A 144,179-nucleotide genomic window follows, 5' to 3' on the forward strand; every position below is an offset into this window, starting at 1 on the left:
AACTTAAATGTCATAGCATTTATTGTACAATATACTATACATATGATCAGGATCACATAACTGCATGGTGCGCAAGTACGCATTCCCTGTACACTCGCGGCAACTCCTTGTTGTAGCAGCGCAAATGCGTACCATTTATTTTATGTGCATTCCCGCTGTTATGAAAAGAAATTACCCTGCATCTTAACATTTATGTGGCTAATTTGTACTTCGTCTGCGGCATGAAGGCTAAAATGCACAATGATTTCTTGTCATAACATTGCGAATGTACATAAAATAAACACGTATTTGCGCTGCTACAAGACATTACCGCGCGTATCGGTTTAAACGGCGAATAAGTACTTTCACACCAGGTATGTGCCCCCTGCATATGATCATGTTTGCATATAAAATAAAGGGCCGACTTACGCAGGGTTGCCAACTTTGGTCAGCTGGTTGGCGTGAGATTTTCATTTCGAGACAAGTCTACACACGTATTCACATTTATATAACCGTTTTATTACCTTGTAAATAATCTTTAGGATTTGCAAACTGCCCAAACACTTTTGATCTAGCCAGTTTTAGGTTTTAAATGGATTAATAGAGATTCTCCATAAGGATCCTGACTGTAAAAAAACTACCTGCATTTAAATCATACATTAATGACACAAAATACCTTAAAGTTTACTTACTTATTTTGCATAGTAGAAACAAAGAACCCCCTTTAAGGGGGGGGGGGGGGGGGGCGCTTGACATTTGGTGTTTTCACCTTTTATAGATGTTATGGTCTCCTTGTTTTTTGCAGTCAATGCTTTGATCACAGAATAAATGTTAAAGAAGTGAGCACTTCTGTCATGCTTTAGTAAGATTAGTAACACACTGCTTCAGATTTCAGTGACCTGATCTCTGCTTGCAAAGAGCCTGAGATGGACCTCAAAGGTTTAAATATACATTTGCAGATAAATTAAATGCTATGTGGCCCAGTGGGTGGCGCTGTCTGGGGATTTGAACCCCCATTACTGCATGTTCGTACCTTGTTTGTGCTGGTTTGCCTGCTGTTTCTGCCGCAGGTGAAAAAGCATACAGGCAGCTGAACCGGTGTCTCTAAACAAGCCATTGTGGGTGCAGGTCATAAGGCAATTTCCTACTGCACGAACTTGGCCCAATTGAAGGTCTTAGGAGGTAGTTCCTGAACCATTTTTTAGTTCCAAAAAGAACATACTTTTTTCTCGACCAAGACTTACTGGGTGGGGCTTATAGTGATAAACTTTTCCTATTGGTTGACCACAAGCCCCAGCGCCAACTTGAAAGTTTCATGGAAATGCAGGAAAAGAGAAGTGGAGCAAAAATTGAGCAGATGTAATTTTTTGTAGCTCAGTTATACTAAAGGCATCAATGAGTAACTTTTTTGCTTCTGTCCCCATAGTTCTGCATCTGAAAATGCGATTGATAATGATTAGCGTAATGAAGAAGTGTATATTATGGACACTGGACTGGAGCATTATCAGATAACCTCTCAGTTATCCTTGTGTGAGAAATACACACAGTCACATATTGAGATTATATTAGATGATGTGGTTTTGAGAGTGGGGCGGTATGGTGGTGCAGTGTTGCCTCACACCTTTGGAACCCGGGTTCGAGTCTCCGCCTGGGTCACATGTGTGCAGAGTTTGCATGTTCTCCCCATGTCGTCATGGGGATTCCTCCGGGTACTCCGGTTTCCCCCCACAGTCCAAATACATGCTGAGCCTAATTGGACTTGCTAAATTGCCTGTAGGTGTGCATGTGTGAATGCATGGTGTGTGAGTGTGCCCTGCGATGGGCTGGTCCCACATCCTGGGTTGTTCCCTGCCTCGTGCCCATTGCTTCCAGGATAGGCTCCGGACCCCCCACGACCCAGTAGGATAAGCGGTTTGGAAAATGGATGGATAATAATAATAACAAATAATGATGATAATAATAATTGCACTATGTCCAATGACTGCCAGTTACTGTAAACAGTAAAGTACACGTAACTGGACATGACGTGTTAAAACGTCCGAACGGCTTGACACGTAAATAATGTACGTGTCAAGTACATCATTTGCTGACAATTACTTTGACAGCTGGGAGGAAGACACAGAGTAGATGAATTGATCATATTGAGGGGTTGTGCCATTGCCTTTCTCTGTCCATGTCCTTGTGTTCTACACCACACCTTTGTTTCCTGTAAACCTGCGTTAGGTTCTTTCTGTACCTTTCCGACACAGAAACCTTTTCTTAACATGGATTTATAACTGTCTTCTCACTTGAGTATGAATGATGCTTAGATATAATCTATATAATATAAATTTGATATATACTATATATGTGCACCCCACAGAAATCTCCACAATTGTAGAGATACATACGGTCTCTATGCTTTTCCTAGAGAGCCCAGGCATGAGACACAAAATAATCAGTTTTCCATAGCATTTTCCTCCAAGCCTTCTCTAGTTAAACCATAGAGACTATACCATCTCGCGTAGTCACTGGATAGCATGCAAAGAGCCATTTCTGTGGTTTTTGTTCTCTTGCCCCATTCATCACAATCGCGGTGGATTTAAAGAAAAAGTCAAAAACAGTACTGTGTCATGCTATGTGTAATAGGATTGCAGGTTAGCTTAATGGACAGTCACCCCCGTTTAATTTTTTTACAGTTTTTCTGAATACTTAAACACTAACAATGATTCTTATAAAACTATTAATAGTTATAGCAAAATTACTCACTGTTTTGCACTCAGTTTGCACTTTTGTAACACACAATTTGCAAATGTGTAAATACAATCCACTGCACAGCACTCTTTTTGCGGAACTGTAAACACAACTCACTGTTTTACACACAATTTCTAAATGATCAACACACTCCTAGTAAAACTATACACATTTATAGCTATTGATTACACTACTTTGCCAGCTGTCTGGCCACACTGTCACATGTGAAAACGGTTTTAGATAATTAGTTCACTTTGCAATCAGCATGAGCGCTATAAATAAGCCACAGGTACAGTAAGCTTTCAGTGTGGAGAACAATGGAGGGAGAAGGAAGACTGAGAAGAGTGAGAATTAGAGAAGGGCGAGGAAGAGGATGAAGACTAGGAGGTGAATTTAGAGGATGAGGAGGTGAAGAGGAAGGAGGAAGGGTAAGAAGAAATAGAATAACTGATGTCATCAGAGCTACAACAGTGGATCATGTGATCAACCATGGAATGACCCTGAGGGAAGCTGGCCAATGGGTTCAGCCTGACCTGAGCCGCTACGCTGTAGCAGGCATCATAAGGACGGTTCCAAATGAGAATCGGTTAGTACAGTTACTTCACAGTACGTTTTGTAATAGTACTATACTCTAATGAGAAACACAACAATGCTGTACAGGTAAAAACTGAAAAGGGTACTCTACAGACCTGCTAGACATCCAGAATCTGGGGGCAGAGGAAGAATGTTCACTGAAGAACGAGAGACCCATATAGTTAATATGGTGATCACAAATAATTCCATTAGGCTACGAGAAATACAGCAGCGTATAACAGAGGATGACACCATCTCCCAAAACATGAACAATGTGAGCATCTCTGCATTATCTCGTGTACTGGCATGCAACAGAATCAGGATGAAGCACATTTACAGAGTCCCTTTTGAAAGAAACAGTGAACGCGTTAGCATGGCAGGAACATTATTGTACACGGTGCCATAATCAATGTCCCAGGACAGCGTGGTGGTAACATAACTATGTGCGCAGCTATAAGTCAGAACGGTGCTGTTCACCATCATGCAACCCTGGGCCCATGTAACACTGCACACATTATTACATTCCTGGACAGCCTACATCATATGCTCACTAATGTTCATAGACCAGTTATGTCATCATCCATCCATCCATTTTCCAAACCGCTTATCCTACTGGGTCGCGGTGGGTCCGGAGCCTATCCTGGAAGCAATGGGCATGAGGCAGGGAACAACCCAGGATGGGGGGCCAGCCCATCGCAGGGCACACTCACACACCAGTGACTCTCACACACACACCTACGGGCAATTTAGCAACTGCAATTAGCCTCAGCATGTTTTTTGACTGTGGGGGGAAACCAGAGTACCCGGAGGAAACCTCACGACGACATGGGGAGAACATGCAAACTCCACACATGTGACCCAGGCAGAGTCTCAAACCCGGGTCCCAGAGGTGTGAGGCAACAGTGCTGACCACTGCACCATCATGCCGCCCCCCATAAATTCATTTTTCCATTTTTATTTTCAATAATATTGATGTTAACTCAGCATCTTATTTTCAATGTTGAAAAAGTCGCTTTATATCAAGGTTTCGCCACCATTAATTTTTCAATATTGAAAAAATGACCAAAAATCAATTCAGTTTCAATGCTGATAATTTATCACTGACCATAATTCAATGCATTTAACTATACTTCAACGCTGAAACAATAACATGATGCTATCTGGGCTATGAATAATTATTTCAATTGATATACAGATTCCAAGCCCATATAGGTGATACACAGGTACGTAATGGGCGTCTTATGTCTGAGGTAGCCAGCTACTGTGTTTGATAACCCACCATCATAATAATAGTTTCCATGCACCAGTATAAAAGTAAACAAATTGATCCCTTTTGCAATAACCTGTGGTATGAAACTGAATAAAATGTATCGTACCAGTCTTGGGGAAAACCAGTGAGAATCCACTGTGAAACAGCACTGCGCAAATTCTCATGTGTTCCTAATGACAAGGGCAAGACTGGTAATCAAACTAGCCTCTCAGCAGGAGTGTTAGTGTAAAAGCAGGGCTTATTGACACAGATAATAAAGCTTGTTAGAATGCGTAACATAATTATTTAGCTGGGCCCAGAAGAGGTGAGGGCTCCCCTAGTGGCTACAGGAGTGCATTTTCCCCAAAGCAGGTATAATGGATGGTGGTCTTATTGGTTTTAGACCACAACTTGGGATAGAAGAACAAATCAAATTATTTTCCTCATTTAATATTCAGATTTTAATTGGGCTTAAATTTTAGAGCACAGTGCGTTCTAGGATGGTACATTATGGATATTAGTCTCTACCACATTCTAACGCTATAAATCCGGACCTTTTCCTATGTTTGATTTGGTGGCTGCCAGGCGTTCTGAGTAGTATAGTGACTATGGTAGGCGTGTGATTCCCTAAGGAATTTTTTGTTCTGTTCTGTGTGGCAAATACATATAATGCTGACATTTTTCCTGGAAGATTTGGGATTTTTCATCCCGTGCCTTAAGGTATTTCTCTCCAGCTCTAGGGAGTCTCCCCCGAAAACACCAGTCACTCACTAGCCTTACACTTATGCTTGCTGACTTATTCAACACCATGAAGGATTAACAGAAAAACAGAAACCTATTAAAAGGCTGCACCATATCATGATATGCAAATAAACATCCAGCATCATTGTTTCACAGGGAAGTACATTATTTATTGATAATTATAACCCTAACCCTTACTTCTCAGCTTGACAAACATAAGGTGCGGTGTGTGAACATGTGAACTGGTTGAAATGCAAGTGTCTCACAGTCAATGCATAAGACTTGAGAGCCCTGACTTTACTTATATAGCCCACAACATGTTTATGATTCATAAATAAATCTGGCCAGCAAATCGGTCTTTCATTTTCCACAGAATAAAAAAAACGATAATGTTATCCCGCTGATAATTGCAAGCGCGTTTCACCCCCGGCACTGGCTGGAGACACAGGCAAAAGGCATACAATCTTATTGAGGTACAAAAATTATTCCATCTACTCTGCACTTCTGCATAACTTCCATCATAGTGCCAGTTTCTGCGGTCAGCAAGTTTATTACTGTAAGCGCCTCCATAGTAGTGCCTCTGAGGAACTGAACCGGACTTCCGATGGTGTCTCTCACATGTACATCATACATATATATATATATATATATACACTCACTCTCTCCGGGTCTTTCACATGATATGTGGTCAGCCACTATATGGGAGGGATATTCAGGCATAAATTAAGGGCATATTTACAAGCCACACTAGTGTACCTATGTAACCGGTCATTCCCTGCCTATACTCTGCATTGTGTTTTGGGGTGTTATCAGGTGTGTGTCGGGTGCAGGAGGAAGGGATATTACAGACGCCGTTGTCGTTCCTGGATTTTATTGAAACTGTTGGGAACAATAAGGAAAGGGGTAAACTTCATATGCTCTGGCCCTCTCGCTCTCTCTGCACAAAGTAAAACAATGTATATACTTATGTATAGACGTGTTTTCTATCCCCTGCTTATGATGAATAATAAATCAAATATAATATATAATATATGGGTCATAATTATACAATTGATTTACTAACTCGGGGGACCCTGCCACTAGATCCTCACCTCTTCCCACGTGTGCAATACACCAAAGGGAAGAGGAAATGAGGTCGGGACCCTTATGAAGGGGAAAAGACAGAGGGAGGGGCGATGCAGGACAAAAGCATCATGGGAAAGTTTAAAGGATATTGTACCCATCAGGTTAGACAGAAGAAGGAAAACAGAATCTTGTATAATTATAAATTAAAAGTAAAATAACAACCTGTTACAAGTCACCTACACTTCAGACTTCATCCTCAAAATCAAAGCAGTATTAACACAAGCAACATGTTCCATCTCTTAAATCCAATCTAACTTTTAAAAATAAAGTCTGTTTCAACTGGACTTTTATCTAAGAAAAACAAACATTTTATGTTCGAGTTGTTATAAAACTACTGAAACAAATAATTGGCTATACTGCAGTTCCGCTGTCTTGTTTGGCACCCTAAATTATGTCCTGCATTCTGTGGAAACAAATGAAGGCTGAGGAATGTTACGTAACACAGCTAGAATGCAAAAACTCTATCTGGTGTAATTCAGTGCATAAAACCAATGGTCTTAAGTGTGGTGTCTTCTTCGTAACACTCCCTGACTTTTGTATCCATGACCATGAGATAGGGTGGGCTGCTTTTCTTCCTTCCTTTGACTAGTATTCCTCCCTTTCCTCCCAGCCTTGGTTGGTGGGTCAGGCAGCATCACCTTCTTTTAATAGACCCAGGTGTCATTTATCATGAAATTAGGTTCAAGTGCAGAAAATGATCTAGCAGAAGTCTTAGACAATCTCTGAATTACAGAGAAATCTGATTTATTCTGAAACTGTGAGAAATTGTTCATCTGTATTTTGCTGCATTGCTAATTGTTGATGTGTGTGCCCTCCTTGTGCAGTAAAGGGGAGATCACATGCAGAGCTGGTTTTCTGTAGTTTCTTAGCCTGAATTAAAATAAAATATTCTCTTCATATAGGAACCAAGTCTCTGGCTGGAAATTTCTACAAAAGGTCCATCTTCTTTTGCCGTATCAACACTTAAATGAGAAAAGCAGACAGGGACAGTATAGGTGACAGCAGTGACTGTCCTTCCATGCCATCCATATATACAAGGGGTATGACCAGAGTACACATGTACAAAAAATTATATATCAAAAGCAAGTACCTTTGTTGAAACATGAAGGTAATCGTTTACAGCATAACAATTCCATCCTAAAAAAAGAATTTGTCTGTGTATTGCCTAGGAACTGCTACAATGTTAAAATGGTAAATCCCAACCAAACAGAGCAAAAACTGACACGTTATTTAAGAACTGAAAGAAGGAGAAAATTGAAAACTTTCTTCGAGGGATCAATAACATATATGTTTTGTTTCCCACGGTCCTGTTACTAATTCAAATCTTAAATCCTGTACTTTGATATTTTGGGCTGAATGTAATGACAGCAAACGTAACAGCTGCCTCAATGCAGGTGAAGGCAGCCCAGAGGGTCCAAGAGGTCAGTGGTCAATTACTGCACAGGGATCAAATCTGCAATCAGAAAATTACTGCATACATGCCTTTATATTACGGTCAAGCGGAGAGTCAGAGCAGTTTCCATAGAAACAACGTAAACAAACTTTACCGTTTGAAGCACAACAAACTCTGAGTGAAAATGGCGCAGAGGTGAGTAGCTTGTTAGCTCTCCAAAATGTCTTTGAATTCTTCAACTGATGTTGTGCTACTTCGATTATTTAGCCTTTTATACTATAATGACATAGTAAATGTCTATAATACAATAAAAAACATTACATATTTTTTTTTTATATTACATATTTTTAACGTCATTTAAAGTGCAGTGGTTTTTATTGCTACTGTGGTTGCTAATATTTAAATAATGACAGACTATTTGGTTAGTAAATTCATCTCAAACATGCTAGTTTAGTAGGGCTTCCTAACCTTTCGATGTCCGCGGATCGGTTTCCGTCGTAGAAAAGTGTCACGGATGGGTAAGACGGCGGTATAATTTGGGGGTTCCCACGCCGAGCGGCGGGAGATTGACGGTGTATACGGACATGCGGGGCTAATGGCGTATTTCCGTACATCAATACGGGCAGCTTTCTTTCCAAAACGGCGCGATCCCCTAATAAACGGGACGGATGGCTCCTCTACCCCCGGTTGTCTGCCGCCCGGTGCAATACTCCGCGCGGACGGTACCGGAACACCGACCGGAAGTTGGGACCCCTTACTGTACAGGGTGGTAGGTAAATTGTTAAAAAAAATTGGGGCATTACTTTCGGAGTAGGCTAGATGCTTCTAAGTTTATCATTACATCTATTTACATTGTTACACAGGATTAACACTTTCAAATATTCTTAGCTTGGTTAGTGTTAACTCAGTTCTTGGTAGTATTCATCTGGGTATTCATTTGATGTGGAGTACAGTTGTTTCGTATTTGATTCTAGTTATAATTTGGTGACATTACTGTTTAATATGCTATTGCACTTACAGTATTGTGCATTTTACAGTAGATTTTTTTTGCAATCTTGCTCGCTGTTTCTTTTATTCTTTCTTTTTTATATATGTGAACCCTGTAATTATTTATTATAATAATTATAACAATTGTATTTTCTGTATGGTTGAAGAATTTCCAGCTCTTTATTTATTTTATTATCTCTGTTAAGTGCTGGTTAATCTCTCATTTATTCCCCAGAGAGCGAATTGAGAGAGCTGATCGATGGACCAACACCCAACACTGGGAAGCCTGGAACCTGTGGGATGAAGTGATCAACTGGGGAGAAGGTGTGGAGGAGTTCTCACCAGTGACACTCCCCACTGTCCAGGCTGGGGGGGTTAAGGGGGGATTGGGGGGGTCTACTGATTTGGGTAAGGGAGGGGAGAGTGTGGGAAAGGATGGACTGCTAGCCAGCACTAGTATTTCATCTCAAAGTCTTCAGAGTAATTACGGCCTTTCATCTGAAGACTGGGAAATTTATAAAACTTGCTACCTTAACAAAAAAAAGAAAGTCAGGAAGGACCGGACAAGCCGGGGGGAGGGTGAGGTAAGGGGGCAGAGTAGTGAGGAATATGTGGAGGTACCAGAGTGGGGAACATTTGAGGGGAAGGCCTCCAGGGTTGTGATGGAGGGGACAGAGGCTGGTATTAGTATGATGGATATGCTAAATGGAGGTGAGGAGAATGTATGTGAGGTGGGAGTGAATGTGGAGGAGGTTAAGGGAGGAGGAGGGAAAAGTACAGGGAATGCTGTGGAATATGTGGTGTCACAAGTAGGCAGAACTTGGCTAGAACCCATCCAGGAGGAAGACCTTGAGGAAGATGAAGAAACAGATGAGGAGCTTCAGGAAGCAGAAGACACTGATGCTGCCACAGTGGACAGTTGGCAGTGCATGGCGGCATATGTAGCCAGAATATGGCTGCAGACTTTACAGGAAGATGGACCTGAGGAAAATGAAGAAGCTGATGTGGTATTCCAGCAGGCAGAAGATGCTGATGCTACCACACTGGTCAGGTTTCAGTGTATGGTGGCATCTGAAGACAGATCACAGCTACTGACTATACCAGAAGAAGGACCTGAGGAAGAGGACGAGACTGAAGTGATGAAGACAGATAAAACAAAAGAAGATGCTGATGCTGCCGAGAAGATCTACAGTGAAGAAGAAGTATCATTCCATGTGAATGCCGAAGATCTTTCTGAAGAAGATACTGAGAAGAGCCACAAGAAGAAGAAGAAGAAGATGAAGTGGTGCTTCTTCTGCTGTCCCCTGCCTTTCAGAAGAAGTAGCAAGAGGCAGTAATTATAAGGTTGTGAATTCAGGTTTACAAATGACTTAAAGCAGTAATATAACTGCATTATTGACACCTTCACAATGCACTGTAATGCATCCATAAATATATTATAGACATGGGTATAAATATTGAAGAAAAAAAAGCATAACACATTATAGCCATGTTTATTATGGATTAATGGCCGATATAATGTATTATGAAGATATTTATTGTGTATATATAGATCAGAGCATTCATAATGCATTATCAAGATAGCTATAATGTGTTATGCCTTTGTATAAGTATTTACAGCCGTGTTTTTAATACTTTTATAAATGATTTATAAGGCATTAATTGTGTATTTATTTATTTATTTATTTATTAGTTATATGACTGCTTTAAGTAAAGTTAAGTAAAATGTTTATTTTCTTTTTTTTAGAATACCCGTGTTAGAGCCCTGCATTGGGACTGGGATCCCGCGGGACCCAACGGAAAGTGATACTGTTTAAGTGTTAATGTAGCTATAAGATACGATAGGATAAGATATGCTGAGTTAAAATATAAGATAGGCTAAGACAAAATATATTAATATAAGCTAAGTTGAAATATAATAAGATAAGATAGGTTAAGTTATATGATAAGATAGGCTAAGTTAAAATATAATAAGATAGGTTAAGTTAAGATATGACAAGATAGGTTAAGATAAAATATGATAGGCTAAGTTAACATATGATAAGGTAGGCTATGTTAAGATAAGAGATTTGCAATAAAACATATTTACTTTTCAAACTGTGTCTTTGTCATCTTTTCAGTGTTGTGTCTGTCTTTGTTTGATAATTTTGAATCGTTAATTTATATCTGAGACTCTCCTAAATGTCAATAAGCAGAGACGGAGGAATGGGAGGAAGGTACGGTTAAGTATAAATGATAAAGTATCAAAATCACAGTGCTACCTTATTTTGACGCAGAGAAAGTAATTTCAGTGTTACTACCACATATGAGTTAATGGCTGCAAATGTTGGTGTTACAAGTGCTGGTAAATAACGCAGCGTAAGTTTAACTCCGGTGTGTTTCTGAAAAACGCGCCGCCTTCTGCCTGCTGTCATTCGGCGAACGTGTAGGAGGCTATTCTGGTAACAGGTAAAGTTGTCATTTAACGTAATGCTAACGTGCATTACCTGTTAGTAAGTGTTTTACTATATCACACACCTTACGTCCTTTATAGTTGTAGTCCGGTGCACTCTGTATCCATGCTAACTAGCTAGCTAATGTTCCACAGGGGGTTTGCGGAGGTGTTGGTTGCAAATGCAAAAGATCCCTTCATGTTCATGTGTTGTGTTCTAATGTGTAAATAAAAGATAACTATCAAATTCAATGTTTATGTCCTATTATACTAGATAAGACTGTAAAATAGTTTGTCCTGCATATGGATGCCATGCAGTCAGAGTATGATCAAGACAGGGTGTGAGTGTGGAAAAAAGACAAATGTAACAGTATTTGAGGGAAGAGTGTGAAGGAGGGAAATGTAGGGAGAAGGAGGTTCCTCGGAGCTCCGAGATGTGTTTGGCTGTAATAAATCTGGAATATAGCGATATGACATAGTTTTTGATAAAACCAGCATTTATTTTTTAGGTTTGTCGAGCTCCGTCAAAACAATTAGAACGAGTCCATTATGTAACTGGAACCCCTTTCACATGTAAACACAGTGACACGCTACAGCGTTGGTTTGTTGTCTGAGGCTATGATACTGATTACAAACACATTCTCAAATTTCACTGCACCAATCATAGCGTATGCAGGCAGAAAAATCATAGCAAAAAACATTCAGCATTAGACTCTAAAACCGTCTGTAATGTCTGTGTTTATCCAGTGGACCATAAATTCAAATAAGCTTTCCTATTTCAGTTTCTTTCAGATGTTATAAAGTAGTAAATAAAGAATCATATTAATTAAACCATGTATTACTGACTATCAGACATCTTCAACAAGTTACCAAATGGATGCAAAATCAAAGATATTCATTTGCGCCTGGCACTAACCATGTACTCCTTCACAGTACTAAGCCATAGAAAGGGCCCCAATGAAACCCCTGCATTCCTGCATCGCAGATACTCTAATCTCAGCATTTATAAGATTATATATGTACTACCTGCCAATTTTTATATTACATGAGACTAAAAATTGAGAAATATCTATATGCAGAAGTAGTTTTTCCTGATAAGAAGGATAATATCAAGACTAATACAGTACAGTCATAACCAGTGTCAGGGATTCTATGCATTGCTACACAGAGACAAGTCCAGATATTGAGCCCAAGGCTAAAATTGTGGTTTACTTACAAGTGCACTTTGCTGGGCAGTGGGGGTGTTTGTCCTTCTCTGCTCACATTTTGCCCTCTTATCCTGTCTTCTCCTCCGCAGCCCTTCCTCCTTCTCTCTGTTGCTCCTATATTCCCTCCCCTCCAGTCATCTATGTTCTCCTTCCTCTGCGGTCTCTCCTCTTCTCCCATTCTTCAGCTATACTGTCTTCTCCGCTCTCCCTGTATCCCTCCTGTCTTCTGGTCCTGTCGTCTCTTCTCCAGTCATCCCCTGCTTCTCAGTCATCTCTGCATCTTTTCTCTCATTTGTTTGCTTATTCTTTGATTGTTTGTGTTATTCGTTAACCCACCACCCCATGCTGGATGAGTCTTGATGTTTTTTGAAGTTTTTTTAAAGTTAGGCTTCTTCCTTTGTTTTTGCGCCATATCTTCTGCCCTCTTCTGGTTGCGGCAGTACATGACACGGGTGGAAAAATAGGGTTTATTACAACACACACATCAAAACCAAAAGGATCAGGATGGATCCAAAATAAACAGCAAATGACCAGGAATGAACTAAATGATGGAATAAACACAACTGGAGAACTATATACATACATACAGCTATAATGAACCATGAAACAACAGAAGCAGAACAGGCACTTAAATACACAGCTAACAAGACACAATGCAGGACAGTGAGAATCATAACCAATAACAAGGACTGAGGGCAACCCAGGAACAGGTGTTACAGTTAAACAGCACTGGTGACCTTTCAGCCACATGGTCAGCTCTGCATCGCCCTCTGCTGTTTGCATTAGAAGCTGCTTGAAATTCCCACTCTCCTTACCAACACCTCGAAAAGCCAGGCCTTGCCGTGCCAAGTACTTAACTTCAGAAGATTTTTCCTCACTTGCTGCTGCTCTTTCCAGCTCATCTGAAGGTTGAATATTAACAGGATTGATCTTCTGAATCCATGTCATCAGTGCTAATCTGTGGCACTGCCTGTCTTTATGTGCACTGAATTTCCCCAGTGCCTTTTCCAGTTTCACATGCCAGTCTTCACAAGAGCTGAATGTGTCTTTCATGCCAGTTTAGACATTTGTGTTACAAATTATTTTGCACAGTAGAAACAAAGAACCCCCCTTAAGACGAGGGGGGGCTGTAAGGGAGCCCAGTGTGATCTTTAAACCATTTCTCCTGAAAGCAGGGTCTCCTGTTTGATAGACGTGACATTTACATTTGGCTGATTTGGTGAAGGTCCAAGCTCCTCCCCCCTCCTCCCTAATACACCTTCATCTTCACCTGCCTGTCTGCTCTCTCTCTCTCTCTCTCTCTCTCTCTCTGTCATTGACTCACACTCAGTCTCCCTGCTTAAATGCTGTATCTGAAATACACACATCAGGCCAAACTAAGAAGCATATTAAACTAACATCAGGATCAGGCTGCTGTGACGTCATTATTCACTCTTAACCATCAATATTTGCTCCTTTTCTCACTCCCCTCCATGTCACCTGCATTTTCTGCCGTCAGCAGCCTCTTGCTGTCTCTCCCTCTTCATCTTTGCTCTCAGCACAGCAGAATTTGCATGAAAGCAGTTATCAGTAAACAAGTGGTGTTTCTTGCCATGATGCTCAGGAATGGATCTCTCAGGATTTGTTATCTGAATGGGAATGATTAATATATGAATAACCCTTGACTCACATACTGTATACGTCTATCATCTGACTGGCACTAATTATCTCACTGTCTCTACTTTCCTGCTTTTCTGTGGTTGCCCAAAAACTCACGATTGTCACACTTCCTCTTCATGATGACAAGCTACTCACTGTGAATAAAAGCTGACTGTAATAAAACTACCTGCATTTAAATCATACATTAATGACACAAAATACCTTAAAGTATTACTTACTTACTTATTTTGCACAGTAAAAACAAAGAACCCCCTTTTGGGGGGGAGGGGGGGGGCAAAGTGAAAGTGATGTGGAAAATCGCCTCTTACCACTGAAAGACATGGGGATGGGTGGTGCTAATAATGGTACTGCAGCCAGCCAGTAGGGGGCGCTTGACATTTAGGGTTTTCACCTATTAGAGATGTTATGGTCTCCTTGTTTTTTGCAGTCAATGCTTTGATCACAGAATAAATATTAAAGAAGTGAGCACTTCTGTCATGCTTTAGTAAGATTAGTAACACACTGCTTCAGATTTCAGTGACCTGATCTCTGCTTGCAAAGAGCCTGAGATGGACCTTAAAGGTTTAAATATACATTTGCAGATAAATGAAATGCTATGTGGCCCAGTGGGTGGCGCTGTCTGGGGATTTGAACCCCCATTACTGCATGTTCTCCCCATGTCGTCGTGGGGTTTCCTCCGGGTACTCCGGTTTCCTCCCACAGTCCAAAAATATGCTGAGGCTAATTGGACTTGCTAAATTGCCTGTAGGTGTGCATGTGTGAATGCATGGTGTGTGAGTGTGCCCTGCGATGGGCTGGTCCCACATTCCGGGTTGTTCCCTGCCTCGTGCCCATTGCTTCCGGGATAGGCTCCGGACCCCCCACGACCCAGTAGGATAAGCGGTTTGGAAAATGGATGGATAATAATAATAACAAATAATGATGATAATAATAATTGCACTATGTCCAATGACTGCCAGTTACTGTAAACAGTAAACTACACGTAACTGGACATGTCTGTATTATTTTGGTTTATACTTATTAATCCATTAATTCTAACTTTTGTACTTTAAATGGACAGAGTACAGTTATTATTATTAGGAAAAGTATTGAGAGGAAAAACAAAACAATTAAAAATATATTTTCTCACCCTGACATCTAAGGGACTCCTTATACTGCATATGATCTATAGAAAAAAAATCACAAATACATCACTATCAACAAATATGTGGTTTTATTTATGATGTATGAAATCAAAATTATTGGGATGCAAAAGAAAATGGCTCATCGCAATTTTCTTTTAAACCGTAATCATAGGCTAATTGATTAAACATAAGTATTGATTTTATTTTGAAAGACCACTTTGTTATGGAAGGCCATTTGGGACTTAATGTCTACTTTGACGCCCATGTCAACACGTCAAACAAATTACGTCTTAACACGTATATTATTTACGTGTTAAGGCATTCGGACATCTTAACACGTCTTAAAACTGCATGTTAATGTGGCCAATTTGAACCTCTAAAGACGTTTGTACCTTTAATGCATCTATGCTATTGGTTGGCATAAACGTACACACCCCTTTTGACGTAAGGGCTATACGTATGCAGTACGTGCCCTGTACGTTGTAGTCACGTGGTCTCTACGTTCAGCCATGTGAGTCCTACGTTGTTAATACGTATAGGCAACATATGTATTACGTGTCAAATGTGACTGTGATGTTGTTTTCAGCATAGTCCATTTGTTGGAGGGGTGAATCACGGGTTTATTTAAACTGGCAGAACAGTTATCTTTAAATCTTTACAAAGTATAACTGGCAGTTTTAACATTTAATGAAACTGGAGCAAAAATGGTAAATCTGGCTAATACTGATTTAATTGCACTGGTGTCTTTGTGGTGAACAGTGCAGATGAGCTAAACTTATCATTTTGATCACTTTCTGTTCTGCATTAACAGCAAAAACTATATATTCAGCAAAGAAACGTATGTAGTTATTCATTTATTTGTAATAAGGAGTTTATAGTGAACGGTCATAGCAACAGTATGAATGGCATCAATAATTTAGCTGCCTTATATTTTACCGGATGTACGTCGCATAGCCATTCTAGATATCTGAAATGACAATTGTGGATAGGAAGAATGTCATTGTGGATATCTGAAATGCTCTCTTTGACTAGGAAGATAGATATCTGCAATACATATCCAGTCTAGCGATTAAATGTTAAAACGCCTTGCCATACTTTTGCATGTATTGTTCCTGTGCTACAGTATTAAACTATTTTAAAATGCAAAATGATTATTCTGTGACTGCATTGTTAATTTTTTTCCCACGTATTTTAAACAAATCTAATAAAAAACTGTAAAAACGTGGAACAGATCAGGCACTGACAGTCAATCAGCCACCTGAGGTCATTATCTAGTGACCGACGAACATTTTTCTCTTCTTGCAATGACTGTCTGCAGGGCTTCCCCTCAAAACCGATAAAGTGGTAGCACCCAATTTTAAACGTGTTAAGACGTTCAGATTGGCTGCGTTAACACGTAGTTTTAAGACATGTTAAAACGTCCGAACGGCTTCACACGTAAATAATGCACGTGTCAAGTACATCATTTGCTGACAATTACTTTGACAGCTGGGAGGACGACACAGAGTAGATGAATTGATCATATTGAGGGGTTGTGCCATTGCCTTTCTCTGTCCATGTCCTTGTGTTCTACACCACACCTTTGTTTCCTGTAAACCTGCGTTAGGCTCTTTCTGTACCTTTCCGACACAGAAACCTTTTCATAACATGGATTTATAATTGTCTTCTCACTCGAGTATGAATGATGCTTAGATATAATCTATATAATATAAATTTGATATATATTATATATGTGCACCCCACAGAAATCTACACAATTGTAAAGATACATATGGTCTCTATGCTTTTCCTAGAGAGCCCAGGCATAGAGAAGACACAAAATAATCAGTTTTCCACAGCATTTTCCTCCAAGCCTTCTCTAGTTAAACCATAGCGACTATACCATCTCACGTAGTCATTGGCTAGCATGCAAAGAGCCATTTCTGTGGTTTTTGTTCTCTTGCCCCATTCATCACAATCGCGGTGAATTAAAAGAAAAAGTCAAAAACAGTACTGTGTCATGCTACGTGTAATAGGATTGCAGATTTGCTTAATGGACAGTCACCCCCGTTTAATTTTTTTACAGTTTTTCTGAATGTTTAAACACTAAAAATGATTCTTATAAAACTATTAATAGTTATAGCAAAATTACTCACTGTTTTGCACTCAGTTGGCACTTTTGTAACACACAATTTGCAAATGTGTAAATACAATCCACTGCACAGCACTCTTTTTGCAGAACTGTAAACACAACTCACTTTTTTACACAATTTCCAAATGACCAACACACTCCTAGTAAAACTATACACATTTGACGGCTATTGTTTACACTATTTTGCCAACTGTCTGGCCACACTGTCAGATGTGAAAACGGTTTTAGATAATTAGCAATCAGCATGAGCGCTATAAATAAGCCACAGGTACAGTAAGCTTTCAGTGTGGAGAACAATGGAGGGAGAAGGAAGACTGAGAAGAGTGAGAATTAGAGAAGGGCGCGGAAGAGGATGAAGACTAGGAGGTGAATTTAGAGGATGAGGAGGTGAAGAGGAAGGAGGAAGGGTAAGAAGAAATATAATAACTGATGTCATCAGAGCTACAACAGTGGATCATGTGATCAACCATGGAATGACCCTGAGGGAAGCTGGCCAACGGGTTCAGCCTGACCTGAGCCGCTACGCTGTAGCAGGCATCATAAGGACGGTTCCAAATGAGAATCGGTTAGTACAATTACTACACAGTACGTTTTGTAATAGTACTATACTCTAATGAGAAACACAACAATGCTGTACAGGTAAAAACTGAAAAGGTTACTCTACAGACCTGCTAGACATCCAGAATCTGGGGGCAGAGGAAGAATGTTCACTGAAGAACGAGAGACTTTATTATTAACGAGAGACTAGCATTATCTCGTGTACTGCCATGCAACAGAATCAGGATGAAGCACATTTACAGAGTCCCTTTTGAAAGAAACAGTGAACGCGTTGGCATGGCAGGAACATTATTGGACACAGTGCCATAACCAATGTCCCAGGACAGCGTGGTGGTAACATAACTATGTGTGCAGCTATAAGTCAGAACGGTGCTGTTCACCATCATGCAACCCTGGGCCCATGTAACACTGCACACATTATTACATTCCTGGACAGCCTACATCATATGCTCACTAATGTTCACAGACCAGTTATGTCATCATATGGGACAATATTAGTTTCCATAGGACTGCTTTAGTTCGCAACTGGTTTACAGTCGCCCACTCTTCACTGTACTCAACCTCCCGCCTTACTCTCCATTCTTGAATCCGATTGAAGAATTCTTCTCTGCCTGGTGCTGGAAGGTCTATGATCGTCATCCCCATCAACGCATGGCTCTTTTACAGGCAATGGAGGAGGCATGCGAGGATATTGACCAGGCATCATGTCAGGCCATGATAAGGCACTCCAGGAGAGTTTCCCCGGTGCCTTGGACTAGAAAGCATTGCATGTGATGTTGATGAAATTCTGTGGCCGGACCCAAAGAGACGACAAGAATGATTTTTTTTCTCTCTCTCAGTGAAATTGTATGTTGTCTTGTGTTTGTTTTGATGCATGTGAATAAACATTCATACTTGAAATTTGAATCTTGAATTGTAAGTATGACCTCAAATTGACATACCTCGTGCACAGAGAAAGCAAAAGCCAGATGTGTTTTCCATTCCTACCATCAGTGTGTAGTTGGTGCATTGTGTGCTTATTAAGATGATGGTTTGTGTTAACTGATTGGTACAAAAATACAATTTTTCCAAAGGTTTGAAGAGTTAAGCAAGATTTATTAGCTTTTGCAAGAGACCTACAACATTTTGCTGATTTGGTGGTTTTTTTATTTGTGTGCAGAGTTTTTGCAAAATAGCCAGTAGTTACAAAAATGTGTTTAAGCCATCAGAAAAAAACGTGTGTGCTTTGGTGCACATCCATCCATCCATCCATTTTCCAAACCGCTTATCCTACTGGGTCGCGGGGGGTCCGGAGCCTATCCTGGAAGCAATGGGCACGAGGCAGGGAACAACCCAGGATGGGGGGCCAGCCAATTGCAGGGCACACTCACACACCAGTGACTCTCACACACACACCTACGGGCAATTTAGCAACTGCAATTAGCCTCAGCATGTTTTTTGACTGTGGGGGGAAACCAGAGTACCCGGAGGAAACCTCACGACGACATGGGGAGAACATGCAAACTCCACACATGCTACCCAGGCAGAGACTCAAACCCGGGTCCCAGAGGTGTGAGGCAACAGTGCTGACCACTGCACCTTCATGCCGCCCCCCATAAATTCATTTTTCCATTTTTATTTTCAATAATATTGATGTTAACTCAGCATCTTATTTTCAATGTTGAAAAAGTCACTTTATATCAAGGTTTCGCCACCATTAATTTTTCAATATTGAACATCTGACCAAAAATCTATTAAATATAATTTAACACTGACCATAATTCAATGCATTTAACTATACTTCAACGCTGAAACAATAATATGATGCTATCTGGGCTATGAATAATTATTTCAATTGATATACAGATTCCAAGCCCATATAGGTGATACACAGGTACGTAATGGGCGTCTTATGTCTGAGGTAGCCAGCTACTGTGTTTGATAACCAACCATCATAATAATAGTTTCCTTGCACCAGTATAAAAGTAAACCAATTGATCCCTCTTGCAATAACCTGTGGTATGAAACTAAATAAAATGTATCGTACCAGTCTTGGGGAAAACCAGTGAGAATCCACTGTGAAACAGCACTGCGCAAATTCTCATGTGTTCCTAATGACAAGGGCAAGACTGGTAATCAAACTAGCCTCTCAGCAGGAGTGTTAGTGTGAAAGCAGGGCTTATTGACACAGATAATAAAGCTTGTTAGAATGCGTAACATAATTATTTAGCTGGGCCCAGAAGAGGTGAGAGCTCCCCTAGTGGCTACAGGAGTGCATTTTCCCCAAAGCAGGTATAATGGATGGTGGTCTTATTGCTTTTAGACCACAACTTGGGATAAAAGAACAAATCAAATTATTTTCCTCATTTAATATTCAGATTTTAATTAGGCTTAAATTTTAGAACACAGTGTGTTCTAGGATGGTACGTTATGGATATTAGTCTCTACCACATTCTAAAGCTATAAATTTTCCTTTTCCTATGTTTGATTTGGTGGCTGCCAGGCGTTCTGAGTAGTATAGTGACTATGGTAGGTGTGTGATTCCCTAAGGAATTTTTTGTTCTGTTCTGTGTGGCAAATACATATAATGCTGACATTTTTCCTGGAAGATTTGGGATTTTTCATCCCGTGCCTTAAGGTATTTCTCTCCAGCTCTAGGGAGTCTCCCCCGAAAACACCAGTCACTCACTAGCCTTACACTTATGCTTGCTGACTTATTCAACACCATGAATGGATTAACAGAAAAACAGAAACCTATTAAAAGGCTGCACCATATCATGATATGCAAATAAACATCCAGCATCATTGTTTCACAGGGAAGTACATTATTTATTGATAATTATAACCCTAACCCTTACTTCTCAGCTTGACAAACATAAGGTGCGGCGCGTGAACATGTGAACTGGTTGAAATGCAAGTGTCTCACAGTCAATGCATAAGACTTGAGAGCCCTGACTTTACTTATATAGCCCACAACATGTTTATGATTCATGAATAAATCTGGCCAGCAAATCGGTCTTTCATTTTCCACAGAATAAAAAGAACGATAATGTTATCCCGCTGATAATTGCAGGCGCGTTTCACCCCCGGCACTGGCTGGAGACACAGGCAAAAGGCATACAATCTTATGGAGGTACAAAAATTATTCCATCTACTCTGCACATCTGCATAACTTCCATCATAGTGCCAGTTTTTGCGGTCAGCTAGTTTATTACTGTAAGCGCCTCCATAGTAGTGCCTCTGAGGAACTGAACCAGACTTCCGATGGTGTCTCTCACATGCACATCATACATATATATATATACACTCACTCTCTCCGGGTCTTTCACATGATATGTGGTCAGCCACTATATGGGAGGGATATTCAGGCATAAATTAAGGGCATATTTACAAGCCGCACTAGTGTACCTATGTAACCGGTCATTCCCTGCCTATACTCTGCATTGTGTTTTGGGGTGTTATCAGGTGTGTGTCGGGTGCAGGAGGAAGGGATATTACAGACGCCGTTGTCGTTCCTGGATTTTATTGAACCTGTTGGGAACAATAAGGAAAGGGGTAAACTTCATATGCTCTGGCCCTCTCGCTCTCTCTGCACAAAGTAAAACAATGTATATACTTATGTATAGACGTGTTTTCTATCCCCTGCTTATGATGAATAATAAATCAAATATAATATATATGGGTCATAATTATACAATTGATTTACTAACTCGGGGGACCCTGCCACTAGATCCTCACCTCTTCCCACGTGTGCAATACACCAAAGGTAAGAGGAAATGAGGTCGGGACCCTTATGAAGGGGAAAAGACAGAGGGAGGGGCGATGCAGGACAAAAGCATCATGGGAAAGTTTAAAGGATATTGTAACCATCAGGTTAGACAGAAGAAGGAAAACAGAATCTTGTATAATTATAAATTAAAAGTAAAATAACAACCTGTTACACGTCACCTACACTTCAGACTTCATCCTCAAAATCAAAGCAGTATTAACACAAGCAACATGTTCCATCTCTTAAATCCAATCTAACTTTTAAAAATAAAGTCTGTTTCAACTGGACTTTTATCTAAGAAAAACAAACATTTTATGTTCGAGTTGTTATAAAACTACTGAAACAAATAATTGGCTATACTGCAGTTCCGCTGTTTTGTTTGGCACCCTAAATTATGTCCTGCATTCTGTGGAAATGCAATTAAATCAGTATTAGCCAGAATTGCCATTTTTGCTCCAGTTTCATTAAATGTTAAAACTGCCAGTTATACTTTGTAAAGATTTAAAGATAACTGTTCTGCCAGTTTAAATAAACCCGTGATTCACCCCTCCAACAAATGGACTGTGCTGAAAACAACATCACAGTCACATTTGACACGTAATACATATGTTGCCTATAAGTATTAACAACGTAGGACTCACATGGCTGAACGTAGAGACCACGTGACTACAACGTACAGAGCACGTACTGCATACGTATAGCCCTTACGTCAAAAGGGGTGTGTACGTTTATGCCAACCAATAGCATAGATGCATTAAAGGTACAAACGTCTTTAGAGGTTCAAATTGGCCACATTAACATGCAGTTTTAAGACGTGTTAAGATGTCCGAATGCCTTAACACGTAAATAATATACGTGTTAAGACGTAATTTGTTTGACGTGTTGACATGGGCGTCAAAGTAGACGTTAAGTCCCAAATGGCCTTCCATAACAAAGTGGTCTTTCAAAATAAAATCAATACTTATATTTAATCAATTAGCCTATGATTACGGTTTAAAAGAAAATTGCGAAGAGCCATTTTCTTTTGCATCCCAATAATTTTGATTTTATACATCATAAATAAAACCACATATTTGTTGATAGTGATGTATTTGTGATTTGTTTTCTATAGATCATCTGCAGTATATGGAGTCCCTTAGATGTCAGGGTGAGAAAATATATTTTTAATTGTTTTGTGTTTCCTCTCAATAGTTTTGCGTTCCCTCACAATACTTTTCCTAATAATAATAACTGTACTCTGTCCATTTAAAGTACAAAAGTTAGAATAAATGGATTAATAAGTATAAACCAAAATAATACAGACATGTCCAGTTACGTGTACTTTACTGTTTACAGTAACTGGCAGTCATTGGACATAGTGCAATTATTATTATCATCATTATTTGTTATTATTATTATCCATCCATTTTCCAAACCGCTTATCCTACTGGGTCGTGGGGGGTCCGGAGCCTATCCCGGAAGCAATGGGCACGAGGCAGGGAACAACCCGGGATGTGGGACCAGCCCATCGCAGGGCACACTCACACACCATGCATTCACACATGCACACCTACAGGCAATTTAGCAAGTCCAATTAGCCTCAGCATATTTTTGGACTGTGGGAGGAAACCGGAGTACCCGGAGGAAACCCCACGACGACATGGGGAGAACATGCAAACTCTGCACACATGTGACCCAGGCGGAGACTCGAACCCGGGTCCCAGAGGTGTGAGGCAACACTGCACCACCATACCGCCCCACTCTCAAGACCACATCATCTAATATAATCTCAATATGTGACTGTGTATATTTCTCACACAAGGATAACTGAGAGGTTATCTGACAATGCTCCAGTCCAGTGTCCATAATATACACTTCTTCATTACGCTAATCATTATCAATCGCATTTTCAGATGCAGAACTATGGGGACAGAAGCAAAAAAGTTACTCATTGATGCCTTTAGTATAACTGAGCTACAAAAAATTACATCTGCTCAATTTTTGCTCCACTTTTCTTTTCCTGCATTTCCATGAAACTTTCAAGTTGGCGCTGGGGCTTGTGGTCAACCAATAGGAAAAGTTTATCACTATAAGCCCCACCCAGTAAGTCTTGGTCGAGAAAAAAGTATGTTCTTTTTGGAACTAAAAAATGGTTCAGGAACTACCTCCTAAGACCTTCAATTGGGCCAAGTTCGTGCAGTAGGAAATCGCCTTATGACCTGCACCCACAATGGCTTGTTTAGAGACACCGGTTCAGCTGCCTGTATGCTTTTTCACCTGCGGCAGAAACAGCAGGCAAACCAGCACAAACAAGGTATGAACATGCAGTAATGGGGGTTCAAATCCCCAGACAGCGCCAACCACTGGGCCACATAGCATTTCATTTATCTGCAAATGTATATTTAAACCTTTGAGGTCCATCTCAGGCTCTTTGCAAGCAGAGATCAGGTCACTGAAATCTGAAGCAGTGTGTTACTAATCTTACTAAAGCATGACAGAAGTGCTCACTTCTTTAATATTTATTCTGTGATCAAAGCATTGACTGCAAAAAACAAGGAGACCATAACATCTCTAAAAGGTGAAAACCCTAAATGTCAAGCGCCCCCTACTGGCTGGCTGCAGTACCATTATTAGCACCACCCATCCCCATGTCTTTCAGTGGTAAGAGGCGATTTTCCACATCACTTTCACTTTGCCCCCCCCCTCCCCCCCAAAAGGGGGTTCTTTGTTTCTACTGTGCAAAATAAGTAAGTAAGTAATACTTTAAGGTATTTTGTGTCATTAATGTATGATTTAAATGCAGGTAGTTTTATTACAGTCAGCTTTTATTCACAGTGAGTAGCTTGTCATCATGAAGAGGAAGTGTGACAATCGTGAGTTTTTGGGCAACCACAGAAAAGCAGGAAAGTAGAGACAGTGAGATAATTAGTGCCAGTCAGATGATAGACGTATACAGTATGTGAGTCAAGGGTTATTCATATATTAATCATCCCATTCAGATAACAAATCCTGAGAGATCCATTCCTGAGCATCATGGCAAGAAACACCACTTGTTTACTGATAACTGCTTTCATGCAAATTCTGCTGTGCTGAGAGCAAAGATGAAGAGGGAGAGACAGCAAGAGGCTGCTGACGGCAGAAAATGCAGGTGACATGGAGGGGAGTGAGAAAAGGAGCAAATATTGATGGTTAAGAGTGAATAATGACGTCACAGCAGCCTGATCCTGATGTTAGTTTAATATGTTTCTTAGTTTGGCCTGATGTGTGTATTTCAGATACAGCATTTAAGCAGGGAGACTGAGTGTGAGTCAATGACAGAGAGAGAGAGAGAGAGAGAGAGAGAGAGCAGACAGGCAGGTGAAGATGAAGGTGTATTAGGGAGGAGGGGGGAGGAGCTTGGACCTTCACCAAATCAGCCAAATGTAAATGTCACGTCTATCAAACAGGAGACCCTGCTTTCAGGAGAAATGGTTTAAAGATCACACTGGGCTCCCTTACAGCCCCCCCTCGTCTTAAGGGGGGTTCTTTGTTTCTACTGTGCAAAATAATTTGTAACACAAATGTCTAAACTGGCATGAAAGACACATTCAGCTCTTGTGAAGACTGGCATGTGAAACTGGAAAAGGCACTGGGGAAATTCAGTGCACATAAAGACAGGCAGTGCCACAGATTAGCACTGATGACATGGATTCAGAAGATCAATCCTGTTAATATTCAACCTTCAGATGAGCTGGAAAGAGCAGCAGCAAGTGAGGAAAAATCTTCTGAAGTTAAGTACTTGGCACGGCAAGGCCTGGCTTTTCGAGGTGTTGGTAAGGAGAGTGGGAATTTCAAGCAGCTTCTAATGCAAACAGCAGAGGGCGATGCAGAGCTGACCATGTGGCTGAAAGGTCACCAGTGCTGTTTAACTGTAACACCTGTTCCTAGGTTGCCCTCAGTCCTTGTTATTGGTTATGATTCTCACTGTCCTGCATTGTGTCTTGTTAGCTGTGTATTTAAGTGCCTGTTCTGCTTCTGTTGTTTCATGGTTCATTATAGCTGTATGTATGTATATAGTTCTCCAGTTGTGTTTATTCCATCATTTAGTTCATTCCTGGTCATTTGCTGTTTATTTTGGATCCATCCTGATCCTTTTGGTTTTGATGTGTGTGTTGTAATAAACCCTATTTTTCCACCCGTGTCATGTACTGCCGCAACCAGAAGAGGGCAGAAGATATGGCGCAAAAACAAAGGAAGAAGCCTAACTTTAAAAAAACTTCAAAAAACATCAAGACTCATCCAGCATGGGGTGGTGGGTTAACGAATAACACAAACAATCAAAGAATAAGCAAACAAATGAGAGAAAAGATGCAGAGATGACTGAGAAGCAGGGGATGACTGGAGAAGAGACGACAGGACCAGAAGACAGGAGGGATACAGGGAGAGCGGAGAAGACAGTATAGCTGAAGAATGGGAGAAGAGGAGAGACCGCAGAGGAAGGAGAACATAGATGACTGGAGGGGAGGGAATATAGGAGCAACAGAGAGAAGGAGGAAGGGCTGCGGAGGAGAAGACAGGATAAGAGGGCAAAATGTGAGCAGAGAAGGACAAACACCCCCACTGCCCAGCAAAGTGCACTTGTAAGTAAACCACAATTTTAGCCTTGGGCTCAATATCTGGACTTGTCTCTGTGTAGCAATGCATAGAATCCCTGACACTGGTTATGACTGTACTGTATTAGTCTTGATATTATCCTTCTTATCAGGAAAAACTACTTCTGCATATAGATATTTCTCAATTTTTAGTCTCATGTAATATAAAAATTGGCAGGTAGTACATATATAATCTTATAAATGCTGAGATTAGAGTATCTGCGATGCAGGAATGCAGGGGTTTCATTGGGGCCCTTTCTATGGCTTAGTACTGTGAAGGAGTACATGGTTAGTGCCAGGCGCAAATGAATATCTTTGATTTTGCATCCATTTGGTAACTTGTTGAAGTTGTCTGATAGTCAGTAATACATGGTTTAATTAATATGATTCTTTATTTACTACTTTATAACATCTGAAAGAAACTGAAATAGGAAAGCTTATTTGAATTTATGGTCCACTGGATAAACACAGACATTACAGACGGTTTTAGAGTCTAATGCTGAATGTTTTTTGCTATGATTTTTCTGCCTGCATACGCTATGATTGGTGCAGTGAAATTTGAGAATGTGTTTGTAATCAGTATCATAGCCTCAGACAACAAACCAACGCTGTAGCGTGTCACTGTGTTTACATGTGAAAGGGGTTCCAGTTACATAATGGACTCGTTCTAATTGTTTTGACGGAGCTCGACAAACCTAAAAAATAAATGCTGGTTTTATCAAAAACTATGTCATATCGCTATATTCCAGATTTATTACAGCCAAACACATCTCGGAGCTCCGAGGAACCTCCTTCTCCCTACATTTCCCTCCTTCACACTCTTCCCTCAAATACTGTTACATTTGTCTTTTTTCCACACTCACACCCTGTCTTGATCATACTCTGACTGCATGGCATCCATATGCAGGACAAACTATTTTACAGTCTTATCTAGTATAATAGGACATAAACATTGAATTTGATAGTTATCTTTTATTTACACATTAGAACACAACACATGAACATGAAGGGATCTTTTGCATTTGCAACCAACACCTCCGCAAACCCCCTGTGGAACATTAGCTAGCTAGTTAGCATGGATACAGAGTGCACCGGACTACAACTATAAAGGACGTAAGGTGTGTGATATAGTAAAACACTTACTAACAGGTAATGCACGTTAGCATTACGTTAAATGACAACTTTACCTGTTACCAGAATAGCCTCCTACACGTTCGCCGAATGACAGCAGGCAGAAGGCGGCGCGTTTTTCAGAAACACACCGGAGTTAAACTTACGCTGCGTTATTTACCAGCACTTGTAACACCAACATTTGCAGCCATTAACTCATATGTGGTAGTAACACTGAAATTACTTTCTCTGCGTCAAAATAAGGTAGCACTGTGATTTTGATACTTTATCATTTATACTTAACCGTACCTTCCTCCCATTCCTCCGTCTCTGCTTATTGACATTTAGGAGAGTCTCAGATATAAATTAACGATTCAAAATTATCAAACAAAGACAGACACAACACTGAAAAGATGACAAAGACACAGTTTGAAAAGTAAATATGTTTTATTGCAAATCTCTTATCTTAACATAGCCTACCTTATCATATGTTAACTTAGCCTATCATATTTTATCTTAACCTATCTTGTCATATCTTAACTTAACCTATCTTATTATATTTTAACTTAGCCTATCTTATCATATAACTTAACCTATCTTATCTTATTATATTTCAACTTAGCTTATATTAATATATTTTGTCTTAGCCTATCTTATATTTTAACTCAGCATATCTTATCCTATCGTATCTTATAGCTACATTAACACTTAAACAGTATCACTTTCCGTTGGGTCCCGCGGGATCCCAGTCCCAATGCAGGGCTCTAACACGGGTATTCTAAAAAAAAGAAAATAAACATTTTACTTAACTTTACTTAAAGCAGTCATATAACTAATAAATAAATAAATAAATAAATACACAATTAATGCCTTATAAATCATTTATAAAAGTATTAAAAACACGGCTGTAAATACTTATACAAAGGCATAACACATTATAGCTATCTTGATAATGCATTATGAATGCTCTGATCTATATATACACAATAAATATCTTCATAATACATTATATCGGCCATTAATCCATAATAAACATGGCTATAATGTGTTATGCTTTTTTTTCTTCAATATTTATACCCATGTCTATAATATATTTATGGATGCATTACAGTGCATTGTGAAGGTGTCAATAATGCAGTTATATTACTGCTTTAAGTCATTTGTAAACCTGAATTCACAACCTTATAATTACTGCCTCTTGCTACTTCTTCTGAAAGGCAGGGGACAGCAGAAGAAGCACCACTTCATCTTCTTCTTCTTCTTCTTGTGGCTCTTCTCAGTATCTTCTTCAGAAAGATCTTCGGCATTCACATGGAATGATACTTCTTCTTCACTGTAGATCTTCTCGGCAGCATCAGCATCTTCTTTTGTTTTATCTGTCTTCATCACTTCAGTCTCGTCCTCTTCCTCAGGTCCTTCTTCTGGTATAGTCAGTAGCTGTGATCTGTCTTCAGATGCCACCATACACTGAAACCTGACCAGTGTGGTAGCATCAGCATCTTCTGCCTGCTGGAATACCACATCAGCTTCTTCATTTTCCTCAGGTCCATCTTCCTGTAAAGTCTGCAGCCATATTCTGGCTACATATGCCGCCATGCACTGCCAACTGTCCACTGTGGCAGCATCAGTGTCTTCTGCTTCCTGAAGCTCCTCATCTGTTTCTTCATCTTCCTCAAGGTCTTCCTCCTGGATGGGTTCTAGCCAAGTTCTGCCTACTTGTGACACCACATATTCCACAGCATTCCCTGTACTTTTCCCTCCTCCTCCCTTAACCTCCTCCACATTCACTCCCACCTCACATCCATTCTCCTCACCTCCATTTAGCATATCCATCATACTAATACTAGCCTCTGTCCCCTCCATCACAACCCTGGAGGCCTTCCCCTCAAATGTTCCCCACTCTGGTACCTCCACATATTCCTCACTACTCTGCCCCCTTACCTCACTTTACCCCCGGCTTGTCCGGTCCTTCCTGACTTTCTTTTTTTTTGTTAAGGTAGCAAGTTTTATAAATTTCCCAGTCTTCAGATGAAAGGCCGTAATTACTCTGAAGACTTTGAGATGAAATACTAGTGCTGGCTAGCAGTCCATCGTTTTCCACACTCTCCCCTCCCTTACTAACCCCTCCCTTACCCAAATCGGTAGACCCCCCCAATCCCCCCTTAACCCCCCCAGCCTGGACAGTGGGGAGTGTCACTGGTGAGAACTCCTCCACACCTTCTTCCCAGTTGATCACTTCATCCCACAGGTTCCAGGCTTCCCAGTGTTGGGTGTTGGTCCATCGATCAGCTCTCTCAATTCGCTCTCTGGGGAATAAATGAGAGATTAACCAGCACTTAACAGAGATAATAAAATAAATAAAGAGCTGGAAATTCTTCAACCATACAGAAAATACAATTGTTATAATTATTATAATAAATAATTACAGGGTTCACATATATAAAAAAGAAAGAATAAAAGAAACAGCGAGCAAGACTGCAAAAAAAATCTACTGTAAAATGCACGATACTGTAAGTGCAATATCATATTAAACAGTAATGTCACCAAATTATAACTAGAATCAAATACGAAACAACTGTGCTCCACATCAAATGAATACCCAGATGAATACTACCAAGCACTGAGTTAACACTAACCAAGCTAAGAATATTTGAAAGTGTTAATCCTGTGTAACAATGTAAAGAGATGTAATGATAAACTTAGAAGCATCTAGCCTACTCCGAAAGTAATGCCCCAATTTTTTTTAACAATTTACCTACCATCCTGTACAGTAGGGGGTCCCAACTTCCGGTCGGTGTTCCGGTACCGTCCGCGCGGAGTATTGCACCGGGCGGCAGACAACCGGGGGTAGAGGAGCCAGCCGTCCCGTTTATTAGGGGATCGCGCCGTTTTGGAAAGAAAGCTGCCCGTATTGATGTACGGAAATACGCCATTAGCCCCGCATGTCCGTATACACCGTCAATCTCCCGCCGCTCGGCGTGGGAACCCCCAAATTATACCGCCGTCTTACCCATCCGTGACACTTTTCTACGACGGAAACCGATCCGCGGACATCGAAAGGTTGGGAAGCCCTACTAAACTAGCATGTTTGAGATGAATTTACTAACCAAATAGTCTGTCATTATTTAAATATTAGCAACCACAGTAGCAATAAAAACCACTGCACTTTAAATGACGTTAAAAAATATGTAATATAAAAAAAAATGTAATGTTTTTTATTGTATTATAGACATTTACTATGTCATTATAGTATAAAAGGCTAAATAATCAAAGTAGCACAACATCAGTTGAAGAATTCAAAGACATTTTGGAGAGCTAACAAGCTACTCACCTCTGCGCCATTTTCACTCAGAGTTTGTTGTGCTTCAAACGGTAAAGTTTGTTTACGTTGTTTCTATGGAAACTGCTCTGACTCTCCGCTTGACCGTAATATAAAGGCATGTATGCAGTAATTTTCTGATTGCAGATTTGATCCCTATGCAGTAATTGACCACTGACCTCTTGGACCCTCTGGGCTGCTTTCACCTGCATTGAGACAGCTGTTACGTTTGCTGTCATTACATTCAGCCCAAAATATCAAAGTACAGGATTTAAGATTTGAATTAGTAACAGGACCGTGGGGAAAAAAACATATATGTTATTGATCCCTCGAAGAAAGTTTTCAATTTTCTCCTTCTTTCAGTTCTTAAATAACGTGTCAGTTTTTGCTCTGTTTGGTTGGGATTTACCATTTTAACATTGTAGCAGTTCCTAGGCAATACACAGACAAATTCTTTTTTTTAGGATGGAATTGTTATGCTGTAAACGATTACCTTCACGTTTCAACAAAGGTACTTGCTTTTGATATATAATTTTTTGTACATGTGTACTCTGGTCATACCTCTTGTACATATGGATGGCATGGAAGGACAGTCACTGCTGTCACCTATACTGTCCCTGTCTGCTTTTCTCATTTAAGTGTTGATACGGCAAAAGAAGATGGACCTTTTGTAGAAATTTCCAGCCAGAGACTTGGTTCCTATATGACGAGAATATTTTATTTTAATTCAGGCTAAGAAACTACTAGGGGTGCAACGGATCGCGGTTGATCCGTGATCCGTACGGATTACGACCCACGGTTCGGAACGCACGTGATCCGCGGATTAACTCGTTTTTTAAACTTTTAGATAAATAAAAAAAAAATTACCGCAGATAAAACAGTGTTTTCTGCTGATATTGCTTAAATAATAAATAATTAATTACACAGAAGTCGTGTTTACGTCAGCGGAACATGTGACTCAGTCAACAACGATGGCTAGCGGCGGAACAGAGGAACTCGAAAAGCCTCCCGTATCATTCAAATCTTTTGTATGGGAGCATTTTGGCTTTCCTGTAAAATATAATGATGACGGAAGAAGGGTGGTGGACAAAACAGTTACAGTTTGTAGACACTGTGGCACGAGAAAGCCGTATGAAAGTGGCAATACATCGAGTATGGCCACGCATCTGAAGCGACATCACCCCGGTGTGCAGACAGGATGCAAACCGAAGCAACCACAGCAACAGCTGCTCACCGCTGCATTTAAGCAGCACTTTGCACCAGAATCAGAGCGGGCTAAAGCTATTACCAAATCTATCGGGATGTTTATCGCGGCAGACATGAGGCCATACTCTGTTGTTGAAAACAAGGGTTTTAAAAACCTCCTAAAAGTGCTTGAGCCACGGTACGAAATACCCTCGCGCACACATTTCAGCATGAAGGTCATGCCTGAACTTTACGAACAGGAAAAAAGCAAAATCGTCGCAGACTTATCAGATGCATCCTCTATTTCGATCACCACAGTCGGGTGGACATCAAGGGCTACCGAAAGCTACGTGACTGTGACTGCCCATTATATAACAGCGGGATGGGAGATGCAAAGTCCGGTGCTACAGACACGCCCCCTCTATGAGACTCACACAAGCACAAATCTAGCGCAAATCCTGATAGAAGCAGTAGCTGAGTGGAAGTTAAAGAGACACAATGCATGTAGCAATATCCCAGTCACCACAGATAATGCCAGAAACCAAGTAAATGCAGTGACAGAAGCTGGACTAGGGCCACAGATATCTTGCTTTGCACATGTGATAAATTTAGCATGCCAAAGAGGAATCTCAGTTAACCAGATGGATCGCCTTCTTGGGAGGATTAGGAAGGTGGTTTCTTTTTTCCACAGAAGTACAACAGCAGCTCATGTCCTTAAAACAAAGCAAGAAATGCTACAGCTACCAGCCCACAAGCTCATACACGACGTCACTACAAGATGGAATTCCACATATGACATGTTGGAGCGCTATCTTGAGCAGCAGGCAGCAGTATACTCTGCACTGACAGAAAAGACACTGAAAAAAAATATCAGAGACATTGTCACCTTGTCTGATGATGATGTGAAAGTAGCAGAGGAGGTCCTTCAGCTCCTCAAACCTCTCAAAACAGTCACAACCCTATTGAGTACTGAAAATGCACCATCTGTGATCCTACCTCTGAAAACCAGAATTATACAATCCATGTGTGCAAATGAGGAAGACACCAGCATTACCAGAGATGTTAAGGCTGCCATAAGAGGGGACCTGATTTCCAGATACACCAACCCCCCTGAAATACAAGATTATCTTCACAGATCTACTGCACTTGATCCAAGGTTCATGTCCCTGACTCACATAGAACCAGCACTACGCGAGAAGACATACACTGATCTCACAACTGAGATTGTGGCTACTGAAGAGGTAAAAATAATACAGTTATTCATATTATTTAATATTAATATAATTAAGTTATAAAATATTTTAACTATTATTTATGTGAATATTTGATCTTAATTTTGAAAATTACCAGCATATGTTATTGATTGCCTATGAAATATATAACAAGAAATATAGTTAAATAACTCTAAATAACTATAAATAACTATAAATAACTAAATAAGTAATTTTTTCTGCAGGGTCAAGCCACAGAGCCAACACCCTCTGAAGAAGACACAGGGCCAAATGCATCTCCTCCACAAAAGAAGTCTGCCATAGAAGAGCTTTTTGGGGATACATTTGTGAAAGAGTCAGACACAGAGAAAACTTTTTACAACATAATCAAAGAGGAGGTAGCATCATACAGGGCAGCAAGCAGTTTGCCAGTGGATGGTGGTAATCCGCTGGCGTGGTGGAAACACAATGAGTGTAAATACCCTCACATTGCAAAAATGGCAAGACACTACCTTGCTGTGCCTGGCACTTCAGTTCCTAGTGAGAGGGTATTCTCCACAGCAGGTGACATAGTGACAGCTAAGAGGTCTACTCTCTCCCCAGAGAATGTAGACATCCTCATCTTTTTGAAAAAAAATTTGTCATTATAAGGTTTGGCCTGTTTTCAGTTCTCAGGTTGTTTTTCAATTGTTGCATTGAAGTATTCAAGTATTGAGAATTTTATTTAAAAATTGTATTTATTCAGCTTTTTCAGTTATTTCTTGGTTTTATTTTTGTAATTTATTTTAGTTATTTTTGATAAAACCAAAAGTTCCTTGCCATACTGTTCTTGTAATAAATGAGAAGCAAATTACATTTGACTCCTCCCCTTTTTGCTGATCCGAAAATTGATCCGATCCGTGACTCAAAATCCGTGATATGATCCGAACCGTTAGTTTTGTGATCCGTTGCACCACTAAAAATAGCAGTCACTTCCTATGCAGCAATACAATCACACATACATAACATACACACAAGTCAAAGCAACAAGGGGGCTAGTGAAGACGTAAACCAAAGAAAACCAAGCGGGGAGACAGCAAGCCAAACTGAGGTCACGGGGGGGACCGGAGCCTGTCCTTGGAACAACAGGCGTAGGCAGGAACCAACCCTGGGCAGGAGTCAACACTCTGCAGGGCGCAAACACTCACAACTCAGATTTGCCAATTAACCTACCCTGCGCACTTTTGGACTGTGGGAGGAAACCGGAGCCCCTGCTGGAAGTCTTTCCCCATTCACCAGATTATATTGCCAGAAGACTGAAAATTAGATATCAAATACTAGAGTGACATAAAAACAAAAAACAAGTTTGCTTGTAATGAGACGCAAAACAGAAGATTATCTCTTTTTATATTTTGAGAAAACATTTTAATATTTATCCAACCGGTCAAATGGTTTAATACTTCATACAGCAGCATTTCTAAACTCATTCCTCAGCCCACCAGACAGCTCCACGTTTTTGCTCTGTCCCAGATCCCTGCATGCATGAACCAAACAGTCACCTTTTACTGCTGTGCTGAGAGCTTGGACAGAGCAAAACTGTGGATCTTTGCAGTGGGGTCCAAGGACTGGGTTGAGAAACCCTGGCATAGAGGAGACTGCAGTGAGAGCCAAGAAAAAAAGAGATTAGAGAGGAAGGTAAAATGCTTCCATTAGCATGGCAAATAAGCTGCAAGTACAGACCCTGTGCTTCCATTACAAACAAAAAGCCTGTATGACCCTCCTAAACACACAAGTCAGATTAACTTAACCAGGGGAAATAAGCATAAAACTTGGCAAAGACTAGACTATGAAAAGGGAAGGTGAACATCATACTTACACGAACTTCTGCTAAAGCAAATGGACAAACCCCTTTTAACTGAATCAAGTTACTTTAAAAAATTAATAATTCAAAAATAAATCAATAAAAATTAAGAAAAACACAATAATGCTTTGAACTAATACTGCAGTCAGTCCTAAATGTTCCCATGACATTCTTTTCGTCACGACGCACACTCGGTACATACTGGTTAAAAACCATTTATAATCCTTCATGTATCAGTCTATGATGGAGCAACCCAACCTGGGCCGCCCATCCAACATGGCAGATTTCTGCCCCCTGGCCCCGGAGACTAGCAGACCAACCTCTGGAAACAGGGAACCAGGGGGACATGGGCCGCTGACTGGATGGGCGGCTCCAGACTGAGGTGAAGCAGAAGGTAGACTCCACAGCAGAGGACCGAGGAATGTAGACCAAAACCAGGGAACCTGAAGTGGCAAGAACACAAACCAGGACAGACATATAAAACCAAAGCAAACGCATCAGTGGCACAGCCCACCAGCTTGTGAAAGATGGCTACCTGGCATCATGAATCCCTTAATCAAAAACCTTTGTGATGGCAACTTTGTCACCCAGGACTGATCCCTTCTAATGACCTCAAGTTTCAATGCAAGGTTTCTGAAATGTTTTGAAACATTAGTCCATGTGACTGCTGTGGTATTGTTCCAGGCAGGGAAAACAACTTAGGAGAAAATTTCCGTGCATGTTGGGTGTTTGTGGTACTGTTGGGCTGAGGGGGTAATTGAGTGACTATTAACCTTTGAAATCCAATTATATTATTTAAACAGGTTAGTAGTTAGACAGTGTGATTTAGATGAGGATAAGGATGTTTTATTGTCATTACAAAACGTGTTCTACATGAAGGGAACAAAATGAGGCACTCAGATCCGGTGTATTAGCAATAATAAAATAAAAATAAAATCGAAAGAACAATACAATGAATAATATGGTAACAATTAAAATAAAATAGAATAAAGACATTAAGATAGATTCCATTAAGAGAATTTAACCATGGATGTAAAGTGAGCAGGTGTGAGTGTAGCAGAGATTACTGAGGTCTGTGTGTAACAAAGTATATGTGACACTGGCTGAGGAAGCAGCAACGTGTGTGTGTGCAAAGTCACAGTAATAACCTGCAGCACTGAGGGATCTATTGCAGCGAAGCCCTGACATGTAACACTGGTGATGAATGGCAGTGTTAGATATAGGTATAGTGAGGTACTTATAATTATAGTAGGTGTAGGATCAAGGCCTGGATTAGATTTAGTTAGAAACATACAGGGCAAATCTATATAACACATACACACACAGATTACATATAATTATAAATTTAGGGGCAGTGTGTAGCTCAGTGTGCTAAGCCTGTGATCAGAAAATAGCCCACTTTAGCCCAGCCTGGGCACATCTGTGGGTCCTTCAGCAAGGCCCCCAGCTCCCTGGGTGCCACTATGACTGGCTGTCCGTCACGGCCAGCTCACTCTGAGCAAGTTGGGGGAGGCAAAACGAAAATATCTTGATTGGGATCAATAAAAAGTATTAATTCTTATCCTACGGTCTGAGCATTCGGTCAATCCAAGTACAGAGAGTGGTAATGTGGACAATGCTGCTTGCATTTCCGGCCCAGCAAGGCCTGCTGCTGCTCCACAGCTATATATATTCAGCACTGACCTTTTTCCATTCAGTGGTTGTTAAAATAACTTTGTGTAGCCTAGTAATGGTGTAGTGTAATATTCTTTGGTTTGTAATATAAGGGATTAAATAATATCTTCCAAGTGAGATACAGGCCCTCCACATTTTCAGTGAAAGGAGACCAGACAGCATGAAAGCTCTTCCTACAGTTGCCTCTGCTGTATCTCAGATTTTCAAAAGGTAACATAGAAAACACATCTTTAACCTATTGTCTGAAGGCAGGGGGTCTGGAGGACTTCCACTGTGTGAGAGTTGTTCTTCCACCCAGCAGAGAGGAGAAGGCTGTGGCTCTGGCCTGTGAGGCGGTGTATTGTTTTTCTGCGGGGAGATGTGAGCATCGGGTGAGACTCGACTCAAATGCAGCCGCTTTGAGACAGACGTGGACTTTAAGGAAACACAGACTACACATGGAACAGCAATGACTGAGCTGGGGAACGCAGTGAGGGCAGACATATTTATACACAGCACACTAATCAGCGACAAAACAGGTGTACAGGGTTAGGATGGAGAACTATAATGGGATACAGGAGAATTAGGAGGGTTACAAAGGGCCAGCAGCGACCCCTGCTGGCATGAGTGGGAGGAGACATGAAAAAATAAGAGATTACAGATCATGACAGGAGCACCAAGCACAGCAACAGTGGGGTCATGCTCAATTATCACACCACATATATTAGAAAACATTATGAAAATCTGTTCCCAAAAATTGTTCAAACATCAGCATGAACGAAACATACGACTGGTTGTACCTAGGCTACACTGGCACTGACAGCAGAGTGTAACAAATTACCAGCTACGACACATATCTGATGATTCAGAAGAAAGACAAGTTGAAGAAACAAAGTGGTTAATTGACTATTGTATAATAATCAAATCACTTCATAATCATGTAATACATAATATGTCACGATGGGAAGAGGGACAATCCAAGGGCAGCCTTGTGGGTTTTATTGCTGAACCAAAAGACATGAATAGAACCCAAGAGGAGGAGGAGAGCACAAATAGGAGGGAGGGAGGAAGGAATAAGCAGGAGGAGTCGGGGAGAACCTACTAACACGGGGAGCAGAGAGGGGTCCTCCTCCTTTTTGGGTAAAACTAATTGCTTGTGACATGGTAAGAGGCAACTTCTTTCTTGAGAGAATTTCTTTAAAGGGCAAGACAACCAAAGCTGTAAATCTAACAGGAAAAAATAGCCTTTGTAGAATTCTATGTGAAGACCCTCTGGGCCAGGCGCCCTGCCGCTCTGCATTGTTTTCTTTGCATGTACAACTTTGTACTCCATAATTTTAATATTTTATCACGAAGCCTGAAGAGCAATATGAACTATATCATGCTTTAAGTAAATTGTCTCATCCATTATTAGATTTAAACACAGTCATAATCCACAGCAAACTGCACTTACAGCCTTCATCCTGCTCTTCAGTCTCTGACGTGCTGCATCTAAATGGGGACTCGTCAAAAAGCCAAGTGGAGCTGTCATGAATGAAGGCCTTGTTCAAGCTTCCCCTGCCTGACAGCAGGTTAGTCTCTCATTTGACTAAAGTATATTTAACTTCTACAGAACTTTGTAGGCTCATCTAGGATGGAGAATTTCTGCTGCTGAGCGCATTAGAAGAGATTCTCAGAGGGAGATACGAGTCCTAGGTGCCTGCTGGGTACATATTCAAGACAGAGTTAGGACCGACTTCAATAATTCTGCACTGTCTCCCAGATTACGGGAAAAAATTGTATTTTACTGAAAATTTCATTTATGGAATTTTACCTTAGACTTGGTCAACAGCCATGTGGATAAATTTCAGAACTACAGACGGTCTGTGGGTTGGGGGGGACAGGCAGGTTGGCAGGTGGGGGCACACTGAATGCTCCTAGGGGTGTGGTGGGTGTGCTTATATGATTTACAGGAGCCGAGGCTAACAAAGGCACTAAACTGCACAAACAGCCTCATGTACGAAGTTTTACATGAAAAGGGGCCATGGGCTTGTTGGCACTATGTTTCTTAGCACTCTGACTAATACAGCCAACTGGACCATCTACCTCTTCAAAAAACATCCATGCAGAGTTTCCTGCCTGTTTCTGACAGCTTTCACTGTTTTTCTTTTTTGCTCAAGTATCTTGACCTTTACAATCTGGAGGATTGCTACCCTCCAACTAGCTGTTTTGGGTCAAAATGGCCCCATCTGCCTTAATTTGCATCATTAATTACAGCATAAATCGATACATTCCAGATGAATTTTTAAGGTAATTTCAACAAAAGCCTGTAAAATTGTTAGTTCTGTTAGGCAGAACTGAAAATATGATGTTAAATGTATCACAGTGCAATTGTATTAAAAATAAATCAATGACTTTGCATGACTATTTTTGCACGACAGATTTAAATTTCATGTTTATAGTTCAATTTTATGTTATATAAACAAAATAATTTTTAATACAGTGCATTTTTTTATTAATTCAACAGCACCCATGTTCAATCCACTTATGTTTGGAAGGTGTATTGGAAGGTAACGCAGATATTTCTTAAGTGGGCATCCAGAGATATCGTCCCCCCCTCCAAGCACCCCTTTTCTCCACTAGTTCTGTATGGAGCTCGACAGGAGGAATGGAGAGGTAGAGAAAGGGGTTAGTCTCACACATAATGTAATGCAAAATAAAGAGTAAATACAAGTGCCATGAAGCAGAATTGAGCTCCAGCAGGCCTCGACTTACAGTAAAGGAATTGTAAGGCAGACATGCTAACAAAACAGCTTTACATTCCCAATTCCAAACCATTAATGGGCAACCTTAGAGTGACAACGGCTAAAAAAAACCTTAGCTATAAGCAGGAATGAAACGTTGTGAAAAGCCAAGACTCCACATGAACATGTTCTCCCCTTGCAGAGTCAGATCACGCATTTGAAGTGTTCCCAAGTGTTTGTGTGTTTTAGGTTCCTGTTAGTGAGGGGTCCTTTGCCGTTCTGTCTGACATCCAACAGAAAGTCCACTGTGTCTCTGCAACTGAAGCTGAGTCAGTGTAAGTGTGTGGCTCAGTAGCTCAAGTATTTGGGCTTGTAATCCAAAGTTTGCTGGTTTAAATCCAGCTTCAGATGGATAACTGTATGTTTATGGGCCATTGAGTTATGAAAAATAATCAATGTAGTGAATCACTATATTCTCAAATTACTTGTACTTTTATGAACAACACCGTTTATTAAACAAACAAATCTACATTGGCAGAATGAAGAATTAAAAATGAAAATAAACTATCATTTAAGATACTGTGGAAAACTGAATATACAATATTTGTAAATTGAAGGAAGAGTCCATTAACTTAAAACCGTTTTTTGGTGGATTCTTTTTTTTTTACAGTGTATGACGCGCTTGAATTCACTGAGCTCAAGTGTATGTGAAAATGAATATATTTACATCTAGTATGTTTCATGGCTTCACTGTATTTCCCTCTGCAATGATCAGTTTCATCTAACTGGTGATGTTAAAGGCAGAGCTGAAATTTAGTTTAGTCATGACCTCAAAATTTACTTGAGTAGGTATTCTGTACAACCAGACGGACCTGCTGGTTGGGCTGGTCATCACCTGCTTTTTCTAAGTGAGGTCAAAATGTAAAGTTTCAAATTGCACAATATATATTAATCTGTTTTTAATGTTTTTACAAAATATTTTTTATGTGTTTGCATCTTATATTTTGTATAATGGGCTTGTACATTTGATTCTTCCTTGATTTCGGTGTAATGAAGTGTAACTAGTGAAAAAGAGAGAAGCTTTTGGGAAGCATTATTGAGCTGATTGTCCAGAGTCACTTGGGTGATAATTAAGGTCAATATAAATCACCTATTACCCACTGTAACCCTTTGTATTCCCCCCGCACACTCTGTTAACAAAATAAGAGGGTTGAAGTTAAATCAGGTTAAAAAGGTAAATTTGATCCTCCGCCTATCGCGGAAGATGCGTTCCAGACCCATCAGCGATAGGTGAAAATCCACGATACAGAAGTTTTTTTGAAGTTTAAGCCTTAAAATACCCCTCCCACATGCTTTAAACACATGTAAACTCATTAAAACAACACATATATCTGTATGTCGGGCTAAGGATATGAGTGACATAATAATAATAATAAAAATGAAATAATAATATGTAATATATATATATACACACACACAACTTTCTTGTCACGGGAGACAAGGCAGCGATCGCGAGCAGAGCGGCGATCGTGCGGAAGGAGCAGGCAGGCAAGCGGGATACGGGAAAAACGGGGGTTTATTCAGGGCAAGGCAGGACAGGACATGGGCACCGACAACATCAATGACGGACAAGGGAAACCGGGGAGACCAGGACTTAAATGCACAGGACTAATCAAAGTAACTAGACAAAGCTGGAGACGATCAGGGAAATACACGTGGGTAATCAGGGGGCGTGGCACACACGAGGAGCGGACGAGCCGGGTATGACATTTCTCTCTATATATGTAATGGAATATATAAAAATAAAAACATATATGGCTCTTACATATTCTTTTCATACTTCTTCATGTAGCATACTGTTGATTCATTCAAGCCATAATGGCGAACGCCGTCCGCATAACGCTTTCCTTCCCGAAGCACATCCAGAAGTTTTACCTTCTCCTGAATGGTCAACGTCTTCCATCGTAGGGCTTAGAACAAAATGAAAACAATCGGACCACAAACAATGTACGGGATACGCAGAAAATCGTGAGGCGTCGGAGAAAAATCTGTGATTTAGTGGGGGAATCGCTGTAATTTGAAATCTGCCAATCCTGGTTTTCAGCACCATGGACAGAAACCTGTCGTTTATAGGGACCTATTATGCCCATTTTCACTGTTCATAATTGGATTTTTATCTTCTGCTAGAATAGATTCACCCTTTTAATAGATGATATCCTAGAATCCAATATATTATTGCAGGGCTGTTTTCATTTGATATTAACCAAACGTGATATATTTATTTTTACTTTTGATATCTCATCCTTTTCCCCTTATCTGATAAGAGCCGCTGTCCGCTGAGACAAGCTGGTGTGTTTTTACTGCTCATTGAAAAGTGGGTGGTGCGGACTTTGTGTATTACATCACACTCTGAGACAGTCACTGACTGGTGGGCTCTGAGGGGGCGGTGTGACCTGAAAATCATCTATCAATCAACCCAGGATGGGGGGACAGGCAAGTGTAAGGCAACAGTGCTAACCACTGCACCGCTCCTGAAAATCATGAACCATTTTAAATGTTGAAGTTTTTTTGAAATATTTATTAAATTTAAATATTTATTAAATCAAAACATTGAGCAGTATACATGATATAGCAACTCATTAATGAATAAACAATATAATAAGATTCAATTTTGCTTTCACTACTTAAAGCGCCAGAACAACGCATTTGAAAAAATCAACAGCTATATCTCTTACCAGAAATCAGGAACAGGTTAAGAAAATCCACAGACTTCGTCGCGAGCAGTTTAATATACGATCTATTTCCTTCTACCCAACTCCACACACCAATAATATCACTGCGCAGCAGATATCGCCAGGGAGCTCGCGCTTGTGTCTAATGCGCAGAGATAGGAGTAGTGTACTTCGATAGAAGCCCGACATTTCTACGGCTGATATTTCCAAATCTGAACAACTCCCAGCACAACTTTGATGGATAGATAGCATTAAGGCCCCTCTAAAATATCTTTTTATAGTTTTGGGGTGAACCTCCCATTTAAACGAAGTACATCGTGGTGCTCATGAATTTGAAAGCCTAGATGCCTCATCTCGCTTTTCCACAACGTGTCAGCAGCGCCACCATCTCGGAGCAATAATTAGGCATAAACAAGCAACATGTCAGGGTGTAGATGGAAAGATCTTTTGGCCATAACTTCTTTACTAATTAACGCATTTATATCTTACAATTATGTAGAATAAATAAAAAAGCCCACCACTACTGCCCCCCCCCAAATTTATGTAGTACTGCTCATAGTATTCTCAACAAAAACTAATCATGCTAGTATCCCGTCAGTGTCACAGGCTAGTAAACATTTTATGTATTTTATTTGACCGTACCGCGGATTTTTTTACCTGTGAAATGTGGTTCCCTGTTTTCTAGTTTTAACATTCCTCATGTTGTTGCAGTTTCGAAAATAGTCGGTTCACTAAGAGATATCACTCCTCTATTTCACAATTGCCGCGCCAATATGGCGTATCGCCCAACGAGGCATCCAGGCTTTCAAATCTATGGCGATGCTGCCTACGCTACTACCCGTCACATGACACAGGAGCTACCGAATACCCGCCAATCGGGAGCTGGCTAGATCAACCACGCCCACCCGTCACATAGAGAAGAGTGAGGCGAAAGAAGCCAATCAGTTTAAAAATGTCACCATTAACGCGGTATTTAGTAGTCCGGAGATATTTTACTTTAAGCAAGGCACAAAATAAAGTTGTAGTATTTGTAATAAAATTTGAAGATTAGCCATCCCCAAGGAGCTGACAGGAAAGCCAGGTACAGGTTTAGTCCTCCTTAATCAGCTTGTCGGTTACTAAATGTCGGCAAATAAGGTTGCCTTTTCCTATGATGTTTTTTTTCAGTTAAATTGACATTAAACAAAGTAATCTGAGACCTGAGATATAACATTGGCAACTATGGTCATTTTTTACAATCATGGATATTTTAACATTGAGGACGTGTGTCTCATGTCATTTTCACATAGAGGGAGTTTAATTGTTTTTATCTATGTCTGTGTGTCAACATATATCTATTTCGTTATGTCACTCAAATGTATGATTAGTATCGACATTTCGGTAGACTCCTATGTTGTAATAAAACTGTATGGTCCTCTGGGAGTTGGGCAGTAGAAAGGAAATGTAAAGTATCAATAAGAAATACTATTAATGAAGTAGCCGCCCTATCCTTTTACTTTGTATGGAGTGTGCATACAAGACACAACTAATGCAGTTGTACTGTTATGTATATAATTTAAAAGGTATACTTGCCAGCAAAAGATTGAGTTAATAAAATTAAATGAAAAGTATTAAGACCCCTTGTCATTCATAGTATTATATACTTCTTAATTTTACAAAGACTTTTTTCCTATCATATTTTTAAGTTTTTGAAGTTGATAATCTGGAAAACTGCTGCCTGGGATCAACTATCCATTCTTGACTCTTGGAATAGGAATTGAAGTCGAATAAAACAGCCTTACAGCACCCTCTTGTGACATACAGTAATATGTAAAACAGAACAATTACTAACTGAACGCAACATCCCCCCTTTACTTATGTATTCTTCTTCCTGCAGCAGCACTGTAATCTATAAAAGACACGCCTTACCTGAAACATTTATTCCTATAAGGTCACTACACCCCAGAAAAAACAATAATGTAAGTTCAACAAAAAACATTGTGCTTGTGCCTTCCTGTAAGTGCACAACCTTTTCACTATGAACTGCCTGTTTTGCTTCCAACAGAAATCAATTACAATTAGAAATGTTCCATTCACTGAGGACCACAGTAAGAGGATCTATGAACAACTGTTATATATTTTACACTGAATCTCTCTTTTCCTTTAAGGTATCTCTTTCTAACCAGAAAATCACGCTCAGAACATGCATTTCATTTCTTTGTTTAATTCTGTGAAGTTCCATAGTCCTTGAGCCGATGATGGTTTGTGTGCCCTGGCTGCACAGCTTCCAGTTCCTTAGGCCATTCCAAGCTCAACTGTTCTTTCAGGACCAGTCTTTGGCAGGGCTGGAAATTTGGGAAGTCCACTGGGTACCGAGGCCAAATGGGCAGCATGCCATGCTTTCCCGTCAGCCAGGATGGGTCTCGATGGGTGCAGAGAATTTCTGATGCCCTTTTTGCACATGCGCTGGTTTCCACAGCCGCACTCTGTGCCCTTCTCTGAATGAGGGAGTGCGAGCTCCCTGTCTTGCATCACAGTACTGTTTCATGTGAGATTGGCAAAGAGACACCCAGCAATGCACTTTATTATCATGTCACTTAATTTATGCCCCTTCAGTATCAGGCCAAGTACAAACACTACACAAGCAGAGTATTCTGTGGGGAAAGATTAATGTCCTCAACTGCTGAGAGCAGCGTGCTGGTGATGCTCTGTGCTCATTACATCTGTGAGCTCATTACTCTCAGTAGTGCTTTTCAATGCTGCATTGAGCAGTTGCCAGGATGTTATGCTGCCTCTGAGGATAACTGTTTGTTTTGAAGTAGAATAATTCAGAAGATGGATACAGATTTTCTCTTATTAAACAAGACACTGGCTCACTCATAATTGTCCAATAAGAGATAAGGAGCATTCCTATTGAACAATCATGACTTCTAGCTTAAGTTAACTCCGATAACTGAGAAATCCTGCTTAGTGGAACACCTCCCAGGTCAGAAGAGAACAACTACAACAACCAAGAGTCACTACCTGGCTTCTGGTTATTGTGCATTAGCTCACAGCTCAGACTGGGAGTCATTTCATAATGAATCGACTCCTCAAGTCCAAGCCTTGCAGTGGACTGCAAAGCATCCAGGGACACTGCGCAGCACGTTAAAGGACAGCTCTTATGGAGTGACCACTAAACGTAAAAGTGGAAAAATAAATCATTTAAAAAATGTTAAATGAATAGTTAAGGAAGATGTAGCATTTGATTATGTCCATGCATTTTATAATCTATTCAGTACAGGATCATAGGGGAGTCACAATAGGACATACTGTAAGGAAGGGGAATATTCTGCCAAGAAGGTCAGTGCATCATAGGACTCACTGACAGACACAGACACACACAGGCACAAGGAAACAAGCAGCAGAACATACATATTACATGCAGAGCCAACAAGCCTGTAGGACCTAAGAACAAACTTAGATTTGGGTTTAAAGTGTTCTATCTGGGATTTTCTTGCTGTTGGTACTACAGCCAGACACACAACAGTCTGTAGTCATGATCCTCGTTCCCCAGTAAAATACTGTTATTTTCTTTCATGCGTACTTTGACATCAGCTTAATACAATGCACAAGGCTCACAAGTTGAAACTTCAAGAATAGGCACAGACCATGACATCACCTTAAAACCAGCTTGGAAGGTGATGAAACTGTAACCTGGCTGTCTTCATCGCCTGATTTAATCCCCATCGTTAACTATGGGGCCTTAATGTAGCATAAGATTAACCACGATCACAAACATTACACTTCTCAGAGCGGCGTCTAGGAGGTTGTCCTAGTTGCTTGTGTGTGTGTGTGTGTGTGAACTGATACCAGGCTCATGATGGTCATTGACAAGAAAGGGCATTAAACTTGGCAAAAGGGACCGCAAAGAATGGCAGATTGTTATTCTTTATATAAATTCAATAACTAACTAAGTCTTCTTTTATTATTGCTTCTCTTAATAGAAAAGAGAGAAAAATCCATCAGTTTCTTTTGTTTTCATTTGTAACTAATTTTCTCTAAAAAAGAATTTACTTTTAGCAAGACAAAACTTCTGAATTCATTTTCTCAGTCTGTCAGTTTGCACGCACACACACACACACACACACACACACACACACACACACACAGTCAAATGCATTCATAAATGTATATATATAGTCAGGAGTGGTACTTTCACCACGATATGTCACCCATGTGCACTGTCTTCGAGTAGTGAACCAGTTTTCAATACACTGGTTAAAAAGGCTGTTACGATCCTCAGTCTAGGGTTGAGGACCGCCAGAAAGGTAAAGGGAAAGGAGAGGGGGAAACGAGACAACCAGGGTATGGGAAAAGGGAACACGGGACACAAAGGGATCTATTTTTGTATTTTTTTAATGTTTATTCACAAAGACTTTCACACACAATAGGGCAACAGACTTCGGGAGTGACACCGCCAAAACAATAAACAAAACACCACTAACGAACACGTCCCAAACTAAGCTAACTCTAAACGAAAAGAAAATGACACAGACTAATCCTAACTCCCTAACCAAAACACAGAATAAGCAACACGTACGCAAAACAAAACAGCCGTCACTCCCTACGCACTTAACAGAAACGGACATACAGAACACCAAAGCCGAAACACAGTATCCGAGGGGCGAAGCAAGAGAGGAGTCAGGAGGAAGGCAAGAGATCACAAACCAGAAAGCAGTCAAAACCAAAGGCAAAGGTACAGAGGGATAAGGCAAGAGACGAAAATCAGAAAACCAAAACTGTCATACACGATCAATCAAAAGAACACAAGCAAACCAATAACGCAACAACCAACTGTGAGCAGAGCTGCCGCTACTCTCCCGCCACGGCCTTTTAAATCATAAATACGGAAGTAGCGTATAGCTCGGGGCGTGGCCAGGTCCGGGAGGCGGAGACGAAGGCAGCCGAACAACGATCAGGACAATCCCCCCCCAAACCTTACGGCACGTAACAAGGCTCAAACCTTCAGTGCCTCGTTGTGCCATCTCTACCAGTGTTTTTTTCAACAGGGAAAATACAACTTGTATGCTGGCCTTAGAAGCACAACTTCAAAGAATAGCTGCCATGCTTCTGCCTAGCATGGCAGAGGGAGTAAAATGGTATGGGACTGCTTTGGTGCTGGTAAGGTGGGTGATTTACACAGAGTACAAGGTGCAATGAACCAGCAAGGTTACCGCTCTGTTTTACAACTCATGCCACCCACTGTGGTCAGCACTTCTATCAAGCAGCAAGGCTGATTCAAAGCACACTGGTGAAAGATGAGGAATCCAGAGAACTGTCCTGCTTGACTGGCCTACAGAATCATCACATCTCCAGCCTATCAAGCTCATGTGAGACCAGCTTCACCGTGAGGTCAGAGAAAATACCAAGCCAGTCCTACCTCTGGGAATAGCAGGATTGACATTTCCCCTAATATTGTCATAAACGGACAGCTCTAATGGCAAAGGACTGCAAAGCTGTAATTGCTGCAAATATAGTTTTCATACAGTTTGATTAATTGAAAATGAAGATGAAACTTATTGCAATATTTATTATATCACAAAGCAGAAGGCAGCAGGGAAAAGTAAAAAAAGAATCACCCCAGATGGGACTTAAAACCACGATATCCAGCTCAGAAAGTCAGGGCCGTGGGCATTTGGCCAGTGGGGCAACCGGCAGACCTGAGCTTATGACCGGGACACTTGACTCACAATGGAAGCTCAGCAAATTATAAGCAAGCCTGCAAAAGTGACATGAATGGATCTGTGTAATCTATGGTAAAATGCATCTTGGGGCCGAGACATTAACACTCACAGTCCATGAGAAGATGACATCCATCACTGGATCTCAGTCAAATGCGCTCATCGAGTTTCCGCTATGCCTTTGGCATTTAATGTTTGTACTTAGCTATAGAGTGGCAGCAACACAAATGAATGGGAAGTTTAAAAAAAAAATGCATTACAGCAATACGTCACACATGACTATGTAAGGGAATAGATGAAACCCTGCATACATCACTATAGCAGTGCAATTCAGTACGAAGTGCACTGACATGATTCATATGATTTCTGGTTTGTTTGGAAAATTTAGGCCCACCATAAGCTATGTGTTTTATTTATGATGCACATTGATGACACTATTTGGCTGACACAATATCAGACTGAACTTATTTTATAATTTTAAAGGTTTAAATACAATTCTGGGTGTTGGACATCCTGTTAGCCTTAGAAATCTATAATGCTCCCCCTCAAGAGAGAGTAAACGACTGCAGGGCATTACAAAGGTCCAGAATGGATTTTTCATTTACAGGTGTCTTCTTTGCCTCTCGTGACCAGTATCTCACTCCGGACCAGTGGTGGATCTCGTACTCAGGCACAGAGAATGGGTCCTTCCGCCCCGTGGATCTCCTCATCCCCTCAGCCACTGATTCCCTCCAAGCTGATGGGGTAACTATGGTTGGCAGAACTGGGGTTTGCTGTTCACTGTCATCCGCTTGACGTTGATGGACCACTTGCTGAGGCTGAGGATGGTGGTCTTTACGTATCCTCACTGTTAGGCCTCTGCACACCCATTTCTTTTGCTGACCTGTTGCACAGAAACATTTCATAGTAAACTGTAACATGATTACAACAATTATTTCAATGTCGTTCAGTCAGTGAGAATCATTTACATAGTAGGGACCAGATAAACAAGAAGGGAGGTAGTGCTGCAGAATATGTAAAAGAAAACTTGCAGGCAAGGGAGCTCACTGATAAAAATATAGCTAGAGAAGCTACAGCGCCCTCCACAATTATTGGCAGCCCTTGTAAATATTTGTGAAAAGGGTTAGAAAAAATGTACATTTTTCTGAAGTAGCTTCATCTCACACTGAAAAGGTTAGAAAAATAATGCAGTCATTGGTATAGAGTGTAAGGAGGAGGGGCTGAGGACACACCCTTGAGGGGGTCCAGTGTTGTTGATCACAGTTGCTGATTTGGCTGTGCCTATCCTTACAATCTGTGGTCTATTGCTGAGGAAATTATGGACCCAACGGATGAGAGATGGGGATATGTTCAATTGAAGAAGCTTCTTGATCATCTGGTGCCGTTGAATGATAATAAAAGCGGAACTGGAGTTAATGAAGAGGACAGTAGCGAAGGTGCCTGGAGATTCAAGGTGTTGGAGAAGGGAGTGGAGGAGACATACTACAGTACCCTCTGTTCCGCTCTTCACCCAGGAGGCAAACTGGTATGAGTCCAGCTGCGGTCTGACAGCTGACTGGATGATATGAAGTATAATTTTTTTTAGGCATTTCATTATTATTGATGTGAGTGCTACTGGCCGGTAATGATTTAGCTCAGAGGTTTCTTAGCACCCGGGACGATGGTAGAAGTTTTCCGAACTTTAGGAATGATCACCAATCTATATGAGTTTCAGAGGATGGAATGAAGGATGGGAGCTTGTTCTGTGGCGAATAGCTTCAAAACTTTAGCTGGTACACGATCAGGCCCGGAGGCCTTGCCAGCTTTGCATCTGCTTAGCTGCTGCCTCACGTCCTCTACAGTAAAGGGGGGGTTTGTAGGATCATCAGAGGGAAGGCCATTGAGCAGCTCCTCACAGACAGCAGAGTAGTCCTGCTTATCGAACATTGTATAGAAGGAGTTTAAGGAGTCAGCAAAAGTTGTAAGATCAGTGCCTATGGGATGAAGGCCATGGTAGGGTATTTGACCAGTGAGTAACCAAAAGGCCTGTTTGGTGTTCATTGTACTGAACTCCTGCTCCAGCCAACCCTTATATTTGAGTTTGGCATTGATTATCTCATTCTTTACTTGTCTACTGAGTGACTGGACAGAAGACCAGTCCTTGCATAGAAATGCTTTGTGTTTTTCCTTCAAGCTGTGCTTAACATGGGAAGTGATACTGGGTCTGTAGGTAGGATATCTCCAGACAGTTCTGGTGGGAATAGTGGAATAAATATAAAACTTGATGTAGTCTGTAATTACAGAAACTTTATGGTTTTGATCACCCTGGAAAATGTCCCAATCTGTACATGCAAGTGAACCTTATAGTCGTTCAATTGCCTCCTCCGACCAGAGGGTGGCCAGGTGCACATGCGGTTTAATGCGCTTCAGTTCTGGTTTGCAGTGAGGTAGCAGGAACACAACATTGTGGTCAGAGTGGCCAAGTGGAGGATGTACACGCGCGATGAAGGCATCAGAGATGTTACTGTAACATAAGTCCAGAGTATTAAGCTTCCTAGTGGGAATATCCTCATACTGATAAAAAGATGGCAAAACAGCGTTGACATTACAGTTGTTAAAATCACTCGCAGTAACTCCGGGGTGTCGGGATATCTTGCCGTCATGGAGCTGGCGTCCTCACACACTAGCTCCGCCGCTGCCTTGGTGTTGGCGCTTGATAGAATGTAGACACAGCTAATTACTACAGTAGGGAATTCCCACAGAAGGTAGAAGGGGCGTACAGATAGAATCAGCATCTCTGTCAGGCGTACAAACAATGCGGTGTACTTTAATATTCGTGTACCACCGCTCGTTGACAAAGATGCAGACCCTACCACCCCACTTCTTACCTGACTGAGACGTCCTGTCAGTCCGCCAGATCATAAAATTGGAGAGAATAACCAGATTTGATTGGAGAGAATAACCTGAGTCTGAGATGGTGTCATCAAGCCAGGTTTCAGTCAGGGCAATAACATAGGTGATACCGCTCCACCCGACACTTGGCATGCAATAAGTCCATTTTATTCTGGAGTGAACATACATTGGCCAGTATGATGGGCAGTAGCGGTGGTCTGAAGGGTCTCCTCCTCAGCTTGGAGCGTACACCTCCTCGCCTACCTCTTTTCCTCAGGCGAAACTCCGGAGGAAGAGCAACTGCCGGCCTTGAGGTGATAGACGACCGCAGTTGGAGAAGCTCCCCTCTACTGTAGGTGAGTGGATTGTGTCCGCTCACTCTTCCGGGTGGAGTCATGAGGGGATTGTGCTGGATCCATCGGGTTGCCCCAGGAAGGCACGCTGCCTGGCTCCTGGGGCGCTCATCCCTTGCACTGGTGCTCCTGGCCACCACTGTAGGAAGTGGTTGTATAGGAAGTGGTTGTAGTCTTCCACTGATCCCAGGGAGGTTCAGGTCAGGGGACTGAGATGACCATGGCAGAAGCTTCATCCTATAGTCAGCTAACTATTTTTGTGTTGATTTGGACATGTGCTTAGGATCATGGTCCTGTTGGAAGATCCAGTGACGGCCCAGTTTTAGTTCCTAGTGTCAGTATTGTGTATGAATAAAATACAAAAAAATATCCCTTTGTCCACTGGTGTTCCCTTGTTGCCCTCACCCTGTTTGTCCCTTTATCCCATTCCCCTTTCCCGTGAATACTGTTACACTCCAACCCTAGACAGGATATCATAACAGCATCTTACCTATAGTTTTAAAAGAGATGAGGGATATTATTTGTCGACCTTTAATAATTTCATAAATCTGTATCTGTTTTTGTGGTACCTTCTGATTGGAAGCATGCTAATATAACACCCATATTGAAAAGGATAGAAGTAATCCATCAAACTATAGGCTTCTGGAAAAGTAATGGAAGCTATAATCTAAGACAAAATGGTAGACTACCCTTGGTGTGTATGTTGATGCTGCCATGTCCCACTCTCACAAATGTGGGGAAGCAATTAAAAAGGCCAGTAGGATATTGGGTTACATCTCTAGCTGTGTGTACTTTAGGTCAAGGGAGGTGATATTTAGATTATACAATTCCTTGGTAAGAGCCCACCTAGAATATTGTGTGCAGGTTTGGTCACCTTACCGTTAAAACCATAACTGCTGATTTGAACTATTTGTGTGTTTTAATTGCACAATAGCGTTAAATTCATAAATCCAGCTTACCTTAAAAAGAACATTGCTGCCTTTGAAAGGGTTCAACGTAGGGCTACAAGAATGATTCCTGGTCTTAGAGGAATGTCTTATGAGGAGAGGTTAGCTGAGCTGAATCTATTCAGCCTTGAGCAAAGGAGACTAAGGGGGGACATGATCCAGGTATGTAAGATTCTAATAGGATTATTTTTTTCCATTACTGCAATTTGTCACACATGATTATATAACAGAATAGATGAAACCCTGCCTACATCTAACTTTCTCCCAGGGATTCACTATCCCAGTGCAATTCAATACAGTCAGTATCTACTGAGATGCTTGATATATTTTCTTTTTCATTGCATTATTGATGGACATAGAGGACAGAATTTGGCTGAGACAGCATTAGCTTGAAATTTTTATTACATAATAAATAGTTTTAAAATTCATAATTTTCATGACAGTGAAAAAGCCATCAGGCCATTGCAGAAGCCCAGGATGATATTTTCATCAATGACTGTCTTTGCTGGCTGTCGCGACCAGTATTTTTCTCTGGGCCAGTGGTGGGTCTCATATCCAGGCACGGAGAATGGGTCCTTATGCCTGTTGGACTCCCTGTGTTCCTGAGTAACAGGTTCCCTCCAGGATGACAGGTTAGACAGAACTGGGGCTTCTTCCTCCCTGTCATTTACGTTCTGGACCACATGTTGAGGCTGAGGCTGCACACTGAGATGAATTTGCATCCTCAAAACCAGTTTCTTTTGCTGGGCTGTTGCACAGAAACATTTCTCTTTATTGTACATTGTAATATAATTTCAGCAACTATTCTGCTGTTATTCAATCAGTGAGAATCATTTTCATAGTGCCGACCAATTTTTTAAACTCCAATTATGATCAGACTGTCTCCAATTCATGTTAAAAAAAAGCTCTGAAATACATACGTTTGAATACTGGCTGCTGGTAATGTTCCACCCCAACATCCACGTCTCCAGTGCTGGTGCCAGCCTGGATAGAGGGAGGTGTTGTGGGTGAAGACTTTTCATCTCCCCAATCTATCACCTCATCCCACTTATCCCAGGCTGCCCAGTACTTGTCATCAGTCCAATCCACTGCTTTCTCCATTCTCCTAGTGCTGAGAGGAGAAAAAGGTATCGGTCAGACAGGTTGCACTACAGCACACCAGACAACAGTAAAAACCTCTTAAAGAGCAAATAAATAAGCTGGTTCAATCTAATAATTGTACTTAATAACAAAACAGTACTATCACCTAAGTTTTATCAATGTAGATGCCCAGAAAGTTTTACTGTCACGTATATATGCACTTGTTATAGTGGCAGTACACATATGAACAATAATGCTAATATACTCACTGCAGCTACAGGAAATACAAATACAGAGCATATGGCATACCGAGCATTCTCCTGTATGGTATTAATTCTTGTGGCGCCCCCCCTCCCCCGGTCAATAAAATGTATCACTTGGCAAAAGTTATCCACTTAATACGAACCAGTGTTAATTTTGACAAATTTTTATTTAGTTTTAGTCGTAGTCTTCTGACTAAAATGTAATTTAGTTTCAGTGATAATTTGGTCATCTAAAATATTTCAGTTTTGGTCAACTATATTTCATAAGATTACAGTTGAGTAAAACCAGTTGATTTAGTCGACTAAAATGAAAAGTTCAAAGAATAATGTTTAAAGTTTCCCTTCGATTTCTGAAAGTCATTATGTTCACCAAAATGAAATTAAACCAATGTTAAGGAACGGTGTTAAGGTCTGACTGTGCCGTGCACAGTGACAAAGATTTCACTCTTATTTGAAACATAAACATGTTCATTCACCTGGAAACTAAAATCAGTAATGCCATTAGTGCAAAAATAAAGAAAAAGTGCACAGGCTATAGTGCCACCTGGCCTGCTCTCTCTGAATATTAAAATAAAAATATTAAAATAAATATTTGCAATATTTTTATTTACTATTGTTCGCTGTTAAATGTTTCACCTGAAATTCTCAAATATGTTTAAAGAAAAAGACCAATAAGGGATTTATACCCATTATCAAGAAAAAAAAATCCAAACATTGAAAACATACCTCTCAACGGCTATCAGAAGCAGGAATTGCAACCATTCCATTTGAACATTTTCAACATCAAAATAATTACCCCAAGGCAACAATTTTATGAGTATATAGAGCCAAAAAACCTCTCTTTCAGGTGATTTCATGTTCGTTGAAGTTTCCGCTTTTTAACAACTGTATAAAGTAATGTTATATGTTATATAAATCAGTTGAAACAAAAAAAAAAAACGTACGTTTTCATGGTTGCCAGATCTTAAGCTTCTGGCATGATACGCTTTCAGACTCACGCAGGAAATATTACGGAAATCTTACTACATTATTCCATTATACACCTAAAATTGCGTCCAATTTACACGGTTAAATACAAAAGCAGACTATTTACAAGGTACGAACTGTTACATATGTGTGCCGACAACTCGAACTGAAAATCTCACTCCAGCCAGCTAGCCGAAGTTGGCAACCCCGCGTTTTATTTGAAAAGAAAAGTAAAATACGCTGTTCTCGTCAGAAACTGCTTGTCATTCCGTTTGCGTTGTTACTCCGACAAATATAAAGCTAATATAAGAAGAACATGTCACATTTTATACATGTTTCGAAATAATAAGACCGCCCATATCCTACTCTAATTGCGATTGAAGTGATAAGTTCGTATGTATTTATATTAAAACGAGACTTTAATTTAATTACCGGTGTGGAATTACAGTATAGAAACCAATACTTAAATCCATGAACAGTAAAATATATGACATAAAAACGATTGTATTAAGGTTTTACGGTTTAAGTTAAGCACTTTATTTTATCTAATTTTGAAATGCAGTCCTGTATACTTTTAAAACTTTTGTCATTTTAAACCTAGTAAATGAGAGAACATTATAAAACATATCGGCACTCATACATGTATGTTCAGCTCTATGTCACGTAACAATAAATATTGTCAAAAGGTCTTTGAATTGTACTGAATTAATTTGATAGTTAGATTTTGATTACATGCAATGTTGATACAACTAATAGGATACTTAATATGTCACACTAAAGAGTTAGACATTATGATCTTCCAGACCTTCGCTTCAAGAAATTCTCCAAATGGACCTCTTTAACTTTTAGCTGAATACCCCTGCCTTATGCGAACTACATTAGTTCTGATTGTATGTCGTCTCTGGCAAACATTTTCCTCTCGTTTTTATTTGTTGACGAAAGTGTTAATACGCTTCGTCAGTCTTAGTTCTCGCAAAATCATTTTTATTTAGATATCGTCTCGTTTTAGTCTAAAAATAAATGTCGTTGACGATAACGATGATTATGGATGAAAATCTGCAACTGATTTTATTTCGAGAGAAATCGCCAAAAAAGTTTAAAACTGGTTTTTCTTTGCCACTCCCCAAGTACCAAAATTTATAAGTAACAGTGTAGCAGTGCATTGTGGAAGACCACCTTGCCCTCTTGTTCAGCAAATTGTCATTAGCAGTCAATGTTAGCCGGTTGATCAGTGTTAACCCAGGAACGCCCTGCCCCCGTCCCCATCACTGCGCTAATTCTTTTGTGGGGGACCCGCCCCCACCCCCCTGCAAAATGTATTTTGGGGGACTCAAAAATCAAGTGCCAATATTTAATCCTAGTTCAGAACTGTATAGAAGTCTACCACTTACCTAGCCATCTTGATCAAGAATGAGCTCCACTGGTGATAGGTCAAAGTTATATAATACTTGAAAATTCTAGAACTTCTATGACAAGATACGCACATAGCAACATGAATTCAGCCAATCAGCGCCCTTGAGTGAGATGCTGTCGTGGTTTTTTCTCCTTCCCCGCCAAATCAGAAGTCAGAGGTCCGCTTGTGCAGTATCCAGAATTCAGTCTTTATTGCAACAATAAAGTTACAACCAAGGCTGGACACGTAAAAGTGTGTCCAGTACTGTTTTACACCAATTTTTATAAGTTCTTATCATTTAACAATATCTTGTCACTTAAGCATCATCATTCCTTCTGTCACGATCCGGAAATACTGGAGACGGCGATCGTGCGGGAAACAGGCAAGGGAAACCAGGTACGGGGAATAACGGGGTTTTATTAGAGTAACGGGGACTAGGGAGCATCGGACAGGGACTAACAAACATCCACAATGACGGACAAGGGTAACAGGCAAGACCAGGACTTAAAACAGGACAAGACTAAGCAAAGTAATCAGACAAGGCTGGAGACAATCAGGGACGCACACGCGGGTAATCAGGGGGCGTGGCACACACGAGGAGCCGACGAGCCGGGTCATGACAGAACCCCCCCCCAAAGGCGCGCTTCACCGGGCGCGCCAGGGAGGAGGCGACGAACGGGACACAGGAACCGGGACCGAGAAAAGAACAAAACTAACGAGAGACCGGAAACAGGACAGAGGCACAAAACATAGCGAGAGACAGAACGTAAGACACGACTTGAGACAGGACCGGGAAAGCGGAGAGACAGACCAGGAAGGGAGAGACAGGAGGGACAGGCGGGACACTAGGAGCGGGAGTGCAAGGAGGGAACATCGGGAAACGAGGAGCAGGAAAGGGCGGAACAGACGGGCGAGTAACAAAAGCAGACGGGGCAAAGACATGAGGTACGAAGGCAGAGGCATAGGGCGAGAAGGAGGGGGTACCAAGGGGAGCCCGAGGGAGCCCAAGCGGGCGACGGGAGGCAGCCGGAGGGGCCGCAGGCGGCCGGGAGGCCGGAGCCGGAGGGGACCCCGGAGGGGCCGAGGAGACAGGGCGAGGGACCCGCGGAGGGGCCAGGGAGGGAGCAGGAGGGAGCACCGGGGAAGGGGACGAGGGAGTAGGAAGGGGCCAGGGCGAAGGCCCGGAGGAGGGGGGAGCCGCAGCAGGCGGCGATGTCCGGGGGAGGGCCGGAGGTAGGGGCCCCGCAGGCGACCGAGGAGCCGCCGTCGGGGAACCCCCAGGCGACCGACCAGGACCCGGAGAGGGGAGCGAGGCAGGGCGACGAGGCACCGGAGAGGGACCTGCAGGCGACAGCCGACCCGGAGGGCCAGGACCCGCAGGCGCCAACCGAGCCCCAGCGCAGGCGAGGGAGGGCGAGCCAGGGGGCAGGGCGGGCGGGACCCCAGCCCTGCGTCTGTGTCCCCTTCCCCTGCGGGACACAGACAAGCCGACCCTAGTTCGGGGTCGATCTCGCCGGGGCGAGGGACAAGGGGTTACGAGTTCTGTCCCCGAGGGGTCCCATTCCAGCTCCTCCACCTCCGAAGAGGGAGGAGCCAAGATGGAGTTGTCCAGGACCACCTCGGGGACTAGGACAGGGACTGGAGCTGCTGCAGGCGGAGGGGGCGCCTCTGGAGCTGCTGCAGGCGGAGGGGGCGCCTCTGGAGCTGCTGCAGGCGGAGGGGGCGCCTCTGGAGCTGCTGCAGGCGGAGGGGGCGCCTCTGGAGCTGCTGCAGGCGGAGGGGGCGCCTCTGGAGCTGCTGCAGGCGGAGGGGGCGCCTCTGGAGCTGCTGCAGGCGGAGGGGGCGCCTCTGGAGCTGCTGCAGGCGGAGGGGGCGCCTCTGGAGCTGCTGCATGCCGCCGGGGCGCCGGGACAGGAACACGGTCAGGTCGCCGGGGCGCCGGGACAGGAACACGGTCAGGCCGCGGGGGGGGGCGCCTGCCCGGGAACTGGAGCGCGGTCAGGAACTGGAGCGCGGTCAGGAACTGGAGCGCGGTCAGGAACTGGAGCGCGGTCAGGAACTGGAGGTGGCTGCAGTGGGGGCGCCGGCCCGGGAGCTGCAGCAGGCGGCTGCAGAGGGGGCGCCTGCCCTGGAGCTGCAGGTGGCTGCAGTGGGGGCACCTGCCCTGGAGCTGCAGCAGGTGGCTGCAGTGGGGGCGCCTGCCCGGGAGCTGCAGCAGGCGGCTGCAGAGGGGGTGCCTCTGCAGGAACTGGAGCACGGTCAGGAACTGGAGCGCGGTCAGGAACTGGAGGTGGCTGCAGTGGGGGCGCCGGCCCGGGAGCTGCAGCAGGCGGCTGCAGAGGGGGCGCCTGCCCTGGAGCTGCAGGTGGCTGCAGTGGGGGCACCTGCCCTGGAGCTGCAGCAGGTGGCTGCAGTGGGGGCGCCTGCTCGGGAGCTGCAGCAGGCGGCTGCAGAGGGGGTGCCTCTGCAGGAACTGGAGCACGGTCAGGAACTGGAGGTGGCTGCAGTGGGGGCGCCGGCCCGGGAGCTGCAGCAGGCGGCTGCAGAGGGGGCGCCTGCCCTGGAGCTGCAGGTGGCTGCAGAGGGGGCACCTGCCCTGGAGCTGCAGGTGGCTGCAGAGGGGGCACCTGCCCTGGAGCTGCAGCAGGTGGCTGCAGTGGGGGCGCCTGCCCGGGAGCTGCAGCAGGCGGCTGCAGAGGGGGTGCCTCTGCAGGAACTGGAGCACGGTCAGGAACTGGAGGCAGTGGGGGCGCCTGCCCTGGAGCTGCAGGCTGCTGCAGTGGGGGCGCCTGCCCTGGAGCTGCAGGCGGAGGGGGCGCTTCCGGAGCTTGATCAGCCTCCGGAGGTCTTCAGCCATCCTCTCCAGATCTGAATACGGGGATTCTGGAGTGAAAGAGGCGAAATCCTGCCCCAGTTGCACTGCGAGCTTTTCCCCCTCCGGAGGGCCCTGTGGGGCCGGTTCTCCCATCACCCTCCAATACAGTCCCTGGAGGGTGAAGTACCTGTCAGCGAGGATCATGGGTGGCGGCGGCAGCGAAGACGGCTGCGCAGGCGGCGGCGGCCGCACGGGAACGGGGTCCGCCGGCAATGGCGGCCGCACGGGAGCGGTGTCCGCCGGCAATGGCGGCCGCACGGGAGCGGGGTCCGCCGGCAATGACGGAGGGAGGTCCTCCGTACGGGCGATCGCCGTTCTCCTCCGTCTCCCTCGCAGGCGCCTGGCGGTTGCGGGAGGCGGCGCGATGTCCGTGAAAACGGACGGTGGAAGAAAGGCTTCTGGCTCCGGGTAGTGGAAGGGCTCCTCGTCCTCGTCCTCACTTGAGAGCCAGTACTTCCACGCAGGATCGGGGACGCGTGTGGTCGGCCCCCCTGGCTGGAGGTAGGGCAGGTACCTCCCTCTCGTCCTCCGCCGGAAGCCAAAGCCTGGAGAGCGAGCAGGCGCCGAGAGAGATCGGCTCTTGAGGGAGCCTCTTCCTCCCTCTCCGCTTCTTCTTTAGGTCCGTCATTCTGTCACGATCCGGAAATACTGGAGACGGCGATCGTGCGGGAAACAGGCAAGGGAAACCAGGTACGGGGAATAACGGGGTTTTATTAGAGTAACGGGGACTAGGGAGCATCGGACAGGGACTAACAAACATCCACAATGACGGACAAGGGTAACAGGCAAGACCAGGACTTAAAACAGGACAAGACTAAGCAAAGTAATCAGACAAGGCTGGAGACAATCAGGGACGCACACGCGGGTAATCAGGGGGCGTGGCACACACGAGGAGCCGACGAGCCGGGTCATGACACCTTCAGCCATTCACAATAATTGTTTTTTCCCTTAATCCACACCCCTAGGTGACAAGTTTGTCCATCATTTCTTTTACAGTTTGGTCTCTCGGCTGAACATAATGGTGGCACGAGCAGCTCCACTTGGTTTTTTAAAAATGCTCAGCCGTGAACTTCGGGTGAACTCAGGCGAATCCCTTCCTTCAGTAGTAAACCTAGGCAGTTTCAGCCTTTTACACATTGTCTGACTAAAAGGTTGATAATATATTTATCCTTTAACATTGTGATAAAATATACGTTAATAAAAGAATATTCATAGATTCAGGACTAACATAAAGTAGATAACAGAATCTCAGACTAACAAAAGGTGCAAATACATACTCAGTTGATTATATTGTAATCAACACAAAGCAATGTTTATATTGTAATGATTACATCATGGATATTTGACACACTTTTTAATAATATCATAATACTTGTATTCTATGTTATATAGTGCTAAATAATATTCCATATATTTCCCCCTTTGGGACTCCAAGGAGTCCCACACACAATCCTGTCCATCCAGCCTAGGAGGGAGGGCAAAAACCCTATGACCCAGGGAAATTCCACTCCCAGCCCGCCACAGGCACGGCCCCCCTTTGGGGTCCATGGCAGGCATGGCTCACAAACTACTAACACTGAGAATCAACCAACAGCAGCACAGGGGGTACATCAGGAAAGGGAGGGCCTCTAACATCGGGGAGGGGGGACACTGTCGGCCTTGGTTGGCCTAGGGCTGGGTGCGTCGGGTTGCGCCGCCCTTCTGCTCTTCTTCCTCCCCCGGGGGGATGCACCGCTCTTTCGCCTGCTGCTGACGCCTGGAGCCAGGGCGAGCTGCTCCACCTTGTTCGGAGACCCCTCCTGCATTGGTGTCGCACTCGAAGGGGCCTCCTCCACCTCGACCAGGGCTTCTCCTCCTGCCCCCGTCGCCGGCTGTTCCTGCCCAGTCGTGGGGGCTAGAGCTCCCCCACCATTCTCCGTGCCGACTGCTCTGTTACCCGACAGAGCGTCGGCATATGTAGTCTTTTTCTGTGGGCAGGAACGAGCCAGATGGTCCTCGCCGTTACAGTGTTTGCAGCGACGGGGGCCCTTGCAGTCCCTGGCCATGTGCCCCGACTCCAGGCAGTTGCGGCAGCGCAGGTTGGCGCATCCCTCCAGGGTGTGTCCAAAGCTGTGGCACTGCCGGCAGAAGGGAGGCTGTCCAGAATAAAAAAGGTATGCCTTATTGCCCTGTAGAGTAAAATAGGCTGGGGGGTGGCTAAAACCGCCTGCGCCATTAGCATCCGGGCGCAGGCGGGCCTGGAACTGGCGTCGGCCAGTCCAGATCCCCAGCTCATCCCGGATGTCCCTGTGGCCAGGAAGAAGATCCACATACTTTGTCAGAAATTGGGAAACGGCCTCGGCGGTAACATGCGGGTTGAAACAATGGACCATTATTACCTGCTTGTCGGGCCACCACAGCGGCTCGATGTTGTAACGTCCGAGGAGAGGGTGCTGGGCCCCCTCCTTGCTCCGCTCCAGGACCTTGGTGTAACTCTCGTCGGTGGACAAGGTGACCTCGAAGAAGCGGAAGGGGCCATACCGCTGTACGCAAAGAATACGAAGGCCCAGTGCTTTGAAGGCCACCTCCCGGATGAAGGCCAGCCGGTCGGGGAAGGTGCCCACCTCCCCCTCAGCCCTCCAGCAGAACCGGGCGGTATTCCGCAGGCCCCCGCCTGCTACCAGCCACAGCCCGCTGAAGGGCTTCCTCAATGGTCCGCCGGCCATTGCCATCCGGGAAGGTCCACCGACGTCGCCGCTGGAGCAGAGTCCTTCCGCCGCCGTGGTCCCACCGCCCGCCAATCCGGGATGAGTCGAGCAGAGCTAAACTATAAAACCAGCTAAAAATAAAAACACCAGTTCGCCCAGCAGGGCGGCGGACAAGCCACGAGCCACTGCGGGATCCCCAGCCTACTAAAAACAGAAATAAAAGCAGGGATAAAAGGCTAAAAAGGAAGGCACGGGTCGCCCCGTGGCAGCGGCGGTCAAGCCACCTGCTGGTCACGCCTTAGGTTCACCGTGCCTTCCTCTAAAAAACCCGACGCAGTCCGTAAAAAAGCAGTAAAAAGTCAGTAAAATCCACTTGATCTTAGCCAAAAGGCCAAGAAGCGATACCCGCAGACTGCACCCCGCCGATTTTTAAATAATATTATGCTTGTACTACTTTCATTAACACAAAATCACAATCTAAAAGGCTGAAACACCATGCAAATCAATGCCAACCCAGTACAATAAGAATTTTAAGGATAACATTTAACAAATAGAACTACCTGCAGAACTATTACCCTTAAAACAGGCAAAAGAGCAATTCCACCAGCAAATACAACTATACACCATTAAAATCTAATTACATGGCCAATAAAACAATTAAAATGTTACCTTATATGCATGCCAATAAAAAGTTAAGACAAAAAGAAAAAGTTCAAAAAGGAACATACCCGCAGACTTCCGACCTCTGCACAAGGGTCGGGCTAAAACACTGTCATACACCTTCCTAAAACACATAAAAGCAGTAACCTTAGGAACAATAGGTCAATCACAGAATAAACAGCACAACAGATAAAATAAAATGTTAATACTGATGAATATGTGCTAACAGTGATCAACATCAAAAAAGTGCTCAGTAAATTCTGTACATGCCATTAAATAAAATCCAAACCAAATAAAACACAAGCACAGAAAAAGAAAGCAAACTTACATAAAACCCGAGGTGTCCTTTGTGTGCTTCAGGAAAGCACATCATGTCAACCCTGTAGGATGGATTGTCACCACCTAGACGTACTGGGGCAGTCTAGGATCAAGGCAGTTAGATGGATGTCAGCTTACCTCTAGGGGTAGGTCGTTTAGGTGGATGGCAGCTTATTTCTGTGATCAGGGTGTTTGGGCAAATGTCAGCTTGCCTCTGAGATCAGAGTGTTTAGGTGGAAGCGAGGTTACCTCAGGGGTCAGGGGGCTGGGTCACAGGCAGCCTACCTCTGGGGTTAGGGCATTTGGGTGGATGTGAGCTTACCTGAGGCGCCTGCGTGTTTGGGTAGACCGCAGCTTGTCTCTGAGATCAGAGCATTTGGGTGGATGGCAGCCTACCTCTGGGGTTAGGACATTTGGGTGGATGGCAGCCTACCTCTGGGGTTAGGGCATTTGGGTGGATGGCAGCCTACCTCTGGGGTTAGGGCATTTGGGTGGATGGCAGCCTACCTCTGGGGTTAGGGCATTTGGGTGGATGGCAGCCTACCTCTGGGGTTAGGGCATTTGGGTGGATGGCAGCCTACCTCTGGGGTTAGGGCATTTGGGTGGATGGCAGCCTACCTCTGGGGTTAGGGCATTTGCGTGGATGTGAGCTTACCTGAGGGGCCTGCGTGTTTGGGTAGACCGCAGCTTGCCTCTGGGATCAGGGTATTTGGGTAAATGTCAGCTTACCCCAGAGAACAAGGCGGTTAGATGGAAGGTAGTTTACCTCTGGGATCAGCATGGTTGGGTGAATGGCAGATTACTTCTGGGAACAATGTGTTTGCGTGGATGGCAGCCTACATCTGGGATCAGGGTGTTTGGGCGGACAGTGCTTTGCCTCTGTGATCAGGGTGTTTCGGTAGACGGCAGTTTACCACTGGGATCACGGAGCCTGAGTGGATGAAAACATACCTCTTTTATCAGAGTGTTTGGGTTTATGTCATCTTAACGCTGGAGTCAAGGCGCTTGGTTGGATGCAGTTGGTTGGATAAGAGCTTTACCTTTGGAATTAGGGCATCTGAGTAGATGACAGCTTAACTCTGCGATCAGGGTGTTTGGGTACATGTCAGCTTAGCTCTGGGGTCACGGTGTTCGGTTGGATGTGAGCCTTCCTGTGGAGTCAGGGCGTTTGGGTGAACAGCAGCTCACCTCTGGGGTCACAGTGTTCGGTTGGCCTTCCTGTGGAGTCAGGGCGTTTGGGTGAACAGCAGCTCACCTCTGGGGTCACAGCGTTTGTGTGTAGGGCAGCTTACTACAGCTAACTCTCAATTAGTTTAACTGAATTTATCCTAAAAAATAATATTTATCTCTATACCTGACACACAAAATACTGTGACTTATATATAATGTGGCATGTTGTAAATGCAACCAGTAATCAGAAGACAGTGTGACATGTGCTGCACACCAGGGCAATTTCAGAATCCCAGATCAGATCTGTAGTTAACAACAAGCTATGGTAAACCAAGTGGCAACTATATACATGTATGGAAATCACACAACCCGAAAAACATTAATACACAGGTAGTAGATTAACAGACACAAAAAACCCAGAGGTACACCAACGAAAACACAGTGCAATGCTAGTACCAACTAGCAAGAACTAGCTAACCAGCTAAAAAGTCGCAATTAACTTCTAAATTATCGAAACCCAGCTACATCGATAAGTACAAAAATTACCACGGAACATACATGTATTAGTTTAATAAAGTTTAAGCAGAAATTATCTAAATAAATCCGGCTTTGGTTTTGTTTGCCGGAGCTCGAACGTCGGACATGTCTTACTCAAAGGGCGCGAACTTCGGCCGGTTTGTGGCAAAGTAACCATGACAACCGCCTGCCGCTGGCGCCACACAACGTCGTTGACCGCAGTCAGACTCTCGCGTGTTTACGTCTGACTGACGCGCGCTGCCATAATGAGATTTAGTAGTACTTACGTTAAAAAAAAAGCTCTTACCAACCTAATTTCACTGTATCCTATGCACGGCAATTTATTTAGCTTTCAACAAACTTAATTTTACAGAACAGAATTTCTGTATTGCCTCATTATATATATATATATATATATATATATATATATATATATATATGTTCATTAATTTTCTCTAGTCAACGCACTGAATTACGACGGCCAATATTATGTATTATTTTGACAATAATATAAGTAGATTATTCTTTTACTATATGTAAATTCCTTAATTATATTCCATTGCTACTTTACAAAAGCCTTCAGGGAGTTTGGTCTTTTCATGACAACTAACCAAGTGTTTAACCAGTGTTTACCTGAATAATACAGAAAATTAAATGACACTTGTTAAACTCACCTGGACGTACCTTTTACAGTCGTTTAAACCGTCATGAGCAATGCTGAAATCACTGTTGCAAACAGTTCAGCGCGTAACATTGTCATTATTTTTCATCCTTATTAAACAAGGACACGTTTTTGTGTAGTCTGAGGTGAAATGCATTTTATATTTTCGTTTTTTGAGACACTCTCCCTCCGCCGTGACGCTCCATGGAACCGATACCTTCGGTTCTTTAGGAGTTAAATAAAAGCCCGCCCGCACTGAAAAATGATTGGCTTATATGGCTAAGTAAACCAATCAGGATGCTGTCTGTCTAGCACTGGCTACATGAAGAGTCACACATATAGGGATCCACACATACGCACGTTCTCGCTTTCTCTCTATCCCTCTCTCTCTTGCTCATTCCTAGCTCATTTACTTGCTCATTCGTGCGCGCTACTGTCTCGCGTGCATGCTCTTGTTTGCTTGCTCTAGTTTCCGGGATATATATTTTTTTTAATTTAGGAGCATCAGGGAGCCGCTGTCAATATGCGGGAGACTTGGGATGTCTGGATAACTGCTTATTTGTACTATAATGATAACTGATCATTTCCAGGGAGCCGTGATGATATTCTAAATTGTGCAGGGTTATATAAGTACTGTGAAGCTGTCTTTATCTAGTTAAATGTTTACAAATATTTATTATTTTATTATATTTCATGTATATTTTCAACTTATTCACACCTTATTGTACCATGCGTCCATGCATACTTTACTGTAAAATCAGACAGATAAACGTTTAGAAAAATAATCGATTCTACAACTTAACTTGCAGCTGTCCAATTACACATCCATATTTTATTGCTGTAGATAACTGAGGTAGGTGTGGTATATAACGCTGAAGGTTAGACGTATAGACATGTGGGCATTTCAGTCAGACAAACGTTTAAAATGGAAAACGAGCTGTATATTCCATCCATCCATCCATCCATTTTCCAAACCGCTTATCCTATTGGGTCGTGGGGGACTGGAGCCTATCCCGGAAGCACGAGGACACGAGGCAGGGAATAACCCAGGATGGGGGGCCAGCCCATCGCAGGGCACACTCACACAACATTCACTCACACATGCACACCTATGGGCAATTTAGCGACTCCAATTAGCCTCAGCATGTTTTTGGACTGTGGGGGGAAACCGGAGTACCCGGAGGAAACCTCACGATGACATGGGGAGAACATGCAAACTCCACACACATGTGACCCAGGCAGAGACTCGAACCCGGGTCCCAGAGGTGTGAGACAACAGTGCTAACCACTGCAGGAGTGAGGCATTATACACTCGAACTCCTACACTGACCTCTCAAAGCAGTTTCTCCCCCAACCACAGCACCACAAGCGGTTCTTTTAGTCAACTACCAGTATACTCACTGGAAAGCAGCCCGTTCAGAAATCAGCCTTCTACCTCGTCATTTGGAAAAACATCCTCAGATGATTGTCTTAATGTGTAAAAATAACTCAAATTCACCCTTCCAAAGCACTTTTTATCCTAGTACCACAACGATTCATCAACCAGCAAACTATGATAACTACCTTTCAGTAGTGGCTGCACTGTCTGATGTGTCTTCTGATGACGAGGAACTGAATCACGCCGCACTGGCAAGCATCCAGAGCGTAAGGTTAGTACAGTATTGAGATATTTAATGGTGGTGCTGGCTGTCACGTTTCTTCATCCATGGAATGTGCAATGACTCTAATAACAATAAATAACAATCCAATAACAATAAAATGTTTAATCTGAGAGGAGGGGGGTTAAATGAATAACAGATGACAGCTTAGCAACACAGCTTACAGAAGTTTGATAATTTATTCTGCTTATTGTATATATATATCACAATCTCTTTATAATATAATAAATATGATAATTGTGAACTGAAGTTCTGTGCCATTGTCTGTGCGATTATCTGTACCATTAACAACATATAATGCCACATGCTAAACTACCTGTGTTTTGTTTGATCCTGAAGAACAACACAAAGTTCTCTGCCAGCAAGAGATATTTTGCAAGATCTTGCAACCAGCATAAACCATCTGAAGAAATGCAGGTTTAACATTAACTGATCCTCAGTCATGAATGGAGCCATCAGAGGTTTTAACCGCAAAACATATGATCCATGTAACTCAATATCTGTGAGGTTTTCTGATGATCTGGGGGTTCATGAAGAGGCTGTGGACCAAGAAGATAATTTTTAAGACTTTTAACTGAAGCTTTGCCGAGCTCTTCAATGTTTGAGGGAAAAGAAGGCAAAATTGCTGGTTATCTCGTCACTGAGAGGCTGGGCTCTATAATAATTTATTACATCTATATCATTGTTTTACAGTATATGGTGGGACAGGTATTTGTAATAGTTTCCACGCACTGTCAAATTTTTATTTTTTCTAACCTTGAGACAGGTGTGGAAGTAAAACTGGACATTGGTAGCCCGGGAGGGAGGCATATTGGGTCTGTTATGTCTTAGGCAAGAAGAGATTGTTTTGAATACTGTGTGACCTCGCTTCGCGATAGCTGCCTGCAGTAAGTTCCGCAGACCCTGAGGAAAGCTCGGGCCTTGGAGAGGCAGACAGCGGCACAAAAGGGGGGGAGAAACCACTTGCAGGGAGAGATTCAAAGCTGCCTCAACTGGTGCACAGCGAGTTATAGCTTTATAGAATAGTTGCGGCAGGCAATATATAGCAAGCTATGCGGTAGTGCAAATGTATAAGTAATTATGTTAATCATATTAATCATATGTTAACCGTGTATTTGCAGTGATTTAATGACAATACGTCAATGTGTTAATCATTAATCAATGGAACACCCAAACATTAATAGTGATTCAATGTCATGTAATCAATATCTATATTCATATCTCAAGTAGAGTCTAGCAGTTGAGACATATTCTGGTAAACACGTCTAGGTCTGATTTAGAGTCAAGGGAAGAGAAAATGTTATTTACTGATTTTCAAAGTGTTCTCTCATCGGTAACACTTTACCCGAGGAAGCACAAATAATGTAGTATTATGCTGTTACTTATGAATTAATAAACCACAAACTAAGTCTTAGTCAGCAGCTTGATTTTGTCCGTAAATATGGTCGCTGCACATGCTGCATCTAACTGGTAAAATTCTGGCAAAATGGATGGATTTTACCTTGTTGCCAAGGTGAACCAATAGAGCAGGAGAATTGTGTTTGTTATATGTTTCAGCTCAGTTTGTTGGTGTTTTGTGACCAATCAGGATTTAGACACCCTTATTGGGAATTGGGAGTTATGGTTTATTAGCTGGTTGCTCTGTAAGCTCGGGTGACTTGGTACCGAGTGCCAGAGTGTGATGAGAGCGCTTTGCTGAGTTGCTGGAATAAAAGAGATTTCCTTTACTCACCAATCTGAGAGGTCCGACTTTTATTCTAAGTGTTATATTTAAAATTTTTCTACCACACTCTCTAACTCCTGTTTGGACCCCAGAGCATCTGCCACTCATGACCTTCACTGCTTTGGCCACCAGCTTCTCTCTGTATTCCAGCTCATACTTATCCAGACATAGAATAGAATAGAATAGCTACTTCATTGTCATTCAGAACATACACCGGTTAGTGCACATCAGAGCATAATTACGTTGCATTGACTCATCATCGGCCCAGCAGAGTGAATTAAAAAAGAATATAAAGTGGAATTAACATAGAATATGCATAAAAATATATTAACAGCACTATAGCAGCAAAAACCAGTGTACATCGCCGTTTCAGACATATTGCACTAGACTATTAAAAAGAAGCAGCTCTTGAAAGTGACGTGTGGATGGATGGAGAGAGACGGAGTGTGTGTGTGTGTGTGGGGGGGGGGGGGGGCTGCCATGAGGTATTGACAGTTCAGGAGTCTAATAGCTTGAGGAATTAAACTATTACAGAATCTGACTGTCCTGGTCCTGATGCTGCAAAGCCTCTTCCCAGAGGGCAGCAGGGCGAACAGTCCCTGGTGGGGGTGGGCGGAGTCTCTGATGATGTCACAGGCTCTGCTGAGACAGTGTTTGTGCACAATGTCCTGGATGGATGGAAGAGAAGTCCCAATGATCCTCTCTGCAGTCCTCACCACTCTCTGCAGCCATTTCCTGTCTGAAGCTTTCGAGCTGCCAAACCAGATGGAGATACAGCTGGTCAGCACGCTCTCTATGGTGCCTCGGTAGAAGGTGCTGAGGATGGGAGAGGAAAGCTCTCTTCATCCGGCGCAGGAAGTGCAAACACTGCTGAGCCCATTTAACCGGTGATGTTGTGTTTGGTGACCAGTCCAGACTGTCAGTTATCTGCACCCCCAGGAATCTGACGCTGCTGACCACCTCCACAGCACTGTTGTCAGTGACGAGTGCTGAATGACTGGGCTGTTTCCTCCTGAAGTCCATGATCATCTCCTTGGTCTTCTCCACATTCAGGATCAGGCTGTTGTCACTGCACCATCCCACCAGTCTCTTCACCTTCTCTCTATAGGGCAGGTCGTCGCTGTTCCTAATGAGACCCACTAATCTACTTTGGATTAAGCCTGAACACCACCTCTCACCCCCCCATCACAGACGCCCCGCCATAACACTGCCTTAATATATTACCTGCACTGAAGCCCGTTTGGAGTGAGGTGTTTCAGTGCTGCACCGGTCTCCTCCCACAGTCCAAAGGTGTGCAGGGTTGGCTGATTGGCGTCTCTGAATTGGCCCAGTATTTGTGTGAGTGTGGCTGTGTGAGTGTGTGCGCCCTGTGGTGAGTTGGTGCCCCCCAGGGTTGGCTCCCGCTCAGGGTTGGTTCCCGCCCAGGGTTGGTTCCCGCCCAGGGTTGGTTTCTGCTCAGGGTTCATTCCCACCTGCGCCCATTGTTCCTGGATAGGCAATTCTATATTATTCTATTATAAATTTATACTTAGTTACATCAAAGGCATTTCGGTAGCTTGTAAACCCTACAGACTATTTACAAGGTAATAAAACTCTTACATACATGTGTCACGTGGGTATTATGGGCATGCGGGGTTTTGTTTATATCCTGGTGCCTTTGGTATGTCAGCCGGGATCGTGGGACTAATTAATTGCCTTGACAATTGCGGCGCTGGAACAATGTTTGGGATTGGTTGGGAAAGTGAAGGGGGAGGATCGCATTAGAGAAAAGGCACCCTGGAAGAAAGGAAAGGGGGGAACCGGATGAGACACCGGAAAAAGGCGCACCAGGGAGTGGACAGAAGGGGAACCGGAGGAGACACCGGAAAAAGGCGCACCAGAGAGTGGACAGCAGAGACCCGGAGGCGAGACCGGAAAAAGGCGCACCGGAGAGTGGACAGGGGAGACCCGGAGGAGACACCGGAAAAAGGCGCACCAGGGAAAGGACAGAAGAAACACCGGACGAGGCATCGGGAGAAGACGCACCGGAGAGCGGACAGAAGAGACCCGGAGGAGACACCGGAAAAAGGCGCACCAGAGAGTGGACAGAAGAGACCCGGAGGAGACACCGGAAAAAGGCGCACCAGAGAGTGGACAGAAGAGACCCGGAGGAGACACCGGAAAAAGGCGCACCGGAGAGTGGACAGGGGAGCCGATACTGGAGAGCGGAGCACCCCGAGTGGCGATCGCGTCTCGAGACGCTCTGGCGGGGAAGGAGTCGCTGGGACGCCGGAGCGGGGGAGAGTAACTGGGCATTCCCCCCGCAGCGAGTTAAGTGAAAACTCTGTTCGCTTGGACAGAGCCAAATATCGGGTCGGCGTCGGATCTGGGGTCTGGTTTAGGCTGATGTAGTGGCGGGTGTTCGAAACCAGGTTATCAATCCTCCCTGTAGTGGATACCGGGATATGGTGTCGTTTGTAGTGGGTGTGTACGGGTGTTTCGATTTGTGTGTGTGATTATTGCGGTGCCCTGTGGGGGTGATAAGTGTGCGGTAGTGTGCCTTTGCCGCGATACTCTCTGTATCCCTATACGGCGATTGCGGGTCGTGCTGTGGTAGAATCTGTTTGCTCGCCTTGTGTTTGTCACCCTTATAGGCTGGGGCGGACGGAACCGGGCTTGTGGGGATCATCTTTTGCACGGACATCGCCTGGCCCCGCTGATCTGATAGTGGGCCCTGAATGGACCAAATTTTTATGACGTTTTTGTATGCCATCGGCTAGCCTCGGCATTTTAAAGTGTGTTTTTACTCTTTGTAAAATAAATTGGTAAAATACAATCCATCGGGTGTTTGGGTGTCTGTGGAGCAACTCATACCAGCACAACCAGTTGGAACCAAATTGGAGGGTCCTGGTGCCCTATGGTAACATCAGGTGGCGTAGTCGGCAGGATATTACTGGTTCGTGCTGGGTGAGTGGAGCCCATATACCCCACACCTATGATGGAGGCCTCTGGCCAACCGCGTTCAGGAGCTGCTCAGGGCCCTTACTCGGGGAGTAATGTAGTAGCGATGTCGCCTTTTTTTATTGGGTCGCCTTGGGTGCCTAGATTTGGGGGTAGTGAGTCAGCTGTCTCATATGGGGAATGGAAGAATAGAATTAAGGCAATGTTGAGGAATGAGTCCTGGGATCTGCAGCAGCAAAGTGATTTTATAGTGGGGGCTTTAGAAGGTGGTGCCAGGAGAGAGGTAGTAGTGTTGGATTCTGCCACTCTGGAGGTTCATGGGCAGATACTGGTTCCCCTCTCTGAGAGGAAGGCAGTATGGGAGGAGGTCCATGTCCAGGTAGGCCATTTGGGAGGAGAGAAGACCCTTTCAGTCCTCCGCAGACGATTCTTTTGGCTGAACATGGAAACGGACAATAGAGATTGGATTGCTGCGTGTGAGAGGTGTGTCGTCCGCAAGTCCCGGACTGAAGGCAAGCCCCCCCTGGTCCCCATTGTGACCTCTGCTCCCTTGGAGGTGGTGGGTATGGATTTTTTAACATTGGGTCGACCCTGTGATGATTACCAGAACCTGCTGGTTGTGACTGACCTGTTTTCCAGATTTGCGTGGGCGATTCCCACCAAGGACCAGACTGCACGCACTGTTGCACAAGCCCTTTGGCATACTGTCATACAGCCATTCAGTTGCCCACAGCGCTTCCATTCTGATCAGGGGGCCAATTTCGAGTCTAAACTGGTGGCAGAGTTGTGCAGGTATTATGGATGTAGGAAGAGTAGGACTAGTGCCTATCACCCTCAGGGTAATGGGACCTGCGAACGTTTTAACCAGACTCTTTTAAACCTGTTGGGTACGCTAAATGAAGAGCGACAGAGCAGGTGGGTGGAAGCTTTGCCAGAGTTGGTGAAGGCTTATAACACTACTGTCCATGCATCCACAGGTTTCACCCCTCATTATGTCATGTTTGGCACCCAGGCGCGGCTCCCATTGGATTTAGTGTTAGGAACGTGGACCGGGCAGGAGCAGGTGTCTGTAGAGGGGTGGGTACAGCAGCATCACCAGCGGTTGGCCAGGGCCTATCAGAAAGTGATTGAGCATTCTGCCAGGGCCAGTGATCACCAGGTACAGCTTCATTCCAAGAAGGTGCAGGGGGAGCCCCTCTTACCTGGGGAAAGGGTGCTGATACGTACCTTTAGGAGGATGGGGCTGGGTAAACTTGCTAATCGGTGGGAAAGAACCCCTTGTGTGGTGGTAGGGCAGTTACCGTCTGGGATTCCAGTCTACCAGGTGAGGCCGGAAGGCAGGGATGGGCCTTTAAGGACAGTGCATAGGAACCGATTACGTACCTGTAAGTTTACTCCGAAGCCAGTGGTGGAGCCTCAGGTTGAGCCACCACGTTCTCAGGAGGGACCCAGGTGGATGGGGTGGCCCTGTTGGGGTGCCCCGTATTTGCCCAAAGGGCCAGCTCCTGGGCATAGGCAGGAGTACTCCCAAGGACCAGGAAGTAGTGTTGGTGGGGGTGTGGAAACAGTACGCAGGTCACAGCGGGCTAATTTTGGAAAGAAACCAGTGCGGTATACCTGAAGGCATGCTGTGGTGTATGATTGATGCATGGTGTGTTCCTTTGGGGAAGTTTTAATGTACCGCTGGGAGCAGGCTCGAGGACGTGCCTATGGAAAAAGTAGGGAGGAGTGTCACGTGGGTATTATAGGCATGTGGGTTTTGTTTATATCCTTGTGCCTTTGGTACGTCAGCCGGGATCGCGGGACTAATTAATTGCCTTGACAATTGCGGCGCTGGAACAATGGTTGGGATTGGTTGGGAAAGTGAAGGAGGAGGATCGCATTACAGAAAAGGCACCCTGGAAGAAAGGAAAGGGGGGAACCGGAGGAGACACCGGAAAAACCAGAGAGTGGACAGAAGAAACACCGGACGAGGCGTCGGGAGAAGACGCACCGGAGAGCGGACAGGGGAGCCGATACTGGAGAGTGGAGCACCCCGAGTGGCGATCGCGTCTCGAGACGCTCTGGCGGGGAAGGAGTCGCTGGGACGCCGGAGCGGGGGAGAGTAACTGGGCATTCCCCCCCGCAGCGAGTTAAGTGAGAACTCTGTTCGCTTGGACAGAGCCAAATATCGGGTCGGCGTCGGATCTGGGGTCTGGTTTAGGCTGATGTAGTGGCGGGTGTTCGAAACCAGGTTATCAATCCTCCCTGTAGTGGATACCGTGATATGGTGTCGTTTGTAGTGGGTGTGTACGGGTGTTTCGATTTGTGTGTGTGATTATTGCGGTGCCCTGTGGGGGTGATAAGTGTGCGGTAGTGTGCCTTTGTCGCGATACCCTCGGTATCCCTATACGGCGATTGTGGGTCGTGCTGTGGTAGAATCTGTTTGCTCGCCTTGTGTTTGTGTCGCCTTTATAGGCTGGGGCGGACGGAACTGGGCTTGTGGGGATCATCTTTTGCACGGACATCGCCTGGCCCCGCTGATCTGATAGTGGGCCCTGAATGGACTAAATTTTTATGACGTTTTTGTATGCCACCGGCTAGCCTCGGCATTTTAAAGTGTGTTTTTACTCTTTGTAAAATAAATTGGTAAAATACAAACCATCGGGTGTTTGGGTGTCTGTGGAGCGACTCATACCAGCACAACCAGTCTGAACCAACTTGGAGGGTCCTGGTGCCCTATGGTAACATCAGGTGGCGTAGTCGGGGCTTATAAGGTTTATTGGGGGCTTTATGGTTAGGTTAACCATTGGGTTAAAATAGGGCTAATAATTGCCCCTGTTACCTTAAGTGTGGCGTTTGGCCCACGTGACGTAGTTGTGACACATGTAAATGCATGTGCAGATTTGTCTCGAATTGAAAATGTCACAGCAGCCAGGAGACCAAAGCTGGCAGCCCTGTGAACCTCTGACATATATGTAAATAAGCGGGAAACCTTTTCCTGCCACTGAATTAGCTTTCATTAGTGTGTCATTCAGGCCACACACTGGTTTGTGTTAAATTTGCTAGACAAAAAATAAAGATCAGGCTAAATAAAGATGCTGTTCAACCAAATAGTTACTTCAGCATTAGTTTAAATACACGAACTCTTGCCCATAGGTGGAAATTAGCGGGAGAACATTTCAAACTGGATTTAAGGAAGCACTTCTTTACACAGCGTGTAGTCAGAGTAAGGAATAGCCTTCCTGATAATGTAGTGCAAGCAGAATCCTTGGGTTCCTTTAAATCAGAGCTAGATAAGATTTTAACGACTCTGAGCTATTAGTTTAGTTCTCCCCAAGTGAGCTTGATGGGCCGAATGGCCTCCTCTCGTTTGTATAGTTCTTATGTTCTTATGTAAGATGCGACTCAGAAATGCCTGATTGATTCGGTGTCCAAAGCCTGTGAGATACTGGCACCATATCCAAGGGGCCCCATCGTGGGGACCCAGATAAACAGCTTTTGGAAATGGATTCATGCATTTCATCTAACCCGGTACAGAAAATTACCTCCAGACAGGACATCAAGGGCCGTGCTGCATTTAACCGTAAGCTTGTTAAGGTATAGAGGCCTTCATAAATGTCGAGGTTTGCAAGAACAATGAGTAAGTCCTCTTTGAAAGCTGCCAGCTGGGAAAGTATGTTGGATTATTGAACAAGACATACAGTAATAACTGCTTAAACAAGCTGATTTATCAATCTGTTTTATAATAATACACTCGTCCTTTCTGAATAACCCCTTATCCTGTTGAATACAGTGATCCGATGCCATTGCTAATGTATGGCCTGCAGCACTTGATACTCACAGGATGCTAATTCACTGCATGGAGATTTCGGTTCACTTACATTTTCTTCATATTGTGTGCGGTAAGTGCAATAACCAGAGGAAACCTGGTAATCTACTCAAATATGTCTAGGTCTGATTTAGAGTCAAGGCAAGAGAAAATGTTATTTACTGATTTTCAAAATGTTCTCTCATCGGTAACACTTTACCCGAGGAAGCACAAATAATGTAGTATTATGCTGTTACTTATGAATTAATAAACCACAAACTAAGTCTTAGTCAGCAGCTTGATTTTGTCCGTAAATATGGCCGCTGCACACGCTGCATCTAACCGCTGCTGTCGTGGATTTTTAAAGGTCGCCGGCAGGAAACGGCAACATCACGTTCATCTCAAACGGGAAAGTGCTGAACTTCAGCGGCGCGATATCTGTTCCTGCAAAATATATTGATAATTTATGGCTCATAAAATTGTTTTTATTATGAAAGAACGCAAATGACTGCTAATGACAAACTTGAATAAAAAGAAGTTTTCCGTTAAAACGGAGTAATCATGGTATTTTATATCGCGCATAGATCCGCTTTCTTATAATTTAATTCTGATCCTATTTTATTTAGTAATCTGTGTTTTGTCTCCACCTAGTGGCGGCCCTAAAACGTACACATTGTTTCCGGAATGATCGCTTTTCTGTGAATTGACGTGTCCAGTGGATGTAAGAAATATGGCAGCAGCTTGATAGAGAGACATTGTAACTGACTACAGTCACTGTATAGAATGTGCAATAGATAATGAATCAAATGGTGGATTGTCAATGGATGTCTGTGTATATTTTTACACGTTTGTTAATAATAATGCATGCAGATAAATTTTGTGGCTTTTGCCAGCCGGGCATGGGAGGGGTTCAGTATCTATCTGTGTATCAATTTATAAGTCAGACAGATAAGTGGGGGCAGAGGAGTAAGGGTGCATGGGCACGTGCCCCTTCTATCCTACGGGGGAGCAACCAGACCTTTTACAGTGGGGTGGGGGTGGCAAGGGTGCCTGGGCACCTGCCCGTTCTGTCCGACGGGGGAGCAGCCAGACCTTTTACAGTGGGGTGGGGGGGGGTAAGGGATCCTGGGCACCTGCCCTTTCTGTCTGACGGGGGAGCAACCAGACTTATTACTGGGGGGTGGGGGTGGCAAGGGTGTTAATTATTTAACAAAACAAATTTCTTTATTTATTGAAATATATTAATAATAATTTTATTTACTTTAATCCACTGAAGAAGGATAGTAACAGGACATAATTATATTTTCCAGTTTTTGTCTCCAGTTAAATGATTATTATACACATTGATTGAGTGTCATTGTGTTAGGCATGGTCAGCTGCAGTAATACAGTGAATTTAACTTAATCCAGCAGACTGTGGTTTCATTATGTTACTCAGTTATGCTTTGGGTGACGCTGAAGCAGGACATTAATAGGACAGAACAGAAAGCCTTTATTGTCACTGTACAGGGAGGGAATACAGTAAATGGACATAAATATATAATATATAAAATGTACATATACAGGAGAAGGGGATAGCCCCCCCCAATCAGGATTACATTTAATTACATTTTAGTCAGAGAGAAAACGTATAAAAAACAATATTTTTCATGTTTATTCAGCTCACTTAACACAGTCATTTATTTTTTGTAAAACACACAGTACTGTGCAAAAGTCTTAGGCAGTCCAAAGAAATGTTTAAAGCTGTTTATCTGGGTAGCAAGTGTACTTTGGCTTAGAACAAAATACACAATTTAACATTAGAACAAATTAAGAGTAACACAATAAAAACTAGTAATAATTTCTTCTGTTTCCTAAAATGTTACTGATATCTAGTTGGATGGCTAGATGAACACCGCTTCAGTTCCCAAACTTCTCCTCAGGGGCACCTCAGCCGTTCCATGATTTTGTTAAATTTCACCAACAGCTCAATTAAATAATTAAATATATTGGTTTAAAAAGTCAGTGAGAGATTGACTAGCTGTATGAGGTGTGTTAGTGGCCAAGTCAAAAAATACATGGCTGCACTGGACGGTCGCTGCAAATACTGGGATGATTTTAGCAGAGGTTCTGAAATGGCGAAGCTGACACACTTTGACAGGCATCATATCATAGTTTTACACCAACAGCAGGATAATCTAAACATCATTTTCTTTGCCTGCCTCAGACTTTTGCACAGTTCTGTACATTTCAGAGTGAAAAGGATTATAAAGGTTAAAAAGCAGAGATTTGACCTTTTTGCAGGAGAACCAGCAACACGTCACAGTGACACTGAGGAGTTTATAAAAACCCGAAACCCTGGATAGAGGGACTCAGTGAATGAGGAGGTGAATCTGTGCAGGGGGGTCAGTCCATCAGAGGAGACTCTGTAGAAGGACAGAGCACCAGCCCCCCAGTCCAGATACACTCCTACTCTGCGGGAGCCTGAGGGCTTTATGGGTATGAGAGTCTGTTTATTATTGTGCCGGACAGAGTAACTGTCAGTATTACAGCACAGACTCCATGACTTGTCATTGAATCCAAGCAGATAATCACTCACTCCCTTCCTCCTGATCCCTTTATAAGTGACTCCTATCAGGGCTCCATATCCATCCCACTCAGCCTCCCAGTAACAGCGGCCAGTCAGACTCTCTCTGCACAGAACTTGTTCCCAGCTGTCAAATCTCTCTGGATGATCAGGATATGGCTGCCACTCTGCCCCCCATGTCACCTTCCTGTTCCCTCCTGACAGAGACAGGTGTCTGTTTGCTGTGTTGGGGTCCAGCGTCAGCTGGCAGGAGTCTGTAGGCAGGAGGAAGAATTATTAATCCCATCAGGCTGCCTGTACTTTATGTTTCTGTACGATATAAAAACAGCACAGCTTCCCCTAACGAAGCGGGAACTGAAGTTTATGAAACATAAAGTGGGCGCGCGACGGCGGTGGGAAGAGCCGCCAAAATGGGGCGCGAGCTAAACTAACAGCTTAATTAATTTAATAAAAAAATGACAAAGCAGCGACATTCATCAGACATATTCATCACAAGCATATTTACCACAAAACGGCACCAGAGATCAATACTAAAGTCAGTGTCTTTCCTTCTAACCGCTAATTCCGGCGCGTGCGGCTCGAAAATGGCCATCAATAACAGAATATTTAAGTAATATTATTACACGTTTAAAGTGATATTTAATAAACATTTGGACCTGGATTCTGATATAAACGATTATTCCGGCACAGATCGTGCGCGCATAATAAGAAACAGGAAGGTTTTCATTAATTCAGAAAAATATTGCTCTGAAAAACGGGATTATTATCTCACTAATTCGGAAAAACAGAATTGATTTTTCCCCAGATGAATGCAATACGCTTCCATAGAGAACCGCTTACTGCGCGCGTGACTGTAGATCCTGCGCCGCTGCCGCGAGGCGTGAGCCCCGCTTCTCGCGCACGCACGCGGCCGCTCTAATCTGTTAACATGGGCGCCGAAATGAAATTTGATATTTTCCGCCGCACATCCAGTGTGTCCCGGGCGCTAATTTCTTTTAGCACCGTGGATCAGGAAAACTTTTTAATATTCATGAGTGAAGCCCTACACGATTGGCTGGCTGATTAATATTTATGAGAGGGGCACTACCTCATTGGCCAGTTAACATCGACTTGTGCTGCCTGTTTCTTCTACCTAAAGCAGGGGTGTCCAAATCCAGTCCTGGGGGGCCGGTGCCCTGTGTAGCAAAGTTCTTTCCCTGTTCCACCATAAATAATTCAGCTCAAGAGCTGTGTGGTTATTAGCACAAGGAGATGAATCAGGTGTGTTAAATGAGGGGAAACCCAAAAATGTGCAGGACTCTGGCCCTCCAGGACTGGATTTGGGCTCCACTGGTTTAAGGGATTCAGTGGCCAATCAGTAATATTCTCTCATGAATATTAATGAATGATCCAGAACCACCCTGTAAAAATGCAAATTCACATTTTGCACTTGAGGAGAGAGTCCGGTCTCACTGCCTACAGGTGCCTCCTTAGGACAATACTAACGAATCTCACACAGAAAACACACACTTACGGCATCCGCAAAAAGAACAAATGCAAAGGATTCTTTTTTTTGTGAAATTAAAGATGTATAACTAATTCAGAATATATTTAACCATCCTACACTCCCACACAAACACGAAAATAATACAAGCAGCTATAAAGCATTTGTAAAAAGTATTTTTAAAAACGATTAAATGAATTGATAGTGTTCTTGGTGATGATTTTGATTTTTTGTTTCGCATTTGGGTGTTGTCTAAAATGACATGAAACTCACGTAAACACAAACATGGAAATCCATCTACACACAGTGCAAAAAGCCACACTCATCACAACAATTGTGTGAATACAACCATAACATAGTATTAATGGTATTATTAATAAAAACATGCAAACACACTTACATTTCTGTAAGCCTGGTCTGGTCCTGCACTCTCCACCGTGATCCACACTATAGGAGAAGCAGAATGACATAGTACTGCAGTATCCATTTATTTATTGGTGCCTCTTCTTCACATATATGCATAAGCATCTGTAGCGTGTCAGACACACACTCTGTACTCACTGCAGCTTCTCCAGTTTACAGCTGGGATCCTCCAGTACAGCAGAGAGCAGCTTCACTCCTGAGTCTCCTGGGTGATTGTAGCTCAGATCCAGCTCTCTCAGGTGTGAGGGGTTTAACTTCAGAGCTGAAGCCAGGGAAGAACAGCCTTCTTCTGTGACTTTACAGCCTGACAGCCTGCAGAGAGAGACAGAAAGTCCCCAATAAATAATATCACCTCACCATTATAATTATTAAATAAATGTGATGCTCTAATAAATAATTCAAGAATTACAGTTTAGTGTCTAAGACAAGGCAGGACCCCTCCTCTCTTTCCCATAGCTAATTGCTCACTGTCTCCTCTTTATAGTGTGGAATACACTGTAATACTTACCTCAGTATCTCCAGTTTGTGGTGTGGAATACCCCACAATACTGGCCCCAGTATCCCCAGTTTACAGTGTGGAATACCCAGTCAGACTGACCTCAGTATCTCCAGTTTACAGTGTGGAATACCCAGTCAGACTGACCTCAGTAACTCCAGTTTACAGTGTGGAAAACCCAGTCAGACTGACCTCAGTATTTCCAGTTTACAGTGTAAGTCCCCCAGTCCAGCAGAGAGCAGCTTCACTCCTGAGTCCTGTAGGTCATTGTCACTCAGGTCCAGCCCTCTCAGGGGTGAGGAGTTTGATCTGAGAGCTGAAGCCAGTGCCTCACAGCATTTCTCTGTGAGTTCACACCGGCCCACCCTTTAAAAAAAATTAAACACTTTTAAATCCACTTTTTACACTGCAGCACTGTATTCAAATGAGGAGAATAAGGGCCATGACATAATGGATTTTCAGAAAACAATTAAATTATTAAAAATAATTTTAACAATCATTCCGATTCTGTTTGGTGTCCATTATTTTTTTGTCCATAACACGTTAAAGTCAACATGTTTTCTGTAACAGTGCTGTTAACTTTGCTAACCAACACAAATGTTTCGCATGGATTACAGTATATGGTTGAATGGATGTTTCCTGCTTCACTGCTTAATTATTTCTAGCATGGATCGAGGGCTGATAAGACTGTGGGATATAAGGAAGAAGGAGAAGAAAACAGAAGCGGTTTGTGTTTGTTTATTATGTAACTGCTGAAAGGCATTGTGGGTTTTCTTGGTGTCCAGTTACTTTTGTGCAAAATGCATATTCTGTACTCACTGCAGCTTCTCCAGTTTACAGCTGGGATCCTCCAGTACAGCAGAGAGCAGCTTCACTCCTGAGTCTCCTGGGTGATTGTAGCTCAGGTCCAGCTCTCTCAGGTGTGAGAGGTTTAACTTCAGAGCTGAAGCCAGGGAAGAACAGCCTTCTTCTGTGACTCTACAGCCTGACAGCCTGCAGAGAGAGAGAGACAGAAACTCCCCAATAAATAATATCACCTCACCATTATAATTATTAAATATATGTGATGCTCTAATAAATAATTCAAGAATTACAGTTTAGTGTCTAAGACAAGGCAGGACCCCTCCTCTCTTTCCCTTAGCTAATTGCTCACTGTCTCCTCTTTATAGTGTGGAATACACAGTAATACTGACCTCAGTATCTCCAGTTTACGATGTGGAATACCCAGTAATACTGACATCAGTATCTCTAGTTTACAGTGTGGAATACCCAGAAATACTGACCTCAGTATCTCCATCGTGCAGTGTGGAATACGCAGTAATACTGACCTCAGTATCTCTAGTTTACAGTGTGGAATACCCAGTAATACTGACCTCAATATCTCCAGTTTACAGTGTAAATCCCCCAGTGCAGCAGAGAGCAGCTTCACTCCTGAATCCTTCAGGTTATTCTCACTCAGGTCCAGCTCTCTCAGGGGGGAAGAGTTTGATCTTAGAGCTGAAGACAGCACTTCACAGTGTTTATCTATGAGATCACAGCTGTTCAGCCTGAAACAGAAAACACTGTAAGACACAGACATATACACTTCCTACACATTAGTAAAATACAAAGCATTACAATAAGCATTTGTTTTCAGTATAATTAGCAGCAGAGCTTACACTTCAAAATAAATTATAGTCTGCGGAGTGTTCTGTGCGTCCTGACAATCTGCTGCAGTCATATGATCACTAATTGTGAGTCAGTGCATCTTTGCTCAAAACTAGAGGTAAAAACATTAAGTAGAAGCTATAGCCAAAAATCACAGAATATACAGGAATATATAGGAACATCAACAGCAAGATGGACGTGAACCCTCCCATAACAGTCAGACCAGTGCTTGCAGTGCAGTCCTTAGCCATCTTTCTGCCAGGTGTCCCTACACTCGACACGTATTACTGAAAGGAGGAGATGTGAACATTCCCAGCAGCTAATGCAGCAGCAACTGGCACTTGGATTCCTGATCCCATGAGTAAAATCCTTTTTCTCCCTGTATTGTTATACCTGGGAACATGTCAAATCACCAATTATGTCTGGGTGATATGACGATATTATCGGTAATGAGCGTAATCAGACAAGTATCCCGGTGGCGATATCTGACAGTGACTAACCGGCGATTATCGTCTTTGCTGGGGAAACGCGCTTAGGCTACATACAAATCAAGATTCAGAAGGATTCATTCATGCTTTCAGTTCAGCTTTCTAGCCTAAGATTGTGTGGCAGTTAAAAAGAAACATTGCACAGAATTTCACAAGCATTGTCCCTTGCAGTAACCATGCGTTCGCCATTCTTGTAAGTTCAGTATTGTCACATCACCAACTTCTATCTCTGAGTCAGCAGCCAGAATGTCAGCCATTCAAGTGCAGCTTTCTGGTGGGAATTTTGAGCTTCCCAACTCTCTCTCTCTTTCTCTGTCTCTCATCTATCTATCTGAATCAATCAGTCAATCATTATTGAAATAATACTATCAAAAAATACTATCATAAAGGACTTTAACCACTCATGTTCTCTTTAGGGGCCCCTCCCTCATAGGGACTTCTAGCCTCAGTGTCTTCTGGGGGGAGAGACCCCCCCGCCCCACAATTACTGATAATAATAAATGTGTAAAATAATAAAACTGATTATCATAGATTATTATATGCGGTGGGGAAAAGATGCGTTTTCAGCCTAGTTTTGAAAGTACTGAGACATTCAGTAGCTCTCAGGTTTTCTGGGAGAGAGTTCCAGAGTTTGGGCCCATAATGACTAAAAGCTGCCCCCTCCCTCCCCAGCCGGGTTTTAGGAATAATCAGTAAATTACTACCGGATGATCTGACTGATCTGCCTGGGACATACCTTACAGTCATGTTACGGAGGCAGGACAGAGCTAAACAACGTAAATATTTACAAATTAGCAAATGAACTTTAAAATCAATCCTAGAAGCCAGAGGAAGCCAGTGCAGGGATGTGAGAGCAGGTGTGATGTGATCCCTGTGACCGGTGCGTGTTAACACTCCGCCGGCGGCATTCTGGACCCGTTGTAGATGTGATCCCTGTGACTGGTGCGTGTTAACACTCCGCCAGCGGCATTCTGGACCCGTTGTAGATGTGATCCCTGTGACCGGTGCGTGTTAACACTCCGCCAGCGGCATTCTGGGCCCGTTGTAGATGTGATCCCTGTGACTGGAGCGTGTTAACACTCCGCCGACGGCATTCTGGACCCGTTGTAGATGTGATCCCTGTGACTGGAGCGTGTTAACACTCCGCCGACGGCATTCTGGACCCGTTGTAGATGTGATCCCTGTGACTGGAGCGTGTTAACACTCCGCCAGCGGCATTCTGTGCCCGTTGTAGATGTGATCCCTGTGACCGGTGCGTGTTAACACTCCGCCAGCGGCATTCTGGGCCCGTTGTAGATGTGATCCCTGTGACTGGTGCGTGTTAACACTCCGCCGGCGGCATACTGGGCCCGTCGTAGATGTGATCCCTGTGACTGGAGCGTGTTAACACTCCGCCAGCGGCATTCTGTGCCCGTTGTAGATGTGATCCCTGTGACCGGTGCGTGTTAACACTCCGCCAGCGGCATACTGGGCCCGTCGTAGATGTGATCCCTGTGACTGGAGCGTGTTAACACTCCGCCAGCGGCATTCTGGGCCCGTTGTAGATGTGATCCCTGTGACTGGAGCGTGTTAACACTCCGCCAGCGGCATTCTGTGCCCGTTGTAGATGTGATCCCTGTGCCTGGTGCGTGTTAACACTCCGCTAACGGCATTCTGGGCCCGTTGTAGATGTGATCCCTGTGACTGGGGCGTGTTAACACTCCGCCGGCGGCATTCTGGGGCCGTTGTAGATGTGATCCCTGTGCCTGGTGCGTGTTAACACTCCGCCAGCTGCACTCTGGGGCCCGTTGTAGATGTGATCCCTGTGACTGGTGCGTGTTAACACTCCGCTAACGGCATTCTGGGCCCGTTGTAGATGTGATCCCTGTGCCTGGTGCGTGTTAACACTCCGCCAGCGGCATTCTGGGGCCCGTTGTAGATGTGATCCCTGTGCCTGGTGCGTGTTAACACTCCGCTAACGGCATTCTGGGCCCGTTGTAGATGTGATCCCTGTGACTGGTGCGTGTTAACACTCCGCCAGCGGCATTCTGTGCCCGTTGTAGATGTGATCCCTGTGACTGATGCGTGTTAACACTCCGCCGGCGGCATTCTGGGGCCGTTGTAGATGTGATCCCTGTGACTGGTGCGTGTTAACACTCCGCCGGCGGCATTCTGGGCCCGTTGTAGATGTGATCCCTGTGACTGGTGCGTGTTAACACTCCGCCAGCGGCATTCTGGGGCCGTTGTAGATGTGATCCCTGTGACTGGTGCGTGTTAACACTCCGCCGGCGGCATTCTGGGCCCGTTGTAGATGTGATCCCTGTGACTGGTGCGTGTTAACACTCCGCCAGCGGCATTCTGGGCCCGATGTAGATGTGATCCCTGTGACCGGTGCGTGTTAACACTCCGCCAGCGGCATTCTGGGCCCGATGTAGATGTGATCCCTGTGACCGGTGCGTGTTAACACTCCGCCGGCGGCATTCTGGGGCCGTTGTAGATGTGATCCCTGTGACTGGTGCGTGTTAACACTCCGCCGGCGGCATTCTGGGGCCCGTTGTAGATGTGATCCCTGTGCCTGGTGCGTGTTAACACTCCGCCGGCGGCATTCTGGGGCCGTTGTAGATGTGATCCCTGTGACTGGTGCGTGTTAACACTCCGCTAACGGCATTCTGGGCCCGTTGTAGATGTGATCCCTGTGACTGGTGCGTGTTAACACTCCGCCAGCGGCATTCTGTGCCCGTTGTAGATGTGATCCCTGTGACTGGTGCGTGTTAACACTCCGCCGGCGGCATTCTGGGGCAGTTGTAGATGTGATCCCTGTGCCTGGTGCGTGTTAACACTCCGCCAGCTGCACTCTGGGGCCCGTTGTAGATGTGATCCCTGTGCCTGGTGCGTGTTAACACTCCACTAACGGCATTCTGGGCCCGTTGTAGATGTGATCCCTGTGACTGGTGCGTGTTAACACTCCACCAGCGGCATTCTGGGGTCCGTTGTAGATGTGATCCCTGTGCCTGGTGCGTGTTAACACTCCGCCAGCGGCATTCTGTGCCCGTTGTAGATGTGATCCCTGTGACTGATGCGTGTTAACACTCCGCCGGCGGCATTCTGGGGCCGTTGTAGATGTGATCCCTGTGACTGGTGCGTGTTAACACTCCGGTAGCGGCATTCTGGGCCCGTTGTAGATGTGATCCCTGTGCCTGGTGCGTGTTAACACTCCGCTAACGGCATTCTGGGCCCGTTGTAGATGTGATCTCTGTGACTGGTGCGTGTTAACACTCCGCCAGCTGCACTCTGGGGCCCGTTGTAGATGTGATCCCTGTGACTGGTGCGTGTTAACACTCCACCAGCGGCATTCTGGGGTCCGTTGTAGATGTGATCCCTGTGCCTGGTGCGTGTTAACACTCCGCCAGCGGCATTCTGTGCCCGTTGTAGATGTGATCCCTGTGACTGATGCGTGTTAACACTCCGCCGGCGGCATTCTGGGGCCGTTGTAGATGTGATCCCTGTGACTGGTGCGTGTTAACACTCCGCCAGCGGCATTCTGGGCTCGTTGTAGATGTGATCCCTGTGACTGGTGCGTGTTAACACTCCGCCAGCGGCATTCTGTGCCCGTTGTAGATGTGATCCCTGTGACTGATGCGTGTTAACACTCCGCCGGCGGCATTCTGGGGCCGTTGTAGATGTGATCCCTGTGACTGGTGCGTGTTAACACTCCGCCGGCGGCATTCTGGGCCCGTTGTAGATGTGATCCCTGTGACCGGTGCGTGTTAACACTCCGGTAACGGCATTCTGGGCCCGTTGTAGATGTGATCCCTGTGACTGGTGCGTGTTAACACTCCGCTAACGGCATTCTGGGCCCGTTGTAGATGTGATCTCTGTGACTGGTGCGTGTTAACACTCCGCCAGCGGCATTCTGGACCCGTTGTAGATGTGATCCCTGTGACTGGTGCGTGTTAACACTCCGCCAGCGGCATTCTGGGCCCGTTGTAGATGTGATCCCTGTGACTGGTGCGTGTTAACACTCCGCCAGCGGCATTCTGGGCCCGTTGTAGATGTGATCTCTGTGACTGGTGCGTGTTAACACTCCGCCAGCGGCATTCTGGGCCCGTTGTAGATGTGATCCCTGTGACTGGTGCGTGTTAACACTCCGCCAGCGGCATTCTGGGGCCGTTGTAGATGTGATCCCTGTGACTGGTGCGTGTTAACACTCCGCCAGCGGCATTCTGGGCCCGTTGTAGATGTGATCCCTGTGACTGGTGCGTGTTAACACTCCGCCAGCGGCATTCTGGGCCCGTTGTAGATGTGATCCCTGTGACTGGTGCGTGTTAACACTCCGCCAGCGGCATTCTGGGCCCGTTGTAGATGTGATCCCTGTGACTGGTGAGTGTTAACACTCCGCCAGCGGCATTCTGGGTTCGTTGTAGATGTGATCCCTGTGACCGGTGCGTGTTAACACTCCGCCAGCGGCATTCTGGGCCCGTTGTAGATGTGAAATAGATTTCTTAGGCTGACCAGAGAAGTGGGCATTACAGTAATCTATTCTACTAAAAAGCAGGTATTATTTTTCCCCAGCCAGCATATGATAGCAGTCCCCATAACTTATGTGGAGGGACGAACGAGACAAGCACTTATGAATGTTAATTTCTGTATGAAGTAAGAAAATTGCAGACAGTCACAGCTATGAATCCCAGCCTGAGTTCTTAAAATATAAAGAACAATTAATAGTTTTTAAAGGAACTCGGCCTGACTATTAATTAGTTTTAAAAGCTTGTGCGTTGTCCATTCCTACCCCTGAGCTCGGCAAAATATATTATAGGTCACCCCCCCCCTTCAAGTTTCATAGTCAGGGAACCATTAACACCATTGTTATTGTGTATAGACTGCCTGGTCCCTCAACACGGCTGCACATTCTGTTCACATCTTAAAAAAAAAAAAGAACGATAAAATTAATGTAGAGCTATAATTATTGGTCATGCATGATTCTGCAATTCATAGTCAATAGTTACATAGACAAATTTCATAGAGGTGTGCAGCCTTGTGAAGAAGATGTGTGTGTCAGTAACGCACTCTGGCCCCATCCCTGCTAGACGTGGTGATGAAATATACAGCAGATTATCGTCGCTGCATCGCTGGCTGTCGGAATGGTGCCCGATAATTGCTGTGGGTTATACAGACAATTGGCAAATATTTGGGGGTAGGTCTGGGCTTTTGAAGAGGGACGGTATTCACCCCTCGTGGACTGGTGCCGATCTCCTGTCCAAAAGCATAGCTCATAGTCTCCAGGCAAATTGCTGACTAGCCAGAGCCAAGTCCAGGCGGCAGGCAAACCCGCATAACCGACCACCTGCTAGGTGCTTAGAGTCGTCACCTAGGGTTCATGTTACTGGGACTGTGTCTGTTCCCCACACTTTTAATCGTGGAGGTCTATTCCACCGTAGTCATAATAACTTAATAATAATTAAACCAAATCCATTATTAGATAATAGGTGTAATGCAAGGCTAAAACTTGGACTTTTGAATGTAAGATCACTGGTCCTAAGGCGCTACTAATACATGAAATGATTACTGATTTTAGTCTTGGTCCTTATGCCTTACAGAGACCTGACTTAGACCGAATGAATTCATGGCACTAAATGAATCTACTCCAGCTGATTACAGCATAACCTTCGACCAGATAGCAAAGGTGCTAGTGCTGCTGCAATATTTCAGTCTGACCGCCTGGTCCCTAAACTCCAATCACTACTGTTATTGTGTATAGACCGCCTGCTCCCTGGAGTTTGCAGATTTTTCAACAATCCTGGTGGTCACTACTGACAAAGCCGTGAAATTAATATTCACATGGAGAATGACAGTGATCCTAGAATGTTTTCCGCTATCCTAGACTCTGTAGGTGTTTGTCAGAATGTAGTCGGGCTACTCATGCCTGTAACCACACCCTGGATTTGATTCTTAGCCATGGTGTCCTGGTGGATCACATATCTATTATACCTCAGAATCCTCGGCTTTCAGATCATTACTTGTTAACGTTTGATATACAGTACAGCCTCCCTTCGGCTCCAGGTCCAAAGTACAGTATCACACGTTCCATTGCCTCATTAACTACAACAGCGTTTCTCAACCAACTTCCACAGTCCCTCAGCCTTACATCTGAAGCCCCGTGTGAAAATGAACTTGAACGGGTAACTGTGCACATGGAGAAATCGCTTCGCAGCACCTAGATCTTGTAGCTCCACTTAAGAAGATAAAGCATAGAGATAAGAAACCTGCCCCCTGGTGCTCTGATCATACGCGTAACTTAAACAGGCTTCACGCAAGCTAGAGCGCAAATGGGGCTCAACTGAACTAGAAGTTTTCAGATCTACCTGGAAGGAGCCTCTCTAAGTACAGACTGCGAGATCTGTGTACCTCTCCAGACTCATGGAAGAGAACAAAAATAATCCTAAATTCCTATTTGAATCTCTGTCTAGGTTAACACAGAATTCTTCAACATTAAACTCACAAGTCTCACAAGCTTTTATGAGTGATGACTTTATTACATTTGTAATGGTAAAATAAAGATTATACAGACCATCCAGTGCACGTCTGTAGCTACATACAGCTGCCAGCCTCCTGCTAGTCCTATGCGTACTGATAATGACACCTTTGAATCTTTCCTTCTTATAAAACAATCAGAACTTTTGAGCTTAGTTTCCTCCTGCAAATCCTCTACTAGCCTCGTAGACCGAATTCCTAAAAAATTCCTGAAGGAGATTCGACCACTGATTAGCACCACCCTGTTAAATGTGTTAGACTCGTCTCTTAGGCTTGGATATGATCCAAAACCTTTTAAACTGTTATTTAACTGTTTAAGCTGTTATTAGACCTGTTCTAAAGAAACCAAATCTTGAACCTAGTGATTTAGGAAATTATAGGCCAATCTCCGTTCATTTCAAAGATCCTGGAAAAGCTGTTCCTCGCCAGCTGTCTGTCCTACGGAAAAATAATGCTGATGAATTATATCAGTCTGGCTTTGGACCAAACCGCAGCACAGAAACAGCTTCAGGCAAAGTAGTGAATGATTTGCTTATGGCTTCTGACAGTGGCTGTATATCTGTGTTGGTATTACTAGACTTAAGTGCAGCATTCGATACTGTGGACCATAATATCCTCTTGGACTGGCTAGAATCTGTGGTTGGCATTAAGGAGACAGCCCTCTCTTGGTTTGGCTCCTATTTAACTGATCATTATCAGTTTGTCCACGTGAGCAATGAATCTTCCAAGATCACTAAAGTCAAATATGGTGTAGTATCACACACACACATACGACAGGGCTGAGATTCCAGGCTGCCTGAGACAAGGCCTAGTCTGGTATGAGAGGTACTCGCTGGCCTGGGCACAAAAGGGGGGTCAGTGACCCCACATATGCACACACACACACATACGACAGGGCTGAGATTCCAGGCTGCCTGAGACGAGGCCTAGTCTGGTATGAGAGGTACTCGCTGGCCTAGGCACAAACGGGGGGTCAGTGACCCCACACACACACAGTAAGATAGTGCTATTTAAATGTTAATATGTAATGTAATGTCTGTACAAATGATCCAAAGTAGCAACCTCTGTTGATGTATATGGATGGGATTTATTAATATGCATAATATCAGAAATTGTTAATTAATACAGATTGTATGAGGTGTGACCCCCCCCAGGCTGGTATGGCATGTTTGGTGTTAATCTGATGGAAAATCACTCCTGATTCCAAATCTGGTCAGTGGTTACCATGAAACTGTATGTATCAAAAGTTACACGAGTTTAATGAAAATCATCGGTAAAGTGGTACCAGTCTAGTCATAAATACCAAAAGGACTGCCACAGACCCCCCTCCGAAAGCCGCCAACTAGATGATCAGCCATTGCTTCAGGTGTCGAATTCCTGATCACCCATATTCATGAACTTTAGACCATAAAACATGGCACCTCAGAACAGAGCAGGGGAAGAAGAGAGAGGAGCAGAGGAGAACATCAGACCAGCAGAGGGAGGAGAAGAGAAGCCCCGGGAGAAGAGCAGCCCGTGAGAAGCCCTCCTGAAGCCTGCCGGTGAAGGCCTGCTACCCAACAGAGAACTGCAACCAAGACAGAGCCTTTCACCTTAAAGCTTCACAAGGAGAGAGAATCCAAGGGGCTCCACTCCAACAACCGCTCCAGACGCCGCGCCTCCTTGGGTGCTACCATTCCCTCAGCTCATCACCTCTGCAACCTACTGCCAAGACCCCCTCCACTCTGCAAACAAGTAAACCAGCTTCCTTTCATTTTAACAACCTAAGCAGTTCTGTTAACCTGCTTTATGACTTTATGGTCGTGTTTCCACAAACTGTGCTTGCTTTGCAGAACAGTATTTCCCTTTTAAGGTAACCCATTTTAAATCTGGTGTAGGATCACACATGCACATATCACAGAGCTTAAATTCCAGGTGGCCTGAGACAAGGCCTACCCTGGTACGAGAGGTACTCGCTGGCCTAGGCATCAAAGGGGGGTTAGTGACCCCACACACACAGACACACTTAAACACACATAGATAACAAGGGGGACCAGCACTCCAACTTTGATTGCTCAAAGTTTTAACGACCTATAGACAGCAGAGTGGACCTCAAGGACAGGGGTCCCTCGACTTGGCACACAACCCCCTCCCCAGACATCCTGCCTTACATACCACTCACCCAACACCCTAAAGAAAGTTTCTTTTAAGTTTGGCTGTTGTATATCTGTATATTTATTTATCCATGACTACTAGTCTCAATATACAGATAGGTTATGTTTGTAATGTGTCCTGACTTTCAAAGATTCTTTTTCTTTGACTGACAAACCCTCCCCCCCTTTTGTTTTCCACGTTCCTCAGCAGCCCTTATCTGATCTTTGTATTCTACCATGCCTATCTAAGGGTAAGATGTGCTGCTGACATGAGAATATGTCATATAATGTCTGTATAAAGGGTAACCTCTGATTGAGGTGCAACCTAGACCACTTAGACCAGGGACTGGTGTGAGTAATATAACATAATGACATAATATAAGTAATCATTAATTAATTATTACAGATGGTATTCGGTGTGAACCGCTAGGCTGGTATGGCATGTTTGGTATCAAACCGATGGAAAATCACTCCAGTTTTACACCACTGCAGCCTCCGTTCATTGAGTGCTCACAATAGTCCCTGCCTCTGTGCGATTTGGCTACTAAGCTCTAAAACCTCAAACTCGCCTGAAATATCACGAGACTCTCTCTCATCGGCCGTGAGGCGAGCTTCGCTACCGATCGTTTACATTACCTGGTGATGCAGCTCGCTGGACGAACCTTCTAAACCAGGTTACTAAGCGATACTGGTAACTAGTGAATCCCAAGTAAGTCTCACATTAACAGACTCACGGGGATTCGCAATTGAGTTTGGAGGAACCAACCATTCGGCATAACAATTAGTTCATAAACATCATTAAATAATGATTAATTCAAATGTAATTAATTTCAAAACATATTGGTGGAGATATAAAAATTTAACTGAGCTAAATATTCCTACAATGGTGTCCCTCAGGGATCAGTGCTGGGCCCGCTACTGTACACTGTATATATTGGTCACATTATCAGAAATCATGGTGTTGGGGTTCATTGTTTTGCTGATGATACACAGTTATATATATCTGTTAAGCCGGATGATGCATCACAGCTCTCGGTTAGAAGACTGTCGACTAGATATCCAGTGCTGGATGGCAAATAATTTCTTTATGTTAAACACAGAAAAACAGAAGTACTGTTAACTGGTCCGAAGGCGGCTCGAAATAAGTTTGACAACCTCAACCTTGGTGGCCTTCCTACCCAACCTGACACAGTGGTCAGAGATCTTGGTGTTCTGGTTGATTCAGATTTATGTTTCGATGCTCATATAAAAAGCATCACTAAAGCTGTGTTCTATCCTGTACGGAACCTCGCCAAGCTTCGGAAGATGCTCTCCTTTCATGAAGCGGAAACACTAACACCTTTATAACTTCCAGGCTGGATACTGTAATGCCTTCCTTTCTGGGTGCCCATCTGGATCCTCACATAAACTTCAGCTGGTACAAAATGCAGCAGCCAAAGTTCTTACAAACACTAATAAATGTGATTATATTAGCCCTGTTCTATGCTCCCTTCATTGGCTTCCAGCTAAGTCTCGGATAAACTACACAATATTGCTATTGATTTATAAAACACTGAATAGCTTTGCACCAGAATACCTTAGTAACCTGCTGGCCTTATACAACCCTCCTCGCTTTCTTCCACCATAAAGAGCAGGATATCTGTTAGTACCCAGGGTAGAAAGAGCTACGGCAGGCTGCAGAGCTTTCTCTTATAGAGTTCTTCAGCTGTGGAATAGTCTTCCAGCAGATCTGCAGGATTCAGGCTGACTTTCAATATTCAAGTCTAGACTAAAATCACACCTGTTTAGTTTAGCTTGTATGGACACTAGTTCTAGCTGTAGATAACTGCTCACTCCCAGTCAGACCTATAGTGTGAGGTGTAGAGCTGGGTGGGGATCGGTGCCATTGGCTTTGGATAAACTGAACTGTCAGTCTGTCACTTTAGCTTCACCCCCCCTTGTGGAACTGGAGTGCTGACATTCAGGGACTCCCCATGCCTGCGTTCCCACCTGCCTCTCCCTCCTACTTATGCTGCCATAGCCATATCTGCCGGAGCTTACATACTGCACTCACCTAACTGTTTGCACTGCCTCTAGTCTCCCCTACTTTGGCTAACTGCACATTTTATTTCCCCTAATCCCCCTGGGCTGTGCTGCCTGGAGACCCCACATTTTCAAGATATCCTGCCTACCCTGCTGCCTGCGACGTCTCCACTACCTGTGACGTCCTTCTGGCCTGCTGCTGCCCCCTGGAGGATGGGCTCCCCCTTTGTATCTGGTTAGGGTTAGGACTTCCTCTGCTGCCCCCTGGAGGATGGGCTCCCCCTTTGTATCTGGTTAGGGTTAGGGATTCCTCTGCTGCCCCCTGGAGGATGGGCTCCCCCTTTGTATCTGGTTAGGGTTAGGGCTTCCTCTGCTGCCCCCTGGAGGATGGGCTCCCCCTTTGAGTCTGGTTAGGGTTAGGGCTTCCTCTGCTGCCCCCTGGAGGATGGGCTCCCCCTTTGAGTCTGGTTAGGGTTAGGGCTTCCTCTGCTGCCCCCTGGAGGATGGGCTCCTCCTCTGAGTCTGGTTAGGGTTAGGGCTTCCACTGCTGCCCCCTGGAGGATGGGCTCCTCCTCTGAGTCTGGTTCCTCCCAAGCTTTCGTCTTTCTAGGGAGTTTTTCCTTGCCACTGTCCCCTCTGACTTGCTCACTGGGGGCTTTGGGCAGGGATGCTGTAATGTGCTTTGAGATGATATAATGTTGTGAAAATACACTATACAAATAAATCTGAACTGAACTGAAATTGCACTCAGTGTTTGGGGGGAGGACTCAAAATGATTGTTTATTGCGATATTTTTATACTAAATGACACACACATTTTTTAACTTATCACCCAGCCCTAACCAACTATACACTAATTGGAGAGCTATCAGTCCTGTGAAATAGGCTTTTAGAAAAATGTTTGTTTGAATGATTTATGAATAATGATACTTCATTCACCCCCATTGGGAAATTGTCTTTTCGCCTCTCCCATCTTGCTCTCCAAGAGACACACAGACACATATACAGGTGAGAGGAAGTTTGAGGGTCGCAGCGCAGGATCGGCCAGCATCCAGCACCCCTGCAGCTCAAGGACTCAGCGATGACATCACTCTGCCGGCCAAGAGATCTGAACCAGCGACCTTCCGCTCATGGACACAGAGTCCGAACCCAAAGAGTCACGCACCACACCCAGTATTTACAGGAATGCTTCCTACAGCATCCAGAACTGAAACAAATATGAGTGGTTTTCCCACTATTAGTGAAAACCGGACCATTCTGTATGATGTTGTATCTTTGGTTATTTGTTACACAAAGGATGGTCGTGGAAATCTTGTCTTTTTGTTTTTACTACATCACTACCTTCAGTTAATATAAACCAGATTAAAAAGGAACCTTGTTGATAAAAGAGGGGAAATAAATTACATATATACATATTCATTTTATATTTTAAACAATGTTTATCTATGTCTGCCAGACTACATGTGTCGTCACATCCTCAGCCAGGTGCAGCTGAGGCCAGCAGAGGGCGCCAGTGAGCAGCCAGAGACAGCAGTCATACGGAAGCTCCCAGCTCTGGGCTCCATCACATGAACACGCCTGCTGACAATAACACTCACATACCACTGATACACCCTGTGGATAAAGAGCCCTCACTGTTTCTATAGCAGGTTAGGATGCTGTGCTGTGATCAGAAGGCAGACTGGATGGGAATGGAAACGTAGTAACAAACAAAAAGTGACATCACTACCTTCAGTCATTATAAAGTCTGTGGTCAAGATTAGCTACTGCTATACATCAGCTATAGCTGTGATTACCAAAATAAAACTCACTTATTAATCCATGATGAGAAATATATAATATATATTACACATTTCAAACAATATTCATGTATTACTGCCAGACCAGACATGATTTCCCATCCCCACGTCACTTACAGAGCCGTCCTGGAGTTCTTGACCACAGGCAGCAGCCTGCAGTGCTCTTCATCTGATCTGATGTATTTCTTCAGGTCAAACACATCCAGCTCCTCATCTGACATCAGCATCACAAAGGCCAGAGCTGAGTACTGTGCAGGTGAGAGGTCATCTACTGAAATGTTTCCTGAATTCAGGTATCTTTGTACTTCCTCTACTAGAGAATTGTCACCCAGTTCAGTCAGACAGTGGAACAGGTTGATGGTCCTTTCTGGAGATAAATTCTCCTGTATTTTCCCCTTGATGTACTGGGCTGTATCCTTAATGGTATATGAGTTGGTTTCTGTCGGCCCCAGTAGCCTTTGTAACAGAGTCTTACTGGAGTCTGTTGAGAGGCCCAGGAGGAAGCGGAGGTAGAGGTCCAAGTGTCCATTCTTGCTCTCTAATGCCTCATTCACTGCAGTCTTCAGCAGGTCAGCTGATGAGTTTGACAGAAAAACATATAAAGCAGCGAGATACTCCTGGATGCTCAGATGCACAAAGCAGTACACCTTCTCCTGGTACAACCCATACTCCTCTTTAAAGACTTCTGTGCACACTCCAGAGTAAACTGAAGTTTCAGTGACATCAATGCCATTCCCTGTCAGATCTTGCTCATAAAATATGAGATTGCCTTTCTCAAGGTTGTCAAAAGCAAGTTTACCAAGTTTTAAAAGGAATTCCTTGCTGTATTCTTTAAGCTTAGTTTCTTGTTTTTTCATATACTTGTCATTTTTTAAACTTGTCTGAAAGATCAGGAAGTGTGTGTACATTTCAGTCAGAGTCCTTGGAATTTCTCCCCTGTCAGTCTCACTAAAAAACCTCTTAAGCACAGTGGCTGAAATCCAGCAGAACACAGGTATGTGGCACATGATGAAGAGGCTCCTTGATGATTTCACATGTGTGATAATCCTGCTGGCCACGCTCTGATCCCTAAATCTCCTCCTGAAATACTCCTCCTTCTGGGCATCACTGAACCCTCGTATCTCTGTCACCTGGTGGACACACTCAGGAGGTATCTGATTGGCTGCTGCTGGCCGGGAGGTTATCCAGAGGAGAGCGGATGGGAGCAGATTCCCCTTAATGAGGTTAGTTAACAGCACATCCAGTGACGTTTTCTTTGTTATATCAAACCAGCTCTCATTGTTCTGAAAATCGAGAGGAAGGCGACACTCATCCAGACCATCAAAGATGAACAAGACTTTGGAGCTAAACAGCTCAGTAGATTGAAATGATTTCAGTTCTGGGACAAAGTGGCAAAGCAGTTCAATGAGACTGTATTCACCCTTAATCAAATTCAGGTCCCGGAAAGGAAGAGCAAATATGAAGTGAACATCCTGGTTTGCTTTTCCTTCTGCCCAGTCGAGAATAAATTTCTGCACAGAGACTGTTTTCCCGATACCTGCCACCCCTTTAGTGAGTACAGTTCTGATCGGTGTCTCACGCCCACATAAGTGTTTAAATATATCATTGCACTTGACTGTAGTATCTTCTGTTCGCCTTTTCTTGGATGCTGTTTCAATCTGTCTCACTTCATGTTCATCATTGACTGCTCCAGTCCCACCTTCAGTTATGTAGAGTTCTGTGTAAATCTCACTGAGAAGTGTTGGCTGTCCTTCCTTAGCTTTCCCTTCAAATACACACTCACATTGCTTCTTAAGTTTACATTTGATTTCCTGTTGATGTTGCAGCATGAGCTGTCCTGAAAAGAAATGAGAGAAAAATGCACTAATTCTCACCGTGATCCTGACCAACATGAGAGGAAGAATATTTTCCAAAAACACACTTTTTTGCACATACATATCCTGATATTTCCCTGTGACTGTGAATGTGAAACAGAAAGTTTTATCATGCGTATTTTACTGAAACACCGAATAAAGGACCGTGAATAAGCCTTAGGCAGCCAAAGGAAATGTTTAAAGCCATTTATCTGGGTAGTAAGTATATAAGTATATCTGCTCAGAACCAAAAAAAACACAAAACCCCTTTTCAGTTCCCAAACCTCTCCTCAGGGGCACCACAACCTGTCCATGTATTTGTTAAATTTCACCACCAGCTCACTTCATTCATTAATTAAATAAGTTCAAAACTCAATGAGATATTGATCAGCCACATGAGGTGTGTTAGTGGTCAAGTAAAAAAATACAGGGATATACTGCACGATTTCTGTAAATATTAGGTTGATTTTGGGAGAGGTTCTGAAATGGCAAACACACTTTGACATACATATTATAGTAGTTCTACACCAACATAAAGACCATTTAAACATCCTTTTCTTTGAATGCCTAAGACGTTTACACAATATTGTACATGTACATAATATTATAAAGTACTTACTCTTGTCCAGCAGGTCAGCAAGATCATTATGTTTCATGATCCTCAGGATGTACACTGTGATCTTCAGAGCTACCTCTCTAACACTGGTCTTCTGCATCTGACCATCACAGTCCAGGTCATTGTCCTCCTCCAGCTGAGGCTCAGAGCATTCTGGGTAATTCTGATCTAGGTGCCTCACAAACGTCTTCAGTTCCTCCTTCAGGAACTTCATGGCTTTTTCCTCTAGCGACTAAAATAAACAGTCAGAGTTAATTATTGCTACTTACACCAAACCTTTTCAGAGTTTCACTTGTGAATCATAGTTTAAAACATATTTTCTTTAAGATGATGAATTTATTATTATGCAGCTGTATAAAATATAAGCTAATTCACATAACAGCCAAGAAAATATATATCAGCAATAAATACAAACCTTCAATATGGATGATAAACCCGATTTATCATGTAGATCTGAACTGCAATCTTCCATTTGGTCTCTGTGAATTAGGCAGAAACATAAAGACCTCAATTCATCTACCCAAATGTAACAGAAAGGCTGAAAAGTTCCCCATTAAAATTGCTGTTACTGCAGATAAAGAATAACACTGTGGTATATTACAACACCAATTCCAAAAAGTTGGACATTGTGCAAATTGTAAATAAAAACAGAATGTAATGATATGGAAATCTCATAAACCTGTATTATATTCATAACAAAGTATAGAAAACATATCAGATGTTTAAACTGAGACATTTTGCTATTTCATGAAAAATATTGGCTCATTTTGAATTTCATGACAGCAACGTATCTCAAAAAAGTTGGGACAGGGGCAATAGGAGGCTGGAAAAGTTAGTGGTACAAAATCCCAATGTTAAGATCGCCGGTGAACGGGGAAGGTGCACGGACAGGCAGGCAGGCAAGGATCAGGCAGGCCGGTAGAATAAGGGGGAAACGGGGTTTAATCACAGGACTAAGGGCAGGAAACATCAGACGCCAACTAACATCAGTGACAGACCAGGAACCAGGGCAAGACATGGACTCAAATAAACAGGACTGATTGAAAATAATCGGACACAGGTGGGTACGATCAGGGAAGCACATGTGGATAATCAGGGGGGCGTGGCACACATGAGGATCATACGAGCCGGGTATGACAGACCCCCCCCCCCCCTCAGAGGAGGCTAATTGGACTTGCTAAATTGCCTGTAGGTGTGCGTGTGAGAGTCAATGGTGTGTGAGCGTGCCCTGCGATGGGGTGGCCCCCCATCCTGGGTTGTTCCCTGCCTCATGCCCATTGTTTCCGGGACAGGCTCCGGACCCCCCGCGACCTAGTAGGATAAGCGGTTTGGAAAATGGATGGATGGATGGATGGATGGATGGATGGCCAGACCTTTAAGTTTGACTACAAAGCACCTATGACAGACATCAGCCTTCACATGATGTCACAACACCATCCCTCACTGATGTGTCTTACCTGGCTCAAGCTATTCAGAACAGCAAAGCCGTTAACAGGCTCCCAATGCCAGAGCCTGCTGTGTTTAACGGGGATCCAATTCATTTTATTGAATGGAAGGCATCCTTTATGTACTCATTCAGAGAACAGGTATCTCTTCAGCAGATAAGCTGTATTACCTTAAGAAATATATCAGTGGTCCTGCTCATAAATGTCTTGAGGCCACGTTCTACCAAAGTGATGATAAGGCATGCAAAGATGCTTGGAATAAGCTTGGTCAGCGATACAGTCAGCGATACAGTCAGTGATACGGTCAGCGATATGGTCAGTGATACGGTCAGTGATATGGTCAGTGATACGGTCAGCCATACGGTCAGCCACACGGTCAGCCATATGGTCAGCGATACGGTCAGTGATACGGTAAGTGATACGGTCAGCGATACAGTCAGCCATGCGGTCAGCCATATGGTCAGCCATACGGTCAGCGATATGGTCAGTGATACGGTCAGCCATACGGTCAGTGATACAGTCAGTGATACGGTCAGCGATATGGTCAGCCATACGGTAAGTGATACGGTCAGCGATACAGTCAGCCATGCGGTCAGCCATATGGTCAGCGATGCGGTCAGCCATACGGTCAGCCATAGGGTCAGCCATAGGGTCAGCGATACGGTCAGCCATACGGTCAGTGATACGGTCAGTGATACAGTCAGCCATACGGTCAGTGATACGGTCAGCCACACGGTCAGCGATACGGTCAGTGATATAGTCAGCCATACGGTCAGCCATACGGTCAGTGATACGGTCAGCCATACAGTCAGCCATATGGTCAGCCATATGGTCAGCGATACGGTCAGTGATACAGTCAGCCATACGGTCAGCGATGCGGTCAGCCATAGGGTCAGCCATACAGTCAGCCATACGGTCAGCGAGACGGTCAGCCATACGGTCAGCCATAGGGTCAGCCATACAGTCAGCCATATGGTCAGCGATACGGTCAGCCATATGGTCAGCGATACGGTCAGTGATACGGTCAGCCATACGGTCAGCCATACGGTCAGCGATGCGGTCAGCCATACGGTCAGCCATAGGGTCAGCCATACAGTCAGCCATATGGTCAGTGATACGGTCAGTGATACAGTCAGCCATACGGTCAACCATACGGTCAGCGATGCGGTCAGCCATAGGGTCAGCCATACAGTCAGCCATATGGTCAGCGATGCGGTCAGCCATACGGTCAGCCACAGGGTCAGCGATACGGTCAGCCATACGGTCAGTGATACAGTCAGCCATACGGTCAGTGATACGGTCAGCCACACGGTCAGCGATACGGTCAGTGAAATAGTCAGCCATATGGTCAGCCATACGGTCAGCGATGCGGTCAGCCATACGGTCAGCCATACAGTCAGCCATATGGTCAGCCATACGGTCAGCCATACGGTCAGTGATACGGTCAGCCATACGGTCAGCGATACGGTCAGTGATACGGTAAGTGATACGGTCAGCGATACAGTCAGCCATGCGGTCACCCATACGGTCAGCCACACGGTCAGCGATACGGTCAGCGATACAGTCAGCCATGCGGTCAGCCATATGGTCAGCCATACGGTCAGCCATATGGTCAGCGATACGGTCAGCCATACGGTCAGTGATACGGTCAGCCATACGATCAGTGATACGGTCAGTGATACAGTCAGCCATACGGTCAGTGATACGGTCAGCCATAGGTTCAGCGATACGGTCAGCCATATGGTCAGCGATACGGTCAGCCATACGGTCAGTGATACGGTCAGCGATACAGTCAGCCATACGGTCAGCGATACGGTCAGCCATACGGTCAGCCATAGGGTCAGCCATACGGTCAGCCATATGGTCAGCGATACGGTCAGCCATATGGTCAGCGATACGGTCAGCCATAGGGTCAGCCATACGGTCAGCGATACGGTCAGCCATACGGTCAGCGATACAGTCAGCCATACGGTCAGCGATACGGTCAGTGATACGGTCAGCCATACGGTCAGCGATACAGTCAGCCATACGGTCAGCGATACGGTCAGTGATACAGTCAGCCATACGGTCAGCGATGCGGTCAGCCATACGGTCAGCCATACAGTCAGCCATACGGTCAGCCACACGGTCAGCCATTCATCATCCAAAGGGCATTTCCGGAGAGGCTCTCAAAATGGCCACAAATACGGTCCAAAGATGCCGAATGGTTACAGACATTTTCTGATTTTTAAATGCCTGTTTGCAAACTATGCCTCATGCAAAGGGCCTAGACATACTGAGTGACTGTGGGGAAAATCAAACATTAATTCAGAAGCTACCTGACTAGTTAGCATTGCGCTGGAATCGTCGGGTTACGGTAGCCCTCATGGAAGGTGGCGAATTCCCATCTTTCCAAGACTTTGCCAGATTCATATCAATTGAGGCAGAAATTGCATGCAATCCTGTCACCTGCCTACATGCACTTCACTCAGTGGATTCACACCAGGATAAAATAATCACAAGGGAACCTAAAAGAAACAGGGCTAATGTTCTCAGCACTCGAGCCACTGTTGGCAGGGATAAAGAGACATCAATTAATGACAGAGTATGGGCTCCACAGATGTCCTGATCTTATAAAAACGTCTCCTGAGAACAGATGGACATATGTAAAGGACAATAAGCTGAGCTATGCTTGTTTAAAACCAGGTCACTGTGCAAAGGAATGCCGTCATCGCCATAGCTGTGAGGTATGCAGTAGAAGGCACCCCACTAGTCTTCATGATTACAGCTGTGAGAAGAATGGAAGACCAACCTGTGCCTGATATAATCAGAGCTACAAGCAATGTAAGGAAACTACAGCTGCTATGTCACTTAATGCCACCAGTCAAGAACAGTCACATAGCACCTCCATGATTGTACCTGTGTGGGTATCCTGGGTCAAAGATCCAGCAAAGGAACAACTTGCATATGCTTTATCAGACACGCACAGTGACAGCACTTTCACTGACAAAGAGGTGAGCAATGAATTACAAATGGACACTTACCCAGTGCAGCTGAAACTCACCACCATGTTGGGAGAGAATATGGTGATGAAGAGTGAGAGAGTATCAGGACTCTGGTAAGGGGTTACAATTCATCGGTGCACATTGCTCTCCCTCCTGCATACACCAAAGACTGCATACCTCTCAATCGTGATCACATTCCAACGCACGAAACTGCTAAACGCTGGAGTCACCTTGCTGCAATAACTGATAAGATACCACCCCTCCTCAGCTGTGATGTTTGACTCTTAATTGGGTACAACTGTTCAGGATCGCTGGCGCCTAGACAGGTGATACTAGGTAGAGACAATGAACCATATGCTGTGCTAACAGACTTAGGATGGAGTAACGTTGGCTGCCCAACACCTTAGCTTGATACAACCGCAGAATTCGCCGTAGTCACCGAGCTGCGGTACAGGAGCTGCGTCTAATAACACCAACAGATATACTTCAAGTCCTAGAGTTGGATTTCAAGGATGTCAGAGGAGAGTTTCAGGCAAACTCTCAAGAGGATCTAATTATCCTGGACAGGCTCAAGGAAGGTATAAAGGAAAACTACCAAGGACGTTATGAAATGCCACTTCCTTTTATACAACGGCCACATTTACCTGATAACAGGCAGCTTGCTGAAGTCAGGCTCAGACATTTAGGGCGTAAATTCTGCAAGGATGAGAAATATAAACAAGATTACACTGCAAACATGAAGGATATCATTGAGAGAGGTGATGCTGAAGAGGTCCATGATTTTGGCACTCATGGTGAACAATGGTTCATTCCCCACCATGGTGTCTACCATCCAAAAAAGCCAGATAAGTTGTGTGTTGTGTTCGACTGCTCTGCAAAGGACAATGGTACCAGCCTAAATGAACATCTACTTCCAGGTTCAGAAAATGTTTCATCAGTTCCATGTCAAGGAGAACGACTGCAACTATCTGCACTTCCTATGGTGGAAAGATGGAGACATGAGTCCACAGCCAAAAGAATACCGAATGGAGGAACATCTTTTTGGAGCAGTATCGTCTCCTGGCTGTGCAAACTATGGACTTAAATGTTTAGCTAATGAGAGCAGATACTCTCATCCATTAGGGTCCCAGTTTATTGATAGAGACTTCTACGTGGATGATGGAGTCACAAGCATGGAAACTGTGGAGAAGCCATTCAGTTAGCACAGGAGGCAAGAGAGCCATGTGCAAAGGGTGGCCTTCGTCTTCACAGGTTTGTGTGAAACACCCATGCTGTTTCACAGAGCACACCCTCATCAGAGCGTGCTACAGATGGTAAGGCAAAGGAAATCACTTTCAATGACAGCCCCCTGGAACGAGCGCTGGGGATTCAGTGGAAGACAGAAAGTGATTGCTTTAAGTTTAACATCACTCTAAAGGAACCACCAATGACACGACGGGGAATACTGTCTACCATTGCTTCTATATTCGATCCTCTTGGGTTCCTTGTTCCATATTTCCTTAAAGGGAAAAGGATCCTCCAGGAAATGTGTCGCCAAGGTACTGGCTGGGACGACCCACTGCCAGAGGAGCTGGAGAGCTGGCAAAGGGACCTTGTCAAGTTAAAGACCATGAACATAGATAGATGCTACTTACCTCTCAATTTTGGAAGGGTTGTGAAGAGAGAGTTACACCACGTCTCTGACGTAAGCACCTTAGGGTATGGTCAGTGCTCCTATCCGAGAGTCAAGAATGAGAAAGGAATGGTCCATTGTGCCCTCATCATAGGAAAGTCCCGTGTAGCTCCCACAAAGGTGACCACCATACCAAGACTAGAATTATCAGCGGCAGTAGTCTCAGTCACAGTCAGCAATATGCTTAGAGAAGAGCTTAGCTATTTGAATGTGGAGGAGTTCTTCTGGACTGACTCCAAAGTAGTTCCGGGCTACATAAATAATGATGCATGACTCTTTCACACGTTTGTAGCCAATAGGGTTCAGACATTTCGCCGCAATACAAATCCTCAACAATGGCTTTATGTCTCAACGGAAGATAATCTAGCAGACACTGCCTCTAGAGGGAAAACCATAAATGAGTTGTTTCCTCAAATTGGTTTGGTGGTTCTGTGTTCCTCTGGAAACAGGAAATACCGATAATAACAGATGTAGTACTGGAACCTCTAATAGGTGATCCAGAGGTGAGAAGAACTGGAACACTGCATACAGGGGTGTAGTGCTGCTGACCGCTTGTCCGAGTTCTCATCATGGTTGCAGGCTACTAAGGCCATTTCATGCCTTTTGCGACGAGTTAAAGGAAAAATAAATGGCCCCGCTAATGTAAGTGCCTTGGAAAGTGCAGGGCGTGTCATGGTCAAACACCTCCGAAAGCAGGTATACAAGCAAGAAATACAGTTACTGAAGAAGGGAGGTCGGCTGCCAGATCATCCCAAGGTGCAGCACCTACAGTAGATGCCTTTTTAGATGCAGATGGCAGAATCAGGGGGGGAGGAAGGCTCAGTCGATCATCCTTCTCCAACTTACTCAGACACCCAGTGATCTTATCAAAAACCCATCATGTGACTAAGCTGATAATTAGTCATTATCATGAAAGAGTAAAACATCAAGGCGAGGGCTTTACCATCAATGAAATCAGATCCAATTGCGATTGGACTCCTGGAATAAGCAGAGCAGTTGCATCTTTTATCCGGCAGTGTGTCACTTGCCAGAGACTCAGAGGACCTGCAGAAGGTCAAAGGATGAGTGACCTTCCAAAGGAAGGTGTAGAGCCCTCCCCACCTTTCTCATAGTGTGGCATGGACTGTTTGGTCCCTTTACCACTTAAGAGGGAAGAAAGCAGCATAAAAGATATGGTTTGCTTTTCACTTGCTTCTGCTCACGAGCGATCATAGTGAAATGTTAGAGGATGTGTCCACTGATGCCTTTATAAATGGTCTGAGATGTTTCATTGCAGTTCGTGGTGCTGTTAGACAAATCCAATGTGATCAAGGCACCAACTTTGTGGGGGCAAAGAACGAATTGAACAAAGCTTTACAAGAACTTGACACTCCCAGACTCACCACCTTTCTATCCGAAAACCATTGTGATTTTGTTTTCAACGCACCTCACTCCTGTCACGCCGGAGGTGTGTGGGAGAGCCAGACAAGGACCATAAGGAGTGTGTTGGACTCCACATTATCATTGGCCTCTTGCAGACTCAACAGTACTTCTCTGTGAACGTTGTTTTATGAAGTCATGGCTATACTCAACAGTCGCCCACTTACTGTGCACAACCTGTGCAACCCTGATAGTATGGAACCACTCACAGCCAATCATCTACTTACAATGAAGTCCAACATGGCTCCACCTCCACCAGGGAAGTGTGTTAGGGAGGACCTTTATGGACAAAGGAGATGGCGCAGAGTACAGTATCTGACGGAACAATTTTTGAGTCACTGGAAAGGGAGTATCTCCACATTATTATTGCAAGACAGCGTTGGCACACACCGAAGAGAAATGTACAAGCGGGAGATACAGTGATGCTTGTGGATGACTGGTTACCCAGATGTGAATGGAAACTGGGACGGATTTTAGAGACTGTCACTGATGAAGATGGACTGGTAAGAAAGGGTAAAATATGTATAGGAGATAAGAGACTTAGCGAGAAAGGGGAACGCCTTGGTAAGCTGTCAGTGCTAGAACGTCCAGTGCAGAGGTTAGTCTTGTTATGAGAAGCTACTTAAGTACATTTCACTGATGTTTATGCTTTATTTTCCAAATGATACAGATTTGAAAAATATTTGTGTTTGTGGGTATTGCTTGGAACACACATAATTTTGGTGGGAGTGTAAATAACCCCAAGGTTTGACATGAGACTAATTAATGTTACAAAACATATTGAGTTGCGTATTGCATATTTTTTAATATACGTTTGTATTCTGTATTCATTTGTATACATTCATTTATGCTTATGTAGTTTTATTTAGTGGGACCCCTTTTTTTGAGGGACTTCCGTTTTTTTCGGCTACCAGAACATCGTTAAGCTAAGCTAAGCGGAGAACGTGTTTGTCTTTGCTTTATGATATTTTGTAAATGGTTTAAACCCCCCACTGGTAAATGCACAAGCTCTTACGTTGGCTACGTTTTTTTTTGGTAATTAATTTATTTTAAATAAATCGTGAACCATCAGTCAAGTCTTTCGGCCATCAATCCGAGGGGAATGCTACAGAGGAGTATGATGAATTCAAAGATTTAGTATCTACTAAAGGAAACACATCAAAAGCGACCCAAAACAGAAAAGACGGCTGGCAAAAAGTGTCCGACAAGTTAAATGTGTAAGTAGTTTTTAGTTATTGTATTTATCGCTTGAATGTATTACTACGGTTCCAGTGTTTCATCATTCTTTTATTGTCATAATTACAGATAAAATACAATCAAGTTAAAGTACAAACATGACATTTCATACATGTTTGTATGTATGAGTTTGGGTATGTATGTATGTGTTTGTTGATTTTACGTATATGAATGGTGAGGCCATGATTGAACCCATTTCCATGCACGGACACTATTAAGTCTGTGAGCTAATCCCTGTTTATGCAGAACAAACCTGCATCCGAGCAGGTTTGAGGATTTGGATGTGCTGCTATGACAACACATCCAGCAAGACTTTCGAAAAACTGTGCCAAGTGCCCCAGGTGGCTGGCGTGTGCAAAGTGCCCCAGGCGGCTGGCGTGTGCCAAGTGCCCTATGGCCTGACTATAGACCCAGAGAGACATGCATGCTAGTGGGCTGTAACACTGTTACCTCTCAGGGCTCTTTCTCTTACACCCCACAGGGGGGCACATTTCATGGCTTGCACTATAAATGTTGTGACTCACAGCTTCTAATGTCCTGAGACCCCAGGGCACTGGCCCCACTGGCCCGGTCCATAACCCAGCCGAGGCTCCAGGGGGCGCTATCTTGGGGCACCTTCAGCCACCGGCTCATTCCCCCACCGTGAGCTAAGAAGCGCTACTGGGGATCTTTCCTGCCTGCTGCCGTTAGACACCACAATGCCTGCTGTCGATGTGCAGCCCCCACAGCCAGCCTTAACGTCCCATTTTTAATGTGGTAAAAGCTGCTCTCTGTTTTTAATCATATAAATAACATAACACTTTGCTGCTGAACACAAGAGAATTTCCCCTCTTGGATCAACAAATCATCTTATTTTATAATCAGGGGATGAGAACCACTACAGTGTCACATTAATTATGATCTGAATCAGCAAGTATTTAAACGTCACCTTTGGCAAAGAAACCAATAGTCTTTCTCTTTTTTTGTCTGATGATAGTAGTTTATTGTTTAAGCCACACAGTTCGATTAAACATGTTAAACTGAAGCCTTCGTCTGAGTATGATCTAATGAATTCATGAGAGTGAAATTATTTGTTATCAAAACAGAAACATCCGTCTCACAAGTTGACAATCTATTGTCGAGTCATTCTTTAATGGACATGCAGGGGGAAACAGGCAAACCAGTTGTTTTCCAGCTCTGTGCTGAGGACTGAAATTTAAAATCTACTTTGCGATTAAATAACTTCCAATTCCAGCTCGCAGAAAGTCAGGTTTTACAGTAATCCTCATCCATTTACCTCAGATGTTATTTATATAGAATACAGACAAAACTTTTGTTTAAATTCTCAAGGTGATGGAATCTGTTAAAGGTACAAATTGGTGCATCCATTATAAATATGTTATTTCCTCATAGCTTGTATGTGTCTCTGTGCCATTTGACTGAGAGTCTGAATGTCATTAACAGTGTTTGTTTAAATGCACATTTACCTTTGATCTGTAGGAAAAGGTCCCTCTCTGAAGTTGAGTTGCTTTTCTATTGACCTGTCACTCTTCAGGGAAACACAGCTGGGTACAGGGGAGTCTGTTCTCTTCATCAGGACACTGTGGGCAGCGAGAGGAAACAAACCCTCCTTCATACTATAGACCCAGAGAGACATGCATGCTAGTGGGCTGTAACACTGTTACCTCTCAGGGCTCTTTCTGTTACTCTTTCTCTTTTTTTGTCTGATGATAGTAGTTTATTGTTTAAGCCACACAGTTTGACTAAACATGTTAAACTAAAGCCTTCGTCTGAGTATGATCTAATGAATTCATGAGAGTGAAATTATTTCTTATCAAAACAGAAACATCCGTCTCACAAGACGACAATCTATTGTCGAGTCATTCTTTAATGGACATGCAGAGGGGGGAAACAGGCAAACCAGTTGTTTTCCAGCTCTGTGCTGAGGACTGAAATTTAAAATCTACTTTGCGATTAAATAACTTCCAATTCCAGCTCGCAGAAAGTCAGGTTTTACAGTAATCCTCATCCATTTACCTCAGATGTTATTTATATAGAATACAGACAAAATTTTTGTTTAAATTCTCAAGGTGATGGAATCTGTTAAAGGTACAAATTGGTGCATCCATTATAAATATGTTATTTCCTCATAGCTTGTATGTGTCTCTGTGCCATTTGACTGAGAGTTTGAATGTCATTAACAGTGTTTCTTTAAATGCACATTTACCTTTGATCTGTAGGAAAAGGTCCCTCTCTGAAGTTGAGTCGGTTTTCTATTGACCTGTCACTCTTCAGGGAAACACAGCTGGGTACAGGGGAGTCTGTTCTCTTCATCAGGACACTGTGGGCAGCGAGAGGAAACAAACCCTCCTTCATACTATAGACCCAGAGAGACATGCATGCTAGTGGGCTGTAACACTGTTACCTCTCAGGGCTCTTTCTGTTACTCTTTCTCTTTTTTTGTCTGATGATAGTAGTTTATTGTTTAAGCCACACAGTTTGACTAAACATGTTAAACTAAAGCCTTCGTCTGAGTATGATCTAATGAATTCATGAGAGTGAAATTATTTCTTATCAAAACAGAAACATCCGTCTCACAAGACGACAATCTATTGTCGAGTCATTCTTTAATGGACATGCAGAGGGGGGAAACAGGCAAACCAGTTGTTTTCCAGCTCTGTGCTGAGGACTGAAATTTAAAATCTACTTTGCGATTAAATAACTTCCAATTCCAGCTCGCAGAAAGTCAGGTTTTACAGTAATCCTCATCCATTTACCTCAGATGTTATTTATATAGAATACAGACAAAACTTTTGTTTAAATTCTCAAGGTGATGGAATCTGTTAAAGGTAAAAATTGGTGCATTCATTATAAATATGTTATTTCCTCATAGCTTGTATGTGTCTCTGTGCCATTTGACTGAGAGTCTGAATGTCATTAACAGTGTTTCTTTAAATGCACATTTACCTTTGATCTGTAGGAAAAGGTCCCTCTCTGAAGCTGAGTAGGGGGTCCATTGACGCGTCACTCTTCAGGGAAACACAGCTGGGTACAGGGGAGTCTGCTCTCTCCATCAGGACACTGTGGGCAGCGAGAGGAAACAAACCCTCATGGTATAAATATAATTCATACAATGGGGACGGCATCACACTGCTGTTTAGCCTTCTGCGCTGCCTTCATGTACTTTGATATGCTGTGAAGCTCTTGATGTAAACAGACTTATTTACAGTCAGCTTTTAAGGAAATTGTCTCATTTAAAATTTAGATATTATATGAAACTTTTAGTATGACCGTTTAAAACCTCCACAACTAGACTTGACTGATGTTCCTTTTTACCTGTTTATATATGTTTTTGTTTGTTTGTGTAGTTTTGTTATATGACCATTTTGTATAGGAGGGATGGTCTGTTGCTCGCCTCTAGTATAAAAGAACTGGCTGATTGTGGAAGAAGACGGTGAAGACAGAAGATGGCGAGGTCTTTTTATTAAGCTACACATATTAAAGTGCTGCCCACTGACCAGCCCCAGCTAGGAGCCCAGTTTACTTTTATGTTATGGCCTGACTATAGACCCAGAGAGACATGCATGCTAGTGGGCTGTAACACTGTTACCTCTCAGGGCTCTTTCTCTTACACCCCACAGGGGGGCACATTTCAGAAGCAGATCCACCCATTTTTATGCTGATCCAGACCAGATGATTCCTGCTGGGGCCTCTGTGAACATGAAGGGTAAGTAGATACATAGATAAATACACAATATCGAGTACTCAGCATTTTTACATCAAACTGATGAATTGGGTCTCCATTCTGTTATATTCCATGTGTAGAATTACACATAGTAAAGAGGTTTAGTGCAAAATTCGAATGCCACATTCTTTTATAAATATATGTATAAACATCCTCTCCTGGAGCCGAAACCTTATCGTGGTGGAGGGGTTTGCGTGTTCCGGTGATCCCAGGAGCTAAGCTGCCCGGGGCTTTATGCCCCTGGTAGGGTCACCCAAGGCAAACAGGTCCTGGGTGAGGAAGCAGACGAACTGCGGCTCATTAGACCCCTTATGATGAGTAAAAACATGGATTCACATTTTCCCTCCCCCGGGTCACTGTCCTCCCCCCCTCCCAGAGCCAGGCCTTTACCCATGGGGCCTGGTCGGTGTGGAGGAAATTTCTCTAAGTCCGATGTTTAAGTGTTTGACAGAACTTTATTATTCGATGAGCTCAAAGGGAACAGACACTCAGCAATCATGCATCTCGTGTTCTGCTCCCCGAACAACAAGTGCATACATCTCTTATAGCCAAAAATGCCGTCATCAGATAGTTCAAAGTAAAGGATCAGGTGTCTGTAGACACCAGGCACTTCTGCTTATTGAGGCTTGCTTATCAGCACAGAAATTCCTTTGCGGTTTCATACTGAGTCGAGTTAAATTTATCCAATTACCCAATTACTTTTATCTCACTTCCAGGTCATGCTGACCCGGGCCCTTGCTGAGCAAGCTGTATTATGGCAAACGTTAGTTCCTTCATAGAAAATAGAAATCCCTTTACTTACAGTAAGCAAACTTGCATTAGTACATTGTGCTTGATACATCAGACTGATTCAAGTGAGATTATATTGTTTCAATCATTATAGGTAAATCAACAACACATTATAAACTCAATTGTTAATTACTGATTAGGTAATGCATTTTGCATAATTATTTATATTCCATTATTCATTACTGATTAGCATAATCAAGAATTTTCTATCACATTGGGCACAGCCTGAAGAAGGCACGTGGGCCCCCCCTCCAATGGGCTCACCACCCATAGGAGGGGCCAAAGGGGTCGGGTGCAGTGTGAGTTGGATGGTGGGCAAAGGCAGGGACCTTGGCGGTCCGATCCTCAGCTGCAGATGCTGGCTGTAGGGACATGGAATATCACCTCTCTGGTGGGGAAGGAGCCTGAGCTGGTGTGTGAGGCTGTGAGGTTCTGACTAGACTTTTATGGACGGAATTTCTTGGCAGAGCCAGGGCGTTGAGGGTGTCCAGTTTGGTGACTTTTTGCAGATGATGTGGTTCTGTTGGCTTCATCAGACCGTGACCTTCGGCTCTCACTGGAGCACTTCGCATTTGAGTGTGAAGCAACTGCAATGAGCATCAGCACCTCCAAATCCGAGACCATGGTCCTCAGCCGGAAAAGGGTGGAGTGTTCTCTCCAGGTCGGGGAGGGGGTCCTCCCCAAGTGGAGGAGTTTAAGGATCTTGGAGTCTTGTTCACGAGTGAGGGAAGGATGGAGTGGTAGATCCAAAGATGGATCGGTGCGGCGTCAGCAGTAATGCGGGCACTGCATCAGTCTGTCATGGTAAAGAAGGAGCTGAGCCAAAAGGCAAAGCTCTCGATTTGCCAGTCGATCTACGTTCCTACCCTCACCTATGGTCATGAGCTGTGGGTAGTGACCAAAAGAATGAGGTCACGAGTGCAAGCGGCCAAAATGGATTTCCTCCACAGGGTGGCTGGGATCTCCCTTAGAGATAGGGTGAGAAGCTCGGTCATTCGGGAGGGACTCAGAGTAGAGCCTCTACTCCTCCGCAGGGTGGCTGGGCTCTCCCTTAGAGACAGGGTGAGGAGCTCGGTCATTCGGGAGGGACTCAGAGTAGAGCCTCTACTCCTCCGCAGGGTGGCTGGGCTCTCCCTTAGGGATAGGGTGAGGTGCTCGGTCATTCGGGAGGGACTCAGAGTAGAGCTGCTGCTCCTCCGCATTGAGAAGAACTAGATGAGGTGGCTCGAGCATCTGCTTAGGATGCCTCCTGGACACCTCCCTGGTGACTATGCCTCTTGGTTGGTCTGAGAAAGCCTCGGGATTGGGAGTGGCTGGGGAGAGAGAAGTCTGGGTTTCCCTGCTTAGACTGCTGCCCCCGCGACATGACCCGGAAAATAGGTAGAAGATGGATGGATGGATGTTTAAACATCTAAAATATTATTAATAACGGGAGAAAAATTGCTAATCTTGAAATCACCGTTGGTGATTTCATCATAAACATAATTAATTCAGATTTTGTTTTAGAATACAGTTAGCCAATTTGTTGCATTAGTTTGTGAGCAGTGTAATGTTTCCATACTATCTATCCTTTTTATACACCCATCCAGGCTTGTAAAACACCAAAATCAATGCCAGAATACCCATCCCAGAATACTCATCTTTACTGCACAGGAACCCAGGGCTAATTCATACTTCTGCTTTGGGGTTGTGGACGGTCATGCACGGAAGCGTCTGGTCATACTATATTTGTCAGTGAACGTAGATGACTGCAGTGGGTGCATGTATACAGCAGTGATATTCCAGCAGACCAGGGGAGGGCAGATGTACTTAAACAAAGTACATCTACACAGTACAGTACAAAAACAATGACCTCCATCACACCTATCACCCCCCTACCCTCCCCCCTGGAACTCAGAATACACGAAGCGGATGTGAGCCGGCTGTTCCAGAAACAGAAATCCAAGAAGCCCCCAGACCAGACGGTGTCTCCCCCTCCTGCCTCAGAACCTGTGCTGATCAGCTGGCTCCCATCTTCACCCGCATCTTCAATAGATCCCTGGAGCTGTGTGAAGTTCCCTCCTGCTTCAAACGCTCCACCATTATCCCGTCCCCAAGAAACCCACCATCACAGGACTGAATGACTACACACCTGTCGCCTTGACGTCTGTGGTCATGAGATCCTCAGAACGCCTGGTTTTAGCCCATCTGAAGGACATTACAGGACACCAGCTGGATCCCCTGCAGTTTGCCTACCGGGCAAACAGGTCGGTGGATGATGCAGTGAACATGGCGCTGCATTATATCCTGCAACATCTCGACCGTCCAGGAACTTATGCCAGGATCCTGTTTGTGGACTTTAGTTTGGCTTTCGACACCATTGTGCCTAATCTCCTCTCCTCCAAACTCTCCCAGCTCAGCGTATCACCAGCTACCTGCCAGTGGATCACCAGCTTCCTGACAGACAGGAAGCAGCAAGTAAGGCTGGGGGGGTCACTTCTGAAACACGGTCCCTCAGTATTGGTGCCCCTGAAGGATGTGTCCTCTCCCCACTGCGCTTCTCCCTCTACACCAATGACTGCACCTCCAGGAACTCAGCTGTAAAACTCCTGGAGTTTGCAGACGCCACCATCATTGGGCTCATTCAGGATGGTGATGAGTTTGCATACTGGCAGGAAGTGGAGCGGCTGGTACTCTGGTGCAGTCAGTACAACCTGGAGCTGAACACGCACAAGACTGTAGAGATGACAGTGGACTTCAGGAGACGTCCGTCATCATTGCTCCCCCTCACCATATCAGACAGCCCAGTGTCTACTGTGGAGTTTTTCAAGTTCGTGGGTACCACCATCTCCCAGGACCTGAAGTGGGAGACCAACATCTCCTCCATCCTCAAAAAGGCCCAGCAGAGGATGTACTTCCTAAGACAACTGAGGAAGTACAGTCTTCCACAGGAGCTGCTGATCCAGTTCTACACTGCAGTCACTGAGTCTGTCCTCTGCTCCTCCATCACAGTCTGGTATGGAGCAGCCACCAAACAGGACAGGAAGAGACTGCAGCGGACCGTACAGACAGCAGAAAGATCATCGGTGCCCCCTGCCCTCCATCACAGTCTGGTATGGAGCAGCCACCAAACAGGACAGGAAGAGACTGCAGCGGACCGTAGGGACAGCAGAAAAGATCATTGGTGCCCCCCTGCCCTCCATCACAGTCTGGTATGGAGCAGCCACCAACCAGGACAGGAAGAGACTGCAGCGGACCGTACGGACAGCAGAAAGATCATCGGTGCCCCCTGCCCTCCATCACAGTCTGGTATGGAGCAGCCACCAAACAGGACAGGAAGAGACTGCAGCGGACCGTAGGGACAGCAGAAAAGATCATTGGTGCCCCCCTGCCCTCCATCACAGTCTGGTATGGAGCAGCCACCAACCAGGACAGGAAGAGACTGCAGCGGACCGTACGGACAGCAGAAAGATCATCGGTGCCCCCTGCCCTCCATCACAGTCTGGTATGGAGCAGCCACCAAACAGGACAGGAAGAGACTGCAGCGGACCGTACAGACAGCAGAAAGATCATCGGTGCCCCCTGCCCTCCATCACAGTCTGGTATGGAGCAGCCACCAAACAGGACAGGAAGAGACTGCAGCGGACCGTAGGGACAGCAGAAAAGATCATTGGTGCCCCCCTGCCCTCATATCGTCTGCCATCACAGATCCCACACACCCTGGACACAGACTTTCTGAGCTGCTGCCCTCTGGCAGACGATATAGAAGCCTGCAGACCAGGACACCCGACACAGGAACAGCTTCTCTCCCCTCGCCATCTCCCTCCTAAACAGCTGATCTGTCACACTGCTAAACACCTACAGCACTGCAACTGCACTCCTGATTCTGATACTGACAAAGGCTGATTTCCAAGGGACCTAAAAGTATGACAAGTTCGGGGATAGAATTCAATGCTTTATTTCCAGTAGGTTGTGTATGTTTGTAACATTACAAAGTGTTTTTATAAAAATGAATTTTATCATAATTTGAAAACCATATCAAACACTGTACAGCAGGGGTCTCCATCTCCGGTCCTGGAGAGCTACTGTCCAGTAAGTTTTTCTATCCGATCTGGCTATTTACCTGAGAACAGGTGTGACTCATCAGAAGCCAAGAAGTCACGTGATCTCGTACAGGACGACCGCTTAGAGTCTTGCTCAGCTCCCAACTATTTAATTTCTCCACCATTTAACCCCCCAAATCACTATTACAATATACTTTAACCTTGTCGAAGTTACAGAGATTTTCCATTTTTTTCCTCAACTCGTTCTCACACTGATAAGAAAAAAAATGAAAATTGGTTCGACGAGTATTCGCTAGTCAGGAAGACGATGACTCCCATTCTAGTGCGGGAGGTGCCGATTCTGTACTGGACCGAATTTTGGCTCGTATCGATGGTATTGAAAAATCCCAAGACGCCTTGGACGATATAAAATCATCAATCTCCTCCACTGAGAGATCTCTTTCTAACTTATTACTGTTAATGATTTGTTGTGATTGTTCGGCTCCACTACTCTTGGCAGAGTGCCCCCCGCCCCCAGTAGACATACGAGTAGAATGTGAGGTGATTGAGGTATGGATTGATTCTGATCGTATATGTACTAATCATCCGGAGATTCAAATACGTCGTCCTTGATTCACCCATAATATTATTGTGCTATGGTTGAACTGCCCAAACATGTTTTTCATTGTTCACGTATATAACTTGTTTTTCACGAATAACTTCTCACGGAAAGAGCTGGAACACCTGTCTTGTCTTGTCTTTCTCTGGAGAAAGGGACGCTTACCTTGCTTCTTCCAGGGGAAAAGGAGAAACGTTGCTCAAAATGCTTCGTTACCACAAGCGCAAACCCGCCGTCTGTGTAAAAGTGAAGTTTGTGTCTCTAAAATCACACCGTCTGTTTATTTTCCGGTAAAATGTGTGACTCCCCCCCTCCGTATTTACTCCGCTCGGTGTCCGCGATGTGTGATTCATTCCTGCTTGATGGCTCTGCTGCGCCCTTTTCGGGACTGATAATAAAGAGCTCACACTTATACACACACACACAACACAATTAACCCCGTGTGTGTGTGTGTAATACACACATACACCACCTTCTGTCATTCAGCTGCGCTGTGGGTTGCGTTTGACTTAATCTTTACCGATTATTAAAATCAGATTGCGTACTATTTGCATTAAACAGTTTAAATACGACTGCAAAGCCAGTCAATTAATCAGAACATTTCAGATTGGAGAACACAGAACAGATCCGTGGTAAAACCTTTGATTTAATAAAATGTTAAGCCTTATGTTTAACACTAGCATATTAATCCCCAACACTTTAAAAAAGAAAAACTTAATATAGCTTCAAAATATTACAATGTTTACGCAGCACAGTATATTAGGCGAACTCATGGCTGAGCGTACTGTAAGTAATTAAATATTATTGATGTTAATTCGAAAACTCTTCTGATACACGTACAGTAACCTACTGTGCTGTACGGACGTATATTTAATGTTTAATTATATTGAACACTCAAATTTCTCATTACATTTGGAATAAGAAGCCAAGGATTAAGTATTCTGTTCTCACCAGACCGAAAAACCGTGACATTGTCTCTTTTTGCCAAATCTGCTGTTTTATTTTAAATCCCGCTATATATGTAGGCTGTGTAAAACATATGCATTTTATTATTATAGTCTTACCTTGAAACATAGAATATCTTTAAATTATTCCAGAATCTTGATAAAGTATTTCTTGACAAACTTTCGACTCTGCCTTTAAAATCTCGACACTTAATTTCACTTTCGTTTACAGGCAGGAAATGATCAGCTCCGTTTCATGCAAAAAATGGACACGGACTCTGCGGCACATCGTAGGGTTTTGGGGGGATATTATCTATGTGACTTAATTAGTAACAATAACCGTAATTCGATTATAACGCACATTCAGGAGGATCGTGCATGTAAAAAGCGGTACTGCAGTAACACTTAACAGTGGCGATTTGAGAAATTTAGAAATGGAGGGATCAAACCGATTTGGGGGGTGAGGCGTCAGACAAAACTTTGTAATTTTATAATTTCATCAAAATATATTAATTGGTGCAGCAAAGTAAAAGTCAAACTAAACAACTGAATCACACTTTATTTCCAATGCTCAACATGTACAGGTAACATTTTACAGACAGAATATTAAACAAAACAAGAACAAACAGATATTCAGAAAGAGTTATTACAAAGTAAAAGATTACCATCTCACTACCAAATATGACAGAACATTTTAGCACTATATCTATACATCAGGTAAAAAGGGATCAAATCAGGATACAGTTCTGATTGTTTTTTTTTATTTTTAGACTTTCTGATTAGATTAATATAATTTATTAGGTCTAATTTGTGAACAGGGTAAAATAGGTTGGATTTATTGTATTTACATTTACGAATAAAAAATTAATAGTATTAAATTTATCTGCATTGTCACGCTCGTGCCACGCCCCCCTCGTTAACGTCGGGGTTCCACGTGAGGTTGTTTCTTGTTGTGTTATTCAGTCCTGTGTATTTAAGTCCAAGTCAGAGTACGTATCCCCAGTTCCGTCATTGACGTCGTGCTCCGTGTTTCGCCTGGTCTGTTTGTTCTACCTAAGCCGGAGTTCCTGATTCTCCGCTCCCTGCTCGCCCGACGGCGATCGTGACATGTATTCTTCCAGTCACAAAAAACCCGCAAAAAAAACATTTTTACAAGAAAACTGAAAATTATAAAACACATTTGTTTGTATCATGTTAAGCATATCAGAGCATACTTTTTCAACAAAAGGGCAAGACCAAAATAAACGAACATTAGTTTTGCAGTCACATTCACAGAAAGAACAGCTAGATTGAAAATATTTGGACGGATAAACTTTGTGTCAATTTAAAGGTGACTTCTACTTTATTTGTTGATAAAAATTTAGAAGGTAAAGTCCACACCTTTTTCCAAGGTATATTATCCACTATGCCATTCCAGTATGAAACATGTGGAACGGAGGTGTAGTTTTGGGTAAAGAATGTCCTGATTTTTTTAAATTATTTCTTGAAAAGCATGTATAGAAAAACACACCTTACCAACAGCAGATTCAACAGGATCCATAGATGGAACAGTCGGATTTCCCCAATGATGCAGGTTTGTGACTCGACTATACTGGGCACCAGGTATAAGAAACAGCTCACAACAGAAGTATAGCAATAAGCCTTTATTACCAGGATTCCACAATTCAGCGTCCCTGACCCAATAAGTGAATGGAGCACCCAGGCAACACCGCAACCCCTCACACAATGATCTCAGCACAGCAATATCTAAAAAAACACTTCACACTCAGCTAAAACACCTGGCTAAAGTTCACACGTGGACAATAAAAAGGCCTGGGCAGCTCACATCAACACAAGGGCCATGAACACCAAAATCACGTGTGGTTCCTCCTAAATAACACATAAATAAAGGAGATCAATTCATATCAAACAATATTATTTAAATTAACTAGTCGGGGGAAGACAGCCCAATCCCCCGAAAACAAAACACACAACACAAATAATGATCCAACTCCTAGAAGGAACCACAAACCTTTCCTGTGGCGCCTAAAATCCACGCCGCTGCCACCGATCGCGGACCGGCAATTTATGTTTTACTACTTCCGCCTCACAGGTGTTTCCTATTAACCCTTATCACCATCACAATCCCCGCCTACATCCAACCCCTCTTTTTTTTTTTTAAATGGGGCCTCACATTTACGCCACCATAACCTTTATTCCCGATACCTCTGGGGCACCAACCCTCGTGTCGCCCGCAAAGATCGCCGCACAGGCAATGGCCCTGTTCCTCCGCTGATCTCTGGATTGGAGGTAAAGTCTGTTCTTGCTCTGAGGGCCCACAGGGCCCCTGGAGTACCTCCATTCCCCATGACCCAAGGGTAGGCCCACCAGTCCCTCCAGTCACTAGTCACTGCTGGCCTCTCAACCTCCGTTTCCTCCGCTACGGTGGTTGGATCCGGGTCATCAAACCAACATGGACTCAGATTTTGGTGCAACACCCGTTCTTGTCCATTACCAGAAGATCTCACCACATACACTGGCAATTCCACATTAGGTTGCAACACAACAACATAGGCTTTAACCTCCCACCTATTCCTCAATTTCCCTGGTCCACGGGCCCGCCTGTTCAAAACCAGTACTCTGTCCTGGTACCAAAGGTTCTGCTTTTACCTTTCGGCCAAAACCCCTTTTCTGCATTGCACTTGATTTTTGAATCTGATGTTGAGCATGTGTATAAGCAGCCACTAACCCCTTATGGTGCTGATACACCCAGCTGTTCACCGTCCCTGAAAGACTGTCTCCACCACCTACCAACATGTCAAAAGGTAATTTAGCATGACGTCCAAACATTAAGAAATAGGGGCTGTAGCCTGTAGAGGAATGAGGTGTGTTATTATAAGCCTGCACCATCTCCAGCACATACTTATCCCATTCCTCTTTTTGGGCTTCTGCAAGTGTCCCCAACATGTCCAATAATGTCCGATTAAACCGCTCACATTGTCCATTCCCTGAGGGGTGATATGGGGTCATGTGCGTCGTCTTTATTCCATACAACTCACAGAGTTCTCAAATAACCCCTGCTTCAAAATTTGGACCCTAATCGGAGTGCAATTAATCAAACCCCCCAAATGGCTGAATAAAATGGGTCCATAAGGCCTGTGCCGTTGTCACCGCCGTCTGGTCCAGAGTGGCCACTGCGACCGCATACCGTGTAAAATGGTCCACTATGACCAGCACATTCCACTTCTTCATGCCTCCAGGCTCAAAAAGTCCACCGACACCATCTGAAGGGGATACATTGATTTAATTGGGACCAACGGGGCACATACTTTAGTGGTTGGCGTCTTCCTTAAGCCACACCGTTCGCACTTTTGGCAATACTCCTTCAATTGCTTGTACATCCCTGGCCAAAAAAATCGTCTCCATGCGACTCCACCCACCTTCTCCGCAGCCAAATGGCCCGCTCCATCATGCACCCACTCCATCACACCCACCTTCTCCACAGCCAAATGGCCCGCTCCATCATGCACCCACTCCATCACACCCACCTTCTCCACAGCCAAATGGCCCGCTCCATCATGCACCCACTCCATCACACCCACCTTCTCCACAGCCAAATGGCCCGCTCCATCATGCACCCACTCCATCACACCCACCTTCTCCACAGCCAAATGGCCCGCTCCATCATGCACCCACTCCATCACACCCACCTTCTCCACAGCCAAATGGCCCGCTCCATCATGCACCCACTCCATCACACCCACCTTCTCCACAGCCAAATGGCCCGCTCCATCATGCACCCACTCCATCACACCCACCTTCTCCACAGCCAAATGGCCCGCTCCATCATGCACCCACTCCATCACACCCACCTTCTCCACAGCCAAATGGCCCGCTCCATCATGCACCCACGCCATCACACCCACCTTCTCCACAGCCAAATGGCCCGCTCCATCATGCACCCACTCCATCACACCCACCTTCTCCGCAGCCAAATGGCCCGCTCCATCATGCACCCACTCCATCACACCCACCTTCTCCACAGCCAAATGGCCCGCTCCATCATGCACCCACTCCATCACACCCACCTTCTCCACAGCCAAATGGCCCGTTCCATCATGCACCCACTCCATCACACCCACCTTCTCCACAGCCAAATGGCTCGCTCCATCATGCACCCACTCCATCACTCGCTTCCGCAAAGAGGAGGGCACCAAAATCTGTTTGACCTCCTCCCTTGTCTTGGGGTCCACCACCTCCCTACAAAGTAGTCCTTGGTGAACACAAAGTCGACCCCACTGACGCAGTAGTGTGCGGACCTGTCCATCTTCAGACACCCTTTCTCTCAGGGTAGGTTCTTTTCCTCTGTCCACATATAGCCACACTCGTGCCATTGCTGTATCCTCTTTGGGCTGCCATCCACTCCTCCACCATCCCTGCTCCCAGTACCTCCCAGTCTCCTTCTGGGCATTAACACCCTCACTGGTAACTGGCTGTCTGGTGGGGCTGTAACAAATGCTTGCAAACATGCCTGCACTACTGCGGGAGCCACTCCACTTCCACCACCTTCCAGTAGGATACTGTCCTCTTCATCCTCCCCCTCTCTCGACACCGATCCCACCGGCCATCGGGAGAGGGCATCCGCATTCCCATTAATCCCACCTGGCCGATAACAGACTTCAAACTGGAATCCAGCCAGCTGTGCCACCCAGCGCTGTTCCACGGCTCCCAGCTAAATGAGCCAGGGGATTGTTGTCTGTAAATACCACAAATGGAGAGGCAGTTAAGTACTCCCTAAACTTTTCAACAATAGCCCATTTTAATGCCAGCAACTCCAACTTGAATGAACTGTACTTCCTATCGCTCCTCTCCGCTGGTCGCAGACTCCGGCTGGCATAGGCGATCACACGCTCCTTCCCTTCTTGCACTTGAGCCAACACTGCACCCAATGCAGCCAAACTGGCATCTGTATAAACCCTAAAAGGGTACTGAGAATCAGCATAAGCCAACACTGCACCCAATGCAGCCAAACTGGCATCTGTATAAACCCTAAAGGGGACTGAGAATCAGCATAAGCCAACACTGCACCCAATGCAGCCAAACTGGCATCTGTATAAACCCTAAAGGGTACTGAGAATCAGCATAAGCCAACACTGGTGCTTGCAGCAGGCACTTCAGCCTCTGAAAGGCCATTTCCTGTGCTTCCCCCCACGTCCACGACTGTAGATTACCTGATGTCTGACGAGAATATTTCTTCGATGTTCCCCTCAAAAGTTCATTCAAGGGAGCAGCAATCTTTGCAGAGTCCTTAATAAACCCTTGATAATACCCAGTAAAGCCCAAAAGTGCTCGAAGCTGGAGGCTATTGATTGGGGCTCGTCATGCTTCCACCGCCAGCAACTTCTCTGGGTCTGGAGAGACTCCTCCTTCAGAAACCACGTGTCCCAGATATCTAACTCCATCCTGAAATAAAGAGAACTTTGCTGGTTTCACTTTAAGTCCATAACCCGCCAAGCGAGTAAATACCAAATCCAGATGAGCAAGATGTGCATCAAATGTTGGAGAAAACACTATGATGTCGTCCAAATACAACAGCAACATCTCAAAATTTTGATCTCCCAAACAACTCTCCACTAACCTCTGAAACGTCCCGGGTGAGTTACACAGCCCCATCGGCATCCGATTAAACTGGAATAAACCCATAGGGGTAATAAAAGCAGTTCTCTTATCAGCTGGGTGAACACCAACCTGCCAATACCCATGCGCAAGATCCAATGTTGAGAACTGCGGACTTTTTCAATGAGGCCATGGATTCTTCCACCCTCGCAAGTGGGTATGCATCTTTATGAGTAACCATATTAAGCTTCCTATAATCCACACAAAATCAAAGTGTACCATCCTTTTTCTTTACCAACACGATTGGTGCTGCCCAGGGACTACAGCTTTCACTTATTACTCCCCCCTTCAATAACTTTTTCAAAAGACTTCACTTCCTGGTAGAGCTTAGGAGGAATCCGCCTATATCGCTCCCTAATAGGAGCTGTTGTACCTGTTGGGATCACATGCAATACTTTATCTGTATACCCATAATCCTCCTCATGCTGTGAAAACACTCCACAATGTTTAACCAACAGGTCCTTAATCTTTCCCTGCTGCTCTCCTGAGAACTGACCTGGATTAAGGGGCCTCCCCCAGGCACGCAGTCCCTTCTCTCTCTTCCCCTTCCACTGTACATTGTCTAACACCCACCTCTACAGTCGCCTCATCCACTGGCCGCACTTCCAACTCTCCTTGTCCCCTTTTTTGACAAACTTCCACCTCATGAATCACTCCCAATGTAACTCGCCCAATCAATTTAACCGACTCTAGAGCCAAATTTACGACTCTAACCTTTACACGTCCCTTTACCACCGTACTTAAGGAACGGGCCAATAACAACTGTCCCGGCAACCCCATTCCTGCAGCTGGTTCAACTAACCCCACAGAATCCTTCCCATCAGGCCGTGGAGAAGTACAAGCCTCCAAAACCACTTCCGACATGGCCGGCACGTTAATGCACCCGCCCTTTGGCCAATAAACTGCTCCTAAAATCCCAGTTTCCCTTGAAAATTCTCAGATTATCACACAATACAAAGGTTTGTTGCCACATTCTTGCTTCTGGGGCCTCACTAACTCCCTCTACATATTTCGACCCAAATTTGGTAAGTAACAAATCATGACACTGTTCTATAACATTCATACCAATTAGCCCTGGACAGGACTGAAACCCTGTATCTTTCACGATCAAAACTCCTTTATTATGTATGACTTGGCCACAGATAGAAAGATTTACCTCAATATATCCTATATAGAGGATCCTTAATCCATTAGCTGTAATTAAATTAAGCTTTTGAATGGGCTGCTGCACCTGTGGGCCTCCTACCTCAAAATGTTCTTTAAAATAACTCAATTGGGTGTATGTCAATGTCGTAACTCGTGACCCCGTATCAAACACTGCGTTTTAATACCATTTATTAACACTTCGGCCACTGGACATTGACCCACTATATCATTGCTATGAATCTCCTGGCCACCAACCCCATTCCCCACTGTTTGGGCCTTAACAGAGGGCGGTTCTAGTTTAAAGGCTCCTCCATGGATCCTACTGCCCGGCATCTTCTCTCAATATGTCCCACCCTTTTACACCGGCGACAGATTGGTCTCCCCGAGTCACACATTTACCCTTTGTCTACCACTCTCTCTCACTCTTGTAACGCTTATGGAACCTTCACACTGTCCTCCCGCTACTTGCAAACCCTCTCTAATTCCCTGTATTAATCCAGATACCATATCTTTCATTTCCCCTCTCACCTGAATAAGTACATCCTGTTTAATCTCTTCCTGTAATCTAGCGAAATCCCACGCAGGCTTTACATTACTTACTTGGACTGCTGCTACTCCAGCCTGTGCAGAACCTTCCCGCTCTTCGGCCCGTATAACCGCTTCCTGCTTTGTTTCCGAAAGAGAGATATTTGGTTCCAATCTTACCCTTCCTCTAAGACCCCTACGCAGACCTGAATCCAGCAACCCTCCAATGAACTGACCTCGCAACACATGTCCCGTATTAGTGGAATCTTCTCTCCTTGACAGGCGATTGCCCAGCTCCCGTAGTGCCAAAGCAAACTGCCTCCTGGTTTCTGCTTACGAGAGAAAAACTCAGAGCGCATTACAGCAACAAACACATTGTCCCCATAAACACCTTCCAAAAAGGTTAAAACCTGCCCTGCTGTTTCGCGTTCCCCACTTTCTAAAGCCAATACCTCACGTTTTGCCTCCCCTTCTAAGTTACTTATAATAACAGCCACTTTCTGATTTTCTGATAGGGGTTGCATATCCAACATTTTTTGATTTCTCACCCACTCCTGAAAGCCTATCCCCTGTTTGGCAGGTTCTCCTGCAAATTTTGGGCTCCATGGTGCCCCCAGCATGAAAGGAAATATAACCACGTTAGGATTTGACATTTGTCTGTCCTCTGAACTAGAGACTGAAGGCTGTTCTTGAGACATTTCCTAAACCTGTGCCCAGAAGCCAAGACTGCCGAAACTACGCCAAGTTGTAAGAGAGGAACACTTCTCCTCAGTGATGCAGGTTTGTGACTTGACTATACTGGGCACCAGGTATAAGAAACAGCTCACAACAGAAGTCTAGCAATAAGCCTTTATTACCAGGATTCCACAATTCAGTGTCCCTGACCCAATAAGTGAATAGACCACCCAGGCAACACAGCAACCCCCCCACACAATGATCTCAGCACAGCAATCTCTAAAACACTTGGGAAAACATTTCACACTCAGCTAAAACACCCGGCTAAAGTTCACACGTGGACAATAAAAAGGCCTGGGCAGCTCACATCAACACAAGGGCCATGAACACCAAAATCACATGTGGTTCCTCCTAAATAACACATAAATACACAAGGAAAAAAAATCAATTTATTTCAAACAATATTATTTAAAGTAACTAGTCGGGGGAAGACAGCCCAATCCCCCAAAAACATAACCCACAACACAAACAATAATCCAACTCCTAGAAGGAACCACAAACCTTTCCTGTGGCGCCTGGAATCCACGCCGCTGCCACCAATCGCTGACCGGCGTCATTAGCTTCCCAACTCTGCGCACCCCAATAACTCGCCGTATGTCCCACAATGCAATAATTTCCCCCCAGCGCACGCGCTTCTGCATCTGGCAGCTGCAGCATGGACTCCAAGCACCACCGAGCATATGGGGCCCCCGCCTTACTCCTTCGCTGACAATTTATGTTGTTCCTCCTTTCCCCTCACAGGTGTTTCCTATTAACCCTTATCACCATCACAATCCCCGCCTACACACGCACCCATCCAAGCACACACTAAGATTTTATATGCTTGTATAGTTGTGTTACTTTCTGCACACTATAATTTTGTTTATTCCATTCTGAATCTATCACTCCTTTTTTTTCTTTTTCCTGTCTTTTTTTTCTCCTTTTCCTTCTTTTTTCCCCCTCCTAATATGTCACTCCACTACGGCCAGCTCACCCACTGCAATGTTTTTACATGTGTTAAAACTGAAATAAATAAATAAAATTAAAATAAAAAGAAATAGATCAACATGAGGGGTCTATACAGAGTTTATAGAGCCCCTCATGGTAAAGCAAGCATGTTTGGCACAGCAGTGCATTCAGACCATGATTCTGCTAAAGCTGCCGGACAGGACAAGGGGAAAAAAATAACATTTCTAGAGCCTCTTGATATGGGAAGTCAGAAACGTCAGGCCTATTTATTGAGATCCGCATGCAAGTTACAAGATGGTCTCCTGGCAGCCTATTGCGGATGTTTGGCTCGAGCTGAAAATATATTAACTGTTAGGCTTTAAAAACGATTTCTGATAGCAAAAAATGATGATAGTTTAAAGCAGAAAATTCCATTGTGAAACGTCTTTATCACCCTTTAAAAAACGCAGATATTTTTCTCTGCTTTTCAGGTGGCTGACGCTACATATTTTCTGATCATTATTATTAATTTCCCTTTGGCATAAATGCATTATTTTTTAATTGAACTGGGATTTTAGTTCCTTCACCTTTCTCTTTCTAGCTCGCTTTTCGGAGGGAAGTTAATGCCGTAGTTTTTATGAGCAGTCCGAAAATGCCGCTCCACATTTCCCTTCTTCGGAATAGCAATGGTAGACTGACAGATGAAACAAACGCACTTCGAATATGACCTTGTGGGGAAAAAGTACTCCTCCTTTCATTCCGTATGGAAGTGGTAGGTTATTGGCTTCGTACTTGGTCCTGCTCCCCCATTCAGTTTTATACCCTCTCTTAAGTTTAGTAGAAATAAATTGGAGGCGACTCGGTTGCTTACTGGAGTTTTGCAGCAGCTGGCGCGGTTGATCGCGTCGCCATTCCTCTATTTTTTATGTCATGCGATCTACTCAGTCTTTGCGATCGACCAGTAGATCGCGATCGATGTATTGGGCACCTCTGGTATAGAGAGAAAAAGCTTTTGTGCAAATAAGATAAATAACAAAAGGCTATTTAATTTGTTTATTAAAATGACAATGATATAGAGCTCTTCTATAGTAAAGGTAACCTTACAGTAAATAACTTCTGCTGTGATCTGACGCTATATAGAAAATGTAATAAAATAAGATTAACTTGACCTTCTGCGGGGGGGCACCCTAATATAATGATAGGGGAAACACTGCTGTCTGTCTGCCATAAAACAAATAAAAGGGGGAATTGGAATTGCATATGACTATGGAGAGAATGGTTGGCTATAGTGAAAAAGGTGTGGAAATTTTTACTAATTCACATAAGGGACAGCATGAAGGGTTGTTTAATTCAGCATCGGAGGAATTCATATATTTGTGTGATTATGATAATCACACTATTATAACTTTATTGTACATCTCTTGAATTGAACTAATTACAGTGTCATGTATAACACTGCACTTTTTAATACATTGTCTGGCAGAACAGACTGCAAAACTGTAGTCTCAATGGAAAGCTGGATGAAATTCCTAGGGTGGCGTAGTCAGCTGTCCACTGAGTCTACAGTTTTGTAGTTCGGTCTGTCACAGTCTGGCGCAGTTGGCAGGATCATCGTCCTCAGAGCAGAGACGCGTGTTCAGTGTTAATGACTCTTCAGTTGTTTTTCTGTTTTTAATTACCTTTTTATTCCTATCCATGTCTTTTTTTCCTTTTGTATGCTCATTATTCAGCCAGAACAGCTGTTTTTATTGTAGTCGAAAACAACAGTGAGTGCCAGTCACTGGCAAATCCCTTGGTTCCCGGTTCCACTCCATCTGTCCTCTGGTGGTCCCCTTGAGCTGTGGACCCCTTTCCAGTGTTCTGAAGCCAGATCCTCCTGAGCCGCACGGAAGCGGAAGTTGGCAAAGTGAGATGCGGCAGTAGGCCTATGCATGCAATTGACTGGAGTATGGAGAGTAAAGCCTTTTGTTTTGTTTAATAAAAGTTGTCCTTGTATTTTCTCATATGCGAGAACATCACAACTGCCACAACACTTGTTGATGTGTAAGTGTGTCCTATTCAAACAATAAAGAGAAACTACATGCAGCACTGAAAAACTATTACACGGCCAAAAAAAATGTAAACATTCTTTCTATATCAGAAGCTAGTCTCTGACTGAAATTTCTACAACAGGCACCGAATGGGAAATCTTTATATAAACTGATAGCAATTAACCTAAGAGTGCATGCTTGGATTGTAGTATCTGCATGTACTGTGGAACTAAAAAGAATCATAATCAACATATATAATTACGTAAATGAAAAACAAATACGTTGCATTTTGCTTAATAGTTTTGCACGTTGCCATAATTTATATTTAATTTAAAGTATGAAGCACCCAAGCAAAGTTTATGTTGAAATAATACTCAAGATCCTTAAGTCTTTAACAGAGTGGCATGGAAGTTCAATGAGAAACCGACTATCATTCAGAATCGTGGAGCTCAGGAGCATACTTACACTGAAAAACTGACAATTTATCTAAGCATTTGGACTCTCATGATTAAAAAAATGCTGATTGTACTTTTCATTATCACTGACCAGTTGTTTTTCTTTGTTGTGCTGTGCAGCAGAACGTTTCACAAACATATCCAAATTAAGAGCCTTTGCACGCTGATTCTCAATGCTCAGCAGAGTTTCCAGGTCCGTGGTGTTCATGCCCAGTTGTGCTATTTTGAAAACATAGTTTCGGGTAAATATTAGGAGGTCATGGGTTGTGGATTTTATACAGCAGCAGACTGCAAGGGGAAAAAGAAACTAATTATTATCAGTGCAAGTGACTCCTAATCCTGAGTAATGCTGGATCTCTAGCCACCTAAAGTAAGAGACAGATGCACACGGAAAGCAGGGCTGCCGACTACCATGCATCTGGCATGACTTTCACGCTCTCAGACACTCACGCAAGGAATCTTCCACTATATTATTCCACTATAAGCCTAAATGTAGCTACATCAGAAGCGTTGGTGTAGTTTGCAAACCCTACATACCATTTAGAACAGGGGTCACCAACATGGTGCCCACTGGCACCAGGATGCCCCCAAGGACCACATGAGTCACCCACGGACCTGTTCTAAAAATACCACAACTCACCAGTGGGCAGCGGCTAAAATTTAATTTTATCTTGTTACTATTCTTCTTTAATCACATTTGTATTTATATAGATTTGAAAATGACAATATCCGAAAAAGCATTTAAAACGTGTTTATTCTACATGAAGTTTAGATAAGTTTAGGTAAAGTCTGTTCTGGTAGCGGGGGCGGCATGGTGGTGCAGTGGTTAGCACTGTTGCCTCACACCTCTGTGTGTGTGTGTGTGTGTGTGTGTGTGTGTGTGTGTGTGTGTGCGTGCAAACTGACAGACTGAGAAAATGAATTCAGAAGTTTTGTCTTGCTAAAAGTAAATTCTTTTTTAGAGAAAATTAGTCACAAATGAAAACAAAAGAAACTGATGGATTTTTCTCTCTTTTCTATTAAGAGAAGCAATAATAAAAGAAGACTTAGTTAGTTATTGAATTTATATAAAGAATAACAATCTGCCATTCTTTGCGGTCCCTTTTGCCAAGTTTAATGCCCTTTCTTGTCAATGACCATCATGAGCCTGCTATCAGTTCACACACACACACACACACTCACACAGACACACACACACACACACACACACACACTCACAAGCAGGCAGGACAACCTCCCAGATGCCACTCTGAGAAGTGTAATGTTTGTGATCGTGGTTAATCTTATGCTACATTAAGGCCCCATAGTTAACGATGGGGATTAAATCAGGTGATGAAGACAGCCAGGTTACAATTTCATCACCTTCCAAGCTGGTTTTAAGGTGATGTCATGGTCTGTGCCTATTCTTGAAGTTTCAACTTGTGAGCCTTGTGCATTGTATTAAGCTGATGTCTTTGTCAAAGTACGCATGAAAGAAAATAATAGTATTTTACTGGGGAACGAGGATCATGACTACAGACTGTTGTGTGTCTGGCTGTAGTACCAACAGCAAGAAAATCCCAGATAGAACACTTTAAACCCAAATCTAAGTTTGTTCTTAGGTCCTACAGGCTTGTTGGCTCAGGGTGTTGTGCTCTTAACATCATGGCTGAGCTCTGCATGTGATATGCATGTTCTGCTGCTTGTTTCCTTGTGCCTGTGTGTGTCTGTGTCTGTCAGTGAGTCCTATGATGCACTGACCTTCTTGGCAGAATATTCCCCTTCCTTACAGTATGTCCTATTGTGACTCCCCTATGATCCTGTACTGAATAGATTATAAAATGCATGGACATAATCAAATGCTACATCTTCCTTAACTATTCATTTAAAATTTTTTAAATGATTTATTTTTCCACTTTTACGTTTAGTGGTCACTCCATAAGAGCTGTCCTTTAACGTGCTGCGCAGTGTCCCTGGATGCTTTGCAGTCCACTGCAACGCTTGGACTTGAGGAGTCGATTCATTATGAAATGACTCCCAGTCTGAGCTGTGAGCTAATGCACAATAACCAGAAGCCAGGTAGTGACTCTTGGTTGTTGTAGTTGTTCTCTTCTGACCAGGGAGGTGTTCCACTAAGCAGGATTTCTCAGTTAGCGGAGTTAACTTAAGCTAGAAGTCATGATTGTTCAATAGGAATGCTCCTTACCTCTTATTGGACAATTATAAGTGTGCCAGTGTCTTGTTTAATAAGAGAAAATCTGTGTTCATCTTCTGAATTATTCTGAATTATTCTACTTCTAAACAAACAGTTATCCTCAGAGGCAGCATAACATCCTGGCAACTGCTCAATGCAGCATTGAAAAGCACTACAGAGAGTAATGAGCTCACAGATGTAATGAGCACAGAGCATCACCAGCACGCTGCTCTCAGCAGTTGAGGACATTAATCTTTCCCCACAGAATACTCAGCTTGTGTAGTGTTTGTACTTGGCCTGATACTGAAGGGGCATAAGTGATAATTAAGTGACATGATAGTAAAGTGCATTGTTGGGTGTCTCTTTGCCAACCTCGCATGAAACAGTACTGTGATGTAAGACAGGGAGCTCGCACTCCCTCATTCAGAGAAGGGCACAGAGTGCGGCTGTGGAAACCAGCGCATGTGCAAAAAGGGCATTAGAAATTCTCTGCACCCATCGAGACCCATCCTGGCTGACGGGAAAGCATGGCATGCTGCCCATTTGGCCTCAGTACCCAGTGGACTTCCCAAATTTCCAGCCCTGCCAAAGACTGGTCCTGAAAGAACAGTTGAGCTTGGAATGGCCTAAGGAACTGGAAGCTGTGCAGCCAGGGCACACAAACCATCATCGGCTCAAGGACTATAGAACTTCACAGAATTAAACAAAGAAATGAAATGCATGTTCTGAGCGTGATTTTCTGGTTAGAAAGAGATACCTTAAAGGAAAAGAGAGATTCAGTGTAAAATATATAACAGTTGTTCATAGATCCTCTTACTGTGGTCCTCAGTGAATGGAACATTTCTAATTGTAATTGATTTCTGTTGGAAGCAAAACAGGCAGTTCATAGTGAAAGGTTGTGCACTTACAGGAAGGCACAAGCACAATGTTTTTTGTTGAACTTACATTATTGTTTTGTCTTGGGTGTAGTGACCTTAAAGGAAGAAATGTTACAGGTAAGGTGTGTCTTTTATAGAATACAGTGCTGCTGCAGGAAGAAGAATACATAAGTAAAGGGGGGATGTTGCGTTCTGTTAGTAATTGTTCTGTTTTCCATATTACTGTATGTCACAAGAGGGTGCTGTAAGGCTGTTTTATTCAACTTCAATTCCTATTCCAAGAGTCAAGAATGGATAGTTGATCCCAGGCAGCAGTTTTCCAGATTATCAACTTCAAAAACTTAAAAATATGATAGGAAAAAAGTCTTTGTAAAATTAAGAAGTATATAATACTATGAATGACAAGGGGTCTTAATACTTTTCATTTAATTTTATTAACTCAATCTTTTGCTGGCAAGTATACCTTTTAAATTATATACATAACAGTACAACTGTATTATTTGTGTCTTGTATGCACACTCCATACAAAGTAAAAGGATAGGGCGGCTACTTCATTAATAGTATTTCTTATTTATACTTTACATTTTCTTTCTACTGCCCAACTCCCAGAGGACCATACAGTTTTATTACAATATAGCAGTCTACCGAAATGTCGATACTAATCATACATTTGAGTGACATAACTAAATAGACATATGTTGACACACAGACACAGATAAAAACAATTAAACTCCCTCTATGTGAAAATGACATGAGACACACGTCCTCAATGTTAAAATTCATGATTGTAAAAAATGACCATTGTTGCTAATGTTATATCTCAGGTCTCAGATTACTTCTTTAAGTGTCAATTTAACTGAAAAAAAAATCACAGAAAAAGGCAAGCTTATTTGCCGACATTTAGTAACCGACAAGCTGATTAAGGAGGACTAAACCTGTACCTGGCTTTCCTGTCAGCTCCTTGGGGATGGCTAATCTTCAAATTTTATTACAAATACTACAACTTTATTTTGTGCCTTGCTTAAAGTAAAATATCTCCAGACTACTAAATACCGCGTTAATGGTGACATTTTTAAACTGATTCGCTTCTTTCGCCTCACTCTTCTCTATGTGACAGGTGGGCGTGGTTGATCTAGCCGGCTCCCGATTGGCGGGAATTCGGTAGCTCCTGTGTCATGTGACTGGTAGTAGCGTAGGCAGCACCACCATAGATTTGAAACCCTGTGAGCCTCGTTGGGCGATACGCGATGTTGGCGCGGTAATTGTGAAATAGAGGATTCATAGATATGACTTAGTGAACCGACTATTTTCAAAACTGCAACTGTCACGGGACGCTGGAAGCCGGTAAGGCGAACAGGCAGGCGAGCAGACAGGAAGCAGGCGGACAGGCGAATTATGGGGCAAACTGGGGTTTTAATAAGGGAATCGGGGGAACGGGTAGCAGGTAACATCTGACGCGACTAACATCAATGACAGACAAGGCAAACAGGTAAGACCAGGACTTAAATAAGACAGGACCAAGCAAAGTAAATGGACAAAGCTGGAGACGATCAGGGAAGCACACGTGGGTAATCAGGGGGCGTGGCACAGACGAGGAGCGGACGGAGCGGGCGTCACAGCAACAACATGAGGAATGTTAAAACTAGAAAACAGGGAACCACATTTCACAGGTAAAAAATCAGCGGTACGGTCAAATAAGATACATAACATGTTTACTTGCCTGTGACACTGACGGGATACTAGCATTAGTTTTTGTTGAGAATACTATGAGCAATACTACATAAATTTGGGGGGGGGCAGTAGTGGTGGGCTTGTTTATTTATTCTAAATAATTGTAAGATATAAATGCATTAATTAGTAAAGAAGTTATGGCTAAAAGGTCTTTCCATCTACACCCTGACATGTTGCTTGTTTATGTCTAATTATCGCTCCAAGATGGTGGCGCTGCTGACACGTTGTGGAAAAGCGAGGTGAGGCATCTAGGCTTTCAAATTCATGAGCACCACCATGTATTTCGTTTAAATGGGAGGTTCACCCCAAAACTATAAAAAGATATTTTAGAGGTGCCTTAATGCTATCCATTCATCAAAGTTCTGCTGGGAGTTGTTCAGATTTGGAAATATCAGCCGTAGAAATGTCGGGCTTCTATCGAAGTACACTACTCGTATCACTGCGCATTAGACACAAGCGCGAGCTCCCTGGCGATATCCGCTGCGCAGTGATATTATTGGTGTGTGGAGTTGGGTAGAAGGAAATAGTTCGTATATTAAACTGCTCGCGACGAAGTCTGTGGATTTTCTTAACCTGTTCCTGATTTCTGGTAAGAGATATTGCTGTTGATTTTTTCAAATGCGTTGTTCTGGTGCTTTAAGTAGTGAAAGCAAAATTTAATCTTATTATATTGCTTATTCATTAATAAGTACCTATAACATGTATACTGCCCAATGTTTTGATTTAATAAATATTTAAAATTAATAAATATTTCAAAAATACTTCAATATTTAAAATGGTTCATGATTTTCAGGAGCGGTACAGTGGTTAGCACTGTTACCTTACACCTTTGGGTCCCAGGTTCGAGTCTCCGCATGGGTCACATGTGTGCGGAGTTTGCATGTTCTCCCCATGTCGTCGTGAGGTTTCCTCTGGGTACTTTGGTTTCCCCCCACATTCCAAAGACATGCTGAGGCTAATTGGACTTGCTAAATTGCCCGTAGGAGAGCATGTGTGAGTGAATGGTGTGTGAGTGTGCCCTGCGATGGGCTGGCCCCCCATCCTGGGTTGATTGATGGATGATTTTCAGGTCACACTGCCCCCTCAGAGCCCACCAATCAGTGACTGCCTCATAGTGTGATGTAATACACAAAGTCCGCACCACCCACTTTTCAGTGAGCAGTAAAAACACACCAGCTTGTCTCAGCGGACAGCGGCTCTTATCAGATAAGGGGAAAAGGACGAGATATCAAAAGTAAAAATAAATATATCACATTTGGTTAACATCAAATGAAAACAGCCCTGCAATAATATATTGGATTCTAGGATATCACCTGTTAAAAGGGTGAATCTATTCTAGCAGACCATAAAAATCCAATTATGAACAGTGAAAATGGGCATAATAGGTCCCTATAAATGAAAGGTTTCTGTCCATGGTGCTGAAAACCAGGATTGGCAGATTTCACATTACAGCGATTCCCCCACTATATCGCGGATTTTCCTCCGACGCCTCACAATTCTCTGCGTATCCCGTACATTGTTTGTGGTCCGATTGTTTTCGTTTTGTTCTAAACCCTACGATGGAAGACGTTGACCATTCAGGAGAAGGTAAAACTTCTGGATGTGCTTCGGGAAGGAAAGCGTTATGCGGACGGCGTTCGCCATTATGGCTTGAATGAATCAACAGTACGCTACATGAAGAAGGATGAAAAGAATGTGTAAGCGCCATATATGTTTTTATTTTTATATATTCCATTACATATATAGAGAGAAAGTTGTGTGTGTGTATATATATTAAAAATTATTAATAATAATAATAATAATAATAATATGTTACTCATATCCTTAGCCCGACATTTAACATAGCCCGATATATGTGTTTTAATGAGTTTACATATGTTTAAAGTATGTGGGAGGGGTATTTTAAGGCTTAAACTTCAAAAAAAAATTATATGATCCTTCTGTATCGTGGATTTTCACCTATCGCTGATGGGTCTGGAACGCATCTTCCGCAATAGGCGGAGGATCAAATTTACCTTTTTAACTTGATTTAACTTCAACCCTCTCATTTTGTTAACAGAGTGTGCGGGGGGAATACAAAGGATTACAGTGGGAAATAGGTGATTTATATTGACCTTAATTATCACCCAAGTGACTCTGGACATTCAGCTCAATAATGCTTCCCAAACGTTTCTCTCTTTTTCATTAGTTACACTTCATTACACTGAAATCAAGGAAGAATCAAATGTACAAGCACATTATACAAAATATAAGATGCAAACACATAAAAAATATTTTGTAAAAACATTAAAAACAGATTAATATATATTGTGCAATTTGAAACTTTACATTTAGACCTCACTTAGAAAACGCAGGTGATGACCAGCCCAACCAGCAGTTCCGTCTGGTTGTACAGAATACCTACTCAATTAAATTTTGAGGTCATGACTAAACTAAATTTCAGCTCTGCCTTTAACATCAGCAGTTAGATGAAACTGATCATTGCACAGGGAAATACAGTGAAGCCATGAAACATACTAGATGTAAATATATTAATTTTCACATACACTTGAGGTCAGTGAATTCAAGCGCGTCATACACTGTAAAAAAAAAATCCACCAAAAAACGGAAAATGTACTGGCAGAAAATTACCAGCACATTTTCCGTTAAGTTAATGGACTCTTCCTTCAATTTACAAATATTGTATATTCAGTTTTCCACAGTTTCTTAAATGATTATTTTCATTTTTAATTCTTCATTCTGCCAATGCAGATTTGTTTGTTTAATAAATGGTGTTGTTCATAAAAGTACAACAAGTAATTTGAGAATATAGTGATTCACTACATTGATTATTTTTCATAACTCAATGGCCCATAAACATACAGTTATCCATCTGAAGCTGGATTTAAACCAGCAAACTTTGGATTACAAGCCCAAATACTTGAGCTACTGAGCCACACACTTACACTGACTCAGCTTAAGTTGCAGAGACACAGTGGACTTTCTGTTGGATGTCAGACAGAACGGCAAAGGACCCCTCACTAACAGGAACCTAAAACACACAAACACTTGGGGACACTTCAAATGCGTGATCTGACTCTGCAAGGGGAGAACATGTTCATGTGGAGTCTTGGCTTTTCACAATGTTTCATTCCTGCTTATAGCGAAGGTTTTTTTTAGCCGTCGTCACTCTAAGGTTGCCCATTAATGGTTTGGAATTGGGAATGTAAAGCTGTTTTGTTAGCATGTCTGCCTTACAATTCCTTTACTGTAAGTCGAGGCCTGCTGGAGCTCAATTCTGCTTCATGGCACTTGTATTTACTCTTTATTTTGCATTACATTTTGTGTGAGACTAACCCCTTTCTCTACCTCTCCATTCCTCCTGTCGAGCTCCATACAGAACTGGTGGAGAAAAGGGGTGCTTGGAGGGGGGGACGATATCTCTGGATGCCCACTTAAGAAATATCTGCGTTACCTTCCAATACACCTTCCAAACTTAAGTGGATTGAACATGGGTGCTGTTGAATTAATAAAAAAATGCACTGTATTAAAAATTATTTTGTTTATATAACACAGAATTGAACTATAAACATGAAATTTAAATCTGTTGAGTTTATATATTGACAAAATAATAATTCTGAATTTTGAACCCTCATTGAACAAAATTAAACTTAATATGGACAAATGGAAAGCATTGAAATTATCCTTATGGGGGAAAGTTATTGTTACTAAAATGGTTGTGGTGCCTCAAGTTAATTATCTCTCTATGATGCTTCCATTTAATATTCCGGAAATGATATTTAATCAGTATGAGAGTATAGTAAAAGATTTTTGTTTGCGAAAGAAAAAAACCTATAGGATTAAAATTACTTCGCCCAGAGACAAGGGAGGTCTAGGATTGCCAGATGTTAGATTATATAGCATGTCATTTGAAATAGCCAAACTCTACTATCACTGGAAGAATGTGAATTCTGATGTGGACTGGATAGCTATCAAGAGCGATTTGGCTTCACTATTTCAACCTCTGCACATTCTGTGACAATGGGGGGACAATATAAGAAATACAAACCCGATAATATCTTTTTCGATTAATATATGGATCAAAATACATAAGAAGCTTAAAGTATCACATGACATGCAGCCATATTCCTCAATTTGGCACAATCCTGAAATACAAATAGGAAAAAGTATGGAAACAATGGCAATCCAAAGGGGTGAAAACTTTTTGGGATTTATTTGTAAATAGGATGTTTATGTCATCATCAGACTTAAAGAGTAAGTATGATGTAGGAGGAGGAGGGAGTTTTTGGAAATTTTTGCAACTGAGGCATTGAGTCACGAGTGTTAAAATAGAGAAGATGAATGGTTAAGAATACTTACTAGAGTGGGGAAATATTATAGGGAAGTAAAAGGTAAATTTATTCAGTGTATAATTATGCACTGACACTACTGGACACCAATTAGACTAAATAGAACTGGACTAATTAATACTGATCAGTGTTTCGGAATTTTAGAAGGCAGGTGGGGGTTTATTTACACATGCTGTGGCAGTGCTCTCAGGTATATCCATTTTGGGGTAGAGTTCTTGGTCTCCTGGACAAATGGCTAGGCTTTACTTTACCCCGCAAACCCGACTCTGTCTGCTAGGAGATAGAGTGGAATTGCCAAAGGTGAATAATAAACAGTTTAAGGCTGTGATGGTGGGACTCATAACTGCCATGAGGGTAATATTAAGGCATTTGAAATCCTCAACAATCCCCAATATAAAGGAATGGACCGATGAGATGATTAAGCCAGCTTCATATGAAAAAATGTTGGACAGACTAAATGGGAAACGAGATATAATGAAAATGTGGGAATGTTTCTAGGGCCATGTTTTTGAAGGATAAATGGCTGGGAGGTTGAACTAGTGATTGGTCATATTGTTTTATAAATGTGAATGGCTGAAGTGTATTATATGAGAGTGCTGTAACTTTTTGGTTTGAAAAATAAGAAAAATTTGAATTACAAAATAAAATGTTCTTAGAAAGTAATTTCATGTAACCACTTAAAATTAATTACATCCAACAGTACATTTTTTAGTGTAGGTAAGTAGATGGATCGATAAAATTAAATAATGATTACAAATCACAAATAACTATTACAGTCATGGCCAAAAATATTGGCACCCCTGCACTTGTGTCAAAAAACACACCCCTTCTCCTACAAAATTGTTGCAATTACAGATGCTTTGGCATTGTCATTAATTTCTCTTGTTGGCACTTGAAGAAAACAAAAAGAGGAAGAAGGAAAAATTCCACGCAAAAGGGCACCTGCCCTTCTCATATTGTCTCAAAAACCCAAAGCCAGTCAGAGTGGTCTGGGGGTGATTGTACACCCAAATAGGCCATTTGATCCATGTTGATCTTAGTCTTTCTCATGATGGTGGGTAAATCTGGGGTGGCTCTTGTGGTCCTCATATGAGGTCTTTGGTGCACATTAAGTGAAGCAGATACAGGCCACCCATTGTGTACCTCTGTGCCATTTAAATGGGCTTGCAATCTGAAGAGGTCTGCAGGTCACAGTGATTTAACACTGGTCCACTTTTTCTTATGGCCTTGAGCCAGGTCATGACAATATCTTGTGTAGCACTAATGACGTAATGGCATCTGCTCATGTTATCTCATAACTTGAAGCTGTTTGTGCAGCACAACCCACACGGCACCAACAAGACATTGAGAACAATCCCAGCAGCCCTCGGCTCTCTTACCCAATGCTGTTATAAGGGGACCAAACTTCTTTAAATTTCGCTTCCACAGTGGCTTTTGAAAAAAATAAGCAAATCACGCAATGCTATTGAAATTATTAAAACATAGAGATTAACAGTCAGATATGTTTTGTGATTTTAAATGAGGAAGTGATATATTGGATATAACATGAATGTATTTCTTATTTCTTTTTTTTTGGGTTTTCTGTGGTGAGAAATGAAAGCTACAGGCATGTAAATATTGCTTCCTGTAGTAACTTGTAAAATGTTCCTCATTGTTAACAATCACATTACATGTGAAGGTGTCAGTCAGTGGAAACACATAGTGAGGCACGCTGGCCAGCCATTGTATTCGTTCAGGACCAGCCCATCAAGTAAAGGTTTCAGCACCACGGACAGTGACCTGTGTTAAACTGGCCTCAGGTTCCTACATTGGCTCTATGAAAGTTTCTGTAAATAATTAAATGCCACTGGCCCCCTACATGCGGAAATGTTTCCCCCTCCCCCAGACTTCTTCAGAGAGCTTTGGAGGACATTGTCTGCACGCTACCAGAGGCAACTAAGAATGTGCTTGAGTTGGGAGGAGGCAGTAGTCCCCATTTTTCCCTCCTGCTGTAGAGGGTCAGCGGGAGGAGGTGGGTTTGCTGCTCTCTTTCGTGTCTCTTCAGCAGGTGGCTCTTAGAGATTTGTCTGAGAAAGGTCTGTACCAGGCTTGTGTTAAAGTGCTGCATTTTCGGGCACTGAGTGGACTGGCGGAATCTAGGTGGTCAGGTTTGTTGAGGCCTGGATCTTCCCCGCGGGGATGTTGGAGGTCCCTGTACAAGTCCCCCATTGAGAAGCACACGGTGGATCTTCAGTGGCAGATTGTGCACGGGGCAGTGGCCACAAACAGACAGGTGATGCACATTGATTCCACAGGGTGGGAACTGGTTTTCTTAGCTGATCTGTTTCTTTAAAACAAAGAAATGGATTGTTTACTTGTGTCTTTTATTCTACATCATAGATAATGTGAACCTTCATATAAGTAAGAGGTAATATTTTGCTCAGTATCAGTTCAAGTTCAAATACTTCAGGTTTTTTATTTGACAAAACACATAAAATTGTCATGCAAAGTCATTGATTTATTTTTAAAACTATTGCATTGTGATATATTTAACATCATATTTTCTGTTCTGCCAAATCTCATATTGACATCTTAGTGGTTTTCTAACGGCTTGTGGTGTCACATGGTGGTCGAAAATGATATTACAGGCTTTTGTTGAAATTACCTTAAAATTCATCTGGAATGTATTGATTTATGCTGTAATTAATGATGGAAATTAACACAGATGGGGCCATTTTGACCCCATTTTGATGTTTTTGAAGAGGTAGACGGTCCAGTTGGCTGTATTAGTCAGTCTGCTAAGAAACATAGCGCCAACAAGCCCATGGCCCCTTTTCATGTAAAACTTCGTACAGGAGGCTGTTTGTGCAGTTTAGTGCCTTTGTTAGCCTCGGCTCCTGTAAATCATATAAGCACACCCACCACACCCCCAGGAGCATTCCGCGTGCCCCCACCGGCCAACCTGCTTGTCCCCCCCAACCCACAGACTGTCTGTAGTTCTGAAATTTATCCACATGGCTGCTGACCAAGTCTAAGGTAAAATTTCATAAATAAAATTTTCAGTAAAATACAATTTTTTCCTCTAATCTGGGAGACAGTGCAGAATTATTGGAGTCGGTCCTAACTCTGTCTTCAATATGTACCCAGCAGGCACCTAGGACTCGTATCTCCCTCTGAGAATTTCTTCTAATGCGCTCAGCAGCAGAAATTCTCCATCCTAGATGAGCCTGCAAAGTTCTGTAGAAGTTAAATATACTTTAGTCAAATAAAGGATGAGACAATTTACTTAAAGCATGATATAGTTCATATTGCTCTTCAGGCTTCGTGATTAAATATTAAAATTATGGAGTACAAAGTTGTACATGCAAAGAAAACAATGCAGAGTGACAGAGTGCCTGGCCCAGAGGGTCTAATGGAATTTATCTTAATGTCTTTATTCGATTTTACTTTAATTTTTACCATATTATTCATTGTATTGTTCTTTCGATTTTATTTCTATTTTATTATTGCTAATACACCGGATCTGAGTGCCTCATTTTGTTCCCTTCATGTAGAACACGTTTTGTAATGACAATAAAACATCCTTATCCTCATCTAAATCACACTGTCTAACTACTAACCTGTTTAAATAATATAATTGGATCTCAAAGGTTAATTTTCACTCAATTACCCCCTCAGCCCAACAGTACCACAAACACCCAACATACACGTAAATTTTCTCCTAAGTTGTTTTCCCTGCCTGGAACAATACCACAGCAGTCACATGGACTAATGTTTCAAAACATTTCGGAAACCTTGCATTGAGACTTGAGGTGTTTAGAAGGGATCAGTCCTGGGTGGCGAAGTTGCCATCACAAAGGTTTTTGATTAAGGGATTCATGATGCCAGGTAGCCATCTTTCACAAGCTGGTGGGCTGTGCCACTGATGCCTTTGCTTGGGTTTTATATGTCTGTCCTGGTTTGTGTTCTTGCCACTTCAGGTTCCCTGGTTTTGCTCTACATTCCTCGGTCCTCTGCTGTGGAGTCTACCTTCTGCTTCACCTCATTCTGGTCGCCCATCCAGTCAGCGGCCCATGTCCCCCTGGTTCCCTGTTTCCAGAGGCTGGTCTGCTAGTCTCCGGGGCCAGGGGGCAGAAATCTGCCATGTTGGATGGGTGTCCCAGGTTGGGGTGCCCCATCATAGACTGGAACATGAAGGATTATAAATGGTTTTTAACCAGTATGTACCGAGTGTGCGTCGTGACGAAAAGAATGTCATGGGAACATTTAGGACTGACTGCAGTATTAGTTCAAAGCATGATTGTGTTTTTCTTAATTTTTATTGATTTATTTTTGGATTATTAATTTTTTAAAGTAACTTGATTCAGTTAAAAGGGGTTTGTCCATTTGCTTTAGCAGAAGTTCGTGTAAGTATGATGTTCACCTTCCCTTTTCATAGTCTAGTCTTTGCCAAGTTTTATGCTTATTTCCCCTGGTTAAGTTAATCTGACGTGTGTTTAGGAGGGTCATACAGGCTTTTTGTTTGTAATGGAAGCACAGGGTCTGTACTTGCAGCTTATTTGCCATGCTAATGGAAGCATTTTACCTTCCTCTCTAATCTCTTTTTTTCTTGGCTCTCACTGCAGTCTCCTCTATGCCAGGGTTTCTCAACCCAGTCCTTGGACCCCACTGCAAAGATCCACAGTTTTGCTCTGTCCAAGCTCTCAGCACAGCAGTAAAAGGTGACTGTTTGGTTCATGCATGCAGGGATCTGGGACAGAGCAAAAACGTGGAGCTGTCTGGTGGGCTGAGGAATGAGTTTGGAAATGCTGCTGTATGAAGTATTAAACCATTTGACCGGTTGGATAAATGTTAAAATGTTTTCTCAAAATATGAAAAGAGAGAATCTTCTGTTTTGCGTCTCATTACAAGCAAACTTGTTTTTTGTTTTTATGTCATTCTAGTATTTGATATCTAATTTTCAGTCTTCTGGCAATATAATCTGGTGAATGGGGAAAGACTTCCAGCAGGGGCTCCGGTTTCCTCCCACAGTCCAAAAGTGCGCAGGGTAGGTTAATTGGCAAATCTGAGTTGTGAGTGTTTGCGCCCTGCAGTGTGTTGACTCCTGCCCAGGGTTGGTTCCTGCCTACGCCTGTTGTTCCAAGGACAGGCTCCGGTCCCCCCCGCGACCTCAGTTTGGCTTGCTGTCTCCCCGCCTGGTTTTCTTTGGTTTACGTCTTCACTAGCCCCCTCGTTGCTTTGACTTGTGTGTAAGTTATGTATGTGTGATTGTATTGCTGCATAGGCAGTGACTGCTATTTTGTTTTGCAAGTGTGTGTTGGACTCTGTTTATTTGGTCAGGGAGTGAGGTGGAGTGTTTGTCTTTTGGTTTCCTTTTCTTTTGCACTTAGGTGAGATTAGCTGTGGTTCGCACTTGATAGTTGGGGATTTTGTTTGTTATTTTGGCTGTGGTCACTCCCAAAGTCTTTTGCACCGGGTTATTTGTTCAGTGTCAGTATTATACATGAAAAAAAATGAAAATACAAAAAATATCCCTTTGTCCACTGGTGTTCCCTTCTTGCCCTCACCCTGTTTGTCCCTTTATCCCATTCCCCTTTCCCGTGAATACTGTTACACTCCAACCCTAGACAGGATATCAAAACAGCATCTTACCTATTGTTTTAAAAGAGATGAGGGAGATTAATCATTGACCTTTATCTTTGCTATTTCAGAAATCCGTATCTGCCGGTGTGGTACCTTCTGACTGGAAGTATACACTGTAAAAAAGGCAAAATTTGTCACAGTTTTAAACCATTTTATATCAGCCAATTTGACTACAGTATAATTATTTTTTTCTTCTTATGTTAAATGACAGAAAAGTTTTATCAAAACTACATTGCATAAACATATTTTTACGCACAGTTTGTAAAATAACAGAGAAGCCCCTTCAGTGAAACTGGTCAATTTCTTTTCTGTATTTTTACAGAAATTAATCTTATGGTCATATGCTTTATCTGTAAAATTTTAATGGTTTTATTGTACCAACATGTGTTTTAGTAAATCGAAGGCACAACAGCTGTTTTCTATAATTTTGCTTTCATTAACTTTAATTTTACATTCAGTGTACATAAAATCTACATTGTTTTGCTGTCATAAACCAGATATCCACCATAATTGTACTGTGTTGTTGGATACATACAAAATGGTTTGCATAGAGCTAAGGTTATAAACATTAAAAAAACTTAAAATTAGAAAATATAGACCCTATATTATAGGGAATATGCGAGTCATCGAACTGATATTGTAACGAACCCAAACTACAGTAGCGTCAGAGGCTGTGAAAGGAGAACAGATCACCACCAGACTGCAGCTACAGTTACAAAGATAATTTTATTCAGTACAATTCATGCAGCGACCCATCGAGTCGGATCTGGATTCACAAAGAGTTCGGTCCCGCTTTCTCCCCGTAGCACACCACCCCTTTTTAAGCGTGTGTTAACCCCCCCCCCCCCCGGGGATCCAGACCCTTTCTTAATCCCAGATCCCTCACAACCCAGGTGTAGTCACTTAATTAACTATTACCTTCTACGCCCATCCCTCACCCCCCACACACACACACATCATCATTACAATATTTTCATTTCAACACTATTTTCCACGTTTTTTTTTTTTTTTTAATCAATTTGGTTTAAGAGTATCCTACAGCACGAGTATTAAGTATGTCAGAATAAAATGGTTTTGATGCAGTTAGTTACTTTTATTCGGTAGGTTGTAGTGTAGTTACCTACTAGGCCTATATTAAAACTGTACTGAAATTTCTGTTGAATCTTCATGAAAAGGCATGAGGATGTGCTCAGTCTTGCAATCCGTGTATCGTTCGTTGGATTTTCCGTTTCAAAAACCAAATCTGTTTATGGCTTTTCTGTTTTAAAATCACAACGAAAAAAGTAAAAACAGAAAAAAGACTTCATGTTGAGAACTACAAAATCTGATCGCATTACACCAGTCTTATCCTGCCTTCATTGGCTACCAGTTAAGTCTTGGATTGATTATAAAATACTGCCCTTAACCTATAAAGCACTTAATGGTCTTGTACCAGAATACCTTAGTGACCTGCTGACCTCTTACAACCCTCCACGCTTGCTTCGTTCTCAAGGCGCAGGATATCTGTTAGTACCTAGGGTAGAAAGAGCTACGGCAGGCTACAGAGCTTTCTCCTATAGAGCTCCTCAGCTGTGGAATGATCTTCCACCGGATGTGCGGGTTTCAGGCTCACTCTCAATATTCAAGTCTAGACTAAAAACACGCCTGTTTAGTTTAGCTTATAGGGACACTAGTTCTGACTCTAGCTATTTCCTCACTCCCAGTCTGACCTACAGTGTGAGGTGTAGAGCTGGGTGGCGTTCGATACCATTGGCTTTAGATAAACTGAACTGTCAGCGCTGTCACTCTAGCTTCACCATCCCTTGTGGAACTGGAGTGCTGACATTTCAGGGACTCCCCATGCCTGCATTCCCACTTGCCTCTCCCTCCTACTTATGCTGCCATTGCCATATCTGCCGGAGCTTGTACTTTGCACTTCATATTGCACTCACCTAACTGTTAGCACTGCCTATAGTCTCCCCTATACTTTGACTAATTGCACATTTTATTTCCCCAACTCCTCCTGGGGTGTGCTGCCTGGAGACCTCAATCTATCAAGATTTTCAGCACACCCTGCTACATGTGACATGTACCCATGACGTCCTTGCATCCAGCTCGCGTTCTGCCTGTGCCATCTTCCATGTATGACCCGCTGCCTAATTACTTCTGGTTGCCTGGCGATTGGAAGGAGAGTCGGCACGGGCTTGTCATCACCTCCCTGCTCCCCGGTTGTGCCTCAAATCCTATGATTTGGACAATGTGACTTGGCACTTAGCCATCTCTTCTATTTGACTCTCCCTGCCGGCCCCTGGAGGTTGGGCTCCCCCTTTGAGTCTGGTCCCTCACAAGGTTTCTTCCTTCTAGAGAGTTTTTTCTTGCCACTGTCACCTATGTCTTACTCACTGGGGGCTTTGGGTGGGGATGCTGTAAAGACAATGTATTGTTGGGATAACGCGTCATACAAAAATAAATTTGTTGTTTTTCTGTTTTAA

General features: G+C 43.6%; 2 protein-coding genes and 2 long non-coding RNA genes across 17 annotated transcripts; all 4 read right to left on the reverse strand.

The window, feature by feature from the left end:
- Window positions 1–55,781: 55,781 nt before the first annotated feature.
- On the reverse strand, window positions 55,782–60,127 carry LOC125727330 (uncharacterized). Its single transcript, XR_007388696.1, has 2 exons — window positions 59,390–60,127; window positions 55,782–55,929 (listed from the first exon to the last, which is right to left on the reverse strand). It is a non-coding gene; the product is annotated as an uncharacterized LOC125727330 (long non-coding RNA).
- Window positions 60,128–60,140: 13 nt separating this feature from the next.
- Window positions 60,141–61,177, reverse strand: LOC125727337 (uncharacterized). Its single transcript, XM_049004031.1, has 3 exons — window positions 60,851–61,177; window positions 60,220–60,607; window positions 60,141–60,178 (listed from the first exon to the last, which is right to left on the reverse strand). Exons 1-3 carry the CDS (start codon window positions 61,175–61,177, stop codon window positions 60,141–60,143), a joined length of 753 nt encoding a protein of 250 aa, XP_048859988.1.
- Window positions 61,178–61,787: 610 nt separating this feature from the next.
- Window positions 61,788–64,700, reverse strand: LOC125727328 (uncharacterized). The gene is made up of 5 exons (XR_007388694.1): window positions 64,498–64,700; window positions 63,178–63,288; window positions 62,793–63,068; window positions 62,148–62,459; window positions 61,788–61,943 (listed from the first exon to the last, which is right to left on the reverse strand). It is a non-coding gene; the product is annotated as an uncharacterized LOC125727328 (long non-coding RNA).
- Window positions 64,701–76,066: 11,366 nt separating this feature from the next.
- On the reverse strand, window positions 76,067–115,904 carry LOC125727321 (NACHT, LRR and PYD domains-containing protein 3-like). Of its 14 annotated transcripts, none has more exons than XM_049004003.1 (14): window positions 115,603–115,903; window positions 108,974–109,075; window positions 108,331–108,444; window positions 107,591–107,704; window positions 106,851–106,964; window positions 97,044–97,107; window positions 96,632–96,860; window positions 94,277–95,996; window positions 80,936–81,109; window positions 80,382–80,555; window positions 79,755–79,928; window positions 79,205–79,378; window positions 79,044–79,090; window positions 76,067–77,414 (listed from the first exon to the last, which is right to left on the reverse strand). In XM_049004003.1, the coding sequence occupies exons 2-14, from the start codon at window positions 109,033–109,035 to the stop codon at window positions 76,894–76,896; spliced, it is 3,681 nt and encodes a 1,226-aa protein (XP_048859960.1). In that variant the 5' UTR covers window positions 109,036–109,075; window positions 115,603–115,903; the 3' UTR covers window positions 76,067–76,893. The 14 variants fall into 14 exon arrangements, with proteins under 14 accessions (XP_048859960.1, XP_048859961.1, XP_048859964.1 ...); XM_049004004.1 differs by lacking the exon at window positions 115,603–115,903 and adding an exon at window positions 114,704–114,940; XM_049004007.1 differs by lacking the exon at window positions 80,382–80,555 and having other exon boundaries at window positions 115,603–115,904.
- Window positions 115,905–144,179: the final 28,275 nt, after the last annotated feature.

This window comes from Brienomyrus brachyistius, unplaced genomic scaffold, assembly GCF_023856365.1.
Source record: "Brienomyrus brachyistius isolate T26 unplaced genomic scaffold, BBRACH_0.4 scaffold93, whole genome shotgun sequence".
Classification (NCBI taxonomy): Eukaryota; Metazoa; Chordata; class Actinopteri; order Osteoglossiformes; family Mormyridae; genus Brienomyrus; species Brienomyrus brachyistius.

Bases quoted from the DNA above. Each gene is read 5' to 3' on its own strand.
- LOC125727337 (XM_049004031.1), bottom strand. From the start codon at position 61,177: ATGGCCGGCGGACCATTGAGGAAGCCCTTCAGCGGGCTGTGGCTGGTA. The intron at 60,608-60,850 runs GTAATAATGGTC...TATTCTGGACAG, and splicing joins TGTGGTGGCCCGACAAGCAG to CCTCCCTTCTGCCGGCAGTG. The intron at 60,179-60,219 runs GCAGGCGAAAGA...GGGAGGAAGAAG, and splicing joins CCTGGCTCCAGGCGTCAGCA to AGCAGAAGGGCGGCGCAACC.
- LOC125727321 (XM_049004003.1), bottom strand. From the start codon at position 109,035: ATGGGTGGATCTGCTTCTGAAATGTGCCCCCCTGTGGGGTGTAAGAGA. The intron at 107,705-108,330 runs GTAAATGTGCAT...CGCTGCCCACAG, and splicing joins CCTTTTCCTACAGATCAAAG to TGTCCTGATGAAGAGAACAG. The intron at 81,110-94,276 runs GTAAGTGACGTG...TTTCTGTTTCAG, and splicing joins AAGAACTCCAGGACGGCTCT to GCTGAACAGCTGTGATCTCA.